At 44.6% G+C, this 144,179-nt stretch overlaps 1 protein-coding gene and 2 long non-coding RNA genes across 5 annotated transcripts; 2 read left to right on the top strand and 1 right to left on the bottom strand.

Annotated features, from left to right (window-relative positions):
- Positions 1–34,362: 34,362 nt before the first annotated feature.
- LOC121547160 lies at positions 34,363–38,829 on the bottom strand. The gene is made up of 3 exons (XR_005996496.2): positions 37,888–38,829; positions 36,488–36,558; positions 34,363–36,405 (listed from the first exon to the last, which is right to left on the bottom strand). It is a non-coding gene; the product is annotated as an uncharacterized LOC121547160 (long non-coding RNA).
- An 11,803-nt stretch (positions 38,830–50,632) lies between these two features.
- LOC121547161 (sarcoplasmic/endoplasmic reticulum calcium ATPase 1) lies at positions 50,633–100,028 on the top strand. 2 transcript variants are annotated; one of them, XM_041858285.2, is made up of 21 exons: positions 50,633–50,900; positions 52,683–52,700; positions 53,324–53,406; positions 75,496–75,600; positions 76,316–76,454; positions 77,201–77,281; positions 77,475–77,560; positions 77,963–78,260; positions 85,121–85,287; positions 85,452–85,540; positions 86,154–86,256; positions 86,595–86,843; positions 87,119–87,337; positions 87,513–87,624; positions 92,912–93,138; positions 93,357–93,577; positions 93,917–94,119; positions 94,346–94,565; positions 94,770–94,887; positions 97,073–97,190; positions 99,723–100,028. In XM_041858285.2, the coding sequence occupies exons 1-21, from the start codon at positions 50,783–50,785 to the stop codon at positions 99,728–99,730; spliced, it is 2,982 nt and encodes a 993-aa protein (XP_041714219.1). In that variant the 5' UTR covers positions 50,633–50,782; the 3' UTR covers positions 99,731–100,028. The 2 variants fall into 2 exon arrangements, with proteins under 2 accessions (XP_041714219.1, XP_041714220.1); XM_041858286.2 differs by lacking the exon at positions 99,723–100,028 and adding an exon at positions 97,743–97,787 and having other exon boundaries at positions 50,634–50,900.
- An 11,783-nt stretch (positions 100,029–111,811) lies between these two features.
- LOC121547047 lies at positions 111,812–115,521 on the top strand. 2 transcript variants are annotated; one of them, XR_005996479.1, is made up of 5 exons: positions 111,822–111,888; positions 112,269–112,347; positions 112,453–112,577; positions 115,298–115,324; positions 115,458–115,521. It is a non-coding gene; the product is annotated as an uncharacterized LOC121547047 (long non-coding RNA). The 2 variants fall into 2 exon arrangements; XR_005996478.1 differs by having other exon boundaries at positions 111,812–112,347.
- Positions 115,522–144,179: the final 28,658 nt, after the last annotated feature.

Genomic DNA, 144,179 nt, shown 5'->3' with positions numbered 1-144,179 from the left:
AAAATCCAGAAAATCACATTGTATGATTTTTAAGTAATTCATTTGCATTTTATTGCATGACATAAGTATTTGATCACCTACCAACCAGTAAGAATTCTGGCTCTCACAGACCTGTTAGTTTTTCTTTAAGAAGCCCTCCTGTTCTCCACTCATTACCTGTATTAACTGCACCTGTTTGAACTCGTTACCTGTATAAAAGACACCTCTCCACACACTCAATCAAACAGACTCTAACCTCTCCATAATGGCCAAGACCAGAGAGCTGTGTAAGGACATCAGGGATAAAATTGTAGACCTGTACATGGCTGGGATGGGCTACAGGACAAAAGGCAAGCAGCTTGGTGAGAAGGCAACAACTGTTGGCGCAATTATTAGAAAATGGAAGAAGTTCAAGATGACGGTCAATCACCCTCGGTCTGGGGCTCCATGCATGATGGGGCATCAATGATGATGGTGGGGCATCCATGGGGCATCAATGATCATGAGGAAGGTGAATACTTGTTCTCCCCACTGTATGTATGTGTGTATATATATATACAGGTAAAAGTCAGTAAATTAGAATATTTTGAAAAACTTGATTTATTTCAGTAATTGCATTCAAAAGGTGTAACTTGTACATTATATTTATTCATTGCACACAGACTGATGCATTCAAATGTTTATTTCATTTAATTTTGATGATTTGAAGTGGCAACAAATGAAAATCCAAAATTCCGTGTGTCACAAAATTAGAATATTGTGTAAGGGTTACATTTTGAAGACACCTGGTGCCACAAACTAATCAGCTGATTAACTCAAAACACCTGCAAAGGGCTTTAAATGGTCTCTCAGTCCAGTTCTGAAGCCTACACAAACATGGGGAAGACTTCAGATTTGACAGCTGTCCAAAAGGCGACCATCGACACATTGCACAAGGAGGGAAAGACACAAAAGGTTATTGCAGAAGAGGCTGGCTGTTCTCAGAGCTCTGTGTCCAAACACATTAATAGAGAGGCAAAGGGAAGGAAAAACTGTGGTCAGAAAAAGTGTACAAGCGATAGGGATCACCGCGCCCTAGTCAAGATTGTGAAAAAAACCCATTCAAAAATGTGGGGGAGATTCACAAGGAGTGGACAGCTGCTGGAGTCAGGGCTTCAAGATCCACCACCAAGAGACGCTTGAAAGACATGGGTTTCAACTGCCGCATACCTCGTGTCAAGCCACTGTTGACCAAGAAACAGCGCGAAAAGCGTCTCACCTGGGCTAAGGAAAAAAAGAGCTGGACTGCTGCTGAGTGGTCTAAAGTCATGTTTTCTGACGAAAGCAAATTTTGCATTTCCTTTGGAAATCGAGGTCCCAGAGTCTGGAGGAAGACAGGAGAGGCACAGGATCCACGTTGCCTGAAGTCTAGTGTAAAGTTTCCACCATCAGTGATGGTTTGGGGTGCCATGTCATCTGCTGGTGTCGGTCCACTCTGTTTCCTGAGATCCAGGGTCAACGCAGCCGTCTACCAGCAAGTTTTAGAGCACTTCATGCTTCCTGCTGCTGACCTGCTCTATGGAGATGGAGATTTCAGGTTCCAACAGGACTTGGCGCCTGCACACAGCGCAAAATCTACCCGTGCCTGGTTTACGGACCATGGTATTTCTGTTCTAAATTGGCCAGCCAACTCCCCTGACCTTAGCCCCATAGATAATCTGTGGGGTATTGTGAAAAGGAAGATGCAGAATGCCAGACCCAACAACGCAGAAGAGTTGAAGGCCACTATCAGAGCAACCTGGGCTCTCATAACACCTGAGCAGTGCCAGAAACTCATCGACTCCATGCCACGCCGCATTAATGCAGTAATTGAGGCAAAAGGAGCTCCAACCAAGTATTGAGTATTGTACATGCTCATATTTTTCATTTTCATACTTTTCAGTTGGCCAACATTTCTAAAAAATCCCTTTTTTGTATTAGCCTTAAGTAATATTCTAATTTTGTGACACACGGAATTTTGGATTTTCATTTGTTGCCACTTCAAATCATCAAAATTAAATGAAATAAACATTTGAATGCATCAGTCTGTGTGCAATGAATAAATATAATGTACAAGTTACACCTTTTGAATGCAATTACTGAAATAAATCAAGTTTTTCAAAATATTCTAATTTACTGACTTTTACCTGATATATATATATATATATATATATATATATATATATATATATATATATATATATATATATATATTTGTGAGAGAAAAAAACATATGGGGGATTGCAAGTGATGCAGACAATTACATTACATTTTAGTCATTTAGCAGACGCTCTTATCCAGAGCGACTTACAGTTAGTGAATGCATGCATGTTTTTTTGTTTGTTTTTTGTTTTTAGTTTTTTTTCATACTGGCCCCCGTGGGAAACGAACCCACATCCTTGCCGGCCAAACCCTCCCCTACCTTGGACGATGCTGGACCAATTGTGTGCCGCCCATGGGTCTCCCGGTCAGAGCCTTGACTCTGATGGAAGTTTCAATCTATCTGTATTATTAAAGCTGATCTACCCCCTAAATTTTTTTTAATAATAATAATAATAATTAAAAAAAGATAAAAAGAAGTTGGGTTGCCCGCTTTCACACCAGTTTCAAGTCCTGTGATCCGCACATTGAATTTACAGGAATGATTTTCGAGTGATTCGGTTTAATTTTTTAGGAAATTGATATCCCCTTCTAGCTTAGTTTGCACTGTTTCCAGGTCATGGAGTCGCACCTCTGTCACATTGGCCCTGTCTACAAACTTTCCACTTCAAATGAGTAGGTTCCGACTTTAGAAGTGAGCAGGGCAAGAGAGTCATTTATCGGTTTTAACTGCAAGTTGAGGGCAGAGGTATTTTCCTCACAAACAATCTCTCAGCTAGTAGTGGCCAACTCTTTCTGTTGTTGGGTGTTGAGGGCCGCCATGTTCCCACAGGTGAATTGTGAACAGACAGAATATGCCAGCTACTGGGGCTAAATAACCTGCTATGGTTCGTTGTAATACAGTAAACGTCCCACACCTTAATGTGATGTTATATGTTGAAAATTATTTGAATATAGGTCTGTTCATTCAAAGTTATTTTGCAAAAGAAAAGCCATGAGACAGCCAGGCGTTTCAATGCATGCCACCGGAACCGGAATCAATGTGTATGCACTAATAAAACGCTTTATAATTTATCTGATGACTTATGCATTTGTATATTGATTGTGTTCCGCTTATAAATATCTGGGTATCTGGATTGACGAGAAGCTATCTTTCAGAAAGCATATTGATGAGTTAGTTAAGAAGTTAAGAATTAAAATGGGCTTCCTTTATAGGAATAGGGCATGCCTTTTATTAAATAGCAGAAAACAAATAATTCAGTCAACATTCATACCTGTTATAGATTATGGTGACATTGTTTATATGAATGCAGCAGACACCAGATTGAAGCCATTGGACACAGTTTATCATAACACACTACGCAACGAGTTCAGTACACATCAATGATTTCTGTATTAGAATGTAAGCTGGCCCTCTTTGAAGTCTCGTAGAGCAATGCATTACACTCTTTTTGTTTATAAACTTGCATAAACTTCCGCCGTAGCTTACTTCATTGTTAACCTACAGACGTACGACCTACCAGACCCGGTCACAGGGATGGCTAACTCTGAGGGATGGCTAACTCTGGAGATCCCTTCGATCTCCACTGAATTAGGTAAATCTGTGTTTAGTTTTTTTTACTTGTGGAATAATATTCAAAGCTCTCTAAAATAGGAAGAGTTGGTGCCTCTAGTGCAATTCAGACCGCTGATTGAGGACCATTTTACTGAAGCATGTGTTTGTTTTATATATAATTGTCTTTAGCTTTTTGTGTATTGATGTGTATATTGATGTATATATTGATGTGTATGTTTGATACAGGGCTCATCTGTAAAATATGATTTTAGCATGACTGTGCAAGTCAGCAGGAACTGGCTACATTCACGTTGTGTAAGTTAGCTATCCACACAGCTGCAGCATTCTAACTTGCTTAGAACAGGATCAGAGAGGGGGAGGGGGGTTGTTATGGCAGCACATTGGGATCCTTCAGGCTGGATTGAGGGTGTGGTATTTTAGCGGTGCTCTTGGAGTGGCAGGAAGGGGTGTTGCAGGTGTCCCAGGGTGCCTGGGTTACACCGCCCCAAGTCTTCACAGGCATCGCACAGAGGGTACTGACTGACACTGCACCCATAGATAGAGATGAGAAAGGGTAGAAACCCTATCCTTCTGGGATATTGAGTTAAATGTCACCGTGCTACCCCGAGAAAGACACTGACAGGCCTACCCTTTTCACAGCCCCCAAATCTCAGAGGTCAAGTAGGCCACACAACAGCTGAGAGGAAAAGGCCTGGCTGAAGAAGGGGGGGTAATGAAGGGGGGGTGGATCTGGAGTACCTGTTAACATAGGCTGATCTGCTCTATACAGTGCATTCGGAGAGTATTCAGACCACGTCACTTTTTCCACACTTTTTTACTATGCAGCCTTACTCTAAAATCGATTAAATAGTTTTCCCCCCTAATCAATCTACACACAATACCCCAAAATGACAAAGAAAAAATAATAACAAATATCACATTTACTTAAGTATTCAGACCCTTTACTCAGTACTTTGTTGAAGCAACTTTGGCAGTGATTACAGCCTTGAGTCTTCTTGGGTACGATGCTACAAGCTTGGCAAACCTGTATTTGGGGAGTTTCTATGGAGCCAGATAGCTGCCAAAAGGTTGAACGTATGTGTCGTTAGGATCTTAAGAAGATCCATACGTAAATTGTTAGGATCGTAAGAAAAGCCATGCGTGAAAAATAAAACGTAACCGTTAAATTAGATCTGTAAACGTACAAACGCTATGTTACGACTATGAATGAACATTCACACGTTCAATTCTTACTTTACATCTCCCTTTACTCGGTTACAGATCTTTTTTATACTTACAAACTTTTTTTCAGGAATGTAGCATCTGCAAACGACATGAACCGAATGTAGCTAGTCGAAGTCAATCAAGCAACTCTAGCCCAGACTTTGCAGCTTCCGGTTTCGTTTCTAAAATAAAAGTCTAGAGCTTGTTTTAGAACGGCATTCGATAATGACGTTATACCAGTAGATTACGTAGTATAGGCTTGGGCCTTCAGCAAATGACTTGTGTGAGAATGATAAAGACACAGAAGAGCCTTTTCTAGAATAACCGCCTGAGCTGGAAAATAGAAAGTAAATATGATTTAAGCTAGGCCTATTCCACTATTTCCACTGTTGTGTTATTTATAGCCTCGTGGGGCTACTGTGGTGATCATGTAACCTAATGAATCACACTTTTTTCAGTATTTGGGGGCACGGACTGTAGGCCTTATTAGGCATTTTGACTGTTGTATTTGCGAATTCCACTCTGTATGTAGGCTTGTTATAGCCATTTGCATTGCACAACCCCATCCCGCAGAGGCTATATCCATATCAATAAATGAGACAAAACTAAATATTGATTAAGTCTTGGCTATAACCTGTCCTGAGCGAAATAGCCAAGGGGTCCCAAATGGTCAAGACTATCTATAGCTTATTCTTATTGCCAGATCTGTTTTCCCTGTCAGCCACTGCACGTGCTTCTTCAACTATTTTGTTTAAAATGTATTCAGAGGCTATATTTAGAGGCCTGTGAGCTAGGGTCTCTTTTAAGGGGAGCCCTATGATAAAAACAGCTTAATAACACAAATAGAGTTCAAAAGTTATTCCGCAAGACACCAGTACCCAAAATTATAGCCTAAATTGCAATGCCTACAAGTTGATCATTGAATGATTAAAGTGATAGGCTAAAGACCTTTGGATAATTTTGATAATTTTGACTACGCACATGGGTTTGAATAAACAAATGGATAAGACTGTTCTATTCTCTTTGATTTAGTTCCTATTGCAACTCAGACAAATTACAGAATGGATGACATACTGACTGACTGAACTGAATGAAAGATAAATTAAATGTTCAAATATGTTGGAATGATGAGTTGCACACATCATGCATGCTCTGAACTTTATTTGGCCAGTAGGCAAATAGGCCTACATTAGGGTATTATGACTCTATGGATAAATGCCTCCAGAGGGAATAGCCTATACGGAGACTACCTAAGACCACTACAACAGAGTTATTGTAAAGTGTGGGAATAAGCTTATGCCAGACTTAGCCTACGTTTAACCTCTCCCTTGTTCATTTCAAAGTCCATATGTTCATGACCCGATTCATATATATCATGTAAAATGATTTTAAATTCATATTAACCCCTCCTACAGAATATGCTCTGGAAAGATTTTGAGTGCAGAAATGAATTTTAAAATATCATATAAAAACATATTTCGAGTTGCAAAGAATCCATTGGTCATACATAATTCATAGATTCACCAAACAAACATTATTATTCTATGTTTCATTATTCCTGGTATACAGTGCATTCAGAAAGTATTCAGACCCCTTATAATAATATAATATAATAATAATAATAATAATAATAATAATAATAATAATAATAATAATAATAATAATAATAATAAATGCCATTTAGCAGACGCTTTTATCCAAAGCGACTTACAGTCATGTGTGTATACATTTTTACGTATGGGTGGTCCCGGGGATCGAACCCTCTACCCTGGCATTACAAGCGCCATGCTCTAAAAATGTAGCTACAGAGGACCCTTGACTTTTTCCACATTTTGTTACATTACAGCCTTATTCTAAAACAATTTTCCTCATCAATCTACACTCAATACCCCATATTGACAAAGCGAAAACAGGTTTTTAGAAATGTTTGCAAATGTATATTTAAAAAAAACAGAAATACCTTATAAGTATCCAGTCCCTTTGCTATGAGACTCGAAATTGAGCTCAGGTGCATCCCGTTTCCATTGATCATCCTTGAGATGTTTCTACAACTTGATTGGAGTCCACCTGTGGTAAATTCAATTGATTGGACATGATTTGGAAAGGCATTACAGTGCATGTCAGAGCAAAAAACAAGAAATGAGGTCAATGGAATTGTTCGTAGAGCTCCGAGACAGGATTGTGTCGAGGCACAGATCTGGGGAAGGGTACCAAAACATTTCTGCATCATTGAAGGTCCCCAATAACACATAGCCCTCCATCATCCTTAAATGGAAGAAGCTTTGAACCACCAAGACTCTTCCTAGAGCTGGCCACCCGGCCAAACTGAGCAATCGGGGGAGAAGTGCCTTGGTCAGGGAGGTGACCAAGAACCCAAAGGTCACTCTGACAGAGCTCCAGAGTTCCTCTGAAGAGATGGGAGAATCTTCCAGAAGGACAACCATCTCTGCAGCACTACACCAATCAGGCCTTTATGGTAGAGTGGCAAGACGGAAGCCACTCCTCAATAAAAGGCACATGACAGCCTGCTTGGAGTTTGCCAAAAGCCACCTAAAGGACTCTCAGACCATGAGAAACAAGATTCTCTGGTCTGATGAAACCAAGATTGAACCTGGCACCATCCCTACGGTGAAGCATGGTTGTGGCAGCATCATGCTGTGGGGATGTTTTTCAGCAGCAGGGACTGGGAGACTAATCAGGATCCAGGGAAAGAGAAATGGAGCAAAGTACAGAGAGATCCTTGATGAAAACCTGCTCCAGAGAGCTCAGGACTTCAAACTGGGGTGAAGGTTTACCTTCCAACAGGACAACGACCGAAAGCACACAGCCAAGACAATGCAGGAGCGGCTTCAGGACAAGTCTCTGAATGTCCTTGAGTGGCCCAGCCAGAGCCCGGACTTGAACCCGATCGAACATCTTTGGAGAGAACTGAAAATAGCTGTGCAGAGATGCTCCCCAACCAACCTGACAGAGTTTGAGATGATCTGCAAAGAAGAATGGGAGAAACTCCCCAAATATAGGTGTGCCAAGCTTGTAGCATCATACCCAAGAAGACTCGAGGCTGTAATTGCTGCCAAAGGTGCTTCAATAAAGTACTGAGTAAAGGGTCGCAATACTTATGTAAATGTGATATTTCAGTTTATTTATTTTTTTACATTTAATCCATTTCATAATAAGGCTGTAACGTAACAACATTTGGAAAAAGTCAAGGGGTCCGAATATTTTCAGAATGCTTGTAAAACAGCATCCAAAGAAGAGTCAGTATCCCTTTTCTTATTCACATTAACATGAGCATTTAAAATCTCAAACCTGCGTTGCTTATATACAAATATCTTCCCCAACAAGTCAGCTTTTTCTTCATCAGTTCCGGCAACTTTTTCACCAATAAACAAAACTGGAATTTGAGTGGACTTGCTTCTTCCAGTCATCTTCTCCAACATATACAATACATCCCCCAGCTCAGTACCCCTGCCTATTGTAGAGCAGAACTGTCTCTTGACAGACTTAATGACCTTACGTACTAAAGCTCTCTTCCTTTGGAAATCAACTAGATTCTCAGGAGTCATTTGTGACCGACCGGCTCGATTCGGTCTTATGTAGCAAATTTTGAAATTGTGTTTTTTACATTGGATAAAAGTATATCATACAGTAGAGGAACAATGGGAAAGTAATTTTGCTTTGAAAGTTGATAAACCTCTTCTTTGTCTACACCCATTCAGCATTGTTCCCACCCTCTTAAGCCTTAGCCCCACCCATCTCTTTAAGGATTCACATGTGAGGCCATGTACTAAACAACCAAAGATTTCCAAACTAAAGGCTGGTTTATACTACAGGTGTAGGGCGTTCCGAGATCCGAGCGTTCTGCCCTAACAACAACGTTGGCAAGCTTGCGAGCTACTTCCAGACACAAATGAGAGAACAGCTCACTCTGACCATTTTACTCGCCCTAGCAGAGCTGGTTAGGCTGTTTTTATGTTATCCAGCGCATTGGTGACTGTAACAGCACCGCTGGCAACAAGTTAACTACGCTTTTTAAAAATTGGAGTAGATAACCAGAGCGAATTTACCAGCTATGTCTATCAACAGTTGTCGCAGTGACATTATGAACATTCTATTGAAATGGTTACTTGCATAGTCAAGTCTTTTGTTTGGACATGTAGCGAGCTAGCTAAACAATGAACCATAATCCCAACTCATAACGTTACTACCCTGCATGAATCTGCAGGTAGCTAACCAACCAGGTTCAATGTTAGCTAGCTAACTAACATTAAGCTATAACTAGCAATGCAAATGGCTCTGAGATACTAATAATATTACTACACAGATCATACATTTAATGTAACGTTAGCTAGCGAGCCAACAAGCTAACGTTAGCTAGATAGCTAACAGTATGCTTTAACCATTGGAGGCTGCTGAGGGGAGAACGTCTCATAATAATGGCCGGAACAGAGCAAATGGAATGGCATCAAACACCTGGAAACCATCTATTTGATGTATTTGATAACATTCCACTGATTCCGCTCCAGCCATTACCACGAGCCCGTTCTCCCCAATTAAGGAGCCACCAAGCTCCTGTGGCTTTAACTTGAAATGAAAACGACTTTCTGAGAAAATTTGAAACGTGTAATATCTGAAAATGTAGCTAGCTAGACTATCTTACCCATATACATGGATGGACGTTTCTCCCTCTCTGTCCCGGATTACATTAAAGATGTAATCCGGAGACAGGTGTTTTATACAATAGCCTTCTCTTTGTTGTCTTTTCGACTACCTCTGCAAATTTGCAATCAAACGGCAGAGTTTTTTTCCATGTCCTTAGCTATCATATTCTAATTCCACTGGGCATTCGACTGATTTCAAAACTCGGTCCTCCAGAAAGTGGAGAACACTTTTGTAGTTCAACTACGTGATATCTTTCAAAAAAGCCACGTTAGAAAGGATTACCTACACATACTGACCAGCTCATGTTATAGACATGTAGCAACATGGCAGACCAATCCGAACTCATCTCTCGGCATGTTCAGCCCACCCATTATCTCAGCCAATCATGGCTAGCGGGAAGGTTCCCGTCTTTTTCCGTGGCTAATCCAACTAGGCTGGTAATTTAACAATTCTGACCGTATTTACAGATAGCATACAGGTTTGTTATTAAGGCACATGAAAGTTCACATGTTCAAGAAGGCATTTCTGCCAAAACACACATTTTGATTTAAAAACTACAACAGTTCAAATGTCTCTCCTGTGAAGTAGTGATGCACGACATTCGCCTAATCTTGAAACGAGTCATAAATGTTAGTGCGTAATAGTAACATGGTGTTTGTATGTTCACAGATGACATTTCAGGTTTACATTTCATGTTTCATGAATGGCTTTTCTTACGATCCTACCAATTTACATATGGATTTTGTAACGATACCTATGTTCAACCTTTTGGCAGCTATCTGGCTCCATAGGTTTCTCCCATTCTTCTCTGCAGATCCTCTGTCTGGTTGTATGGGGAGCGTTGCTAAACAGCTATGTTCAGGTCTCTCCAGAGATGTTTGATCGGACTCTGGCTGGGCCACTCAAGGACATTCAGAGACTTGTCCCGAAGCCACTCCTGCATTGTCTTGGCTGTGTGCTTGGGGCCGTTGTCCTGTTGGAAGGTAAACCTTCGCCCCAGTCTGAGTTCCTGAGCGCTCTGGAGCAGGTTTTCATCATCCTGAGTAGTCTCCTAGTCCCTGCCGCTGAAAAACATCCCCACAGCATGATGCTGCCACCACCATGCTTCACCGTAGGGATGGTGCCAGGTTTCCTCCAGACGTGACGCTTGGCATTCAGGCCAAAAAGTTCAATCTTGGTTTCATCAGACCAGAGAACCTTGTTTCTCATGGTCTGAGAGTCCTTTAGGTGCCTTTTGGCAAATTCCAAGCGGGCTGTCATGTGCCTTTTACTGAGGAGTGGCTTCCGTCTGGCCACTCTAGCATAAAGGCCTGACTGGTGGAGAGCTGCAGAGATGGTTGCCCTTCTGGAAGGTTCTCTCATCTCTAGAGAGGAACTCTGGAGCTCTGTCAGAGTGACTATCAGGTTCTTGGTCACCTCCCTGACCAAGGCCCTTCTCCCTCGATTGCTCTGTTTGGCCGGGCGGCCAGCTCTAGGAAGAGTCTTGGTGGTTCCAAACGTCTTCCATTTAAGAATGATGGAGGCCACTGTGTTCTTGGGGACTTTCAATGTACCCTTCCCCAGATCTGTGCCTCGACACAATCCTGTCTCTGAGCTCTACGGACAATTCCTTCAACCTCATGGCTTGGTTTTTGCTCTGACATGCACTGTCAGCTGTGGAACCTTATATACTGTATGTATTATTTTGTATATTTTATTCGGTAAAAAGTACTGCCCACCTACTTATTTTTTTATATCCTGAAAAAAGTATTTGCTCAGTCTTTTCCAATGATAAGCATACCCATACCATGATGCATCCACCACCATGTTTGCTTATGCAACAACTATATTTACGTTTTTTTTTTAATTAATTTGTACACATTTGTAGAATTTTCTTTTCACTTTTTAGTATTTTGTTTAGATCAATGACAAAAAGTCACTATTAAATCTATTTCAATCCCTCTTTGTGATGCAACAAAATGAGGAGAAACAAGGTGTGTGAATACATAGAGTGCTTCAAGATTGAGTTAGCTCATCTGTCACAAATAAAATTGTATTGGCCACATGCGCCGAATACAACAGGGGCAGACATTACAGTGAAATGCTTACTTACAGCCCTTAACCAACAGTGCATTTATTTTTAATAAAAAAAGTGCAGAGTCAATGTGCGGGGGCGCCGGCTAGTTGAGGTAGTTGAAGTAATATGTACATGTGGGTAGAGTTAAAGTGACTATGCATAAATAATTAACAGAGTAGCAGCAGCGTAAAAAGATAGGGTGGGGGGGGCAGTGCAAATAGTCCGGGTAGCCATGATTAGCTGTTTAGGAGTCTTATGGCTTGGGGGTAGAAGCTGTAGAGAAGTCTTTTGGACCTAGACTTGGCACTCCGGTACCGCTTGCCGTGCGGTAGCAGAGAGAACAGTCTATGACTAGGGTGGCTGGAGTCTTTGACAATTCTCTGACACCGCCTGGTATAGAGGTCCTGGATGGCAGGAAGCTTGGCCCCAGTGATGTACTGGGCCGTACGCACTACCCTCTGTAGTGCCTTACGGTCGGAGGCCAAGCAGTTGCCATACCAGGCGGTGATGCAACCAGTCAGGATGCTCTCGATGGTGCAGCTGTATAATTTTTTGAGGAACTGAGGACCCATGCCAAATCTTTTCAGTCTCCTGAGGGGGAATAGGCTTTGTCGTGCCCTCTTCACGACTGTCTTGGTGTGTTTGGACCATGATAGTTCGTTGGTGATGTGGACACCAAGGAACTTGAAGCTCTCAACCTGTTCCACTACAGCCCCGTCAATGAGAATGGGGGCGTGCTCAGTCCTCTTTTTTTTCCTGTAGTCCACAATCATCTCCTTTGTCTTGGTCACGTTGAGGGAGAGGTTGTTATCCTGGCACCACATGGCCAGGTCCTTGACCTCCTCCCTATAGGCTGTCTCATCATTGTCGGTGATCAGGCCTACCACTGTTGTGTTGTCGGCAAACTTAATGATGGTGTTGGAGTCGTGCCTGGCCATGCAGTCATGGGTGAACAGGGATGTCAGGAGGGGACTGAGCACGCACCCCTGAAGGGCCCCCGTGTTGAGGATCAGTGTGGCAGATGTGTTGTTACCTACCCTTACCACCTGGGGGCGGCCCGTCAGGAATCCAGGATCCAGTTGCAGAGGGAGGTGTTTAGTCCCAGGATCCTTAGCTTAGTGATGAGCTTTGAGGGCACTATGGTGTTGAATGCTGAGCTGTAGTCAATGAATAGCATTCTCACGTAGGTGTTCCTCTTGTCCAGGTGGGAAAGGGCAGTGTGGAGTGCAATAGAGATTGCATCATCTGTTGATCTGTTGGGGTGGTATGCAAATTGGAGTGGGTCTAGGGTTTCTGGGATAATGGTGTTGATGTGAGCCATGACCAGTCTTTCAAAGCACTTCATGGCTACAGACGTCAGTGCTACGGGTCGGTAGTCATTTAGGCAGGTTATCTTAGAGTCCTTGGGCACGGGGACTATGGTGGTCTGTTTGAAACATGTTTGTATTACAGACTCAGTCAGGGACATGTTGAAAATGTCAGTGAAGACACTTGCCAGTTGGTCAGCACATGCTCAGAGTACACGTCCTGGTAATCCGTCTGGCCCTGCGGCCTTGTGAATGTTGACCTGCTTAAAAGTCTTACTCACATCGGCTACGGAGAGCGTTATCACATAGTCATCTGGAACAGCTGGTGCTCTCATGCATGCTTCAGTGTTGCTTGCCTCGAAGCGAGCATAGAAGTGGTTTAGCTCGTCTGGAAGTCTTGTGTCACTGGGCAGCTCGCGGCTGTGCTTCCCTTTGTAGTCTGTAATAGTTTTCAATCCCTGCCACATCCGACGAGCGTCAGAGCCGGTGTAGTACGATTCAATCTTAGTCCTGTATTGACTCTTTGCCTGTTTGATGGTTCGTCGGAGGGCATAGCGGGATTTCTTATAAGCGTCCGGGTTAGAGTCCCGCTCCTTGAAAGCGGAAGCTCTACCCTTTAGCTCAGTGCGGATGTTGCCTGTAATCCATGGCTTCTGGTTGGGGTATGTACGTACGGTCACTGTGGGGACGACATCATCGATGCACTTATTGAAGAAGCCAGTGACTGATGTGGTGTACTCCTCAATGCTATCTGAAGAATCCCGGAACATGTTCCAGTCTGTGCTAGCAAAACAGTCCTGTAGCTTAGCATCTACGTCATCTGACCACTTTTTTATTAACCGAGTCACTGGTGCTTCCTGCTTTAGTTTTGGCTTATAAGCAGGAATCAGGAGGATAAAGTTATGGTCAGATTTGCCAAATGGAGGGCGAGGGAGAGCTTTGTATGCGTCTCTATGCGTGGAGTAAAGGTTGTCTAGAGTTTTTTTTCCTCTGGTTGCACATTTCACATGCTGGTAGAAATTAATTAGAACTGATTTAAGTTTCCCTGCATTAAAGTCCCCGGCCACTAGGAGCGCTGCCTCTGGATGAGCGTTTTCCTGTTGACTTATGGCCTTATACAGCTCATTCAGTGCAATCTTAATGTAAGCAATATGGTGGTAGCTCCATCTTGCCCTCTGATAGGCCAGGTGTCGTTGTTGCCATATTGCAGACGTCTATTGAGTCCTTTTAAATCAATGGAGTGGCTGCGGATCCGACTTTTCTGGAACCCTCTTCCCAGGGCTAAAAGTCCCGAAGCTTCTGCGTATGTGCGGGATTCTCTACATATGCAAAATCTCTGCTCTACTCATAGAGAATAGGCTACTCTGGTGAATGGTGCTTGTTTAATGAAGTTAGATCAAAGCTGAATCAATGTCTGCAAAATCACATAATGATAGTATTGTACATAACAGAAACTAATATAATATCATAGTACACTATATATACAAAAGTATGTGCACACCCCTTCAAATTAGTGGATTCGGCTGTTTCAGACATACCCGTTGCTGCCAGGTGTATAAAATCGAGCATCAGCCATGCAATCTCCATAGACAAACATTGACAGTAGAATGGCCTTACTGAAGAGCTCAGCGGCTTTCAAAGTGGCACCTTCATAGGATGCCACCTTTCCAACAAATCAGTTTGTCAAATATCTGCCCTGCTAGAGCTGCCCCGGTCAACTGTAAGTGCTGTCATTGTGAAGTGGAAACATCTAGGAGCAACAATTGGCTCAGTGTGAAGTGGTTTACACTACTGCTACTCGTTGTTTATTATATATGTATAGTCACTTTACCCTTACCTACATGTACAAATTAGCTTGACTAACCTGTACCCCCGCACATTGACTTGGTACCGGTACCCCCTGTATTTAGCCTCGTTATTGTTATTTTATTGTGTTACTTTTTATTGTATTTTTAACTTTAGTTTATTTATTAAATATTTTCTTAACTCTATTTTTTGAACTGCGTTGTTGGTTAAGGGCTTGTAAGTAAACATTTCACGGTAAGGTCTACACCTGTTGTATTCGGCGCATGTGACAAATAAAATGTGATTTGATTTGATTTTATGTGTGTGTTTGTCTGTTCAGAATACTCCATGTTGCTACGGCACTGATACTATGCCGTCTCTGTAATAATATAGGAGATCCAGGAAAGCAGAACTTCAGACAACAAGGAAGAGAGGGACAGAGCGAGAACACAGGAGAACATAGAGAGAGGCCCACACAAGACAAACATGGTATATTCCTCTCAAGCCAGAGGAAGTAGTCCTTGATAAACATTACCTCTGAAAAAAAGAAAGATGCCACTTCTGACATGTCCTGTGTGTATAAATTGTTAGACCCTGATATGTTCCCATCACTGAAGGCAATCATACAGGCCGCGCTGACCATCCCAGTTAGCAGCTGTGAGAGATATTTCAGTGCATTAAGACGTCTACATACCGGGCTTAGGAGCCCAATGACCCAAGATAGAATGCATCATGACAAAATATATATATACTAACACGCTTGGGAAAGAGTGAAGTCATAGACTGGTTTGAACCTACAGTTTCATGTTGTTTAATCTCTAATCTTTATGGATGGACCAACATCCTAGGACTGTGTAATATAACTCGCAAACATTGTGCATATTTAATTGAAGAAAGGATTGTATGCTGGTATGTACATGTGTGTAAAATTGTGAACTGTTGTTACTACAGGGGTGTTGGAGGGGTTGTATTTTTTTTTTGTGTAATTAATTATGTCGAAATATTGTCCTCTAGCTAATTGACCTTGGAATCTGTGATTTATTACCACAAATATGATAAAATCAAGGCCACTGCTAATGTGAGTTTATGCAGTTCCAACATAATCCAAAGGATGGCAGCCTATAATCCCAATGCTGCTATATTGCACGTAACTAGATATTTTTTGTTGTTGAAAGAAATACAATAATAATAATATTACATTTACACACGTTTTCAGACCCTTTGCTATGAGACTCGAAATTGACCTCAATTGTCTGAGGAAATCAGTCAATTGAAATAAATTCATTATGCCATAATCTATAGATTTCACATGACTGGGAATACAGATATGCATCTGTTGGTCACAGATACCTTAAAAATAAATGGGCCTCACAATGGGCCTCAGGATTTTGTCACAATATTTTTGTGCATTGAAATTGCTATTGATAAAACGCAATTGTGTTCGCTGCCCAGACCATAACCCCAATCCCACCATGGGGCACTCTGTTCACAACGTTGAGATCAGCAAACCGCTCGCCCACACGATGCCATACACATGGTCCATTCTCCATTCTATATTAATTTTTTAAAATCATGTTTCTCTTCTTCGGTATCTCCCAGTCTGTGTTTTCGTTCATGTCTTGCTGTCATCAACACTCGTCCTTCAATACGCTCTGTCCCTCTTAGGGAGAAAGTATGCAGTCTCATCGCAGGGCTCAACTCCTTGGGTGTCTTGTTGGGTGTACGTTACCATCCCCACCTCTCAACTATTACACCCAGTGACTAGGATTAGGTTCCCTCTGCTGAACCTGTACCGAACTAAGGGGGTCTACGGTATCACTGACTGCTGAATATGCAGTCTTCCTTTGGGTTATATAGTGTTGTTTCAACACTTCAGCAACATTGGTGCTCTCTTTGCATCATCCTCTTGTTGATGATTTTGTACATTGGTGCGACAGAGCATTTTTACTGAATGAGACAAAAAACAAAGATGTGTGTTGATTTCAGGCGTCAACCCCCTACCCCTCAGAACACTATCATCAAAGGCCAGGTGGTGGACACTGTAGACAACAACTACAAGTATCTTGGCTTAATGATTGATAATAAATTGAACTTTTATAAGTTGTACGTAGGCTGTCTTAACATTTTCTTTGATTTGCTGGTATGGCAACCAGTGGTGGAAAAAGTACTGAATTGTCATACTTTAGTAAAAGTAAAGATACCTTAATAGAAAATGACTCAAGTAAAAGTGAAAGTCACCCAGTAAAATACTTGAGGAAAAGTCTAAAAGTATTTGGTTTTAAATATACTTAAGTATCAAAAGTAAAAGTATTTAGCCTTTCAAAATCCTTATATTATGCAAACCAGACGGCACCATTTTCTTTTTCTTTTTATTGACGGATAGCCAGGGGCACACTCCAACACTCAGACATAATTTACAAACAAAGCATTTGTTTTTAGTGAGTCTGCCAGATCAGAGGCAGTAGGGATGACCAGGGATGTTCTCTTGATAAGTGTGTGAATTGGACCATTTTCCTGTCAAAATGTAATGAGTACTTTTGGGTGTCAGGGAAAATGTATGGAGTCAAACTTTATTTAGGAATGTAGTGAAGTGAAAGTACAAGTTAGCAAAAATATAAATAGTAAAGTAAAGTACAGATACCCCAAAAAACTAATTAAATAGTACTTTAAAGTATGTTTACTTAAGGTGTTTACACCACTGACGGAAACCTTGGTGTCAAAGCAAAAAATGCATTAGCTAGAATAGTGAAAGTGGGTAGTAAGATCACAGGAGTCCAGCAGATCTGTCTGATCTGTACAACAGACTAAGTGGTGAGGATGGCAGAATCCATCCTGTCTGACTGTGCCCACCCTCTACACCATGAGTACCAGGTCATACCCTCTAGCTCCCGGTTTAGATTCCCCACTGTTAAGACTAACAGGTACAAGCACTCCTACACCCCTATGGCCATTGCCCTTTCGAATACAGGGAAGAGAAGGAGGTAGGCTAGGGATGATGATGATGATGATGTTGAGGAAGACGATGGTAATATGTTGTTGATGTTGATATTGATTATGTTTTCTGTTATTGTCTACACATTGTTGATATGTTGTTGACGAGCACTTTACTTATTAGGCAACTTGGCTTGCTATACTTTTGTGCTCGATCATACAGCAAATGCCGTCGGCGTCCCTTATGTAGGTTTTGGCGTTCGGCCAAGGTCTGGAACCCTTCCATCAGACCACGAAGCAACTCCTCGTGCCTTCCAATGGTGGCTCCTTGGCAGGAGATGGCGTTGCGGAGCTGGTCAGAGTCTGCTGGGTCAGTCATGGCCAGTTCGTTATATCACATTTCAGGAGAAGAGCCAGATGCAGACAGTGTTGAAGTAACAAAGTTTATTACAAAATCAGGGGGCAGGCAAACAACAGGTCAAGGGCAGGCAGAGGTCAGTAATCCAGATCAGAGTCCAAAAGGTACAGAACAGCAGGCAGGCTCAGGGCAGGCAGAATGGTCAAATCTGGGAAAACTAGAAAACAGGAACTTGACAAAGACAGGAGCAAGGGGAAAACCACTGCTAGGCTTGACGAAACAAAACAAACTGGCAACAGACAAACAGAGAACACAGGTATGCATACACTGGAGATAATGGGGAAGATGGGTGACACCTGGAGGGGGTGGAGACAATCACAAAGAGAGGTGAAACAGATCAGGGTGTGACAAATATTGCAAATCCTCTAATGCTGATGACTGGGCTCTTTCTCGTCAATTGTCTCTATGAAGTTGCCTTTGATTTGCTCCCACATTATTATTGTATGAGGTATTATTGGTTGGGTTACCCGTGTGCTGAGACTTATGTTTTATATGACGTCTTATCTTTTCAAGTCCCTGTTCGGGCATCAATTCTGGAGCATTATTGTTAGAGAGGGGTAAATATAGAGATTTTGTTCGGGCGCCAGGCAGGTATTAACCCTGCCGAAAGGGAAAAGAGTAGGATAGATAGAGTACAGTTACCAGACACACACACATCAGCAGAAAAGACTGCCTCGAGTGTAGCCTGTTTGCCAGAGTGGAGAGAAAAGATAAGACACACCATGTAAAACACACATCAGCGTCCTCCAAGAAGAGTTTTGCCTGCAATCCAGCTCTTCTACCATAGGTCAACAACATGCACCGTCCTGACATCTTCCCCAGTGTCCTCCAAACAGACCAAGTAGTTCACCGGCCCCAACTGCTGCACCACATGGTATGGACCTTTCCATCTCGAAGCTAGCTTGGATTTCGAAACAAACTGACATCAGGTAAATAGCAGATACATTATACTTAAATGTTTTTTAAAAAATACTGTTAAATTTTTCAAACCCTCACCCCACCATTCACAATTAAAACTGCAATGTGAGGACTTTGAAATCACAGAAACCAGTGATGTTGAGATCTCCAAGAGAAACCAAAGGAACTGCATTCACATAATTTTTTTAATGGAATGCAATCTCACACCTCCAGGCACTACTGCCACCAAGTTACAGTTGAAGTCGGAAGTTTACATACACTTAGGTTGGAGTCATTAAAACTCGTTTTTCAACCACAATTTCTTGTTAACAAACTATAGTTTTGGCAAGTCGGTTAGGACATCTACTTTGTGCATGACACAAGTAATTTTTCCAACAATTGTTTACAGACAGATTATTGTATTTATAATTCACCGTATAACAATTCCAGAAGGTCAGAAGTTTACTTTTTTTTATTTTTTCCCCCCCACCTTTATGTAACCAGGTAAGCCAGTTGAGAACAAGTTCTCCTTTACAACTGCGACCTGGCCAAGATAAAGTAAAGCAGTGCGATAAAAACAACAACAACACAAAGTTACATATGGAATAAACATAACGTACAGTGAATAACACAATAGAAAATCTATACACAGTGTGTGCAAATGTAGTAGGTTATGGAGGTAAGGCAATAATTAGGCCATAGCGCAAAATAATTACAATTTAGTATTAACACTGGAGTGATAGATGTGCAGAAGATGATGTGCAAATAGAGATACTGGGATGCAAAATAAATAACAATGTAAATAACAATATGGGGATGAGGTAGTTGGGTGGGCTAATTACAGATGGGCTGTGTACAGGTGCAGTGATCGGTAAGCTGCTCTGACAACTGATGCTTAAAGTTAGTGAGGGAGATAAGTGTCTCCAGCTTCAGAAATGTTTGCAGTTCATTCCAGTCATTTGCAGCAGAGAACTGGAAGGAATGGCGGCCAAAGGAGGTGTTGGCTTTGTGGATGACCAGTGAGATATACCTGCTGGAACGCATACTACGGGTGGGTGTTGCTATGGTGACCAATGATCTAAGATAAGGCGGGGATTTGCCTAGAAGTGATTTATAGATGACCTGGAGCCAGTGGGATTGGCTACGAATATGTAGTGAGGGCCAGCCAATGAGAGCGTACAGGTCACAATGGTGGGTAGTATATGGGGCTTTGGTGACAAAACTGATATTTTGTAAATGAAATCGCCGAAGTCAAGGATCGGTAGGATAGTCCGTTTTACGAGGGCATGTTGCAGCGGAGGGTGCAGAGCTGGTGGCCGGGGTAGGGGTAGCCAGGTGGAAAGCATGGCCAGCCGGAGCAAAATTATTATTGAAATTCTCGATTATTGTAGATTTATCGGTGGTGACAGTGTTTCCAAGCCTCAGTGCAGTGGGTCGCTGGGAGGAGGTGCTCTTATTCTCCATGGACTTTACAGTGTCCCAAAACCTTTAGGAGTTAGTACTACAGGATGCAAATTTCTGTTTGAAAAAGCTAGCCTTTGCTTTCCTAACTGATTGTGTATATTGGTTCCTGACTTCCCTGAAAAGTTGCATATCACGGGGGCTGTTCGATGCTAATGCAGTTCGCCACAGGATGTTTTTGTGCTGGTCAAGGGCAGTCAAATCTGGGGTGAACTAGGGGCTATATCTGTTCTTAGTTCTGCATTTTTTGAATGGGGCATACTTATTTAAGGAAAGCACTTTTGAAGAACATCCAGGCATCCTCTACTGACGGAAGGAGGTCAATATCCATCCAGGATACCCGGGCAAGGTCAATTAGAAAGGCCTGCTCACTGAAGTGTTTTAGGGAACGTTTGACTGTGATGAGGGGTGGTCGTTTGACCGCGGACCCATTACGGACGCAGGCAATTAAGCAGTGATCGCTGAGATCCTGGTTGAAGACAGCGGAGGTGTATTTAGAGGGTAAATTAGTCAGGATGATATCTATGAGGGTGCCCATGTTTACAGATTTAGGGTTGTACCTGGTAGGTTCCTTGATAATTTGTGTGAGATTGAGGGCATCTAGTTTAGATTGTAGGACGGCCGGGGTGTTAAGCATATCCCAGCTTAGGTCACCACGCAGTACGAACTCTGAGGAAAGATGGGGGGCAAGCAATTCACATATGGTGTCCAGAGCACAACTGGGGCTGAGGTGGGTCTGTAGCAAGCGGCAACAGTGAGAGACTTATTTCTGGAAAGGTGGATTTTTAGAAGTAGAAGCTCAAACTGTTTGGGCACAGATCTGGATAGTATGATAGAGCTCTGCAGGCTATCTCTACAGTAGATTGCAACTCCGCTCCCTTTGGCAGTTCTATCTAGACGGAAATGTTGTAGTTCGGAATGGACATTTCTGAATTTCTGGTGGCCTTCCTAAGCCAAGATTCAGACACTGCTAGAACATCAGGGTTGGCAGAGTGTGCTAATGCAGTGAATAACTCAAACTTGGGGAGGAGACTTCTGATGTTAACATGCAAGAAATCAAGGCTTTTATGGTTACAGAAGTCAACAAATGATAGTGCCTGGGGGGTAGGAGTGATACTGGGGGCTACAGGGCCTGGGTTAACCTCTTCATCACCATAGGAACAGAGGGGGAATAGAATAAGGCTACGGCTAAAGGCTTTAAGAACTGGTCTTCTAGTGTGTTGGGTACAGAGAAAAGGGGCAGATTTCCGGGCGTTGTAGAATAGATTCAGGGCATTATGTACAGACAAGGATATGGAAGGATATGAGGACAGTGGAGGTACACCTAAGCATTGGGTAACAATGAAAGAGATCACATCACTGGAGGCACCGATTGAGCCGGTCTCCGCGTGTATGGGGGGTGGGACAAAGGAGCTCTCTGAGGCTGGTTGTGCTGAACTTGGGGCTCTACAGTGAAATTGTATAATAAGAACTAACCCAAACAGCAATAGGCTAGGCATATTGACATGGTAGAGAGGCATAACGCAATCACGGGTGTTATTTGAGAGGGCTAAGACAACAACTGGTAATGGCGACGAAAGTTTGGGCTGAGGCTAAACAGATAAACAGGATGGGGTACCGTGTAAAGGAACAGTCTAGCAGGCATTAGCTGTGTAGCTGAGTGATCATAAGGTCCAGTGAACAGCACTAAGTAAGTCCGGGAGCAGATCATAGGCTGCTAAAGCACAGGCGAGCAGGAGGCACGGCTGTTGTTTACGCGTGCTAGTGGGCCAGGGCTAGCAGATAGATCTTCGTGGTCGTCGCAACGGGAAGCCTGTTGAAACCACATCAGACGATTACGTCTGGGTCGATAGCATGCTGTGCAGACTGGCCGATAATTGTCCAGGCTAGAGCTGGCTGGTATGTAGTGCAGGCCACGGACAGTGGTGAAGACCGCTAACGGTGGCTAATAGCAAGTAGCTACTTAGCTGGCTAGTTTCAGCCGTAGGTTCTTGATAAAAATAAAGAAATAATAGAATCCGTTCCACATTGGGTGAGGCGGCTTGCAGGAAAGAATATTTAGTTAAAGGATGGAAAGAAAGATAGAGAAATATATACGAATAAAAGACAAAAAACTAAAAAAACAGGCTATTTTCATGAGGACACAACACAATACACGACCGCACTACTACGCCATCTTGGTAACATACACTAAGTTGACTGTGCCTTTAAACAGCTTGGAAAATTCCAGAAAATGATGTCATGGCTGTAGAAGATTCTGATAGGCTAATTGACATCATTTGAGTCAATTGGAGGTGTACCTGTGGATGTATTTCAAGGCCTACCTTCAAACTCAGTGACTCTTTCCTTGACATCATGGGAAAATCCAAAGAAAATCCAAAGAAAAAAATTGTAGAACTCCACAAGACTGGTTCATCCTTGGGAGCAATTTCCAAACGCCTGAAGGTACCACGTTCATTTGTACAAACAATAGTATGCAAGTATAAACACCATGGGACTAGCCGTCATACCGCTTAGGAAGGAGACGCGTTCTGTATCCTAGAGATGAACGTACTTTGGTGCGAAAAGTGCAAATCAATCCCAGAACAACAGCAAAGGACCTTGTGAAGATGCTTGACGAAACAGGTACAAAAGTATATATATCCACAGTAAAACGAGTCATATATCGACATAACCTGAAAGGCCGCTCAGCAAGGAAGAAGCCACTGCTCCAAAACCGCCATAAAAAAGCCAGACTACAGTTTGCAACTGCACATGGGGACAAAGATCGCACTTTTTGGAGAAATGTCCTCTGGTCTGATGAAACAAAAATAGAACTCTTTGGCCATAATGACAATCGTTATGTTTGGAGGAAAAAGGGGGTCGCTTGCAAGCCAAAGAACACCATCCTAACCTCGAAGCACGGGGGTGGCAGCATCATGCTGTGAGGGTGCTTTGCTGCAGGAGGGCCTGGTGCACTTCACAAAATAGATGGCATCATGAGGAAGGGAAATTATGTGGATAAATTGAAGCAACATCTCAAGACATTAGTCAGGAAGTTAAAGCTTTGTCGCAAATGAGTCTTCCAAATGGACAATGACCCCAAGCATACTTCCAAAGTTTGGCAAAATGATTTAAGGACAACAAAGTCAAGGTATTAGAGTGGCCATCACAAACCCCTGACCCCAATCCTATTGAAAATTTGTGGGCAGAACTGAAAAGCGTGTGCGAACAAGGAGGCCTACAAACCTGACTCAGTTACACCAGCTCTGTCAGGAGAAATGGGCCAAAATTCACCCAACTTATTGTGGGAAGCTTGTGGAAGGCTACCCGAAACGTTTGACCCAAGTTAAACAATTTAACGGCAATGCTACCAAATACTAATTGAGTGTATGTAAACTTCTGACCCACTGGGAATGTGATGAAACATTTACATTTTACATTTACGTCATTTAGCAGACGCTCTTATCCAGAGCGACTTACAAATAGGTGCATTCACCTTATAGCCAGTGGGATAACCACTTTACAATGTTTTTTTATTTTTAAAAAAATAAAAAAATTTGGGGGGCTGGAGTAAAGGGGGGTAGAAGGATTACTTTATCCTATCCCAGGTATTCCTTAAAGAGGTGGGGTTTCAAATGTCTCCGGAAGGTGGTGAGTGACTCCGCTGTCCTGGCGTCGTGAGGGAGCTTGTTCCACCATTGGGGTGCCAGAGCAGCGAACAGTTTTGACTGGGCTGAGCGGGAACTATGCTTCCGCAGAGGTAGGGAGCCAGCAGGCCAGAGGTGGATGAACGCAGTGCCCTCGTTTGGGTGTAGGGACTGATCAGAGCCTGAAGGTACGGAGGTGCCGTGCCCCTCACAGCTCCGTAGGCAAGCACCATGGTCTTGTAGCAGATGCGAGCTTCAACTGGAAGCCAGTGGAGTGTGCGGAGGAGCGGGGTGACGTGAGAGAACTTGGGAAGGTTGAACACCAGACGGGCTGCGGCATTCTGGATGAGTTGTAGGGGTTTCATGGCACAGGCAGGGAGCCCAGCCAACAGCGAGTTGCAGTAATCCAGACGGGAGATGACAAGTGCCTGGATTAGGACCTGTGCCGCTTCCTGTGTAAGGCAGGGTCGTACTTTCCGAATGTTGTAGAGCATGAACCTACAGGATCGGGTCACCGCCTTGATGTTAGCGGAGAACGACAGGGTGTTGTCCAGGGTCACGCCAAGGCTCTTCGCACTCTGGGAGGAGGACACAACGGAGTTGTCAACCGTGATGGCGAGATCATGGAACGGGCAGTCCTTCCCCGGGAGGAAGAGCAGCTCCGTCTTGCCGAGGTTCAGCTTGAGATGGTGATCCGTCATCCATACTGATATGTCTGCCAGACATGCAGAGATGCGATTCGCCACCTGGTTATCAGAAGAAATAAAAGCTGAAATAAATCATTCTCTCTACTATTATTCTGACATTTCACATTCTTAAAATAAAGTGGTGATCCTAACTGACCTAAGACAGGGACTTTTTACAAGGATTAAATGTCAGGAATTGTGAAAAACTGAGTTTAAATGTTTTTGGCTAAGGTATATGTAAACTTCCGACTTCAACTGTATTTAAGGATGGTAGCCTGCAATGCTGATTACTACTTGACCCCTTGTCCCTAAATCCTAGCCACTGAACATCCACCTTGCCTTTTGATAGACTGGGAGGACCTTTTACTGTATTGCTTTAACTGATCCTTTCAAATCTACAAGTGTGTGGCTGAACGTGAAACTGAAATAATCTGGATTAGGTAGGGGCTTGGGAGGTTAACTTTGGCATGCTGTAAAATTTTGGTGTAACCCTTTCCTGCCCGGCAGAATGTATTTTTTTTTTACTGGACCATGACCTTGATGTGCATAAATGAGAATATTTTGTTAAACCTTATATTAAAACATAATACATGTTTTAAAAGCTGAGAAACAGCTCTTTCAAATGATATTACATACTATAGCACCACATCAATCTAATTGTAATCAGTCAAAATAAAAACCCTTTGAAAATGTGTATCTTATATGAAAATCAAATCTTTTCTCCCAAACAATTGCCATTTCCAAAACTTTCTAATGACTATAGAGGGAAAACTTGGAGCATATTGAGTGTTCCTTATTTTGTAAAGTTTGATAATCTGAAATAAGAATAGAAATACCCTTCACTGTGAATGGGTTACAGACGTTTTAGTGACCGATGGTATTTTTCTAATTCTATGGAATATTCTGTGATCGTTCTTATCTGGATAGTATATTTAACACATATCTGCACCTAAACAAATGACAAATAGCATTTCGTCTTAATATGATAAGGAAAGACATAAACAAGTGATAATATTAATAAAACATTAACTTTATTGAAAGAATAATCTTAGGGGAATACATTGTCTCATTCAAACTTGAAAATGAAGACTTGTTTAAATCGCAGTCATAACATTATACAACATTCATTTTCAAGGCTACTTTCATCAAAATCGAACTGGAATTACAAAATATGAAACAAATAATTATTAGCTTTTACAACTTCAGTTTTTACATAGTCTATTACACAAAGAGTCAGCATCCCCAAAACCATTAGAGTCATGAATGAAACATAAAGGGAGGCTGGCATGCAGGATGTACTGGATAAGAAAGGGAAAACATGCAAGAGGCAAAATTACTAGTGAACATCTGAGCTGTAGCTGATGGATATCTGTCATTAACATCAATACCTCCTAACTGACGAGCAAGGTTCTCTCAATGTAATCTGGCAGTAACCAGTTTGCCCATTTCCCTTGCCAGGTGCTGGGTGATCACACTGCCATTCCTGCAACAAAAGGTAACTGTTGACGACTGCAATGTCAACACAGTGGAAAGTGGTTTTGGTCCGTGTGCTTATGGATAATTCCTATTTCCTTTCAACAAATGTCGCCGGAGGAGATGGCTGCCATTTTACGGGCTCCAAACCAAATGTGTTATTGTGTGTGTTTTTTCGCGTTATTTGTAACTTAATTTGTACATAATGTTTCTGCCACCATGTCTTATGACCGAAAAGAGCTTCTGGATATCAGGACAGCGATTACTCACCTCGTACTGGACAAAGATGTTTTATTTAACGAGTCGGATGTGAAGGATTTACTTCAGACACCCGACAAGGCCCAAATCGCTGTCATTAGCAGGAGAAATAGATGGAGATATCGGAGACATAGGTCGGGGTGCCTTGTAAGGATCCGATGGCGAGTGGGTAATCTGCCTCTAACATCTGTCCTATTAGCCAACGTACAATCATTGGATAACAAAATAGACGAGCTACGATCACGAATATCCTACCAACGGGACATTGAAAACTGTAATATCTTATGTTTCATTGAGTCGTGGCTGAACGACAACATGGATAATATACAGCTGGCGGTTTACGCTGCATCAGCAAGACAGAACAGCTGCCTCCGGTAAGACAAGGGGTGTCGGTGTATATTTGTAAACAACAGCTGGTGCACGAAATCTAATATTAAGGAAGACACAAGGTTTTGCTCGCCTGAGGTAGGGTATCTCATGACAAGCTGTAGACAACACTATTTACCAAGAGAGTTTTCATCTATATTTTTCAAAGCTGTCTATTTACCACCACAAACCAATGCTGGCACTAAGACTGCACTCAATGAGCTGCATAAAGCCATAAGCAAACAGGAAAACGCTCATCCAGAGGCGGCGCTCCTAGTGGCCGGAGACTTTAATGCAGGGAACCTTAAATCGTTTTACCTAATTTCTACCAGCATGTTAAATGTACAACGATGTTGAAAACTCTAGACCACCTTTACTCCACACACAGAGACGCGTACAAAGCACTCCCTCGCCCTCCATATGACCATAATTATATCCTCCTGATTCCTGCTTACAAGCAAAAACTAAAGCAGGAAGCATCAGTGACTCGGTCAATAAAGAAGGGTCAGATGACGCAGATGCTAAGCTACAGGACTGTTTTGCTAGCACAGACTGGAATATGTTCAGAGATTCTTCCGATGGCATTGAGGAGTACACCACATCAGTCACTGGCTTCATCAATAAGTGCATCGATGACGTCGTCCCCACAGTGACCGTACGGACACTAACGTCTGTAGCCATAAAGTGCTTTGAAAGGCTGGTCATGGCTCACATCAACACCATCATCCCAGAAACCCTAGACCCACTCCAATTCGCAGACCGCCCCAAAAGATCCACAGATGACACAATCTCTATTGCACTCCACACTGCCCATTCCCACCTGGACAAAAGAAACACCTACGTGAGAATACTGTTAATTGACTACAGGTCAGCGTTCAACACCATAGTGCCCTCAAAGCTCATCACTAAGCTAAGGACCATGGGACTAAACACCTCCCTCTGCAACTGGATCTTGGAATTCCTGACGGGAAGCCCCAGGTGGTAAGGGTAGGCAAGAACACATCTGCACGCTGATCCTCAACATGGGGTCCATCAGAGGTGCGTACTTAGTCCCCTCCTGTACTCCCTGTTCACCCACGCCAAGCATGACTCCAACACCATCAAGTTTGCCGATGGTACAACGGTTTTAGGCCTGATCACCGTCAATGATGAGACTGCCTATAGGGAGGAGATCAGAGACCTGGTAGTGTGGTACCAAGACAACAACCTCTCCCTCAACATGATCAAGACAAAGGAGCTGATCGTGGACTACAGGAAAATAAGGGCCGAACACACCCCCATTGACATCGACGGGGCTATAGTGGAGCAAGTCGAGAGCTTAAAGTTCCTTGATGTCCACATCACCAACAAACTATTTTCGTCCAAACACACCAAGACAGTCGTGAAGAGGGCACGACAACACCTATTCCCCCTCAGGAGACTGAAAAGATTTGGCATGGGTCCTCAGATCCTCAAAGTTCTACAGCTGCACCATTGAGCGCATCCAGACTGATTGCATCACCGCCTGGTATGGCAACTGCTCGGCATCCGAATGCAAGGCGCTACAGAGGGTAGTGCGTACGGCCCAGTACATCACTGAGGCCAAGCTTTCTGACATCCAGGACCTCTATACCAGGTGGTGTCAGAGGAAGGCCCTAAATATTGTCAAAGACTCCAGCCCCGCAAGTCATAGACTGTTGTCTTTACTACCGCACGGCAAGCGGTACCAGAGCGCGAAGTCTACAGTCGTAGTCAAAAGTTTTCAGATTGACACAAGTATTGGTCTCCACAAAGTTTGCTTCTTCAGTGTTTTTAGATATTTTTGTCAGATGAAGTATAATGATAAGCATTCCATAAGTGTCAAAGGCTTTTATTCACAATTACATTAAAGTTTATACAAAGAGTCAATATTTGCAGTGTTGACCCTTCTTTTTCAAGACCTCTGCAATCCACCATGGCATGCTGTCAATTAACTTCTGGGCCACATCCTGACTGATGGCAGCCCATTGTTGCATAATCAATGCTTTGAGATTGTCAGAATTTGTGGGGTTTTGTTTGTCCACCGCCTCTTGAGGATTGACCACAAGTTCTCAATGGGATTAAGATCTGGGGAGTCTATGTTTTGTTCCCCGAGCCACTTAGTTATCACTTTTGCCTTATGGCAAGGTGCTCCATCATGCTGGAAAAGGCATTGTTCGTCCCCAAACTGTTATTGGATGGTTGGGAGAAGTTGCTCTCGGAGGATGTGTTGGTACCATTCTTTATTCATGGCTGTGTTCTTAGGCAAAATTGTAAGTGAGCCCACTCCCTTGACTGAGAAGCAACCCCACACATGAATGATCTCAGGATGCTTTACTGTTGGCATGACACAGGACTGATGGTAGCGCTCACCTTGTCTTCTCCGGACAAGTTTTTTTCCGGATGCCCCAAACAATCGGAAAGGGAATTGATCAGAGAAAATGACTTTACCCCAGTCCTCAGCAGTCCAATCCCTGTACCTTTTGCAGAATATCAGTCTGTCCCTGATGTTTTTCCTGGAGAGAAGTGGCTTCTTTGCTGCCCTTCATGACACCAGGCCATCCTCCAAAAGTCTTCGCCTCACTGTGCGTGCAGATGCACTCACACTTGCATGCTGCCATTCCTGAGCAAGTTCTGCACTGGTGGTGCCCCGATCCCGCAGCTGAATCAAATTTAGGAGACGGTCCTGGTGCTTGCTGTACTTTCTTGGGCGCCCTGAAGCCTTCTTCACAACAATTGAACCTCTCTCCTTGAAGTTCTTGATGATCCAAGAAATGGTTGATTTAGGTGCAATCTTACTAGAAGCAATATCCTTGCCTGTGAAGCCCTTTTTGTGCAAAGCAATGATGACGGCACGTGTTTCCTTGCAGGTAACCATGGTTAACAGAGGAAGAACAATGATTTCAAGCACCACCCTTCTTTTAAAGTTTCCAGTCTGTTATTCTAGCTCAGTCATCATGACAGAGTGATCTCCAGCCTTGTCCTCGTCAACACTCTCACCAGTGTTAACGAGAGAATCACTGACATGATGTCTGCTGGTCCTTTTGTGGCAGGGCTGAAATGCAGTGGATGTTTTTTCTGGGGATTAAGTTCATTTTCATGGCAAAGAGGGACTTTGCAATTCATTGCAATTCATCTGATCACTCTTCATAACATTCTGGTATATATGCAAATTGCCATCATAAAAACTGAGGCAGCAGACTTTGTGAAAATTTATATTTGCGTCATTCTCAAAACTTTTGACCACGACTGTAGGTCCAAAAGGCTCCTTGACAGCTTCTTCCCCCAAGCATAAGACTGCTGAACAGTTTTTCAAATGGCTACCCCCCCCCCCCATCCCCTCTTTCGCGCTGCTTCTTCTCTGTGTTTATTATCTATGCATATTCACTTTACCCCTACCTACATGTAAATATTACCTCAATTACCTCAACTAACCTGTACCCACGCACATTGACTCGGTACCGGTACCCCCTGTATACAGCCTCATTATTGTTATTTATTTTGTATAAATGTTTTACTTTAGTTTATTTTGTTAATATTTTCTTAACTGCATTGTTGTTTAAGGGCTTGTAAGTAAGCATTTCACCGTAAGGTCTACACCTGCTGTATTCGCACGTGACAAATAAAATTGATTTGATACTACACTATTGTTAAATGGAATACTCAACCGTGATTATTGATCTCTCTCTCTCTCTCTCTCTCTCTCTCTCTGCCATCCTCACAGTTCACTCACTCAGATGGTACTGTATGTAGGCTGTTTGGTGGCTCCTACAGCATGTTTGAGGTCAACTGGACATAACATTTCAGAATGCTTTGACATCAGCTGAGACTCTCCTCTCCTTCCCTGTCTTTTAAGGAAAGCCCCCTCTTTACACTTCCTGTTTGGCATGATGCTCTCAAGGTGTCTCTTTCCCATGTTGTATGGTATTACCTATAGTTTAGTATTTTTTATTTGTATTTATTATGGATCCTCATTAGCTACTGCCAAAGCAGCAGATACTCTTCCTGGGCTCCAGCACAATTATGGTAGTTATAAATTTTTTTAAACATTACAATATATTCACAGATTTCCCAACACACTGTGTGCCCTCAGGCCCCTACTCCACCACTACCAAATATCTACAATACAAAATCCATGTGTACATGTGTGTATAGTGCGTTGTCACAGTGTCAGTGTAATGCGGCAGACGAAGTCAAGCGCAGGACACAGAACTAAATGAAAACGTAACTTTACTGAACACGTAAAGAAACAAGTAAACCTCCACGCAGGGAGGAACAAACCCGCTCACCAACGACACCCGAAACAATAAACAAACACGCACAGAGCACAATGGGAGCCACGGGTTAAATAGGGATGGAGTAATTACAAGATGGGAAACAGGTGTGAAACAATCAGACAACAACAGGTAGAACATAGAAACATAGAACATAGATCGGCAGCAGCTAGTACTCGGGTGACGACGAATGCCGAAGCCTGCCCGAGCAAGGAGGAAGGGCAGCCTCGGCAGAATCCGTGACGTGCGTATGTTATCTTGTGTGTGTGTATGCATGTGTCTGTGCATATGGTTGTGTTGCTTCACAGTCCCCGCTGTTCCATAAGGTGTATTTTTATCTGTTTTTTTAAATCTAATTTTACTGCTTGCATTAATTACTTGATGTGGAATAGAGTTCCATGTAGTCATGGCTCTATGTAGTACTGTATGCCTTCCATAGTCTGTTCTGGACTTGGGGACTGTGAAGAGACCTCTTGTGACATGTCTTGTGGGGTATGCATGGGTGTCCGAGCTGTGCGCCAGTAGCTCAAACAGACAGCTCAGTGCATTCAACATGTCAATACCTCTCATAAATACAAATAGTGATGAAGTCAATCTCTCCTCTACTTTGACTCAGGAGAGATTGACATGCATATTATTAATGTTAGCTCTCTGTGTACATCCAATGGCTAGATGTGCTGCCCTGTTCTGTGCCAATTGCAATTTTCCTATGTCGTTTTTTTGTGGCACCTGACCCCACGACAAAATTAGGGCCTGTAGGACCTGCCTTGTTGATAGTGCTGTTAAGAAGGTAGAGCTGCGCATTATTATGGACAGACTTCAAATCTTTAGCTTCTCCCCATCTTAGCTACTGTTGTATCAATATATTTTGACCATGACAGTTTACAATCCAGGGTTACTCCAAGCAGTTTAGTCACCTCAACTTGCTAAATTTCCACGTTATAACTTATTCCTTGCCACCCACTCTGAAACTAACTGCAGCTCTATGTTAAAAGTTGCAGTCATTTCAGTCGCTGTAGTAGCTGACGTGCATAGTGTTGATTCATCTGCATACATAGACTCACTAGCTTTACTCAAAGCCAGTGGCATGTCGTTAATAAAGATTGAAAAAAGTAAGGGGCCTAGACAGCTGCCCTGGGGAATTCCTGATTCTACCTGGATTACGTTAGAGAGGCTTCCATTAAAGAACACCCTATGTGTTCTGTTAGACAGGTAACTCTTTATCCACAATATAGCAAGGGGTGTAAAGCCATAACACATATGTTTTTCCAGCAGCAGAATACGATCGATAATGTCAAAAGCTGCACTGAAGTCTAACAAAACAGCCCCAAAACAATCTTTTTATCATCAATTTCTCTTAGCAAATCATCAGTCATTTGCGTAAGTGCTGTGCTTGTTGAATGTCCTTCTCTATAAGCGTGCTGAAAGTCTGTTGTCAATTTATTTACTGTAAAATAGCATTGTATCTGGTCAAACACAATTTTTTCCAGAAGTTTACTAAGGGTTGGTAACAGGCTGATTGGTTGGCTATTTGAGCTAGTAAAGTGGGCTTTACTATTCTTAGGAAGCGGAATTACTTTTGCTTCCCTCCAGGCCTGGGGGCACACACTTTCTAGAAGGCTTAAATTGAAAATATGAAAATAGAAGTGGCAATATCATCCACTATTATCCTCAGTAATTTTCCATCCAAGTTGTCAGACACTGGTGGATTTTGATTGTTGATAGACAACAATAATTTTTTTCACATCTTCCACACTCACTTTACGGAATTCAAAATTACATTCCTTGTCTTTCATCATTTGGTCAGATATAATTGGATGTGTAGTGTCAGCGTTTGTTGCTTGCATGTCATGCCTAAGTTTGCTAATCTTGCCAATGAAAAAATCATTAAAGTAGTTGGCTATATCAGTCAGTTTTGTGATGAATGAGCCATCTGATTCAATAAATGATGGAGCTGAGTTTGCTTTTTTTCCCAAAATGTAATTTAAGGTGCTCCAAAGCTTTTTACTATCATTCTTTATGTCATTTATCTTTGTTTCATAGTGTAGTTTCTTATTTTTATTCAGTTTAGTCACATGATTTCTCAATTTGCAATTCGTTGGCCAATCGGTTGTGCAGCCAGACTTATTTGCCATTCCTTTTGCCTCATCCCTCTCAACCATACCATTTTTCAATTCCTCATCAACTCACAGGGATTTAACAGTTTTTACAGTCATTTTCTTAATGGGTGCATATTAGTAACTGGGATAAGCAATTTCATAAATGTGTCAAGTGCAGCGTTTGTTTGCTCCTCATTACACACCATGGACCAACAAATATTTGTTACATCAACAACATAGCAATCACTACAAAACATATTTTATCACCTCTTATACACTATATTAGGCCCATCCTTTGGAAATTTGGTTTTCCTAGATATGGCTACTATATTGTGATCACTATATCCGATGGTTCTGGATCGAGGCACATTTCTGCAGCATTAGTAAAGAGGTGATCAATACATGTTGATGATTTCATTCCTGTGCTGTTTGTAACTACCCTGGTAGGTTGACTGATAACCTGAACCAGGTTGCAGGCACTAGTTACAGTTTGAAGCTTTTTCTTGAGTGGGCAGCTTGATGAAAGCCAGTCAATATTTAAATCACTCAGAAAATATACCTCTCTGTTGATATCACATACAGTACCAGTCAAAAGTTTGGACACACCTACTCATTCAAGGGTTTTTCTTTATTTTTACTATTTTCTACATTGTAGAATAATAGTGAAGACATAAAAACTATGAAATAACACATATGGAATCATGTAGTAACAAAAAAGTGTTAAACAAATCCAAATATATTTTATATTTGAGATTCTTCAAAGTAGCCACCCTTTGCCTTGATGACAGCTTTGCACGCTGTGGTGGATATTTTAAAAACTATCAAATGAGGAGAGACAAACTTATCACAAGTCAGAGTTATACTTAAACTAAATCTTTATTCAAATAACTTATCGATAAGGTAGCTGGTCGCAATACCCACACAACCAAGTGGATTTAGTGAGAGCCCAACGAACAGGAAATACTGACGTCTTATATAGTGGACCGAAAAATGCTTAGTCATGGCTGGTTCCACCCATCCCCGGCAGATCAGGATCTACCTTGTTTTCCTCTTGTGGCTATGTGTATCGGGTCATAGCGCACAAAGAAGTGATAGCGTTAGTTCCGTTACTACTCATATCTCCACACAGCTGTGCCCTTGGAAGATAGTAAAAGACAGGATGAACTGAAAATCTGTGGTCACTCTGAGGCTCTTTGTCTTACACCGTGTGACCAGGTTACTCAGAAGCAACGAGAAATTGAAACAATACAGGTCTATCTGTTCCTCAAGTTAATCTCTAGCCCATGACCTTGACTACAAGCCCAGACCAGCTGCAGGGAGCTAGAGGGAACCGTCCTTTCTCAGAAGCACAGCATTTGCTCTAAAGAAATGTATCTACTATTGTCAAGAATATTAATTTTTTACTATTAATATTAAACAAATCAGGTAAATTATCTTTCTCTCATATTCCCCTCTTAGAAGATTCAATCTTCTATAAAATAATATGACAAATTCACACCATATGCAAAAATAAAAAATAAATATATATATATAAAATCTTCCAGATGTAACATATGACATGTATGTCATCCTTATGAGGAACCTCCCTTCGGGTTACTGAGTCTCAAACCTTTTACATTCTACACATACCATATACAGTTCTAACTTGCCAGTGTCTGCTGATGATTAGGCATAACCAAAATAGCCAAGTGCATCCTTTCTCAGAAAAGCGTTTGCTCCCAGAGTGCGGCTGCCTAGGAGAGAACACCTGGCAATCACAGCGTCTGGGTGTTCAGCCAATGACATTGTGAGCAAACCTCTGTCTACAACAGGCACATCTCTAGGTATGCACCAGGTCAAACATCACAGTCCTCAGCAGTAAAAGATAGCTCAGCTAATCCTTCACATCCTGTATTCTGGCCCTGGATATGGCAACATTTAACATTACATTTGGCCTTGAATTTGTTACCAGTTTTAAGACATATTGCAGCAAAACTTCAACATGAGGATGAACAACAAAATCAATACATGATCCGAATCACACATAGGACTATTGCTAAATTATACACTTTTTCCTACTCATTAGTGTTTATCCTGGACCGTCAGACATTAGTTAAAGACATTTCAGACAATTTGTGTACCAGGTTTACATTGGGTTTTTCAGTACATTTGTTATCAGGATAATCTACATGTGTGCAACCAAAACTCTGGCAATAGAAACCTCAGAAAATGTAATTTATGTGCCCTTTAAGGTGTATGATTTCTAACCTGTGAAAAATCCACTAAACCAAAAACAAAACACACAATAAATCAAACACAGTATTAACACCATTAACAAATATTCACAACATAAACATTTCATTAGCTTTCCCTTTGCTAAAACTGAATCAGTCCAAATCATTTAAAATGTGAATTCTTACTCTAACTTTACCTTCACATGGTGCAAAACATTCTTAAGGGAATCATTTAGACAATTAAAAAGTTATACAGAAGTGAACTCTTCATCTGTACAAGGAGGACAATCATCACGTTGATGCATCGATCTCAGTCTTCTTAATCAATGGGGCGGCTATTGTTTGCTGGACTCCTGTCCTGAGCCTGCCGTTGGCTCGAGCTGGAGTGGCTGTTATTTAAGTCCCGCCATGGGACTGTGCTGGTATTCTTCAATTGCATTGTGGCCACTTCTCCCAGGGCCCATACAACAGCTGCAATGAGAAGACTGACCACGAAAGCAACAAACATGATGTGTAGAGTCCGGTTCTGGTCCTCCCATGGCCACTGTGGTCGCCTATGATGATTCATCGGCTGGTGCATCTTCGTCTGGGTTGTGGTGCACCTTCCTGCAGTGGCTGACATGAACCCACGTCGACCTCTCTGCAACCGTCAGGAGCACCTGGAATGGACCCGTCCAGCGCTGTTGGTGCCAAGTCTTTCTGCGGAGGTCCTTGATGACCACCCAATCTCCTGGCTGCAATTTGTGGAGCTGTCCTCCCTTTGGTTCAGGCAAAGCCGCTTTTATCCTGGGGAGAATAGACTTCAGAACATTAAGTGCAGCACAGTAGCTTACCATTTGATCTTCGCAACCCATCAGTGTCAATCTGTTCTGTGGGAAAGGGGTTTACACATTTTGCACAAAATTGCTCCGCAAATACAGGAACATTCCCACTACTCCCCTCTTTGTCACATGGGAATCAGGACCTAGGCAAGGCCGGCAGGCCAGTATATTTTGTAGACTGCAGGTCAGACACATCCTGTAAAGAAGACATGTTTTTAACAGAGACAGGAAGTGCAACAAAATAGCCTCCAACAATTTAGAATGTGAAATTGTCTTACCAGATGAGGTGAGGAGCCCACGTTGCTTCCAGAGCATACCGAAGTCATGCACAACCCCAAATGCATACCTGCTGTCAGAATAAATCATAACAGTTTTATTCTTAGCCAAAATAAGAGCGAACAATTCTGCAGCCTGAGCTGACAGATGGGGCGGTATTTTAGCACTTTCTAAGGTAGTGGCAGCCGTGGTTACTGCATAAGCCACTAAATGTTTTTGAGCGGAACCATCAACGAATAGTTCCAAATCAGCATTCATTAAAGGCACGTCAGATAATCGGGCGTGGCTTACAGACCTGGTCAACTAGGACAGCACAATCATGGGGCTCACTCTCATCGTCAGTTGGTAGGGACATGGCACATTGACATTGCTACAGCTCTGAGGCAACGCACCAACCCTCTCACCACACTGTCAAGTCTCTTAGAGTAGTATGCAATGGGCCGCTGCTTCCCCGTGTGATACTGTATAAGAATGTTTGCCTGGTATCTTTGGGAGTGACTACAAGGGGCTCAGCACCCTTCATCCTGCCAAAACAATACTTATCCCTTGCATATAGGCAACAGGGACCCCTCTCAAGAGGGGCAAGTCCTCACTCAAAAGCATGATATTGGTCACAAAGGAGGTCTGATCAAGTCCATGCACACCCCTCTCAACTGCTGTGTCCCAGTTGATGGGGTAACAATATGTCAGTGTGCTGGGTGAATAAGTCGACCCATCTGAACCCATCTCCCAATCAACAGCATTGACCAGGCCCTTTATCCAAACCCCAGTATCCTCCCACTCAACTCTTCATGATTTTGCCAGGGACACATGTGGTGCACTATCTTCAAACATGTAGAGCTCTTTCTGTGCAGGGGTTAGATGAACCCCTAAAGCATAGAAATCACTGCTACAGTACAACCCTTCACACTGGATAAATTAGCAGCCATTTGTTCTCATATCTCAGGTCTCTTGTCAATGGTGAGAAATGGGAGGTGTAATGTAAGCCTGTTTCAGACATGAAACTGCTCTCGTGACCCCAATGGGTTTTGGCCACACAAGCAATATTGGGCACCTCATTTATCAACGCGTCATGCATAATACCAGTCACAAAACTCAGACATTAACATCAATTGCTCCTCCTCTTCCTCCTCCTCCTCATGAATAACGGATAAACCAATTGGGCCACATGTTATGTTGATGCCCAGTTACACAGGAGGTCCCTGCACATCAGATTGACAGGACAGTGGTCAGAGTAGAGAAATTGATGCTGGCAAAGGCATAGTTACATGCTCTCTGAATGGGAGGCCTGAAGCCCCTACAGTTTTGACTGTTTCACTAGACATGGGAGGTTTTGTTATAGCCTTACAGGTAATCACAGACATCGTAGCTCCCGTGTCAACAATAAATATTATTGACTCACCATTGATGTCTCCACTGTTGGCTCGATTCGAGGAAGGGTATGGCTCTTTAAAAACAAATGTTCTGGTTGCTCTGACGATTCTAACTCAACTACTACTTCCCCCTCCGCCCGTCAATATTCTCCCTCCTCCTCCTCTCCTGGATTTGTACAGGGTCGTCTGTGCCGGCGGCCCCATATGCCAGGCTGGCCTCTGCCTTGAGGGCCCCCTTGTGGGCCCCATTGTTGCTGAAGCGCCCCCTGTTGGGGTGGCCCTGGCCATTGGTTGGTTGGCGGATGCAATGGCTGTTGAGCAGGGGGATACCACAGTCCTTGTCCTCCCGCTGGGCCTCCCACTCGAGGGGCCCCCCTTGGGGCTCCTCTACCTCTTGATCTGCCTCTGCCTCTTCCCCTCGGCTGCTGGGCAGTTTGAGTGCAGCTTGCGGTGAAATGGCCTGGTTTTTGACAGTTGTAGCAGATTCTTCCACCACTCGCACCCCCTCCAACAGCTGCCAGTGCGGCCCCCTGGTAGAATGTCAACTGAGCAGCTTGTAGTTTCTGAGTCTTATCGTCGTCTGGGCTGGTTGGGGGAGCGCCCTCGAGGAACGGGTTGTGACTCTTTCTGTCCGCTTGTCTGGCTCCCCCAGCCGCACCCTTCCTCTGTGGTCTGGGAGTTCACGTCATTCCCACCGCCAGCATGGCCAGTCCAGAGAGCAGTTTGTCCACCGCTGCTACTACTAGGGGAGATTCATACGTGAGGGGAGGCGCAGTGGGGTGTAGAGAAGGGCGTCCACTGGGTCTGCTGGATCAGGTGGAGGCGGGGAGGGAGGTCATCAGCCACAGCCACAGGCCCAGGCAGCACTGGGTAGAGAGTGGTCAGGAGAAAAGTAGGGAGGGGGGATTTTTTTTCTTCTGTTCTTTCTCACTGTCTCGTCTTTATCTGTTCTCCCTTCCTCCTTAGTCTGCACTACCATATTCTGACGGGGCTGTCCTTAAAATGGGTCCTGTCTCTGTGTATGCCTTTCTGCCTCTCTTTCACATTTTCTGAATTTAACCCAATCTATTTTATATTTTTTACCTTTTTTAGTCCCTTCATACTCTGTCAGTCTGTCCCTGACTTTGTCTAACATTATTACACTCAGTGTCCCTGTCAACAGAAAAAACACCTTCCCTATACATGATTTCACCTGGCCCAAAATGTCCCTTCCCTACTTATCTGCACATAACCTTCAGGGTCCCTTGGGGGGATCTGGAATGCCATGTCCCTTGCTCCCATGTGCTCCCATGGTTCCTGTTCCACGAACACACTCACAAATAACACAGATACACACACACACAGGGGTAGACAAACAAAGAAAACCGATTAGCGCTGTTTATGATTTTATATTTTTCCATATGAACAGGGAAATTCATATCTCCATTAAAATATTGCCTAATTAGTGGCCCCAGAACGGGGTGTTATCTCCACACGGGGATATCATCTTCTGCGATTACTTTGGTACAGACTTCACCAAGTGCAGGCTTCTCTACAGACACTCTGGCTCCTCCAGGGCATACCTGGCTAGCACATTTAAAATAATCGGACCACTTCTAAATCACACCCTTCAGACAGAGGTCCTTCATCCAATGGGACTTCACCAAGTGCTGGCTTATCTACAGACACTCTGGCCCCTCGTCCCTACAGACCGCACCAATCCCCACTGTGATCAATTCAGTGTCAGGACGGCTCTAAATCGTCTGCAACCGACCAGTGGCAGATTATCTTTTGAGTCTGACAGTGCTCTCAGATTACTCTCCTCTGACTCTGCCCTGCTTACGCCTCCAAGGTGCCCCCTCTCACAGGAATACACACTCAGAACCCACGTAACAGAGACTTTTCTTAAAACCTCGACTTTGTGTTGTTCGCTCACCTCCTTTTCAGTAATGAGGAGAGACAAGGTCAATCACCAATCAGGATATTGGTAGATCATCTTGCTCCCCTCTCTCAATACTATGTTCAGGATCTGGTATCCACCCATGCCCACTTCCTCTCAGATCTTAGGTGGTCCAGCTGCTCCTTCAGGAGTGCGGCTCCCCTGAGATCCCAATTTGGGGATCCCCTGTGCACCGTTTACCCAGATCTTCAGGAGCGAACAACAGGTGAAGTAACAGATCCAATCCTCGTCGCCAAATGTGGTGGATATTTTAACAATTATAAAATGAGGAGAGACAAACTTATCACACAAGTCAGAGTTATACTTAAATTAAATCTTTATTCAACATTGCTGGTCGCAATATCAACACAACCAAGTGGATAGAGTGAGACCCCAACGAACAGGAAATGCTGACGTCTTATATAGTGGACCTAAAAATGCTTAGTCATGGCTGGTTCCACCCCTCCCCGGCAGATCAGGAGCTACCTTGTTTTCTTCTTGTGGCTATGTGTATCGGGTCATAGCGCAGAAAGAAGTGATAATGTTAGTTCCGTTATTACTCACATCTCCACACAGCTGTGCCCTTAGAAGATAATAAAAGACAGGATGAACTGAAAAACTGTGGTCACTCTGAGGCTCTTTGTCTTACGCCGTGTGACCAGGTTACTCAGAAGCAACGAGAAATTGAAACAATACAGGTCTATCTGTTCCTCAAGTTCATCTCTATCCCATGACCTTGACTACACGTCCAGACCAGCTGCAGGGAATACAGTAGCACAGCAAGTGCACTAAATAAATGTCTCTACTATTGTTAAGCATATTAATTGTTAACTATTCATATTAAACAAATCAGGTAAATATGAGATATTTCTCTCACAACACTCTTGGCATTCTCTCAACCAGCTTCATGAGGTAGTCATGTCACGGTTTACTAAGCCAGAACCCAGAAGCAGACCAGGACAAGGTAAATTGAAACAAAGGTGAGTGTTTATTTAATAGATCCACGAGTGAGGCTGAATAATCCAGGGAACAGAGCGGGTGGCGTGGATGGGTTGTTGAGGGTGCAGTGGTAGGTCCAGTAATGGCTCGGCAGCCGCCGACCATCAGGCAGAGGTTGGGTGAAGGTTCCGGGTGAGTGACTGCAGATAGAACAAAACGGAGGTAAGTATACAGCAAGTCAAAAAGGTGCAAAACAACAAAACTAACGCTAGAAGTTCCAAGGCTGATACACGGACAAACATACTGTTCATGGCTAACGATCCGGCAGGGAATGGATGTTAGGACAGAGCCTAAGAAGGGTGATGATCAGGACCAGGTGTGCAGATTGCTGATGGGATGCAGGTGCGGAAATCAAGAGAGCTCCCGCCTAGCAACGTTGCCCGGCAACCAGGCAGGGAGCGTTCCAGAACCCTCGGGAAACTGGAGATCCCGAGCAGAAAAACTAATCCCCAGACAGAAACCGACTCAGACTGCAGGGATCGTTACAGTACCCCCCCTCCGACGAACGCCACCGGGCGGACTCCCCGGAGCGCCAGGATGGAGGCGGTAGAAGTCACGAATGAGGTCAGCATCTAGGATCTGTCGCCGCGGAATCCAACTCCTCTCTTCAGGACCATACCCTCCCAGTCCACGAGATACTGGAAACCCCGGCCCCGCCGTCTGGAATCCATGATGCGTCGCACCGTGTAGGCAGGACCACCTCCGATCATCCGAGGAGGAGGAGGAGGAGGCGGAGGAGGCAACAGAGGACTGAGGAAAACAGGCTTGAGGCAGGAGACATGAAAGGTGGGATGGACTCTGAGCGTCCTCGGTAGTTTGAGTTCGAACTGCCACCGGATTGATCACCTTCTCCACCACAAACGGACCAATGAACTTCGGTAACAACTTCCTAGACTCAGTCCGTAAAGGAAGATCCCGTGTGGCCAACCAGACCCTATCTCCGATGGTATAGGTGGGAGCGGGGATCCGGCGACGATTCGCCTGGAGCTGATACCGGTCCGAAACTCTAAGGAGTGCCTTTCTGGCCCGATGCCAGGTCCGGTGGCAACGACGAATATGGGCCTGAACAGAGGGCACTGAGAGCTCCTTCTCCTGAGAAGGGAACAAGGGAGGTTGGTAACCATACAGGCACTGGAAGGGAGACATCCCAGTGGCAGATGTAGGGAGAGTATTGTGGGCATACTCAACCCAAGGCAACTGAGAGACCCAGGAGGTGGGGTTGGAGGAGACAAGGCAGCGTAGCGTGGATTCCATCTTCTGGTTGGCTCTCTCCGCCTGACCATTAGATTGGGGGTGAAAACCAGATGTGAGGCTGACTGTAGCTCCAATGGCCAAACAGAAGGACTTCCAGACAGCAGAGGTAAACTGAGGGCCACGGTCGGAAACGATATCACTGGGCAAACCGTGGACCCTGAAAACCTCCCTAACCAGGATCTCGGACGTCTCTGAGGCAGAGGGAAGCTTGGCAATAGGCACAAAGTGGGCGAACTTGCTGAATCTGTCCACGATAGTCAGAACGACCGTGTTTCCCTCAGAAGCGGGCAACCCAGTGACAAAGTCCAGGGCCAGATGCGACCATGGTCGCCGGGGAATAGGAAGGGGGTGAAGTAGTCCAGAGCTGGGCTGATTGGTACTCTTATTCTGCGCACACACTGGACAGGCAGCAACATAACCCCGAGTATCCTCGGCCATGGCAGGCCACCAAAAACGTCTGCGAAGAAACGCCATCGTCCGAGCCACGCCAGGGTGACAAGCCATCTTGCTGGCGTGGGACCATTTGAGGACAGCAGGACGAACCGACTCAGGCACAAACAACCGACCGGGTGGACCGTTACCGGGACCGGGCTGCGTCCGAAGGGCCGCCATCACCTCCTCCTCAATCTTCCACATAACAACTCCCACGACGCAGTTCCGGGGGAGAATTGTCTCGGTCTTGGACCCACTCTCTTCCGTCTTGGAGAACATCCGGGACAAGGCGTCCGCCTTGCCGTTCTTAGATCCAGGTCGGAACGTCAGGGAAAAATTGAATCGTCCGAAAAACAACGCCCACCTGGCCTGACGGGAGTTGAGACGTCTAGCCGATTGCACGTAAGCAAGATTCTTGTGGTCAGTCCAGACAATAAACGGTTGCTCCGCCCCCTCCAACCAGTGGCGCCACTCCTCCAAGGCAAGTTTCACCGCGAGAAGCTCCCGGTTACCCACATCGTAATTCCTCTCCGCAGGCGAAAGGCGACGAGAGTAGTAGGCGCAGGGATGGAGTTTACTGTCCGTGGAGCATCGCTGCGACAGGATGGCGCCAACTCCCACATCAGACGCGTCCCACTTCAACGGCGAACTGACGGGCCGTGTCCGGTTGAGAGAGAATCGGTGCGTTGGTGAATCGCCTCTTCAAATCCAGAAACGCTCGATCCGCCTCCGGATTCCACTTGAAGATCCTGATACTGGAAGTCAAGGCAGTTAACGGAGCGGCCACACGGCTGTAATCCCGGATGAATCTGCGGTAGAAATTCGCAAACCCCAAAAATCTCTGGAGCTGCAATCTCGTACCGGGCTGGGCCCATTCCAGAACCGCTCTAACCTTCTCCTGGTCCATCCTAATCTCTCCCCTGGAGATGATGTACCCGAGAAAGGATGTCGTGTGAGCGTGAAACTCGCACTTCTCGGCCTTCACGAACAGGCGATTCTCCAACAATCGCTGCAGAACCTGCCGGACATGCTGGACGTGGTCGGAAGGTTCCTTCGAGAAGATCAGAATGTCATCCAGGTAAACAAACACAAAGAGACCGATCATATCTCTCAGGACGTCGTTCACCATACTCTGGAATACCGCTGGAGCATTGGTCAGTCCAAACGGCATCACCTGATACTCGGTGACCCATCGGTGTATTGAAACCCGTCAACCACTCGTCCCCCTCTCTGATCCGGACCATGTGATACGCATTGCGTAGGTCTAGCTTGGTGAACACCGTAGCACCCTGTAAGGAGTCGAAGGCAGAACTCATCAAGGGCAGGGGATACTTGTTCTTGACCGTGATGTCATTCAACCCCCGATAATCAATACACGGTCGAAGAGAGCCATCCTTCTTACCCACAAAGAAGAATCCTGCCCCCAGGGGTGATGACGAGGGGACGAACGAGACCAGCAGCTAGGGACTCCTTGATGTAGGTCTCCAAAGCCTCACGTTCAGGTCGGGAGATACTGTATAACCTTCCCTTGGGGTAGACAGCTCCAGGGAACAGGTTGATGGCACAATCATATGGTCGGTGGGGAGGGAGTGACAGAGCCTTCTGCTTACTGAACACTTCCCCCAAATCGTGATATGTCTTGGGAACCAGGGACAAATCTGGGGGTTTAGCCTCAATCACCTGACTGGGAACCGAATGGGGACAGGCAGTCTTGAGACAGTTAGCATGACAATCAAGGCTCCAACTCGTTACCTTGCCCGTCACCCAATCGAACGTGGGATTGTGTTCCTTCAGCCAGGGGTATCCAAGGACCAGAGGAACATGGGAAGACGGCAGAATGAAGAATGAAATCATCTCCGAATGATTCCCCGACAACAGCATCTTAACCGGTTCAGTCCTCATCGTGATACGTGCCAGACTACTGCCGTTCAGAGTGGTCGCTTCAATGGCTTCCGGCAATTGCTCCTTGGAAAGCCCCAGCTGTTCCACCAACTCGGCATCAAGAAAGCTTCCGCCGGCACCTGAATCGATAAAAGCGTTAATCGCTAAGCTCTGATTCCTGTTCATAAGGGTAGCCGGGAAACGGGGTCTGACAGAGGTATTGAGAGGTCGAAACTGGCTCGCTAAAAGTCCTCCCAACTTTAGCGAGCCGCGCAGTTTGACGACCGCCGGGAACAGGTGGCGAGGTAATGTCCCGAACCACCACAGTAGAGGCAACAGTTAGTCCAACGTCTGAGTTGGCGTTCCTCCTTGGTTAACCCGTGCCGCCCTACTTGCATTGGTTCAGAATCGGGAGACAGGACCTCTCCACTAATCCTGTGTGGTGGACGATGATCGACGTATTCTGGTCCAATCCCGACCCGACTGGAACCTGAGAAGCTGATCGATTGGACGGAACCCATTGCTTCTCCCTCCTTCGCTCTCGGACTCGATTATCCACCCGAATAGACAAGGCTACCAAGCTGTCCAGGTCACTAGGCTCCGGATAGGAGATCAACTCATCCTTGAGCTGCTCCGACAGACCCTGGTAAAAGGCCGCTTGCAGAGACTCCTCATTCCACCCACTCTCCACAGCCAACGTCTTGAACTCGATCACGAAGTCGGCCACGCTGCGAGTTCCTTGGTGAAGTGAAAACAGGCGCCTAGCTGCGTCCCTCCCTCGGACGGAATGGTCGAAGAGCTTCCTCATCTCGGCCGTGAACCCCTGGTATGAAGCCATGCAGGGGTCTTGTCGTTCCCAAACGGCTGAAGCCCACTCCAGCGCTCGACCACGCAGCAACTCAATCACAAAGGCTATCCTAGCCTTGTCTGTGGCATAAGAGTAGGGCTGTAGATCGAACACTAACCCACACTGCATAAGGAAAGAACGGCATCTTCCCAGCTCCCCCTCATATTTATCCGGCGCCGGAACCTTGGGCTCACGGAAGGACACAGCTCCAGAAGCGGCAGGTGAGATGGGTGAAACCGGTAGTGGATCCTCCACCGGAAACTTGCGCTGGTTCTGGACCTCCGTCAGACCGGTAGAAAGGTTCCGAACTGCCAACGCGATCTCCTGTAGCTCCGTGCTATGATGGCCCAACATCTTCTCCTGATGGGTAATGGCATGGCGAACAGAGTCCAGGTCCGCTGGGTTCATTACTGGCCGGATCGTTCTGTCACGGTTTACTAAGCCAGAACCCAGAAGCAGACCAGGACAAGGTAAATTGAAACAAAGGTGAGTGTTTATTTAATAGATCCACGAGTGAGGCTGAATAATCCAGGGAACAGAGCGGGTGGCGTGGATGGGTTGTTGAGGGTGCAGTGGTAGGTCCAGTAATGGCTCGGCAGCCGCCGACCATCAGGCAGAGGTTGGGTGAAGGTTCCGGGTGAGTGACTGCAGATAGAACAAAACGGAGGTAAGTATACAGCAAGTCAAAAAGGTGCAAAACAACAAAACTAACGCTAGAAGTTCCAAGGCTGATACACGGACAAACATACTGTTCATGGCTAACGATCCGGCAGGGAATGGATGTTAGGACAGAGCCTAAGAAGGGTGATGATCAGGACCAGGTGTGCAGATTGCTGATGGGATGCAGGTGCGGAAATCAAGAGAGCTCCCGCCTAGCAACGTTGCCCGGCAACCAGGCAGGGAGCGTTCCAGAACCCTCGGGAAACTGGAGATCCCGAGCAGAAAAACTAATCCCCAGACAGAAACCGACTCAGACTGCAGGGATCGTTACAAGTCACCTGGAATGCATTTCAATTAACAGGTGTGCCTTCTTAAAAGTTAATTTGTGGAATTTATTTCCTTCTTAATGCGTTTGAGCCAATCAGTTGTGTTGTGATAGCCCTATTTGGTAAAAGACCAAGTCCATATTATGGCAAGAACAGCTCAAATAAGCAAAGATAAATGACAGTCCATCATTACTTTAAGACATGAAGGTCAGTCAATACGGAACATTTCAAGAACTTTGAAAGTTTCTTCAAGTGCAGTCTCAAAAACCATCAAGCGCTATGATGAAACTGGATCTCATGAGGACCGCCACAGGAATGGAAGACCCATAGTTACCTCTGCTGCAGAGGATAAGTTCATTAGAGTTACCAGCCTCAGAAATTGCAGCCCAAATAAATACTTCACAGAGTTCAAGTATCAGACACACCTCAACATCAACTGTTCAGAGGAGACTGTGTGAATCAGGTCTTCATGGTCAAATTGCTGCAAAGAAACCACTACTAAAGGACACCAATAATAATAAGACTTGCTTGGGACAAAAAAACATGAGCAATGGACATTAGACCGGTGGAAATGTGTCTTTTGGTCTGGAGTCCAAATTGGAGATTTTTGGTTCCAACTGCCGTGGCTTTGTGAGACGTGGTATGGGTGAACGGATGATCTCCGCATGTGTATTTCCCACCATAAAGGTGTTATGATGTGGGGTTACTTTGCTGGTGACACTGTCTGTGATTTATATAGAATTCAAGGCACACTTAACCAGCATGGCTACAACAGCATTCTGCAGCGATACGCCATCCCATTTGGTTTGGGCTTAGTGGGACTATAATTTGTTTTTCAACAGGACAATGACCCAACACCTCCAGGCGGTGTAAGGGCTATTTTACCGAAGAAGGAGAGTGATGGAGTGCTGCATCAGATGACCTGGCCTCCACAATCCCCCGACCTCAACCCAATTGGGATGGTTTGTGATGAGTCGGACCGCAGAGTGAAGGTAAAGCAGGCAACAAGTGCTCAGCATATGTGGGAACTCCTTCATGACTGTTGGAAAAGCATTCCAGGTGAAGCTGGTTGAGAGAATGCCAAGAGTGTGCAAAGCTGTTATCAAGGCAAAGGGTGGCTATTTGAAGAACCTCCTCGTGGAAAAAAATGGATGTGTTGTCTTAGGTAAACAAAGTCGGGCTGCTGGGCAGGTCTGTCTCACTGTCTATGCTATTGGATAGAGAGCAATCACCACAGCTCTTCACCCAATGTTCAGTGGCAATTTTAGCATGTCAATCTTGGTGGGGCAAACAACCAATTTTTTTAAATGCATGCCAGCGAAGCCACTACACAACTCTAAACAATACATATACATTTTAGTCATTTAGCAGACGCTCTTATCCAGAGCGCATAAACAGTTAGTGAGTGCATACATTTTCATACTGGCCCCCCGTGGGAAACGAACCCACAACCCTGGCGTTGCAAGCGCCATGCTCTACCAACTGAGCTACACGGGGCCCATTAAATGCACTATAACGGAGACAAGCGGTGCCCACAAACTTTTAGGGTCTACATAAAGCTGTCCCGACAGTGGAGCTTATGGCTTACTTGCTTAAATAAATATGGTTTCTACTGACTCCTTGTGGATTTGTGTAACTAGATAAGAACCGCATTGTCCTTCAATAATAATGAATGTCGACATAAGTTATGACTTTTGAACCATACACAACCATTATTACATTTATGTTCAGTAAATTCATAATGTTTGTTCTTATATAATTAACACTTAGCTCTAAGTATAAGCAAGTGCAAGCAAATGAGCTGCCATGAGGTTGGCCTATTTGTTCAGCAATTTCGAAATGTACAGCGACAGATATTCAGATAAATTCTGCAAGATGTTGAGGGCTTAACTTTACTCTTCTTTAAGTCACCACAGAGAGAGAAAGAGAGAGAGAGAGAGTGACCCAGACTCTGCGGTTAGTCTACCATTTGAAGTATTTTATTAGGCCTACAGTGGGGGAAAAAAAGTATTTAGGCAGCCACCAATTGTGCAAGTTCTCCCACTTAAAAAGATGAGAGAGGCCTGTTATTTTCATCATAGGTACACGTCAACTATGACAGACAAACTTATATTTTTTTTTACAGAAAATCACATTGTAGGATTTTTAATGAATTTATTTGCAAATTATGGTGGAAAATACGTATTTGGTCACCTACAAACAAGCAGGATTTCTGGCTCTCACAGACCTGTAACTTCTTATTTAAGAGGCTCCTCTGTCCTCCACTCGTTACCTGTATTAATGGCACCTGTTTGAACTTGTTATCAGTATAAAAGACACCTGTCCACAACCTCAAACAGTCACACTCCAAACTCCACTATGGCCAAGACCAAAGAGCTGTCAAAGGACACCAGAAACCTGCACCAGGCTGGGAAGACTGAATCTGCAATAGGTAAGCAGCTTGGTTTTAAGAAATCAACTGTGGGAGCAATTATTAGGAAATGGAAGACATACAAGACCACTGACAATCTCCCTCGATCTGGGGCTCCACGCAAGATCTCACCCCGTGGGGTCAAAATGATCACAAGAACGGTGAGCAAAAATCCCAGAACCACATGGGGGGACCTAGTGAATGACCTGCAGAGAGCTGGGACCAAAGTAACAAAGCCTACCATCAGTAACACATTACGCCGCCAGGGACTCAAATCCTGCAGTGCCAGACGTGTCCCCCTGCTTAAGCCAGTACATGTCCAGGCCCGTCTGAAGTTTGCTAGAGTGCATTTGGATGATCCAGAAGAGGATTGGGAGAATGTCATATGGTCAGATGAAACTAAAATATAACTTTTTGGTAAAAACTCAACTCGTCGTGTTTGGAGGACAAAGAATGCTGAGTTGCATCCAAAGAACACCATACCTACTGTGAAGCATGGGGGTGGAAACATCATGCTTTGGGGCTGTTTTTTCTGCAAAGGGACCAGGACGACTGATCCGTGTAAAGGAAAGAATGAATGGGGCCATGTATCGTGAGATTTTGAGTGAAAACCTCCTTCCATCAGCAAGGGCATTGAAGATGAAACGTGGCTGGGTCTTTCAGCATGACAATGATCCCAAACACACCGCCCGGGCAACGAAGGAGTGGCTTCGTAAGAAGCATTTCAAGGTCCTGGAGTGGCCTAGCCAGTCTCCAGATCTCAACTCCATAGAAAATCTTTGGAGGGAGTTGAAAGTCTGTGATGCCCAGCGACAGCCCCAAAACATCACTGCTCTAGAGGAGATCTGCATGGAGGAATGGGCCAAAATACCAGCAACAGTGTGTGAAAACCTTGTTAAGACTTACAGAAAACGTTTGACCTGTGTCATTGCCAACAAAGGGTATATAACAAAGTATTGAGAAACTTTTGTTATTGACCAAATACTTATTTTCCACCATAATTTGCAAATACATTCATTAAAAATCCTACAATGTGATTTTCTGGATTTTTTTTCTTCTCATTTTGTCTGTCATAGTTGACGTGTACCTATGATGAAAATTACAGGCCTCTCTCATCTTTTTAAGTGGGAGAACTTGCACAATTGGTGGCTGACTAAATACTTTTTTCCCCCACTGTATAGACAGGTGTGTGCCATACCAAATCTTGTCCAATCAATTGAATTTACCACAGGTGGACTCCAATCAAGTTGTAGAAACATCTCAAGGATAATCAATGGAAACAGGATGCACCTGAGCTCAATTTAGCAAAGCAAAGGGTCTGAACGCTTATAAGGTATTTCTGTTATTTATTTTTAATACATTTGCAAACATTTCTAAAAACCTGTTTTTGCTTCGTCATTATGGGGTATTGTGTGTAGATTGATGAGGGAAAAAATAATTGTATCAATTTTAGAATAAGGCTATAATGTTTTTACACTTTGTAGTTAATTTTGACAGAAGAATAACTGTTTCTGACTCATATTGATTCCACATAGGCCGTTTTCAAAGGGATTAGTTGCTTTTTAAAGGCAGTCGCTCTTTAAGCTTGCACCATCTCTGTCTCTATCCGTCTCCTACTCTTTGTCTGTCTCTGCCCCCTTCCTCAGCAGAAACCAGTTGAGCTGTCACTTAATGTTTCCCCTCCTCCCCCTGCACGAACTTCTGTCTCATTCTCTCACCTTCTCCCCTATCCTTATTCCACTGACTATGCATGTTCCAAAAACAGATCTCATTTTCATCCATGGTACACCCCCTCCCTTCAACTCCGTACTCCCCCCCCCCCCCCCCACCCCACACACCCCTTCCACCCTACTACCCCCTCCTCCACCTAGCCAAGCCTTGTCCACAGTTCCTGTCCAAGTCTACCAGCTCACCTCCCCTATTACTCCACCTCTAGCCCCACCTTAACCATCCCATATCTCTCATGCTGGAATTTAGAGGCGTGTACCTGTGGGGTCCCCACCAATAGTGTGGCCCGTGTTGATATAAAACCCTGCAGCAGTGTTTGCTCATTCACCTTTCTGTCAGTCCAGCACTCCTGCTTGTGGAGGGGTCGAAAAAACCAAGGGACCAATACAAGTCCTAGCACCACACTTTAAAAAAAGGAGCAACGCAACAAAAATCTAAAGAGTACGGATAGACACGGCTAGTGGCAAGGATGGAGAACGCGCACACGAAGACGCCGGCAGAATGCCTGGCCTTCTTCGGGGTGAACATGGAAACCGGTCTTACCCCAGACCAAGTCAAGAAGAACCTTGCCAAGTATGGCCCCAATGGTGAGACCCACGGAGGGATGTAGGGGTGCATGAATGAAGGGGAACATAGAAAATAAATGGCAACTGACGGTAGAATAGACAAAGTACAGGAGGTGTGCACTGTGCCGAGAGATTAGAGACCACTGTGGTAGACATTTACAAGTAGTAGATGGGTGATGTTTGCATTTATTGTCATGAATCTTGCCCTGGCAGCTCTACAGATTGGTCACTCGCTGGCACAGCCACAGACATAAAATCTGATTTTAAACCTAAACCTAACCTTAACCCTAACCTTAACCACACTGCTAACTGTAACCTTAAATTAAAATCAAAAGCATTTATTTTATGATATAGCCAATTCTGACTTTGCAACTGGCCGGAAATCGCTCAGTTCTGCCTCCAAGACAAGATTCATGACAATAAATGTCAACCTGCGTAATGTTTAGTATGTGAAAAAATGATAATATCTCTTAACGATATCACAAGTCATGCTAACTTTGAAGTTGACAAGTTGTCAACAACAAGACTGATTTTTTTGTTAGGGACACTTGCAGCACGCAGTAATGTTCTGTGTTCGATTCTTTTTTAGAAATGGGTTAGGTTAGTTGCAACAGGTGGTAGACAAGGACATACAGAGACTTGGAGAAGCAGATACTTTTTGGGGCTTTGAAGAGCTAATTAAAGAGGAAAGGAAGAGTGGAGAGCGAGACAGGTGACGGCTCAAGAGTCTTCCTGGGTAATATGCAGGGCGAGCATTAACAGAGAGGGGGGATAATTTTAGGCCCAATGCAGAGGGGGAGGTCCTTAGATAGCTAACGGGGATGAATGATCTGAAATATGATCACTGATCAATGACCATTTTAATGCAGCGTGAACTACATAGACCAAGCAAAGTTAGATGGAAGTCTGCTTCGATTGGCTTGCTGAAATGCCCACACCTTTCTGTGTTCATTTAGCATTGCACAAGCTGGCTACAATTTGCATTTATGGCCACAATTTGCTAACGATGATGCTTTTGTAGCAAAAAAAGGATTTGATGAGTAAGCAAGTGTATCAATAAACGTACAGTAAAGACTACAATCAGCAACATGGCAATTGCTGTTATCAGATAATTGTCGACAATTCCATGGGCTACATTTCATTGCATTTCTGGTTTATGGCTAGTTTATGGGCACTCAGAATTTAATGTTTAATTTGTTTGTTCTTCCCGCTTTTAATAATAATATGCCATTTAGCAGACGCTTTTATCCAAAGCGACTTACAGTCATGCGTGCATAAAATTTTTTGGTGTGTGTATGGGTGGTCCCGGGGATCAAACCCACTACCTTGGCGTTACAAGTGCCATGCTCTACCAGCTGAGCTACAGAGGACCACAAAGCAATAGTTGAAACACAGATACATTATTTATCGGATGTGTTGTGCACTAAGACACTTTAAAGCACAGTCTGGCTTGGTCTGATTTTTGTTATTGGTTAATCCAAAATGGTTGAAAGTCAGGATATAGAAATGTAATGTCATGACTAAAACATTTTTAGTCATGACATTACATTTCATTAGTCAGTATATCAGATTTTTGACACAGCTTTTCACTACTATTAGAACCACGATTAGGGAAAATAGAACATGCTGGAGATAAATAGCCCATATTTTTCATTGAATATATGCACAGTCCAAGTGGTTATGAACTAAGCTAAGTTTGACATATCATACAGTTATGATTAATAATAACTTTTCTATTGTGCTCATAATTATTTTCTGTTCTGCCCTCCTTCTCTTCCCTGCATCATGATTGGACAACCCCAGCGCTGCCAGCTGAGGAGGGTAAGTGTTTTCGTCACTTGAACTGTCACAAATAAGAACCACATTGTGGAAATGTACCAATCTTTTATAAATATTATTGCTACTTTTTACACGTGATTCACGACACTGGCTTCAATCCAAAATAAAATCAACCTTTATCAGGGGTTAATTGTAACATGCAAGCAACCGTTTGATTGTGGAATTCCTTGCACAGTACTGCATAATCCTCACACTCTTGTATAATCCTGGTAACTGGGCTTCCACATTTATAGACATATGACTCCAAATCAATGCAAATCAATCAATAGATAATAGGTAATTTTCCCTCACCTGTTTTGGGTTTGAAAACAAGCAAAACATTCCATACATTATCACTCTCACACCGCCTTCAGCATAATAATGATTTTGCCCCCCAGACACTTAAACAAAAATAACAAATACACACAGATTCTCAGATTATTTAAAAATAATACTTGTTTCTATATTTCTCTCTCTCTCTCTCTCTCTCTCTCTCTCTCTCTCTCTCTCTCTCTCTCTCTCTCTCTCTCTCTCTCTCTCTCTCTCTCTCTCTCTCTCTCTCTCTCTCTCTCTCTCTCTCTCTCTCTCTCTCTCTCTCTCTCTCTCTCTCTCTCTCTCTCTGTCAGGTAAGACCACCTGGGAGCTTATTGTGGAGCAGTTTGAGGATCTGTTGGTCAGAATCCTGCTGCTGGCTGCCTGCATCTCTTTTGTGAGTAAACAAAGACTACGCTAGTATTATTTAATCCCAGGCTATTTTGGTAATGATTTGGTCACAATAATAGTAATGGTAGTCGTAGTAATCGTAGTAGTAGTAGTAATAAGTCACTGGAAAAACACACAAATTACACACTCTAATATCGTATATATTTTTTTAAGTGCAGATCTTATTGGGTCTCGTTATTTAACAATAATTTAATTGATTGTCAATTCAATTGAATCTTAGTAGATTTGGCTTGCCCCAATTATTCATCCCACCTGAACAAGATTTTTGTAAACTTTGTGAAAATTGCTCCCCAATAACAAATTATTTCAAGATTTTAAGATTATTATTTATTTATTCGTTTTCATGTTTCATTCCCTTCCCAACCCAGAGTGAGAAGAAAATACTTATTTTATAATTTTTGGGGGCGGACCACCCCCCATACCCACTCATACCCCCTCTGCACTTTTTCTGTTAATACCCTTTAATTAGTATGACCATTAATTGATACTAAACAGCTGTGGAATTGGCCTATATGGATAGGGCTAAATTGAAATGTTTCTTACAGAAGAAATATGGAAAACATATGCATAACCATGGTAGCAATTAAAAAGGAACACTTTGTAGACTATTGGAAAATTATTAGTCTAAAGGTCAGGACACAACAGTTCACCTGACACAAGACTGAATCCAAACATTACACTGTTGATTTTAGCTCCATTTTACATTTACTGTACTTTTTGCCGAATTTGTTGATGCAACATAAGACAAAAACATGACAAGGCTTTGAGTGAGACGTCTAACTGGTGTTTCGAAGTGGCCACACACCTCTCCAAAGTGTGCACAGTTCCTAAGTAATTTCAATGCACTTTTATGATTCAAAGAAGAATCTTCATCTATAATGCTTTTTTTTTTGCTCTCCTAGCTGTGCTGTTGAGTAACCACAGCAAGCACACTTTTTTGGAACAGCCCTGCATCCCAGCCTTTACACAATTACCTTTGTTGTTACGCAATCCAAAAACGGTCCATTATAAATCAGAATCTGGGTCAGGTGTGCATAATTTGAAAACGTATTCTATTGCCAACATGACTAGCTAAATTATAAAATTTGATCTTAAGGTGTTAGACTTTCACAAGGCAATTCAGAGAAGCAGATCTTAATTTTGGAGCTCATAGAATGGAGTCATAAGTGCATTCAGATGCGTGGTCCGTGCCATATTTTCTTCACAATACAAAAAACAAATACTCATTCTGTTAAGGACAACGCAGGGTAAAACACAATGTCATCTTGTAACTGTACATCAGACATAGTGATCACAAACATTGACACTGTATATTACATGAGTTTTATGATATGGAAATGTGAAGTGCACATTAGGACTCATGGGTGTTTGGCTTGCTCGTATGACCTCAAAGCGGTATTTTTATTATTGTCCTCAATGTCTCCTCATAATTTACAGCATTTCCAAAACATTTGCAAAAGTTGACCAATTAGAGGGAGGGATGGGTGCAACTTCTTGTCATGCGCGGTGCTCAAGTTCAGTCAAAACCCATACAGAGCTGTGAAGCGCAGAGCCTGAGCTCTGACGTCATGTATAGCATGTTACTGTACAGCCACTGTTTTCCAATTTAGCAGCTTATCAGTGTCCAAATCTGCCATTTTGAACCCGTATAAGGGTACGAGTGTAAAGGGTTAAAGTTGTAGGACTACAACTGTAACCCAAGCCACTGGCCTGAATGATGATCCCGCATAGCACTGCCTGGTCATTGCTGTCTTGTCACTTTGTCAAACAACTTGTAGCTTCTCTTGGCTCTCTAAGTCCCCCTCCCTCTTAAAATATGTTTTTGAACGGGAGAACTTGGGGTGGGGTACATTGACAGGGGTGGAGGTGTATTAATTCCTACCCGAAGCTTTCCACCACTTTGGGCAGCTGTCACGATGGCCTTAGAAGGTGAATATTGAGGAGTGGGTGAGAGACAGTGGGTGCGGGGAGCGGGGGGGGGTCGAAGGGCTATTTATTTTAAGAAAGACTCAAGTCGGGGAAGAGAAACTGTATCCTTCGGTAAAAGGTCAGGTCTGAAGGAAGGAACGATGGGCTTCCACAGAAAGAGAAGGTTGAAGTGGATACTGTAGGAGCATGGAGTTATGGGACATGGAGATCAAGTGTACAGGGATTGTGTCATAATATTGTGAAAGACAGCACTAAACTGCATTCTGGAAACTGCAAACTGGAATGGTTGCTCAACGTTGGACCACAGCTGAACAGCATCAACACGTTTTAAGAAAACATTTTAACTCAACCTGCTGATTCGGTGTTTACCCATTAAATTATTAAGAGCATATACAGTATAGAGAACGCGACTATCTTTATTTTTACATAAGTTTATTATTCCAAAATTGCAAATACACAAATGCAAAATGTCAAATACACAAAACATACGATTTACACAATTCAAAATGTTTCTCCCACTTCATTTATAAATGAATTTTTTAAAATGTAGTTCCAGTCGGTCTATTTCTAAACCTGGCACAGTGTTGCCTCCTGTTGTTGTGTTCATGCTTTTATGGACACTAGCACTGAGTTTGTGTAAGAGTATCAGACAGTAAACAGACTAAGCTCTAAATAGAACAGTGATGGAACCATAGAGATCCTATTAAATTACTAGAGTGGCTATGCAATAAACCTTCAAAGTTCCAGAATGGGGTCAAAATGGCAGCCATGTTGGTCAGGGAGAAATCCAACCCAGTCTAATTGGAATGAATGGTAGTAGAGGCATAATCATGATTTTACTTATGTAGGAAAATAAAAATAAGGCATGTGATATATCAGAAATTGTCATATAATTCTAAATACAGTTTATACACATTTTCTGTATAAATACCCTCTAAAATATATGTAAACAGACCATAAATGTGTCCAATTTTGGGGGGGCAAAATGCTGTGAGTGCTATTATATGATACAATATCAGTACTTGTTGCATTTACAACTTGTCTAAGTCCTATCATCAACTGATTTCAGACAGTGAATGGCAGTTTTTCCATCATAAGAAGTGAGAATGGCTTACCAAGAAAAACTTCCAAAAGGACTAATTTGAGGAAAAAAGCATTGGTTCACTCAATAAAAAAAGGCAGAAATTGATTTATTTTTGCTCACTTTAATCCATTGTACAGGATGCGAACAGGTGACTGATGTTTCGACGTCAAGCTAACATCTTCCTCAGCGTGACCTGACCATTGCACTTAGCTCCTATTTAAGCCTAGTGACCCATTGAGACACAACAATGTAAACAACTTATAATTATATTATGTTTCAAGGTAAATGGCAAATTATAGCACAAATTAATAAGATTAATTGTGTTTCTCATTAATCAATAGGCCATGTCAAAATATAAATACAGTGGGGAAAAATGATTTTGTCAGCCACCAATTGTGCAAGTTCTCCCACTTAAAAAGATGAGAGAGGCCTGAAATTTCCATCATAGGTACACGTCAACTATGACAGACAAATTGAGAATTTTTTTTCCTGAAAATCACATTGTAGGATTTTTTATGAATTTATTTGCAAATGATGGTGGAAAATAAGTATTTGGTCACCTACAAACAAGCAAGATTTCTGGCTCTCACAGACCTGTAACTTCTTCTTTAAGAGGCTCCTCTGTCCTCCACTCGTTACCTGTATTAATGGCACCTGTTTGAACTTGTTATCAGTATAAAAGACACCTGTCCACAACCTCAAACAGTCACACTTCAAACTCCACTATGGCCAAGACCAAAGAGCTGTCAAAGGACACCAGAAACAAAATTGTAGACCTGCACCAGGCTGGGAAGACTGAATCTGCAATAGGTAAGCAGCTTGGTTTGAAGAAATCAACTGTGGGAGCAATTATTAGGAAATGGAAGACATACAAGACCACTGATAATCTCCCTCGATCTGGGGCTCCACGCAAGATCTCACCCCGTGGGGTCAAAATGATCACAAGAACGGTGAGCAAAAATCCCAGAACCACACGGGGGGACCTAGTGAATGACCTGCAGAGAGCTGGGACCAAAGTAACAAAGCCTACCATCAGTAACACACTACGCCGCCAGGGACTCAAATCCTGCAGTGCCAGACGTGTCCCCCTGCTTAAGCCAGTACATGTACAGGCCCGTCTGAAGTTTGCTAGAGTGCATTTGGATGATCCAGAAGAGGATTGGGAGAATGTCATATGGTCAGATGAAACCAAAATATAACTTTTTGGTAAAAAATCAACTCGTCGTGTTTGGAGGACAAAGAATGCTGAGTTGCATCCAAAGAACACCATACCTACTGTGAAGCATGGGGGTGGAAACATCATGCTTTGGGGCTGTTTTTCTGCAAAGGGACCAGGACGAAAGAGGAAAGAATGAATGGGGCCATGTATCGTGAGATTTTGAGTGAAAACCTCCTTCCATCAGCAAGGGCATTGAAGATGAAATGTGGCTGGGTCTTTCAGCATGACAATGATCCCAAACACACCGCCTGGGCAACGAAGGAGTGGCTTCGTAAGAAGCATTTCAAGGTCCTTGAGTGGCCTAGCCAGTCTCCAGATCTCAACCCCATAGAAAAGTCTGTGTTGCCCAGCGTCAGCCCCAAAACATCACTGCTCTAGAGGAGATCTGCATGGAGGAATGGGCCAAAATACCAGCAACAGTGTGTGAAAACGTTGTGAAGACTTACAGAAAACGTTTGACCTGTGTCATTGCCAACAAAGGGTATATAACAAAGTATTGAGAAACTTTTGTTTTTGACCAAATACTTATTTTCCACCATAATTTGCAAATAAATTCATTAAAAATCCTACAATGTGATTTTCGGGATTTATTTCTCATTTTGTCTGTCATAGTTGACGTTTACCTATGATGAAAATTACAGGCCTCTCTCATCTTTTTAAGTGGGAGAACTTGCACAATTGGTGGCTGACTAAATACTTTTTTCCCCACTGTAGGTGATATTTGGTTGTAAGTGAATCCGGAGACACGGAGCCCAAAAAAATCAAGGCAACAACATTATAGAAGTTTCAATGCTTGTTTAGTTTGACCGCTGTCACGATCGTCGAACAGAGAGGACCAAGGCGCAGCGTGGAATGCGAACATACTTTTATTTTTAATGATCGCACGAAACAAAACAACAAACGATACGAAACGTGAAGTCCTTGGTTACAATACAAACCATACGGAACAAGATCCCACAACACACTGTGGAAAACAGGCTGCCTAAGTATGGTTCCCAATCAGAGACAACAAGCAACAGCTGATACACGTTGCCTCTGATTGAGAACCACACCGGCCAACATAGAAACAAATGAACTAGATAATCCCCCTAGCACACAAAACACATAGAAACAACACACCCTGGCTCAACATAACAAAGTCCCAGAGCCAGGGCGTGACAACCGCTATAAGTAGTCCTGCAGATGCATATGAGCATGTACATTACATGCTCAATTAATGAAGCTTTGGATTTTGTATTCTTTACCTGTTCTCGGGTGGTAAAAAACGAGTATTGGTCGTATTGTCACAGTGCACACACTTGCAATTGCCGTTGGGCGGGCCTGGGAGCCAAGTGTCACACATCTTGGGTAGCTGCATGCTGTGCGTAACATGCTGATCACACCATTCGCGTCGCGTGAGCGAGTGTTGCAAAATAAATGTACACATACATGTTATTCAATCGTTGCACCCACACTGCTCGCTCACGTTAACGAGCGTCTGCTTAGCCAGGTGCTAAAATAGAACTTGGTTCTATTTGTGACGCTTGACGCGCTGCAAGTTCCGCCTCTCCCATCTCCTCATTGGTTTTTAGGAGCATATTCCCACGTGGGTGATTGAAAGATTAACTAAGGTCCACGCTCCAGTCCAGTTGGTTGTGGTAATGCACCTTAAAGTTGGTTGCCAACTGTGGATTAATTGTCAGTGTAGAGGACCTTGTGCATTTCAGGTAAAATAAACCCAATGTTTATATCCCAGGACAAATTATCTTGCAAAAGCAAGCTAGCTTGCTAAATTGGCATAAATGTTTAATGCTTTTTGACCTGTCCCCAAATGAATATACAGTTGAAGTCGGAAGTTTACATACACCTTAGCCAAATACATTTAAACTCAGTTTTTCACAATTCCTGACATTTAATCCTAGTGAAAATTCCCTGTTTTAGGTCAGTTAGGATCCCTACTTTATTTTAAGAATGTGAAATGTCAGAATAAAAGTAGATAGAATGATTTATTTCAGCTTTTATTTATTTCATCACATTCCCAGTGGTCAGAAGTTTACATACTGTCAAGGCGTGCTGAAGGTGGGTGTGGTGTAGGAATCAAGCGCAGGACGCAGAGGCTCAGTCCAAAGGCTTTAGTGCAATATATATTATATATATATACAACAGAAGCACAATAAGCCCGAAGGCAAAATACACGACGCACACAGGCGACAAAACAAATGACGCACAAACATGTGCAAACAACCCTCTCCAAAACACTGGAGGGAAAATGTAGCTCCAAACACGAAACAGAAGCGCAATCACACACAACGACAAGCACACACAACGAGAACTAAATAGGACACTAACGAGGACTAACAAGACACAGGTGTACAACATCCAGACAACACCAAACGAACATGAAACATCGATCGGTGGCAGCTAGTACTCCGGGGACGATGACCGCCGAAGCCTGCCCGAACCAGGAGGAGGAGCAGTCTCGGCCGAAACCGTGACAGTACCCCCCCCTTGACTCGCGGCTCCAGCCGTGCGCCGACCCCGGCCTCAGGGACGACCAGGAGGACGCGGAGCAGGGCGCGCGGGATGGTCCCGGTGGAACTCCGACAGGAGAGATGGGTCTAGGATGTCCCTCCGCGGCACACAGCACCGCTCCTCCGGGCCGTACCCCTCCCACTCCACGAGATACTGGAGACCCCCCATCCGGCGTCTAGAGTCCAAGATGGACCGAACGGTGTACGCCGGAGCCCCTCGATGTCCAGTGGGGGGCGGAGGAGTCTCCCCTATCTCATTGTCCTGGAGTGGACCAGCTACCACCGGCCTGAGAAGAGACACATGGAACGAGGGGTTAATATTCTTATACTCAACAGGTAGCTGTAATCTATAACACACCTCGTTCAATCTTCTCAGGACTTTAAAGGGCCCACAAACCGCCGACCCAGCTTCCGGCAGGGCAGGCGGAGGGGGTAGGTTTCTGGTAGAGAGCCAGACTCGATCTCCGGGTGCGTACACCGGCCCCTCACTGCAGTGGAGATCGGCGCTCGCCTTGTGACGAAGGACGGCCCGCTGCAGGTGGACGTGGGCAGCATTCCACGTCTCTTCCGAGCGCCTCATCCAATCATCCACCGCAGGGGCCTCGATCTGGCTCTGCTGCCAAGGTGCCAGAACCGGCTGGTAACCTAACACACATTGGAAGGGGGTTAGGTTAGTAGAGGAGTGGCGGAGAGAGTTCTGGGCCATCTCGGCCCAGGGAATGTACCGTGCCCACTCCTCCGGCCGGTCCTGGCAATACGACCTCAGAAACCTACCCACATCCTGGTTGACACGTTCTACCTGCCCGTTACTCTCCGGGTGGTACCCTGAGGTAAGGCTAACCGAGACCCCCAAACGCTCCATGAACGCTCTCCAAACACGAGAGGTAAACTGGGGACCTCGATCAGACACTATATCCTCGGGTACCCCGTAATGCCGGAAGACATGGGTAAATAGGGCCTCAGCGGTCTGTAGGGCAGTAGGAAGACCCGACATAGGGAGAAGACGACAGGCCTTAGAGAACCGGTCCACAACAACCAGGATGGTGGTATTCCCCTGAGAGAGGGGAAGGTCTGTCACAAAATCCACCGAGAGGTGGGACCATGGTCATTGTGGAACGGGCAGGTGTTGTAACTTACCCCTGGGCAGATGTCGGGGCGCCTTACACTGGGCACACACCGAGCAGGAGGAGACATAAACCCTCACATCCCTAGCCAAAGTGGGCCACCAGTATTTAGTGCTAAGGCAATGCACCGTCCGGCCGATACCCGGATGTCCAGAGGAGGGTGACATGTGAGCCCAGTAAATGAGTCGATCCCGAATCTCGCGCGGAACGTACTTCCGACCCTCAGGACACTGTGGAGGGCTGGGGTCGGTACGCAACGCTCGCTCGATTTCGGGATCGACCTCCCACACCACCGGTGCCACAAGGCAAGACTCCGGTAGTATGGGAGTGGGCTCAACGGACCTCTCCTCCGTGTCATACCACCGGGACAGCGCATCTACCTTACCATTCTGGGACCCAGGGATGTACGTGATTTTAAATACGAACCTGGTGAGAAACATACTCCATCGAGCCTGGCGAGGGTTCAGTCTCCTCGCTGCCCGGATGTACTCCAGGTTCCGATGGTCAGTCAAAATGAGGAAAGGGTGTTGAGCCCCCTCAAGCCAATGCCTCCACACCTTAAGGGCTTGAACTACAGCTAACAGCTCCCTGTCCCCAACGTCATAGTTACGCTCCGCCGGGCTGAGCTTCTTAGAGTAAAAGGCACAGGGGCGGAGTTTAGGTGGCGTGCCGGACCGTTAAGAGAGAACGGCCCCTATACCAGCCTCAGACGCGTCTACCTCGACCTGAAAGGGTAATGCGGGATCCGGATGCGCTAGCACCGGAGCCGACGTAAACAGGTCCTTCAGTCTCCTAAAGGCCCTGTCCGCATTGGCTGACCACTGCAGGCGCACCGGACCCCCCTTCAGAAGGGACGTGATGGGAGCTGCCACCTGTCCAAAACCCCGGATAAACCTCCGGTAGTAATTCGCAAAGCCCAAAAACTGCTGCACCTCTTTTACAGTAGTTGGGGTTTGCCAATTACGCACAGCGGACACACGATCCACCTCCATTCTCACCCCCTGACGCGGACAACCGATAACCCCAAAAAGGAGACCGACTCCTGGAAAAACAGACATTTCTCTGCCTTGACATATAGGTCGTGCTCCAACAGCCTCCTCAATACACGACGCACCAGGGTTATATGCTCGGCTCGGGTAGACGAGTACACCAGAATGTCATCAATGTACACGACCACCCCTTGTCCCTGCATATCCCTGAAAATGTTATCTACGAAGGATTGGAAGACTGATGGAGCATTCATCAACCCATATGGCATGACGAGATATTCGAAATGACCTGACGTGGTACTAAACGCTGTCTTCCATTCGTCACCCTCCCTAATGCGCACCAAGTTATACACGCTCCTGAGATCCAGTTTTGTGAAAAAACGCGCTCCATGCAATGACTCCGTCATGGTCGCAATCAGAGGGAGTGGATAACTGTATTTCACAGTAATCTGATTGAGACCACGGTAATCAATGCACGGGCGCAACCCTCCATCTTTCTTTTTCACAAAAAGAAGCTCGAGGAGGCGGGAGAAGTGGAGGGCCGAATGTATCCTTGTCTCAAAGATTCGGCTATATAAGTCTCCATAGCTTTTCTCTCCTCTTGAGACAAAGGATACACATGGCTCCGTGGGAGCGCTGCTCCTGCCTGGAGATCAATCGCACAATCCCCCTGTCTATGAGGAGGCAACTGCGTCGCCCTAGTTTTGCTAAACACGAGTGCTAAATCCCCATATTCAGGCGGAATGTGCAGTGCGGGCACTTGGTTTGGACTTTCCACCGAAGTCGCCCCCACGGAAACACCCAGACATCGCCCCTCGCACTGAGCAGACCACCCATCGAGAGCCCTCTGTTGCCACGAAATAGCAGGGTTATGGGTGCTTAACCAGGGAATCCCCAGCACCACTGGGTACGCAGGAGAGTCGATCAGATACAACTGTATAGTCTCCTCATGACCCCCCTGCGCACACATCCGAAGTGGCGCTGTGATCTCCCTGATCAACCCCGACCCCAACGGGCGGCTGTCTAAGGCATGAACGGGAAAAGGTTTGTCAACAGGTAGGAGAGGGATCCCTAACTCAAAACAAAACTTACGATCAACAAAATTCCCAGCTGCGCCTGAATCTACTAGCGCCTTATGCTGGGAATGAGGTGCAACCTGTGGAAAACAAACAGGTATACAAAAGTCAGCAACAGAAAGCTCTGGGTAAGTGGGGCGTCTACTCACCTGGGAGGCCCCCCCAGTGCGTGGCCTGTTGTCGTTACTCCCGGAGAACCCTCCCCAGCACCTGGCCGTAGTGTGCCCTCCACGACCGCACTTGGTGCAGGAGACAGGCCCCCTCGGGCTCTTCCTACTCCGTTCTCTAGCGCCGGCACCCCCGAGCTCCATAGGGCTCGGCTCGGAGGTGCCGGAGGGCGGAATGGACGGACTCCCCTCGGGACGTCCACGGGTGGCCAGCAGGGTGTCCAGACGGATGGACATATCGACCAACTGGTCGAAGGTAAGATGGGTATCCCTGCAGGCCAACTCACGTTGAACGTCCTCTCGTAGGCTACATCGAAAATGGTCGATGAGAGCCCGTTCATTCCACCCTGCATCCGCCGCTAGAGTCCGGTACTCTAGAGCCGAACACCTGAGCGCTCCTCCTCCCCTGTCTCAAATGGACTAGACGCTCCCCGCCGCTTTGCCCTCAGGTGGATGGTCGAACACGGCCTTGAAGCGGCGGGAGAACTCGGCGTAGGTGATGGTGTTGGCGTCCATCTTCCTCCACTCGGCGTTAGCCCACTCCAACGCCTTGCCCGTGAGACAGGAGATGAGGGCGGAAACGCTCTCGTATCCCGAGGGCACCGGGTGTACAGTGGCCAGGTAGAGCTCCACCTGCAGGAGGAACCCCTGACACCCGGCAGCTGTTCCGTCATACGCCCTCGGGAGCGAGAGCCGAATCCCCCTGGGTTCCGAACCTGGGACTGGTGGACCGACCGATGGGATGGACAGGGTAGGTGGAGGTGTGGGTACCATGCTGGCCTCCCATCGGTGCATGATGTTGATTACCTCCTGTAGAGCGGTCTCCAGTTGTCGGATCTGGTCCTCTTGCCCACGGAGATGCTCCTCGAGCGACACAGGCGTCACTGCCGATCCTGCTGATTCCATGGTGGTGTGTGATTCTGTCAAGGCGTGCTGAAGGTGGGTGTGGTGTAGGAATCAAGCGCAGGACGCAGAGGCTCAGTCCAAAGAATTTAGTGCAATATATATTATATATATATACAACAGAAGCACAATAAGCCCGAAGGCAAAATACGCGACGCACACAGGCGACAAAACAAATGACGCACAAACATGTGCAAACAACCCTCTCCAAAACACTGGAGGGAAAATGTAGCTCCAAACACGAAACAGAAGCGCAATCACACACAACGACAAGCACACACAACGAGAACTAAATAGGACACTAACGAGGACTAACAAGACACAGGTGTACAACATCCAGACAACACCAAACGAACATGAAACATCGATCGGTGGCAGCTAGTACTCCGGGGACGACGACCGCCGAAGCCTGCCCGAACCAGGAGGAGGAGCAGTCTCGGCCGAAACCGTGACACATACACTCAATTAGTATTTGGTAGCATTGCCTTTAAATTGCTTACCTTGGGTGAAACGTTTTGGGTAGCCTTCCACAAGCTTCCCACAATAAGTTGGGTGAATTCTGGCTCATTCCTCCTGACAGAGATGGTGTAACTGAGTCAGGTTTGTAGGCCTCCTTGCTCGCACACGCTTTTTCAGTTCTACCCACACATTTTCTATAGGATTGAGGTCAGGGCTTTACTTTGTTGTCCTTAAGCCATTTTGCCACAATTTTGGAAGTATGCTTGGGGTCATTGTACATTTGGAAGACCCATTTGCAACCAAGCTTTAACTTCCTGACTGATGTCTTGAGATGTTGCTTCAATTTATCCACATCATTTTCCTTCCTCATGATGCCATCTATTTTGTGAAGTGCACCAGTCCCTCCTGCAGCAATGCACCCCCACAGCATGATGCTGCCACCCCGTGCTACGAGGTTGGAATGGTGTTCTTCAGCTTGCAAGATCCCCCTTTTTCCTCCAAACATAACGATGGTCATTATGGCCAAACAGGTCTATTTTTGTTTCATCAAAAGTACAATCTTTGTTCCCATGTGCAGTTGCAAACCGTAGTCTGGCTTTTTTATGGCGGTTTTGGAGCAGTGGCTTCTTCCTTGCTGAGCGGCCTTTCAGGTTATGTCGATATAGGACTCGTTTTACTGTGGATATAGATACTTTTGTACCTGTTTCCTCCAGCATCTTCACAAGGTCCTTTGCTGTTGCTCTGGGATTGATTTACACTTTTCGCACCAAAGTACGTTCATCTCTAGGAGACAGAACGTGTCTCCTTCCTGAGCGGTATGACGGCTGCGTGGTCCCATAGTGTTTATACTTGCATACTATTGTTGGTACAGATGAACGTGGTACCTTCAGGCGTTTGGAAATTGCTCCCAAGTATGAACCAGACTTCTGAGGTCTTTGCTGATTTCTTTTTAATTTCCCATGATGTCAAGCAAAGAGTCACTGAGTTTGAAGGTAGGCCTTGAAATACATCCACAGGTACACTTCCAATTGACTCAAATAATGTCAATTAGCCTATCAGAAGCTTCTAAAGACATGACATAATTTCTGGAATCTTCCAAGCTGTTTAAAGGCACAGTCAACTTAGTGTATGTAAACATCAGAGCCACTGGAATTGTGATAATTATAAGTGAAATAGTCTGTCTGTAAACAATTGTTGGAAAGCGCAAAGTAGATGTCCTAACCGACTTGCCAAAAGTATAGTTTGTTAACAAGAAATTTGTGGAGTGGTTGAAAAACGAGTTTTAATGACTCCAACCTAAGTGTACGTAAACTTCCGACTTCAACTGTAGTTGGTTCAGAGTTTGTTTTGATATTTCAACCTGCGTGTCCTGATCGCATCTGGTGTGTGTGGGCAAACTCAACATGCGCGCGAGCGGTCTGGTCAGCATATAACGGAATCGGCTAGATTGCACGCAGAGCGAAAACAAATGCGAGGGGGCAATGTTGTGAACTCTCTTGCTGTGAACTCTTGCAGATTTTGATCACTTTTGAGGATGTTCCAGTGTTTCAATAACATGGATTTGACGCGACCGGCACATGGGCTGTACTGGTGTCTATTAGTGCCAGTGAGTAGGCTTTGACGTTCAGTCTCTCTAGCACGGGTACAAGCCTGTTCAATGATACTGTTATCATACCCGCATTGCAGGAACCTGGTGCATATATCATTAGGGTCTTAGGAATTGACCCACCAGTATGTTCAGCTTAAGGTGTACCGGGTGGTTACTGTCTGCACATAAAAGTGCAATATTACTCTGCGGCTTACTGAAGATAGTAGACTTCAACTTGTTTTCTTTATTTTTGTGGATTGTAAGATCTAAGAAGCCTATTTTTTCCGACTTCTCTCTGCTGTGAATTTGAGATTGGGGTCAGATAAGTTAATATAAGAAATTATCTCTGAGAGGAGAGCATCAGTCCCGTTCCATACCAGTAGGATGTCATCTATGTATCTTTTCCAAATGGCGACATTCTGGAAATATGAGTTTTTCTGGACATCATAAATGAAGGTCTCCTCCCAGTGTCTCCCAGGATTTTTCCATTGGATTCTTGTATTGGAATACTATAGGATCCTATAAGATTCAAACCTATAGCATAGAATCCAATGGGAGTCCAATTGGACTGGTTAAAAATCATACTGCAAATGAACTTGCAGCCTCACTCCCATATTGTGATGGTGGGTTGAAGAGGTTGAGAACCTCAGGGAATTATCACTGGTGTGAGTAGGCAAAGACATGGAGATTGTGCTCCAGAGACAGGGAGAGAGGCTTTTCCTCAGTTTACTGGTGTTTAATCTTGATTGCAGTTTAACATAAATGTTCAGGTTTCTGTGGGATATTTAGCTGTGAGATTGTCCAATAAAGCTGTATTTATCCAATTGTAGTGCCCATACACTGGTCTGAAATAACAATGAATAGAATACTATCAATACTATGGCTTGACAGGTTATAGTAAGTAGGACTTTGGGAGCTCTTTCTAGCGCGCCCGGTTAGATCGTGCATAAGAGCATTTTTTTACTCTGTAAATGGTTAAACTAGTGAGAAATATATGTGTACATTATCAGCCTAAATTTAAATGTTGATTTATTTTTTACATATTTGATTATTTTATATTGTGCTCATTTCCTGTACGTGGACAGTGTGTGTTACTACATTACACAACCTCATGTTTTGACCACATCGAATTGAGGGTAATTGCACATCCTTTTTACCTCAGATTAGGGATGTTAGTATAAACGTTTATAGTAAATCACAATGGCACAAAATCGATTCCTTAAAACAGATCAGTATCATTGGTTTTGTACCGTTGATTTTGTCATATGAGCGGATGGTCTTAGGACTTTTATTACCATTTTCAAACTCAAATGGCAGGGAAAATTCGGGGTACTCTCTGTATGAAAGTAGCTGGCCTCACACTCAAATAACAGTCAACCCTTGTCACTTGATATCCCATGGTGGTTCTTGATTCGTTGAAGTTAAATGACAAAGCAACTGATTTGTTTCCTTCCCCGTTTCGGCAGCCTCATAAACTTCCATCTGACATTCAAAAACGTAGATGACGTAGTCTTCAGCAAATTCTCTTCTAACACAGATATCAAAATTATTCTCAGATTCAGTGTGGCCTTTGAATAGTGTTACAGTAGTTTAAACAGTGCATATACCCCAAACGTTTGCCCCCGCTCTATTGATATCGACATGAGTGATTGACAAAATAGTGTTGCGTTTACCTTTCAGCAATGGCAACCCACTTGAAGCAAAATGCAACAATCCAAAATGTAGCTGGCAGTCTTCAACAAGTTGTCGTATAACCAGAGATATACAGTACCTGTCAAAAGTTGGACACCTACTCATTCCAGGGTTTTTCTTTATTTTTACTATTTTTTACATTGTAGAATAATAGTGAAGGAATCAAAACTATGAAATAACACATATGTAATCATGTAGTAACCAAAAAAGTGTTAAACAATTCAAAATATATTTATATTTGAGATTGTTCAAAGTAGCCACCCTTGGTCTTGATGACAGCTTTGCACGCTATCTACCTTTATGGTAGAGTGGCCAGACGGAAGCCGCTCCTCAGTAAAGGCACATCACAGCCCTCTTGGAATTTGCCAAAATAAACTTAAAGACTCTCAGACCATGAGAAACAAGATTATTTGGTCAGATGAAACCAAGATTGAACTCTTTGACCTGAATGCCAAGCGTCACGTCTGGAGGAAACCTGGCACCATACCTACGGTGAAGCATGGTGGTGGCATCATCATGCTGTGGGGATGTTTTTCAGCGGCAGGTACTGGGAGACTAGTCAGGATTGAGGCAAAGATGAATGGAGCAAAGTGCAGAGAGATCCTTAATGAAAACCTGCTCCAGAGCTCTCAGGACCTCAGACTGGGGCGAAGGTTCACCTTCCAACATGACAACGACCCTAAGTACACAACCAAGACAATGCAGGAGTGGCTTTGGGACAAGTCTCTGAATGTCCTGGAGTGGTCCAGACAGAGCCCGGACTTGAACCTGATCGAACATCTCTGGAGAGACCTTAAAATAGCTGTGCAGCAACACTACCCATCTAACCTGACAGATCTTGAGCGGCTCTGCAGAGAAGAATGGGAGAAACTCCCCAAATACAGGTGTGCCAAGCTTGTAGCGTCATACCCAAGAAGACTCAATGCTATAATCGATGCAAAAGGTGCTTCAACAAAGTATTGAGTAAAGGGTCTGAATACTTATATAAATGTGATATGTTAGTTGTAATTTTTTTATACATTTGCAAACATTTCTAAAAACCTGTTTTTGCTTTGTCATTATGGGGTATTTTGTGTAGATTGAATTTTAAAAAAGGTAATCAATTTCCGAAGGCACTGTATATACTGACCAAAAATTTAAACGCAACATGCAAAGTGTTGGTCCCATGTTTCATGAGCTGAAAAAAACATACATTTTCCATATGCACAAAAAGCTTATTTCTCTCAAATTTAGTGCACAAATTTGTTTACGTCTCTGTTAGTGAGCATTTCTATCAAGAAGCTGATTAAACAGCATGATCATTATACAGGTGCTCTTTATGCAGGGGACAATTAACCGCCACTCTAAAATGTGCAGTTTTGTCACACAACACAATGCCAAAGATGTCTCCATTTTTGAGGGAGTGTGAAATTGGCCTGCTGACTGCAGGAATGTCCCCCAGAGCTGTTGAGAGAATTTGGTAGTACCACAACTGCAGACCACGTGTAACCAAGCCAGCCCAGGACCTCCACATCCTGCTTCTTCACCTGTGGAATCGTCTGAGGGACGGGGTGGGTGCTGGGTGCTGGGTGCTGAGGAGTATTTATGTCTGTAGTAAAGGATTTTTGTGGGGATAAACTCATTCTGATTGGCTGGGCCTTGCTCCCCAGTGGGTGGGCCTATGCCCTCCCAGGCCCACCCATGGCTGTGCCACTGCCCAGTCATGGCACAGATTAGGGCCTAATTTATTCATTTCAATTGACTGATTTCCTTATATGAACTGTAACTCAGAAAATTGTTGAAATTGTTGCATGTTGCGTTTACATTTTTGTTCAGGATATATATATTTTTTTAAACAATTCAAGGGTTTTTCTTTATTTTTACTATTTTCTACATTGTAGTTAATAGTGTGCAAAGCTATCAGCACTTAACCAACAGTGCATTTATTTTTTATAAAAAAAGTAAAATAAAACAACAACAAAAAGTGTTGAGAAAAAAAGAGCAGAAGTAGAATAAAATAACAGTAGGGAGGCTATATATACAGTGGGGGTACTGGTGCAGAGTCAATATGCGGGGGGCACCGGCTAGTTGAGGTAGTTGAAGTAATATGTACATGTGGGTAGAGTTAAAGTGACTATGCATAAATAATTAACAGAGTAGCAGCAGCGTAAAAAGATGGGGTGGGGGGTGGGGGTGGGGGGCAGTGCAAATAGTCCGGGTAGCCATGATTAACTGTTCAGGAGTCTTATGGCTTGGGGGTAGAAGCTGTTGATAAGTCTTTTGGACCTAGACATGGCACTCCCGGTACCGCTTGCCGTGCGGTAGCAGAGAGAACAGTCTATGACTAGGGTGGCTGGAGTCCTTGAAAATTTTGAGGGCCTTCCTCTGACACCACCTGGTATAGAGGTCCTGGATGGCAGGAAGCTTGGCTCCAGTGATGTACTGGGCCGTACACACTACCCTCTGTAATGCCTTGCGGTCGGAGGCCAAGCAGTTGCCATACCAGGTGGTGATGCAACCAGTCAGGATGCTCTCGATGGTGCAGCTATATATCTTTTTGAGGATCTGAGGACCCATGCCAAATCTTTTCAGTCTCCTGAGGGGGAATAGGCTTTGTCGTGCCCTCTTCACGACTGTCTTGGTGTGTTTGGACCATGATAGTTCGTTGGTGATGTGGACACCAAGGAACTTGAAGCTCTCAACCTGTTCCACTACAGCCCCGTCGATGAGAATGGGGGCGTGCTTAGTCCTCCCCTCATTTTCCTGTAGTCCACAATCATCTCCTTTGTCTTGGTCATGTTGAGTGAGAGGTTGTTATCCTGGCACCACACGGCCAGGTCTCTGACCTCCTCCCTATAGGCTGTCTCATCGTTGTCGGTGATCAGGCCTACCACTGTTGTGTCGTCGGCAAACTTAATGATGGTGTTGGAGTTGTGCCTGGCCATGCAGTCATGGGTGAACAGGGAGTACAGGAGGGGACTGAGCACGCACCCCTGAGGGGCCCCTGTGTTGAAGATCAGTGTGGCAGATGTGTTGTTATCTACCCTTACCACCTGGGGGCGGCCCGTCAGGAAGTCCAGGATCCAGTTGCAGAGGGAGGTGTTTAGTCCCAGGATCCTTAGCTTAGTGATGAACTTTGAGGGCACTGTGGTGTTGAATGCTGAGCTGTAGTCAATGAATAGCATTCTCACGTAGGTGTTCCTCTTTTCCAGGTGGGAAAGGGCAGTGTGGAGTGCAATAGAGATTGCATCATCTGTTGATCTGTTGGGGCGGTATGCAAATTGGAGTGGGTCTAGGGTTTCTGGGATAATGGTGTTGATGTGAGCCATGACCAGCCTTTCAAAGCACTTCATGGCTACAGACGTCAGTGCTACGGGTCGGTAGTCATTTAGGCAGGTTATCTTAGTGTCCTTGGGCACGGGGACTATGGTGGTCTGCTTGAAACATGTTGGTATTACAGACTCAGTCAGGGACATGTTGAAAATGTCAGTGAAGACACTTGCCAGTTGGTCAGCACATGCTCGGAGTACACATCCTGGTAATCCGTCTGGCCCTGCGGCCTTGTGAATGTTGACCTGCTTAAAAGTCTTACTCACATCGGCTATGGAGAGCGTGATCACATAGTCATCCGGAACAGCTGGTGCTCTCATGCATGCTTCAGTGTTGCTTGCCTCGAAGCGAGCATAGAAGTGGTTTAGCTCATCTGGAAGTGTTGTGTCACTGGGCAGCTCGCGGCTGTGCTTCCCTTTGTAGTCTGAATATTTTTTAGGTAGAACGGATTTAAGTTTCCCTGCATTAAAGTCCCCGGCCACTAGGAGCGCTGCCTCTGGATGAGCGTTTTCCTGTTGACTTATGGCCTTATACAGCTCATTCAGTGCAATCTTAATGCCAGCATTGGTTTGTGGTGGTAAATAGACAGCTATGAAAAATATAGGTGAAAACTCTTTTGGTATTATTTATGGTATATTATATGATTACTATTGTGGCACATGTATGTGTAAGTAGTACATTTTAGGTATATAAAGACTCAACATCAAAACTTAAAAGAACAGACAATGACTATTTTGTTTCACCACTCAAGCCACCCTTTCTGCATCGCACCAAACGACGAGCATCACAAACACCGGGTATCTTCCCCATCAGTTGGTCAACTTTCACATTTACCATTTTCTTGAGATCAAAACAATTCACATCTCTTGTCTCCATTCGTTTGACGCGGAGCGCCATCTCTCTCTCACCAGCAGAAACACAAACAATTATCACAAGACCACTTCTGGTTACCTTCACCTTCACCGATTCCACAGCCCCCAACTCTGTTTTCACCAACCCTGAAACCACAAATGGATCAGCCAAAAGGCAAGGGTACACTTTTTTTTTTAAATGGCACTCCTACCGTCACAGACTCATCTTTATCCTGACCCTCGGTGCAAGCCTTGGTCTCCGAGAACTTACCACCTCTGATAATTCGCCCTCACTCACTTCCATTTCTCCTCCTGTCTTCGATCCGGTGTACAGCTCACTCTAATTACACTTTCTACCATTCTTCTTTAACAAACCTTATCCTCTTTTCCCGCCATTTTTAACCGATTCAAGCTCACCCTCTTCCTCCCTCTCTCTCTTCGACCTACTCTGCCTGTCTTTTTCCCTCCTCTGTATTCCAAGTATACGTCTCCTTATGATAATATTGTACTTCCCCTAACATACATCTCGTTCTTGCCCTCTCAAGGGATGCCATTCCCCTCGCTACCTGGGGAACCCACCAATAGCAAAGTTCAATCGTCTCCTGGTTAAATATTTGTTGATAAACTTTGAAGCCCTTTCAAAAGAACCGCGCGTCTGCCATCGACCTGCCATGTCTCTTCCCCTTCATGATTCCTATGAACTGGCCCCTTTTTTCTACTCTTCCATATTGTTACATTTCGTTACAATGAATCTGTTAACAGCTGGTATAGAAACAATTACTTTGTTGAACTGAAAGTGTTTGGGGTTGTGGTTTTGGCAGAAAGAGCTGGTCGTAGATCAGCATTTCAATAATATCCGGGAACGCGTATGAAAGTCAGCTGATAGTATTGGTGTGTTTCAATCTTAATCTTCAGTTTAGTACTCTGGCTAGATTTGGTGATTTAACAATAGTCTCCACCACAGGAGGCTGCTGAGAGGAGAACAGCTCATAATAATGTCTGGAACGGAGCAAATGGAATGACATCAAACACCTGGAAACCATGTGTTTGATGTATTTGATACCATTCCACCAATTCCGCTCCAGTCATTAGCACGAGCCCGTTTTCCCCAATTATGGTGCCACAACCTCCTGTGGTCTCCACAGCCACCGGTGGCAAGCTGAACTTGGGAGTTAGGCTAATTAACACTGCGAGCTTGTGCTAGCTGTGATGTCATCAGTCACTCTTAAAGGGACAGGCTTTCTTACAGGTGAATAAAACATAAATGAATATAGAACTGTTGTTTCCGATCAACAAATATAATTAATTAATATTGTTGTATTTTACTGGATCTAATGACAACAAACTATAATTTAATGGTTCAATTAAGTTAAATCTAATAGAATTCTAATTGGGGGGATAAAATACTTATCAAAAACCTATAGGATCCAATCGGACTACTTTTGATTTCCAATAGGAAAACAGTAGTTCAATAGGATTCCAATAAGATTGATAGAGGTGATAGAGGTGACACAAAATCCTGTAGAATTGTGAGAAACTTATAGGATTCTATTGGAAAAATCACTAATCCTATAGGATTTTTTGACTAGTTAGATGGAGGTAAGATACCCTCCAGTCTGGTGTTGAGATAGCGAGATAGCGCTCGTAGGCCTGCGTCATGAGGGATATTAGTGTAGAGAGACTGAATGTCAAGTGTAACCAAGATGCTTTCGGTAAGCCATAATAAACTGGACAGTTTATTAATGAGAATGTCCTTCTCCATTTCCATTATCTAACCCTCTGAAAGAGGGTTATCAATTAAGCGATATCCTTTTTTATTCTGTCTGTGGGGTTGGAACAGAGAGGGACATATAACTTAGTGTCAGAGAGTTAAGCATATTGTTCCCTGCTTAATACCACAATAGGATTGTCTTTCAGTTCCTTCAAAGCATTTCGTTCATCATTACTGAGATTAGCTGCTTGTTTAGGGGTATTGTGGGCCAATTCAGTAAAACCATGTTCTATCAGCCTACTGTAGGTGAGAACAGAGGGACTCAAATTAGCATAAGGCACAAAACTCGACTTCTTTTTGAAGGTCGTTTGTCTCTCACATCAGAAATACCAGATGCATTATAGTTTCTAAACGCTGCATTGCCATTACACGATGGTTGCCTGTTAGCATAGAATACAACTTTAAATGCAATTAGCGAACAAATTTGAAAGTGTCAACTTTTAATGCAAAAGGGTCGATCCTATTAGAAGGGCAGACAGAGAGTCCTTTATTCAGGACTGAAACTTGGGCATCAGTGAAAGGCCCTGGTGATATGTTGATCAACGAAAGTTCTTGTTGCGGTTCCGACTGGACCTCCTCAGGTGGGCTGGGGGTGGATTTCCTCCCCCTCGAGCCCCGCCTCGTCTTCCTTGCCTCGTGCCCCTAAAAAAGCTGAGTTGGTTCTGGAGGTATCAGAGTCACTGTGCTCTCATTCTCTGCCTTTTTTTGTTGAGTGCTCCAACTCCTTTTTTCCTCGAATTAGTCCTTTTGGATGTTTTTCTTGGTAAGCCATTCTCATGATTTTTGTCATTTCCTCCTTCCCTTTGTTTGCTGAAGCGCGAAGGCCCATCTGATCTCCTATCAAAATAAGTTTCATGTCCATTCTAGTATTCTAATTCCTAATTCTATGGATGGAACAAACACTTGACACCATTTTTCTAAATGCCAGATAGTTCCCTATAGTGCACTCTGCTTATTCACAATCACCTCAAACATCCTCACAGAGAAATCGTGAGCCCTCCACACACTACATTCTCCATTGCAGGGGGCTTCCCTAAGGCTTTTAAGCCAAGGGCTTCCCTCAGGAGAATTGTCGTGCCCTAAGATCCATAACATCATTATAAACATGTGTAAACCATATAGAAATCAACAAAAACTCTACAGACAACCACTGCCCATCAAATAGCCCACAGGAGTTCTTTGCTTTGCAGCAGATTCAGAATAAGAAAACTTTATTGCCATGCCACAAACGTTACAAGGAATTTCTCTTGATGTTGTTCACAAAAGCACTCAGATAATAATTACAGTGATTTAACTGCGATTCAACACTGTTTCCCCTGCAGACAGTGTGACTGCAAGCTATGATGCAAATGCTGACACCAAATGCTAACTCTTTTCCGCTTATGTCCATCTCTTTGTGCTCAGGTGCTGGCTTGGTTCGAGGAAGGTGAGGAGACCGTCACTGCCTTCGTCGAGCCCTTCGTCATCCTTCTCATCCTTATCGCTAACGCTGTTGTTGGAGTGTGGCAGGTCAGTGGTGTTGATGTACACACACGTACACGTTGAGCAACTACACACACCCGCAGCCTTGATAACATGAGCACGTGGGTTGATGACATAGAGCATGTGGGTTAGGGTTACTGAGAAAGAGAAGTTGCTCAATTGACCATAATTACTTTTGGACACCAGTGAGAATGACAGCCGGGTCAGGGGTGTTTTGAGTAATAACAAACAAGAAGACGAACACACTAAAAACAAACAACCGTCTGTAGTATTGACTGTGGCTATTAGTTGTGACTGTAACATGGTCTATTTCATTAAAATGTTACATTTTAGTGATTTAGCAGACACTGATACTGGTCCCCTGAGGGAATTGAACCCACAACCCTGGCATTGTAAGCACCATGCGCTACCAACTGAGGCACACAGGGCCTCTAACACAGTTCTAGCAGTTGTATTGCGTGTACTTATGTTATAAGTGGTTTATAATTAGGGCTGTATGTTATGGCTAGGTGTATAGTCATGATTTTATTTTATGGCTAGGTTTTTAGTTATGACTGTATGTTATGGCTAGGTGTATAGTTATGACTGTATGTTATGACTAGGTGTTTGTATGGTCTGTGGTTATGTCAGTGTTGACTGCAGTCCTGTGACATGGTGTTTATATTGACTGTAGTTGTGTTGGAGGAGACAGTGGGTGTTTGTATTGACTGTAGTTGCATGTGTGTCTGGTTGTCTGCCACAGGAGCGTAATGCTGAGGACGCCATCGAGGCTCTGAAGGAGTACGAGCCTGAGATGGGCAAAGTATTTCGTACTGACAGGAAGAGCGTGCAGAAGATCAAGGCCAATGTGATGGTCCCCGGTGATATCGTGGAGGTGTCCGGTGAGAGACCCATCTTTCCCTTCATTATCTATGTTTTTATTGTGTCCTACATTTTTCACTATTTCAAAGCCCTAGGGACTAGGGATTTTAGTGTAGAGACTCATGCTGCAAATTAGCGCAAGCTAAAGCATGATGGGACAATGCATCTGACTGTCGATGACTCAATGTGTCAATGTTTTAATTGTTTCTGTCCCCCTAACAAATACATAGAATTTATTATCTCATACTCAATATAATTTGTTCCCTCCTTTTTTAACACTGACTTAACACTTTAGGTGTTAAGGGGCTTTACCGCGTAAACTGTTTAGAAAGAAAGGTAGGGACCCACAGAGTGTATTTTTGAAAGGATACTCAAGTGCAGGACATGCGAGGACGAGAGATAGGTGAGATGGGGAGGCTTACTGCCCATATAAGGCAGTGAGATAGAGGGGAGGAGGGAGGAGGCGAACGGCTGCGAAAACATGCTGAGGGAAGGAAAACAAAATCTTGGGTGTAAATATCCCCCTACCACCTGCCCCACCTCTTCTCCCCTTCTTGCCCTCTCTCTCTCCCAGCTCTCCCATAACCCACTGGTGTTCATTTATCAATGTATATCTGTTGCCCTTCAAGTCAGTCATTTCCATGGCATTCCTATGGCTCATTCTGATTGGTTGGTGTATAATGTGTCAGTTGAGGTTAAGCATGCATATCTCTCTCTCTCTCTCTCTCTCTCTCTCTCTCTCTGTCTCTCTCTCTGTCTCCCCCAGTCGGTGACAAAGTCCCTGCTGACATCAGAATTGTTGCCATCCGTTCCACCACCCTCCGCATTGACCAGTCCATCCTTACTGGTGAGGATCCTCCCATACTATAATACATATCATGTTGTTTTAACTGTGTAGAAAACAACAATACAGGATAAGGATGAAGAACACAATAAAGTATACAGACCTATTTACTACTTTACACCTATAAGGCGTTGCCTTGCATACTGTTCTCTTGTTATGTATCCTCTCATTGACCATTGTCTGTATGTCCCCTCAGGTGAGTCAGTCAGTGTGATTAAGCATACTGACCCTGTCCCCGACCCCAGAGCCGTCAACCAGGACAAGAAGAACATGCTTTTCTCTGTCAGTATCCCTACATCTATCCTTCCCTCCATCCCTCTATCGCTCTATTCCATTCTCCCCTCCATCCCCTCCTTCTTTTCTTTATTCACCTGTCCCTCCCTGCCTCCATTCCTTTTCTACACCTCCATCTCTCACTCTGTCACTCCATCCTCTGTCCCTAAGTCCTTCCCTTTCTTTCATAAAACACCCTCTAGTGTTCTCTATTCATGATTAGTATACTTTACTTAATTCTCTTAGTTCCTAGAGGAACAAAATGTCTAAAATAGTGTATAACAGTGTGTAACAGGTGTACAGTGTAACAATGTTTGTATAACCATATAAAACATCAACAGAGTATACTAAATTATACGTTTTTGCTCGTCGTTTTTCTCACCTTTTATTCTCCACCTCTACCAACCACAGGGCACCAACGTTGCTGCCGGGAGGGCCATTGGCGTGGTTGTGGCTACAGGCGTCTCCACCGAGATCGGCAAGATCCGCGACCAGATGGTCGCCACCGAACAAGAGAAGACCCCCCTGCAGGCCAAGCTGGACGAGTTCGGCGAGCAGCTGTCCAAGGTCATCTCCCTGATCTGTGTTGCCGTGTGGGCGATCAACATCGGCCACTTCAACGACCCCGTCCATGGAGGTTCCTGGATCCGTGGGGCCGTCTACTACTTCAAGATCGCCATTGCCCTGGCTGTGGCCGCCATCCCTGAGGGTGAGGAAGAGAGGGATGGAGGGAGGGATAGAGGATAAGGAAAATATAGGTGTTATGGGTGGGGGGGTGCATGAATGTGTGTGTTTTGAGGTGAGATGGGTTGTGGGTGTGTATCAAATAAAATCAAATGTTATTTGACACATGCTTCATAAACAACAGGTGTAGACTAACAGTGAAATGCTTACGGGCCCTTCCCAATATTGCAGAGATTTTGGGGGGAAATAATAGAAAAATAATGACCCAAGGAATTTATACACAATGAGAGACAATAACTTGGCTACATACACGGTGTACCAGTACCGAGTCGATGTGCAGGGGTATGAGGTAATTGAGGTAGATATGTACATATAGGTAGGCAGTGGTGATTTTAGCATTTTAGCATCTTGGGGGGGCCAGCAAAGCCACAACGCAACACTAAACAATACATGAATTGCACTATAACGGTGACAAATGGTGCCCACAAACTGTTAGGGCCTACATAAAGCTGTCCAAAAGCAGAGCTTTCTTTTCAGCACCATGGAGTGAATCCGTACCACTGCTACACCTAGCAGTGGAGCCTTGTCTGGCAGCGAAAAAGTTAATTCAGCCTCAATTACTGTTTGGTTTCTACTGACAATTGAGATGTACAAACTATGGCATAAGGGGACGACCAGCAGATAAGAGGCAATCCGTAGTTTCGATTTTAGACATTAATGAGCGAGCTAGGACGGACGTAGTCAATATAACTATTTGTTCAGCACTTTTAAAGTGTACAGCGACAGAATTCAGAACATGAGCCGTTTTTACAGTATTCTCCCTGTACACCAAGTCAGAACTGTAGGATAAATAAAGGGGGCACATGCATTCGGAAAGTATTCAGACCCCTTGACCTTTTCCATATTATTTTACATTACAGCCTTATTCTAAAATGAATCCCTCATCAATCTACACACGATACCCCATAATGACAAAGCAAAAAATGTAATAATAATTCTTTAATATGACATTTACATAAGTATTCAGACCATTGACTCAGTACTTTGTTGAAGCACCTTTAACAGCGATTACAGCGTCGAGTGTTTGGGGAATTTCTCCCATTCCTCTCTACAGATCCTCTCAAGCTCAGGTTGGATTGGGAGCATCGCTGCACAGCTATGTTCAGGTCTCTCCAGAGATGTTTAATCAGGTTCAAGTCCAGGCTCTAGCTGGGCCACTCAAGGGCATTCAGAGACTTGTTCCGAAGCCACTCCTGCGTTGTGTTTGCTGTGTGCTTAGGGTCGTTGTCCTGTAGGAAGGTGAACCTTTGCCCCAGTCTGAGGTCATGAGCGCTCTAGAGCAGGTTTTCATTTGCACTTTGCTCCGTTCATCTTTGCCACGATGCTGACTAGTCTCCCAGTCCCTGCCACTGAAAAACATCCCCACAGCATGATGCTGCCACCACCATGTTTCACCGTAGGGATGGTGCCAGGTTTCCTCCAGACGTGACGCTTGGCATTCAGGCCAAAGAGTTCAATCTTGGTTTCATCTGACCAGAGAATCTTGTTTCTCATGGTCTGAGAGTCTTTAGGTGGCTTTCGGCAAACTCCAAGTGGGCTGTCATGTACCTTTTACTGAGGAGTGGTTTCCGTCTGGCCACTCTACCATAAAGGTCTGATTAGTGGAGTGCTGCAGAGATGGTTGAGTTTCTGGAAGGTTCTCCCTCTACACAGAGGACCTCTAGAGCTCTGTCAGAGTGACCATCGGGTTCTTGGTAACTCCCTGACCAAGGCCCATCTCCCCCGATTGCTCTGTTTGGCCGGGCGGCCAGCTCTAGGAAGAGTCTTGGTGGTTCCAAACTTCTTCCATTTAAGAATGATGGAGGCCACTGTGTTCTTGGGGACCTTCAATGCTGCAGACATTTTTTGGTACCCTTCCCCAGATCTGTACCTCAACACAATCCTGTCTTGGAGCTCTACGGGCAATTCCTTTGACCTCATGGCTTGTTTCTTTCTCTGACATGCACTGTCAACTGTGGGACCTTATATAGACAGGTGTGTGCCTTTCCAAATCATGTCTAATCGATTGAATTTACCACAGGTGGACTCCAATGAAGTCAATGGAAAAAGGATGCACCTGAGCTCAATTTTCGAGTCTTACAGCAAAGAGTCTGAATACTTATGTAACTGAGGTATTTCTGTTTTCGCTTTGTCATTATGGGGTATTGTGTGTAGATTACTGAGAAAAAATATATATTTAATACCTTTTAGAATAAGACTGTAATGTAATAAAATGTGGGAAAAGTGAAGGGGTCTGAATACTTTCCAAAGCCACTGTAAGCAGACAATGAAAGCTCTTACAAAATTAAATGAGTACATTTCTCTAAAACAGGCTATAGGCTACAAGTGCACAACCAAGTCATAACATAAGCTAAGTTATGAGGGGGAAAGGGACCAAATTATTAGGGTGTGGCACATGGGCTACTAACAGCTTACTACACAACATGCACTTAGTATTACCTTCTAAGCTACAGTATACAGTTAAGTCGGAAGTTTATATACATCTTAGCCAAATACATTTAAACTCAGTTTATCACAATTCCTGACATTTAATCCTAGTAAAAATTCCCTGTTTTAGGTCAGTTAGGATCACCACTTTATTTTAAGAATGTGAAATGTCAGAATAATAGTAGAGAGAATGATTTATTTCAGCTTTTATTTCTTTCATCACATTCCCAGTGGGTCAGAAGTTTACATACACTCAATTAGTATTTTGTAGCATTGCCTTTAAATTGTTTAACTCGGGTCAAACGTTTTGGGGAGCCTTCCATAAGCCTACCACAATAAGTTGGGTGAATTTTGGCCCATTCCTCCTGACAGAGCTGGTATAACTGAGTCAGGTTTGAATGCTTCCTTGCTCGCACACGCTTTTTCAGTTCTGCCCACAAATGTTCTATAGAATTGAGGTCAGGGCTTTGTGATGGCCACTCCAATACCTTGACTTTGTTGTCCTTAAGCCATTTTGCCACAACTTTGGAAGTATGCTTGGGGTCATTGTCCATTTGGAAGACCCCATTTGCGACCAAGCTTTAACTTCCTGACTGATGTCTTGAGATGTTGCTTCAATTTATCCACATACTTTTCCTTCCTCATGATGCCCTCTATTTAGTGAAGTGCACCAGTCCCTCCTGCAGCAAAGCACCCCCACAGCATGAAGATGCCACCCCCATGCTTCACGGTTGGAATGGTGTTCTTCAGCTTGCAAGCGTCCCCCTTTTTCCTCCAAACATAGCGATTTTCATTATGGCCAAACAGTTCTATTTTTGTTTCATCAGCCCAGAGGACTTTCTCCAAAAAGTATGATCTTTGTCCCCATGTGCAGTTGCAAACCGTAGTCTGGCTTTTTTATGGCGGTTTTGGAGCACTTATGGCGGTTTTTTATCAGCACTTCTTTGCTGAGTGGCCTTTCAGGTTATGTCGATATAGGACTCGTTTTACTGTGAATATAGATACTTTGTACCTGTTTCCTCCAGCATCTTCACAAGGTCATTTGCTGTTGTTTGGGATTGATTTGCACTTTTCGCACCAAAGTACGTTCATCTCTAGGAGACAGAACGCGTCTCCTTCCTTAGCGGTATGACGGCTGCGTGGTCCCATGGTGTTTATACTTGTATACTATTGTTTGTACAGATGAATGTAGTACCTTCAGGCATTTGGAAATTGCTCCCAAGGATGAACCAGACTTGTGGAGGTCTACAATTTTTTTTCTGAAGCCATGGCTGATTTATTTTGATTTTCCCATGATGTCAAGCGAAGAGGCACTGACTTTGAATGTAGGCCTTGAAATACATCCACAGGTACACCTCCAATTTACTCAAATGATGTCAATTAGCCTATCAGAAGCTTCTAAAGCCATTACATAATTTTCTGGAATTTTCCAAGCTGTTCAAAGGCACAGTCAACTTAGTGTATGTAAACTTCTGACCCACTGGAATTGTGATACAGTGAATTATAAGTGAAATAATCTGTCTGTAAACAATTGTTGGAAAAATTACTTGTGTCATGCACAAAGTAAATGTCCTAACCGACTTGCCAAAACTACAATTTGTTAACAAGAAATGTGTGGAGTGGTTGAAAAACAAGTTTTAATGACTCCAACCCAAGTGTATGTAAACTTCAGACTTCAACTGTATATATCTCCCTGGCATATTACATCATTTATGCAGCAGCATACAATACATTTTTGGACTCACCTTGTTGTGCTGTGCTCACTTGAACAGGAAGGTGGCGTGGCGGTCCTTGTGGGCATATTTTGTCATCAAACTTTGGCATCAAAGTCTGGCATTCTCTGGATTTGTGGTGCTTTCAAGACAACTGGGAATTCTGAAAAAACAAGGTTGAATCATGACATCAGTGATCTTCAGGTCTGAGCTCTAGAAAGAGGCCAGAGTTCTCGACTTGGAATTCTAAATTGGATGACCGTTCAAAAGTTCCCAGTTGTCTTCAACTCACTGAAGTCTGAGATTTCCCAGTTCCGAGTTTCCAGTTGTTTTGAATGCGGCAGAAGTCATGCTGGATTGACATAATGGCCAATGTATTCAACCTTTTCTGGCCCATGGTGTTGAATGTTTATCCTTTTAAGCTTGGAAAAGAGAACCTTAATCCCAGACTTGGACCACACACCCACTCCACTGAATAGCAGGCCACTGATTCCTTCCAAACCACTCATTATTGAATTTGCGATTCCCAACTTGTTGTGTAATGTTTATGTCCAATGGCCGATGAGCACCGATACGTTTTATCCATCATTTCAAGGATTGAAAAGGATTTGCCAGTAGATTGTCAGTGATTCATGATGATGACTGCTTGTCTAGCTTGCTAGCTAAGATTTTAAAAGTATGACATGATCAGTCCAATCAAAGCTACGTTAGATATAACGAGATTATATATTCTGTATATATTTTTAACCCCAATTCCGTGATATCCAATTGGTAGTTACAGTCTTGTCCCATCGCTGCAACTCCCCTACGGACTCGGGAGTGTCAAAGGTTGAGAGCCATGCGTCCTCCGAAACACGACCCTGCCAAACCACATGCTTGCTTAACCCGGAAGCCAGCCGCACCAATGTGTCGGAGGAAACACCGTCCAGCTGGCGAACGAAGTCAGCTTGCAGGTGCCCGGTCCGCCACAAGGAGTCGCTAGAGCACGATGGGACAAGGAAATCCCAGCCAGCCAAACCCTCCCCTAACCCGGATGACACTGGGCCAATTGTGACACAGCCCGGGATCGAACCCGGGTCTGTAGTGAAGCCTCAAGCACTGCGACCTCTGCGCCACTCGGGAGGCGACATAATGTGATTTGACGTAATTTTATCTGTGGCCAATGACCTTCTTGGATGGGCACTTCTAACTCAATGGCAGCACCCAGGAGGCTTGAATTTTCGAGTTCTACCCGTAGATTTTGCGGTGACATAGTTTCCCCATGAGTGACAGAACACTGAGCCAATCATGACACAACTAGAAAACATTACCAAACCTTACGCTTCGTATTATCCGCTGGCTGCCCCACCCCACAGAAAGCACTGAGCTAGGCTGAAACACCTGCATTTTGGAGCTGCCTTACTTAAGAAAGCAAAAAAGAGACCATGTTTGTATGCAGCTTTATTACCTTAATGATTCACTGATATGTGACACATATTAATGCCAAAATAACACGCAAAACAGGCAACAACACAAAAGTATATATGTATATATTCTATTTTGCTAAACAGGTGGGGCTCAAAACAGGTGATAAAGTGAATAGGCAACAGGATAGATAATAAACAGCAAAAGAGTTAGTGTAAAAAGGGTCAATGCAGATAATCTGGGTAGCTATTTGGTTAACTATTTAAATAACTATTTAGCAGTCTTATGGCTTGGGGCTAGAAGCTGTTCAGGGTCCTGTTGGTCCCAGACTTGGTGCATTGGTTCCGCTTGCCATGCAGTGGCAGAGAAAACAGTCTATGACTTGGGTGGCTGGAGTTTGACAATTTTTAGGGGGCTTGGCTCCAGTGATGTACTGGGCCGTACGTACTACCCTCTGTAGCGCCTTGCGGTCGGATGCCAAGCAGTTGCCATACCAAGCGGTGATGCAACCAGTCAAGATGCACTCAATGGTGCAGCTGTAGAAGGCCCATGCCAAATCTTTTCAGTCTCTTGAGGGGGAAGAGGCATTGTCGTGCCCTCGTCATGACCGTGTTAGTGTGTGGACCATGATAATTCCTTAGTGTTGTGGACACCGAGGAACTTGAATCTCTCGACCTGCTCAACTACAGCCGTGGGCAGTGTGGAGTGCAATAGAGATTGCGTAATCTGTGGATCTGTTGGGGCGGGATGAGATTTAGAGTGGGTCCAGGGAGTCTGGGATGATAGTGTTGATGTGAGCCATGACCATACTTTCAAAGCATTTCATGGCTACAGATGTGAGTGATACTACGTGGCGATAGTCATTTAGACAGGTTACCTTGGCATTCTTGGGCACAGGGACTATGGTGGTCTCCTTGAAACATGTAGGTATTACAGACTGGGTCAGAGAGAGGTTGAAAATATCAGTGAAGACACTTGCCAGCTGGTCAGCGGATGCTCTGAGTACACGTCCTTTTAATCCTTCTTGTGAATGTTAACCTGTTTAATGATCTTACTCCCATCGGCTATGGAGTGTGTGCACGTGTGCGTGTCCGTGTGTGCTGTGTGTATGTGTGTGTGTGTGTGTGTGTGTGTGTGCGTAGTTGTTCAGGTATGTGCGGTTGTGCGGTTGACACACAATGTTTGTTGTTTGTGATATTCAGTTGTGACAATGTGCATGTCATTCTCACTGTGTCACTACTATTTGATTTACTCACGGTTTCCACCATCATCTCTCTACAAGGTCTTCCTGCCGTCATCACTACCTGCCTGGCTCTCGGTACCCGCCGTATGGCCAAGAAGAATGCCATTGTCCGCTCTCTGCCCTCTGTGGAGACCCTGGGTTGCACCTCCGTCATCTGCTCTGACAAGACCGGAACCCTGACCACCAACCAGATGTGTGTGACCAAGGTGGGTCCATGTTTCGTCCCCCGAACTTATATAATGGTGCCTGCCAAGGTTGCCAACATTGGGCAGAGTATTGTTCACAGGTGACCGATTTGGGCACATTCAGACACCTACGCACACAAACTGAACAGTAATTTCACAACTTCCCTTCATTTCTTTCTGTCTAGATGTTCATCATCAAGAATGTTCATGGCAACCATGTCAACCTGGACATGTTTGACATCTCCGGCTCCAAGTACACCCCCGAGGGAGAGGTGTAAGTAGTCCCGCTTCCGTGGCAACCGCCTCTAACTTTATGACAAATGTACCATTCTTGTCCAACATAAAGCTTCCAACCTCATTCTCTTTATTCCCCCTTTCTCCTCATATATTCACCCTTTATCCTCCCTCTTACCCTCTGTCAATCTCTCTCTCTTTTTCTTCCACCTGTGTGAGTGTGATTTGAAGGAGTCAGGCACAGGAGGGTAAATCACAGAATACAGAGTTTATTCCGTAGGACACAGTTACGCTGGATAGCGTCAACAGCACAGGGCGTAATACAGGCGCACTGGAACACAATACAGGCACACGGGGAGAAATAACCCTGGCAATACAAAGTACGGGTAGCTCAACCGAGCTACACTCATCTTCACATAAAACAATCTACCACAAGGACAAGGGGGCAGAGGGAACACTTATACACAGACTAATGAGGGGATTTGAACCAGGTGTGTGTAATTGACAAGACAAGACAAATGGAATGATGATATATGGAGCGGTAGTGCCTAGTAAGCCGGTGACGACGAACGCCGAAGCCTGCCCGAACAAGGAGGGGAGGCAGCCTCGGCGGAAGTCGTGACACCACCTCTCCATATCTCTTCCTCTCTTAGCTCACAGGAAGGTGTTAAGACCCCCTGCGGATCCTATGATGGCCTTGTTGAGCTGGCAACCATCAGCTCCCTGTGCAATGACTCCTCTCTGGACTACAACGAAGTAATTCATTGATTTATTTGTTATTTATTTATCTCATTCATTCATTCTATCAAAATGTCAGTTTTCATATCAAGTTCTTGGTATGACGCTCATTTTCTTCTGTAGTCCCCTAAACACAGATAAAACAACATGGCTAACACAGATCTATGCTCTGACAATGTCATTGTGATAGAAAGCTTGGCAACTGAAATGTGCTTCTTTGCAGTCATGGCTAACACACATCAAATAACACGTTTTATGATTACAGAACATGTCCCGTTGCTGTAGATTTTGCCCTCTGCTTCTTCTTAACTTCCTTCCTCTGACACTTTCTCTCTATCTCTTTCCCTTCCCTTCAGGCGAAGAAGATCTATGAGAAGGTGGGTGAGGCCACCGAGACCGCCATGTGCTGCCTGGTTGAAAAGATGAACGTGTTCAACTCCAACGTTACCGGCCTGTCCAAGCCTGATAGAGCCAATGCCTGTTGCGCTGTGATCAAGCAGCTGATGAAGAAGGAATTCACCCTGGAGTTCTCCCGTGACAGGAAGTCCATGTCTGTGTACTGCACCCCCGTCAAGGGCGATGGCGGAGCTAAAATGTTTGTGAAGGTCAGCTCCTCTCTCTCTCTCCACTTTCTAGCTCTCTTCTTCTATTCCTCTTCCTCTAATGCCTTCGTGTCAAACATGGGCTTATGCCATATTATTCCGTTGCAAGCAGATAATTAGCCAATCAATTATAGCCTGATCGCTGAGGCTTTTAGCTGGACAGCAAATTAGAAATAGCTTTCTACTCAACAATTCTACTCGACAACTCTGTTCAAAGCAGTAAAGAAGGTCCATTTGTGAAAACCCAGCCTCTCTCCGTTTTCCTCCTCGCCCAATAGGGCGCCCCCGAGGGTGTCATTGACAGATGTGCCTATGTTCGTGTTGGAACCACCCGCGTTCCCCTGACTGGTGCCGTCAAGGACAAGATCTTGGCTGTGATCAAGGAATGGGGTTGCGGCCGCGATACCCTGCGTTGCCTGGCCCTCGCCACCCGTGACACTCCCCTGAAGGTTGAGGAAATGAAGCTTGAGGATGCCACCAAGTTCATTGATTACGAGGTCTGTATCTGTAGATAGATGGATGTATGGATGGATGGATGGATGGATGGGTGGACAGGAGGATGGATAGATGAGAGGATGGATGGATGGATACATGGCTAGATTGCTTGATGGATAGATGAATGGGTGGATGTCTACCATCCTCACATTACTCCCTCTCTCCCCTCATCCCCAGACTGACTTGACCTTCGTTGGCTGTGTTGGTATGCTGGATCCCCCGCGTAAGGAGGTTACGCCTGCCATTCAGCTGTGCAAAGCTGCTGGAATCCGCGTCATTATGATCACTGGTTAGTGTACCACTACCTCCTCTCCTCCAGCACTCATACCCAATACAGACTGCTACCCTGTTTGTTGTGTCTGCTACAGCGCATTCGGAAAGTATTCAGAGCCCTTCACTTTTTCCACATTTTGTTACGCTACAGCCTTATTCTAAAATGGATTAAATACATGTTTTCCCTCATCAATCTACACACAATACCCCATTAAGACAAAGCGAAAACAGGTTTTTTGAATAAAAAAAAACAGAAATTCCTTATTTACATAACTATTCAGACCCTTTGCTATGAGACTTGAAATTGAGCTCAGGTGCATCCTGTTTCCATTGATCATCCTTGAGATGTTTTTACAACTTCATTGATGATGGGATGGGGGATGGCTGCCGTTTTATGGACTCTTAACCAACTGTGCTATTTTGTGTGTTTTTTCCGCATTGTTTGTAACTTATTTTGTACATAATATTGCTGCTACCGTCTCTTATGACCGAAAAGAGCTTGTGGACATCAGAACAGCGATTACTCAACTTGAACTGGACGAATAATTGTTATTTTATGAGTCGGAGGAGAGGGATTCGCTCCAAACACCCGACAGGGCCCTCATCCCCGTCATTCGCAGTAGAAAGAAAATGAGATATCGCGGAAGGAGATCGGGGTGCTTGGTAAGGAGCTGGCGACGAGTGGCTAATCTGCCTTTGCCATCAATACTATTGGCCAACTTACAATCGCTTGATAATAAAGTGGATGAACTACAGGCACGAATATCCTACCAACGGGACATTAAAAACTGTAATATCTTATGTTTCACTGAGTCGTGGCTGAACGATGACATGAATAACATACAGCTGGCGGGTTATACACTGTATCTGAAGGATAGAACAGCAGCCTCTGGTAAGACAAGGGGTGGCAGTCTATGTATATTTGTAAACAACAGCTGGTGCACGATATCTAAGGAAGTCTCAAGGTTTTGCCTGAGGTAGAGTATCTCATGATAAGCTGTAGACCACACTATCTACCAAGAGAGTTTTCATCTATATTCTTCGTAGCTGTCTATTTACCACCACAAACCGATGCTGGCACTAAGACCGCACTCAATGAACTGTATACGGCCGTAAGCAAAAAGGAAAACGCTCATCCAGAGGGGGCACTCCTAGTGGCCGGGGACTTTAATGCAGGGAAACTTAAATCCGTTTTAACTCATTTCTACCAGCATGTTAAATGTGCAACCAAAGGGAAAAAAACTCTAGACCACCTCTACTCCACACACAGAGATGCGTACAAAGCTCTCCCTCGCCCTCCATTTGGAAAATCTGGCCATAATTCTATCCTCCTGATTCATGCTTACAGGCAAAAACTAAAGCAGGAAGCACCAGTGACTCGGTCAATGAAAAAAGTGGTCAGATGAAGCAGATGCTAAACTACAGGACTGTTTTGCAAGCACAGACTGGAATATGTTCCGGGATTTTTCCGATGGCATTGAGGAGTACACCACATCAGTCACTGGCTTCATCAATAAGTGCATCGATGATGTTGTCCCCACAGTGACTGTACGTACATACCCCAACCAGAAGCCATGGATTACAGGCAACATCCGAACTGAGCTAAAGGGTAGAGCTGCCGCTTTCATGGAGCGGGACTCTAACCCGGAAGCTTATAAGAAATCCCGCTATGCCCTCCGACGAACCATCAACAGGCAAAGCGTCAATACAGGACTGAGATCGAATCGTACTACAGTGGCTCCGACGCTCGTCAGATGTGGCAGGGCTTGCAAACTATTACAGACTACAAAGGGAAGCACAGCCGCGAGCTGCCCAGTGACACGAGCCTACCAGATGAGCTAAATTACTTCTATGCTCGCTTCGACGCAAGTAACACTGAAACATGCATGAGAGCATCAGCTGTTCCGAATGACTGTGTGATCACGCTCTCCGTAGCCGATGTGAGTAAGACCTTTAAACAGGTCAACATTCATAAGGGCGCAGAGCCAGACGGATTACCAGGACGTGTACTCCGAGTATGCACTGACCAACTTGCCAGTGTCTGTCTGAGTCTGTAATGCCAGCATGTTTCAAGCAGACCACCATAGTCCCTGTGCCCAAGAACACTAAGGTAACCTGCCTAAATGACTACTGACCTGTAGCACTGACGTCTGTAGTCATGAAGTGTTTTGAAAGGCTGGTTATGGCTCACATCAACACCATTATCCCAGAAACCCTAGACCCACTCTAATTTGCATATCGCCCCAACAGATCCACAGATGATGCAAGCTCTATTGCGCTCCACACTGCCCTTTCACATCTGGACAAAAGGAACACTTACGTGAGAATGCTATTCATTGACTACAGCTCAGCGTTGAAAACCATAGTGCCCTCAAAGCTCATCACTAAGCTAAGGACCCTGGGACTAAACATCTCCCTCTGCAACTGGATCCTGGACTTCCTGACAGGCCGCCCCCACGTGGTAAGTGTAGGTAACAACACAGCCGCCACACTGATCCTCAACACGGGGGCCCTTCGGGGATGTGTGCTCAGTCCCCTCCTGTACTCCCTGTTCACTCATGACTGCATGGCCAGGCACGACTCCAACACCATCATTAAGTTTGCCGATGACACAACAGTGGTAGGCCTGATCACCGACAACGACGAGACAGCCTATAGGGAGGAGGTCAGAGACCTGACCGTGTGGTGTCAGGACAGCAACCTCTTCCTCAATGTGATCAAGACAAAGGAGATGATTGTGGACTACAGCAAAAAGAAGAGGACCGAGCATGCCCCCATTCTCATCGACAGGGCTGTGGTGGAGCAGGTTGAGAGCTTCAAGTTCCTTGGTGTCCACATCACCAACAAACTAACATGGTCCAAGCACACCAAGATAGTCGTGAAGAGGGCACGACAAAACCTATTCCCCCTAAGCACACTGAAAAGATTTGGCATGGGTCCTCAGATCCTCAAAAGGTTATTCAGCTGCACCATCGAGAGCATCCTGACTGGTTGCATCACTGCCTGGTATGGCAACTGCTCGGCCTCCAACCGTAAGGGTAGTGTGTATGGCCCAGTACATCACTGGATCCAAGCTTCCTGCCATCCAGGACCTCTATGCCAGACGGTGTCAGAGGAAGGCCATAAAAATTGTCAAAGACTCCAGTCACCCTAGTCATAGACTGTTCTCTCTGCTACCGCACGGCAAGCGATACCGGAGCGCCAAGTCTAGGTCCAGAAGGCTTCTAAACAGCTTCTACCCCCAAGCCATAAGACTCCTGAACATCTAACCAAATGGCTACCCAGAGTATTTGCATTGCCCCCCACCCCTCTTTTACGCTGCTGCTACTCTCTGTTTATTATCTATGCATAGTCACTTTAATGACTCTACCTACATGTACATATTACCTCAATTACCTCGACTAACCAGTGCCCCTGCACATTGACTCGGTACCGGTACCCCCTGTATATAGCCTCGCTATTGTTATTTTTACTGCTGCTCTTTAATTATTTCTTACTTTTATTTTTCGTATTATTTCGTATACGTATATTTTCGTATTTATATTGTATTTTTGTGTGATTTTTTTGGGGGTATTCTTTCTTAAAACTGCATTGTTGGTTAAGGGCTTGTGAGTAAGCATTTCACTGTAAGGTCTACACCTGTTGTATTCGGCGCATGTGACAAATACAATTTGATTTGATTTGAGTCCACCTGTGGTAATTTCAATTGATTGGACATGATTTGGAAAGGCACACACCTGTCTATATAAGGTCCCACAGTTTACAGTGCATGTCAGAGCCATGAGGTCGAAGAAATTGTCCGTAGAGCTCCGAGACAGGATTGTGTCGAGGCACAGATCTGGGGAAAATATTTCTGCAGCATTGAAGGTCCCCAAGAACACAGTGGCCCCCATCTTTCTTAAATGGAAGAAGTTTGGAACCACCAAGACTCTTCCTGGAGCTGGCCGCCCGGCCAAACTGAGCAATCGGGGGAGAAGGGCCTTGGTCAGGGAGGTGACCAAGAACCCGATGGTCACTCTGACAGAGCTCCAGAGTTCCTCTATGGAGATGGGAGAACATTCCAGAAGGACAACCATCTCTGCAGCACTTCACCAATCAGGCCTTTATGGTAGAAGGGTCAGACGGAAGCCACTGCTCAGTTAAAGGCACATGACAGCCCGCTTGGAGTTTGCCAAAAGGCACCTAAATGACTCTCAGACCATGAGAAACAAGATTCTCTGGTCTGATGAAACCAAGATTGAACTCTTTGGGCTGAATGCCAAACGTCACGTCTGGAGGAAACCAGGCACCGCTCTTCACCTGGCCAATACCATAGCTACGGTGAAGCATGGTGGTGGCAGCATCATGCTGTAGGGATGTTTTTCAGCTGCAGGAAATGGGAGACTAGTCAGGATCGAGGGAAAGATGAACGGAGTAAAGTACAGAGAGATCCTTGATGAAAACCTGCTCCAGAGCTTTCAGGACCTCAGACTGGGGCGAACGTTCACAGGACAACGACCCTAAGCACACAGCCAAGACAACACAGGAGTGGCTTCTGGACAAGTCTCTGAATGTCCTTGAGTGGCCCAGCCAGAGCCCGGACTTGAACCCGATCGAACATCTCTGGAGAGACCTGAAAATGGCTGACAGAGCTTGAGAGGCTCTGCAGAGAAGAATGGGAGAAACTCCCCAAATACAGGTGTGCCAAGCTTGTAGCGTCATACCCAAGAAGACTCCAGGCTGTAATCGCTGCCAAATGTGCTTCAACAAAGTACTGAGTAAAGGGTCTGAATACTTATGTAAATGTGATACTTTGGTTTTTTATTTGTAATACATTTAGGTGAAAAAAGAATCCTGTTTTTGCTTTGTCATTATGGGGTATTGTGTGTAGATTGATGAAGGGGGAAAAACAATTCAACCCTACGTGGAATCCATTTAATCCACGTAGAAAAAGTTAAGGGGTCTGAATACTTTCAGAAAGCACTGTATGTGTCCGATTTCTGTGCCTATTGTGTTTATATCTCTTTTGATATAGATGTCTGTATTCCATGTTGTATTAGCCTGTGTTTATTTTGCTCGTTCTCAGTCACTTATTACCAGTGGTTGAATTGGAGAGAAAATGACGTTCCTGTAAAATTACTGTAAAAAACAACAACATTCAAGTCACCAGTAATTCAGCTCAAAATGTAAAGATTAGTTTCACATTGAAAACGCAGTTCACACGTGTTACCACTCGATTACACCCCTGGTCATTATTACTGTACAGTACACCTTTCTCTTTATCCCTCATCTGATTGGCTAATGTCACCCTTTGACTTCCTCAGGCGACAACAAGGGAACTGCTGTGGCCATCTGCCGTCGTATTGGCATCTTCACAGAGGATGAGGATGTGACTGGAAAGGCTTTCACTGGTCGTGAGTTTGACGACCTGCCCTCATTTGAACTACAAAGCGATGCTGTCAGAAAAGCTAGCTGCTACGCCCGTGTGGAGCCCTCACACAAGTCCAAGATCGTTGGGTTTCTGCAGGGCCAAGACGAGATTACCGCCATGGTGAGGCCATGACATATGTGTAGATATACTTGCAATATACTATGAAATACACACGTCTTCCAACATTTGATAGTAGTGAATCCAAAGTTTACCCCAAAGTCCTGTAACGTAACTGTTAACACACTCAACGTGATAGTGTTCCTCCGCCGATCTTTGAATGACTGACGTGTAAATGCACTTCTTCAACCGACCCTCTCTCTCTCCCTCCCTTAAACCAGACCGGTGATGGAGTGAATGATGCCCCCGCCCTGAAGAAGGCCGAGATTGGCATCGCCATGGGCTCTGGCACTGCCGTTGCCAAGTCTGCCTCTGAGATGGTCCTGGCTGACGACAACTTCTCTTCCATCGTGTCCGCTGTCGAGGAGGGCCGTGCCATCTACAACAACATGAAGCAATTCATCCGCTACCTCATCTCCTCCAACGTTGGTGAGGTGGTCTGGTGAGTATCCTGTCCATACGGGACCAACTGGGTTTGAACCCCGGGCTCTCCGAGACTGTGTTAGCCAGTCAAGCTAAAACCTAGGCATTAGGTTGTATGGTGGGTGTCCGTACGGGACCGACTCGGTTTTGAACCTGGGCTCTCCGAGACTGTGTTAGCCCATCAAGCTAAAGCCTACACATTAGCTCAGGGACCTAAAACGTATCTCCTCCTTGTCCTCCCCATCCTTTCAACTGTAGTCTGCTTTCATGTGTTATCCTCTGGAATGTGTACTTTTCTTTACTTTAAAATTAAAATCTAAATCAATCAATCCCCCTTTTCCTTCCTTCTCTCTCTCAGTATCTTCCTGACTGCCGCCCTGGGTCTGCCCGAGGCTCTTATCCCTGTCCAGCTGCTCTGGGTCAACCTGGTGACTGACGGTCTGCCCGCCACCGCCCTTGGATTCAACCCCCCCGACCTGGACATCATGGGCCGCCGCCCCCGTTCCGCCAAGGAGCCCCTGATCTCCGGCTGGCTGTTCTTCAGATATATGGTCATTGGAGGTAAGCGTGGAAGAAGAGGACGGGGGAACTATCTGTATATGTCCCAAATGGCAACCTATAAGGCTCTGGGCAAAGGTATTGCACTATGAAGGGAATTGGGTGCCATTTATGACGTATCCCCTGTCTGTTTTGCATTAGTAATGTCCTGTAAGGGCTGGTTGAACACCGACAAGGTGTTCACCTCCTGAGTCCATGTCTGACGGTGAGTCTCTTTGGTTCACTCCAGGATATGTCGGTGCCGCCACTGTCGCAGCTGCCGTCTGGTGGTTCATGTACGATCCCACCGGCCCCGGAGTCACCTTCCACCAACTGTCCCACTTCATGCAGTGCCACGACGAGAACGAAGACTTCACCGGCATTGCATGCAAGGTGTTCGAGGCCTCTCCCCCTATGACCATGGCCCTGTCCGTGCTGGTCACCATTGAGATGTCCAACGCCCTCAACAGGTCAGACACAGACCATGCACACACACACACACACACACAACACACACACAGGCACATGCAAAGACACACACATACACAGACGTACATACAAATGCAAGAGCACAGACACACAAGCACATGCACAGGGACTCAAACACGCACACACACACACACACTAATCATGTGATGTTACATTGGCTCCTTTACCCCCCCTTTCCCTTCTAGCTTGTCTGAGAACCAGTCTCTGCTACGCATGCCCCCGTGGAGCAACTTGTGGCTGATTGGAGCCATGGCTCTCTCCATGTCCCTCCACTTCATGATCATCTACGTTGACCCCCTGCCCGTAAGTACTGTCACTCTGGAAATGATCCCATCATATGCTTATACACTGAGTATACTAAACATTAGGAACACCTTCCTAATATTGAGTTGCACTCCCCCCCTCCAAGTTGGCTGGATGTCCTTTGGGTAGTGGACCATTTTTGATGCACACGAGAAACTGTTGAGAGTGAAAAACCCAGCAGCATTGCGGTTCTTGACACAAACCGGTGCACCTACTACCATACTCCATTCAAAGGTCCTTAAATATTTTGTCTTGCCCATTCACCCACTGAATGGCACACATACACAATCCATGTCTCAATTGTCTCAAGGCTTAAAAACCTTCGTTAACCTGTCTCCTCCCCTTCATCTACACGGATTGAAGTGGATTTAACAAGTAACATCAATAGGGTTGTGGCGGTCATGAAATGTTGTTAGCTGGTTATTGTCATGCAAAAGACTGCCGGTCTCACGGTAATTGACTGTTAATTAACATAAACACGTTTACCATCTCCAGTCCTCCATGCATACAAGCCACATACATGCCGCTGATGCGCGCCTTTGGTACATCTGCATTTTAAAAAGTCGAATAAATCAATTGAATATACACCATCACAATAAATCCATTATTTATTTTAGGCAGGTCTAAAGAAACATTATGATATGAAGAAAATGTATTTCAGAAGAACAGAATATGAGTTGGCCTACTGCATGTTATCTGGATATGTATCATGCTATAGGCTGTTGGCTTGTTCATTTAGCAGACAAGATATGCTTATAAGTCCTGTGCCATTATTTTATATTACATGATTTTGCAGTAAGAAGAATATAATTGAACTTAGCTGAATAAAATAGAAAGGATATTTCTTTCTATTCTTCTATCGAGAGTGCGCATAAGTTGCTATGTTGACCGTAAAAGTGATCATTTGAAACAGGTCCTATATGCTAGATTTAGAGTTATTGGGCAACTTTAGTTGTGAATGATACAAACCTTAGAATGTCTTAGAAATCAAAACATATATGGGCTGCATGATGCGACTATAGGCTATTAAAGATTTGAGAAAGTCGCAAAAAAAGTTTGCGCTCTGTTCAAATTGCCTCAGGCTGCACACATCAGACTATTCTCAATTCTTGTCTTTACTAATATGTAAAATGAGTTTTGATTTAGAATGGCCCATTATCAAATAGGCAGGAACAGGGGAAAGAGGAAAAAGACATGTCATCCGTATGCACTCCAATAGCAAATGGAGGCCACTTTCCCACTGGTTCATTTCACTCATGTCAGGTAGGCTACTCCAGTTATTTCGGTGCGCAACAGGTGATATTCCGCCCAAACTCTGTATGCCATGGGCTCTCCAACCCTGTTCCTGCAGCTTCCCAGTGCTTAATTTTGGAAACCAATTGAAATCTATTCGGGAACATCAATAGTAACATGTTTTCACAATGAACTATTTCATTAAACTGTTGACAGCCCTTCTCTGTATTGTATAACGGAACAATCATTATTTTAATTCAAGGTGTTTTTCAGGATTGGGCTCATATATAGTACTATGAATATGTATAAGCTTATGCATATGGATATTTTGAATTAAACATCACCTTAGAAAGCATTGCCCATTTCATTGTGTTAGGCTTTGAAACAGCATCCACAATGACCATGTTTTCCACATAGTTTCAACCTGTTGTTGAACTTCTTTCTTCAAATTGATCAATCACAGTGAAGTCAGTTTTAAAGTGTTTGATGTGATTTTCGAGAGCATTTGCATTGATGTCAGAGTGGTTAGAGGGACAACAGAGCCCTGAGTACCAGGTCGTTAGCGACTTGATGATCATTAGCGAGTTGGGCACTACCAACACATGTCCAGAGTGCATAAGAGGACATTACTGTGACTCAACAGTCACATAGAATTTTACTGTGTTCATGACCGCCGGTGTGACGGTAATACGGTCACCGCAACAGCCCTAGACATCAATAAGGGATCATAGCTTTCACCTGGATTCACCTGGTCAGTCTATGTCATGGAAAGAGCAGGTGTTCTTAATGTTTTGTATCAGTGTATGCTTAATCAATTAATCAATTAGACATTTATATTGCTGAGTGGACCTATGGTCTTTTTGTGCACCTTGGGGAGTATTTTTTTGTCAGTAGTTTGTCAGTAGTTCTTCCCTAATAACCCTCTCTTTTCCTCTCCTCTTCTCCCACCCAGATGGTCTTCAAGTTGACTCACTTGAACCCAGAGCAGTGGATGATTGTCCTAAAACTCTCTTTCCCTGTCATCCTGATTGACGAGGTGTTGAAGTTTGTCGCCCGTAACTACCTGGAGAGTAAGTGTGCCTCTAACACACACAGATATACACACACACACACACTCTCTCTCTCACACACATGCACACACTGAACACATTGAACACATTGAACACATCTTTACAATGGTAACCAAATGATGTTATTCTATCCTTGTATTTGCAAGCAATTCTGCTTCTAAAGTCTTTGGAATAACAGTTATATCCTAGCATTCCTCGGTTCTCTATTTGAATAACAGCTTTGATAAAATTCTTACCTTCACCCTTGTTATCTTTTATTTGGTATGAACTGAATAATCCTTCCATCTGGTTAAGACAATTTGTATAATAATTATCATGATTCTCTTCTTGTTAAACCTCCTCTAAATGTCTCGCGCCATCCTTAATTATATTGTTTCTATCACTTTATCATCTGCTCTCACTGCCTGCGTTTCTTCATTGTCTCTAAACTCCCCTTTCTCTTTCTCTTTCTCCAACTCCCTGTATTCCATCTGTATCTTTATACTCACTCGCACCTCTTTCTTTTATTTCATCATATAACTCCATCCTTTCATCCCTTCATCTTTTTTACAGACTAATCCTGCCTACCACCCACCATTAGCCTGTAACTACAGCAAGGTATCCCACCATCTGCATCGCTAGCGGTTCTCTCTTTGTGTGTATGCCATTGTGTTTATGTCAGAAGAGTGTGTGCAAAGTGAATCTGTACAACCTGCCGAAGTTGTGTTCTTGTTGTTTTCAGTCATTCCAGTGATCTCTAGCCTATATGCTCAAACATGTGTTGACATATGCGACTTCTGTATTGTATATTTACTGCCCTGTATTCTGCTGGTCTGGTCAATGGATGTTGTTTTCCACTCTTATATGTATCATTTGTATCAGTGAGATGTTAGTATCAGTGGGCTTTGGGGATTTGTTGCTGGAGAGAACCTGGATCTAGCCTTGTCCCAGATCTGTTTGTGCTGTGTAGCCAACTACAATGGTTTTTACATAGAAGTTGGCTATACAGCACAAACAGATCTGAGACCAGGCTATCATGCATTATGTCCTGTTGTTGATGTTGCCAGATGGGTTGTCTAGATGCTTGAGCATTGGTGTGGGGGTCTGAGGGGGTTGAGGTTGTTGCCATGAAATATGAGCTACTATTCCATTAAATTGTGACATACTTTTGGTGATGTAGTGTATGTGGACACCTGCTCGTCGAACATCTCATTCCAAAATCATGGTAATTAATATGGAGTTGGTCCCCCCTTTGCTGCTATTACAGCCTCCATTCTTCTGGGAAGGTTTTCCACTAGATGTTGGAACATTGCTGCGGGGACTTGCTTCAATTCAGCCACAAGAGCATTAGTGAGGTTGAGCACTGATGTTGGGCGATTGGGCTTGGCTCGCAGTCGGCATTCCAATTCATCCAAAAGGTGTTCGATGGGGTTGAGGTCAGGGCTCTGTGCAGGCCAGTCAAGTTCTTCCACACCGATCTCGACAAACCATTTTTGTATGGACCTCGCTTTGTGCACGGGGGCATTGTCATGCTGAAAATGGAAAGGGCCTTCCCCAAACTGTTGCCAAAAGTTGGAAGCACAGAATTGTCTAGAATGTCATTGTATGCTGTAGAGTTAAGATTTCCCTTCACTAGAGCAAAGGGGCCTAGCCCGAACCATGTAAAAGCCCCAGACCATTAATTCAACTTTACAGTTGGAACTATGCATTCAGGCATGTATCGTTCTCCTGGCTCCGCCAAACCCAAATTCATCCGGCGGACTGCCTGATGGTGAAGCGTGATTCATCACTCCAGAGAACGTGTTTCCACTGCTCCAGAGTCCAATGGCGGCGAGCTTTACACATTTACATTTACGTCATTTAGCAGACGCTCTTATCCATTTACAAATTGGTGCATTCACCTTATAGCCAGTGGGATAACCACTTTACAAAGTTTTATTTTTTTTGGGGGGGTAGAAGGATTACTTTATCCTATCCCAGGTATTCCTTAAAGAGGTGGGGTTTCAAATGTCTCCGGAAGGTGGTGAGTGACTCCGCTGTCCTGGCGTCGTGAGGGAGCTTGTTCCACCATTGGGGTGCCAGAGCAGCGAACAGTTTTGACTGGGCTGAGTGGGAACTGTGCTTCCGCAGAGGTAGGGGAGCCCGCAGGCCAGAGGTGGATGAACGCAATGCCCTCGTTTGGGTGTAGGGACTGATCAGAGCCTGATCACTCCAGCCGACGCTTGGCATTGTGCATGGTGATCTTAGGCTTGTGTGCTGCTGCTCGGCCATGGAAACCCATTTTATGAAGCTCCCGACAAACAGTTATTGTGCTGACGTTGCTTCCAGAGGCAGTTTGGAACTCTGTAGTATACACTGTCAGCAACGGGTGTGGCTGAAATAGCCGAATACACTAATTTGTATTATGTATTATGAAATAATATAATTATAGTTTCTATGTAATATCATGACATATTACATATCTCTGCTGCTTATGTCATCAGCTTTCATTTAAAACTAACATTGTAGTCAACTCTTTCACTCTGATTTCCTGCTTTTCTTCTTTCACTCTAGAAAAATAGTAGTCTAAAAGAAGAGGAATTAGAGAGGTGGAGAGAAGGACGACGAGGAGAAGGTTGAAAAAGAGGAAGATCACAACCAATGAAACAGGAGCTCTTGTGAGCCAACCAATAAGAGAGGACAACACACAGGAAAATCAATTTTAAAAAACAATAAAACATTCCTGAAAATCCACATAAAAACAACCTCTGTATATGGAAAGAGATTCAACTGGATTGGGGTTCTACCCCACCAAAACAATATTCAGATTTTATTCTAACAAACAATGTATTAAAAATATATTTTTTTGTTAAACCTGGATATTCTTGACTGTTGTGTTTTTTGTTAAGTTTTACCACCATTCATCTCCACAATCCAATTTGTGTTACATTTCTCTACTACTCATTGCTCTATCTGAGTCTCTGCCCCTCTGTGCTCTACATCAGTCCAATGTAGGAGAGAAGTAGAGCGTCTGCTAAATGACTAAATATGTAAATGTAAATGTAAAGTACTCCCCATGGCTCAGTTGGTAGAGCATGGCATGGGCATGTTTTATTCATGTTAGGCTGTCAACCATGTCCAATTACCATCTCCATGCCCATGTTTCAAAAGCCAATCTTTTATAGCTTCTTTTTTCTTTGGAAGTTTTGGTTGTTTCGCAACAAAACTGACGCGTGCACAACTATGGAGCAAAATTGATGGGATTGGCTTAGATTGTTGACAACATGTTAACTATATTTCGTCTCCAATGTTTATTGAAAACATAAATACATTTGCACAATGAGCACTTGTTGCCTCTCAAATAAATCGTTACAGTTGTTGGTTAGCTAGCTAGCGAATTTTTGCCATATTAGCATTGAAATGAAATCAGTCAAAACATCTCAAAGCAAGACATGGTATCAAGAACAAGATGAAATTAGCAGAAACCAGTCACTTACGATTCCCCACATGGCAGTATCTTGTCATTGTTTTGTAGCTACAGTTGAAGTCGGAAGTTTACATACACCTTAGCCAAATACATTTAAACTCAGTTTCTCACAATTCCTAACATTTAATCCTAGTAAAAATTCCCTGTTTTAGGTCAGTTAGGATCACCACTTTATTTTAAGAATGTGAAATGTCAGAATAATAGTAGGGAGAATTATTTATTTCAGCTTTTATTTCTTTCATCACATTCCCAGTGGGTCAGAAGTTTACATACACTCAATTAGTATTAGGTAGCATTGCCTTTACGTTGTTTAACTTGGGTCAAACGATTCGGGTAGCCTTCCACAAGCTTCCCACAATAAGTTGGGTGAATTTTGGCCCATTCCTCCTGACAGAGCTGGTGTAACTGAGTCAGGTTTGTAGGCCTCCTTGCTCGCACACACTTTTTTAGTTCTGCCCACAAATGTTCTATAGGATTGAGGTCAGGGCTTTGTGATGGCCACTCCAATACCTTGACTTTGTTGTCCTTAAGCCATTTTGCCACAACTTTGGAAGTATGCTTGGGGTCATTGTCCATTTGGAAGACCCATTTGTGACCAAGCTTTAACTTCCTGACTGATTTCTTGAGATGTTGCTTCAATATATCCACATAATTTTCCTTCCTCATGATGCCATTTATTTTGTGAAGTGCACCAGGCCCTCCTGCAGCAAAGCACCCCCACATCATGATGCTGCCACACCCGTGCCTCATTGTTGGGATGGTGTTCTTCGGCTTGCAAGCCACCCCCTTTTTCCTCCAAACAAAACAATGGTTATTTTGGCCAAACAGTTCTATTTTTGTTTCATCAGACCAGAGGACATTTCTCCAAAAAGGACGATTTTTTTCGCCATGTGCAGTTGCCAACCGTAGTCTGGCTTTTTTATGGCGGTTTTGGAGCAGTGGCTTCTTCCTTGCTGAGTGGCCTTTCAGGTTATGTCGATATAGGACTAGTTTTACTGTGGATATAATACTTTTGTACCTGTTTCCTCCAGCATCTTCACAAGGTCCTTTGCTGTTGTTCTGGGATTGATTAGCATTTTCCGCACCAAAGTACATACATCTCTAGGAGACAGCACGTGTCTCCTTCCTGAGCGGTATGACGGCTGTGTGGGCCCATGGTGTTTATACTTGCATACTATTGTTTGTACAGATGAACGTGGTACCTTCAGGCATTTGGAAATTGCTCCCAAGGATGAACCAGACTTGTGGAGGTCTACAATTTTTGGGGGATTTTCCCATGATGTCAAGCAAAGAGGCACTGAGTTTGAAGGTAGGCCTTGAAATACACTGCTCAAACAAATAAAGGGAACACTTAAACAACACATCCTAGATCTGAATGAATGAAATAATCTTATTAAATACTTTTTTCTTTACATTGTTGAATGTGCTGACAACAAAATCACACAAACATTATCAATGGAAATCAAATGTATCAACCCATGGAGGTCTGGATTTGGAGTCACCCTCAAAATTAAAGTGGAAAACCACACTACAGGCTGATCCAACTTTGGTGTAATGTCCTTAAAACAAGTCAAAATGAGGCTCAGTAGTGTGTGTGGCCTCCACATGCCTGTATGACCTCCCTACAATGCCTGGGTATGCTCCTGGACAGTCTGTGGTGCAACGTGGCATTGGTGGATGGAGCGAGACATGATGTCCCAGATGTGCTCAATTGGATTCAGGTCTGGGGAACGGGCGGGCCAGTCCATAGCATCAATGCCTTCCTCTTGCAGGAACTGCTGACACACTCCAGCCACATGAGGTCTAGCATTGTCTTGCATTAGGAGGAACCCAGGGCCAACCGCACCAGCATATGGTCTCACAAGGGGTCTGAGGATCTCATCTCGATACCTAATGGCAGTCAGGCTACCTCTGGCGAGCACATGGAGGGCTGTGCGGCCCCCCAAAGAAATGCCACCCCACACCATGACTGACCCACCGCCAAACCGGTCATGCTGGAGGATGTTGCAGGCAGCAGAACGTTTTCCACGGCGTCTCCAGACTCTGTCACGTCTGTCACATGTGCTCAGTGTGAACCTGCTTTCATCTGTGAAGAGCACAGGGCGCCAGTAGCGAATTTGCCAATCTTGGTGTTCTCTGGCAAATGCCAAACGTCCTGCACGGTGTTGGGCTGTAAGCACAACCCCCACCTGTGGACGTCGGGACCTCATACCACCCTCATGGAGTCATTTGTGGCCTGCTGGAGGTCATTTTGCAGGGCTCTGGCAGTGCTCCTCCTGCTCCTCCTTGCACAAAGGCGGAGGTAGCGGTCCTGCTGCTGGGTTGTTGCCCTCCTACGGCCTCCTCCACGTCTCCTGATGTACTGGCCTGTCTCCTGGTAGCGCCTCCATGCTATGCTCTGGACACTCCGCTGACAGACACAGCAAACCTTCTTGCCACAGCTCACATTGATGTGCCATCCTGGATGAGCTGCACTTCCTGAGCTACTTGTGTGGGTTGTAGACTCCGTCTCATGCTACCACTAGAGTGAAAGCACCGCCAGCATTCAAATGTGACCAAAAGCATAGCCAGGAAGCATAGGAACTGAGAAGTGGTCTGTGGTCACCACCTGCAGAACCACTTCTTTATTGGGGGTGTCTTGCTAATTGCCTATAATTTCCACCTGTTGTCTATTCCATTTGCACAACAGCATGTGAAATTTATTGTCAATCAGTGTTGCTTCCTAAGTGGACAGTTTGATTTCACAGAAGTGTGATTGACTTGGAGTTACATTGTGTTGTTTAAGTGTTTCCTTTATTTTTTTGAGCAGTGTACATCCACAGGTACACCTCCAATTGACTCAAATGATGTCAATTAGCCTATCAGAAGCTTCTAAAGCCATGACATCATTTTTTGGAATTTTCCAAGCTGTTAAAGGCACAGTCAATTTAGTGTATGTAAACTTTGACCCACTGGAATTGTGATACAGTGAATTATAAGTGAAATAATCTGTCTGTAAACAATTGTTGGAAAAATTACTTGTGTCATGCACAAAGTAGATGTCCTAACTGACTTGTCAAAACTATAGTTTGTTAACAAGACATTTGTGGAGTGGTTGAAAAACGAGTTTTAATGACTCCAACCTAAGTGTATGTAAACTTCCGACTTCAACTGTATCTGGCCATCCAGAATCACAACAGCTCATGGACTTTTGCCCCATTGAAGCATGTGCATAATTTTCGTGACATTGTCAGCTATCTATAATCTATAATAATAATCTATAATCTATAATGTTGCACCCCTCCATCTTTCGAAAGATGAAAGGGTAAGACGCTATTGGTTGACTCAACCTGGCAAAAAAGAGCAACATCCAGACAGTGCACAATCGAGACAGAACTGTAGCTAGCTAGCTAGCCAACCTTCTCCAACTTTCTCCTGGACTATCAGCTTTTCATACCACAAGGTAAGTTTAAAAACATCAATTATACTGCAATGGTGATATTAACCGCTAACGTGTGGCTATCGATAGTTTCTGCTTGCTTAGCTGCCTGGCAACCTAGCTAGCTAGCATGGTAGCTGTAAAAAACTATTGGTCGCTAAATCCGAAAAAATGAAGGACCATGTAAAAAACTGTTGGTCACTAAATCCGGCTAGAAGGACCACGTAAAAACGGTTGGCTGGTATGCCATCACCCGTTTGAGCGGTCGGCTGTGAATTCCTTCACCCGCTATATACTTATAACTGATTGGTTTGGTTCTGCCCTCTATAGTGCTGTCTATTTAGAACATGATGTTGAGGCCCATCACTCTACTCTTGATAGTCACCACCACACACACACACAGACACAGCTGTTTCCATTTGAGGATGTTTAATGATTTTTTTGGTAATCTGAATGACATGGAGTCTTATTGTTGTGGTTCTATAAGACAAATATATGCAGTCATGTAAACAGTATTAGTTAAGGGTTATACCTATGCAATACACATATATGTACATGAATAAATGGCAAATGGTATTACACTTACAACATGTCTATAAAGGGCTATAAACACAGCATCAATATCAACATAATCTTATCTTGGATATAGAGAAACTAATTACTTGGATTGACAAAAGGTCAAGATTTATGGCAGCTGGTGCAGGGCAGCTGGGCCCCATCCTTAGACGCTGAGTGCAATGCCGGAGGCTGGCCACGGCTGAAGCAGGTGGCTTGCCTACTGCAGCGGAGGAATGTGGCATGCCGTCCACAAAAATGTTGTTGGCAGCTCACTGGCTGCGGCTGGTGACTCTTTCCCCACTGCTGAAATCGATGGCTCCCATGGTGGAGCATGTGGGGACCCCTGCGCGAGGATCATCAGGGATCTGGAGGCAGGGGCCGGCTGGGCCGCAGAGATGAGGTCAGGTGGTCTCCCACGTGGGAAGGGCTGAGGGTCGTTCAAGGCAGGAGGCGGGTGGCCCCCCAGAACTAGAGACAGCATGCCCCCCGGGTCAGGGAACGGTGGTTCGCCCAGGTCAGGGAGCTGAGGGCCTAGCAGGGCAGGGGACTTGGAACCCACTACTAAGTCTGAGGACTGCAAGCCAGGTATGGTGGGAGGCTGCAAACCTAGCCAAGCAGGGAACGTATAGTCTAGCGCTAGTGTAGGCAACTGAGTGCAGGCTGAGGGCTGTGAAATGTCTACCTGCACACCTAGAGGAGCAGATAACTCCGGGTCTAGCAGGACGGGAGACCCAGGGCCTAGAACTAGGGCAGGTGGTTTGGTATGTAGCACTGAGGGAGCTGACTGCTTGCCAACTGAGGCTGGGGGCTGACGACCAACTGAGGGCAGATGTTGCAGACCTAGTGGGGCAGAGAACATATAGCATGGCGGAGCAGTGGACTGAGGGCCGACTAGAGCTGGAGACAATGAAAGTAGAATGGCTGAAGGCTGGGAGCCTAGTGCTGATAACTTTAGGCTTGACAGGGAGAACGCCTCTGGACCTGATAGGGAAACCGACTCTGGACCTGACAGGTAAACTGACTCTGGACCTGACAGGGAAACCGACTCTGGACCTGACAGGGAGAACGACTCTGGACCTGACAAGGAGAATACTCTGAACCTAACAGGGAAAATGACTCTGAACTTGACAAGGAAAACGATGCTGGAACTGCCAGGGAAACTGACGCTGGACCTGACAGGGAAACTGACTCTGGATCTGACAGGGAGAATGACTCTGAACCTGACAGGGAGAATGACTCTGAACCTGACAGGGAGAATGACTCTGAACCTGACAAGGAGAATGACTCTGAACCTGACAAGGAGAATGGCTCTGAACCTGACAAGGAGAATGACTCTGAACCTGACAGGGAGAATGACTGTGAACCTGACAGGGAGATCGATTGGACCTGCCAGGGAAACTGACGCTGGACTTGGAGAATAGTAGAGCTCTGGGCCTACTAGAGAAACTGGTACCTTTGAGCCTAGCATGGCAGGAGCCTGATGACCCACTTGGGCTAGAGACTGAGGGCCGACAAATGCTGGAGACAACAGACCTAGTGCAGCTGGAGACCAATGACCTAGTGCTAGGGACTGAGGGCAGATGAGGGCGGAGGACTGAGAACCTAGCACAGGTAACTTGTGGCTTAGCAGGGCAGGAGGCGCTAAGCCTGGTGGGCTAAAGAGCTGTGGGCTGACTATGTCTGGAGACTGCGAGCCTAGTACAACGAACTTGGGGCCTAGTAAGGAGGCTCTAAACCTGGTGGGATAGGCAACTGCCTAACAACTAAGGCAGGGGGGTGCAATCTGAGCAGGGAAGAACACTGCAGACCTGCAGATGGGGCAGCTAACTTATGGCCTAGCATGGCAGGTGGCTGGCGGGCTAGGACGCTGCATACCCAATAAGGAGGGGGTCTGCGGTCTATGCAGGGCAGGATACACTAGACCTACTTGAGGGTCAGGACATACTTGGCCTACTGGGAAGGAATGGAACTCTAAACCTGACCCTACCAGGAAGGAAGAGAACTCTGACCCTACCGGGAAGGAACGGAACTCTTCCCCTACAAGGAAGGAAGGGAACTCTGAACTTACCGGGAAGGAGGGGAACTCTGACCCTACCGGGAAGGAAGGGAACGCTAAACCTACCATGGAGGAAGAATACACTGGACCTAATAATAATAAATAATAATATGCCATTTAGCAGACGCTTTTATCCAAAGCGACTTACAGTCATGCGTGCATACATTTTTGTGTATGGGTGGTCCCAGGGATCGAACCCACTACCTTGGTGTTACAAGCGCCGTGCTCTACCAGTTGAGCTACTACTTGTTGACTACCGACCTACTTGAGGGGCGGGACACTTTACACCTGCCAGGTAGGCCCGAAACTGTAACTCTAACCCTACCAGGAAGGAATGGAAATTGTAACCCTACCGGGAAGGAAGGGAACTCTGACCCTACCGGGAAGGAAGGGAACTCTGACCCTACCAGGAAGGAAGGGAACTGGACAGCTAGGTCAGGGGAGACATCAGGGGTGACTTCTGGTGGGTCACCTGGGGTGATGTCTGGCAGGTCCCTGGAGGCGAGGTCTGGAGGTAGTAGGACCCTCGGGCCGGAACAATCACGGTGCTAGCAGGTGGGGCCAGCAGGGACTCCAGGCCTGGGACCGGCATGTCCCACCAGGCTGTGACTGGAGAGACCCCAACATCTGGGCTTTACTTGACCTCTGCAGTAGCTGCAGGCTGTGGCTCCATCCAAGGAGAGGGCGACGAATTCAGTGCAGGCTTGGGCTCTGGGCCAGGAGCAGCGAGGGGCTCCTGAGGTAGAGCAGGTGGAGTCTTTGTGGCTGAAGGTTCCAGGGTAGCAGACAGTCGAACCTTGGGCACCCGAGCATCTGCCTCGACTAGCAGGGGATCCCCACTGGTAGGAGAGGACGACTCTGCAAAGGCACCCAGAACAGGTCCAATGGCAGCAGCTGGCTGTGGTTCCACGCGTGGGAGTCTCTTTAACTGTGGCTAGTCGAGGAGCTGGCTGAGGGTGGTGCAGACCTTGGTGTCGTGGACTGTGCACTCTGGAGTTGTCTTCATCTGCTTGGGAGCTAGGCTGCTTTGGAGAGCAGAAGTGGACCCGACGCACCCGTGCCTCTGGCCGAGTTGAGGGGGGGGCCTAGAGGGACGTCAGTCGGGAGAGTGGCTGGACCACCTCTGGGGGATGTGGCGCTCCCGACGCTCTGGCAGATACGATGTAGACTCCAGCCGGGGTGCTGAATAGCTAGGTAGGGAACACTCAGGCTGGGGGGGCTGTAGTAGTGTCTCCGGGGAGTAGGTGGGCCGACTCGGGGAAGTGATGGCGCTCCCGTGGTGGTGACGATGGCTCTAGCCGGGGAGGCCTAGAGCGGTGTTGGTCAGGAAAGTAGCAGTAGTACCGGTGCTCCCGCGGTGGTGACTCAGGCCGGGAAGGCCTAGAGTACACCCTCCTGATCTCTTATTGCTTGTGACGAAGGTACAGGTATTCCTTGATCAGCTCCCAACTGGTGAGGATGTGGTCACTCCATGACCACTGTGGAGGCCTGGAGCAGGGCTGGTAGACTCTTAGATGAGAGAGGTGTGTAGGGCCTCGCAACTCATCTTCCTCAGGTGCATGACGGCTTCATGTGGTGGTGTGGGCTGAGGTGGGTGGTGACAGCAGCCCCATACATCTTATGGATGCAGGGTAACTCGTCTGCATCCTGGGGCGCGGAAACAACTCCTCTTCTTGGTACTTCAACATCTCAACTATAGCCGATCAGAATCCATCTCGAAGGACCATATAAAAACTATTGGTCACTAAATCCGGAGAAATGACGGACCATGTAAAAAACTGTTGGTCACTAAATCCGGTTAGAAGGACCACGTAAAAATGGTTGGCTGGTATGCCCTCACCTGTCTGAGCGGTCGGCTGTGAATGCCCTCCCCCGCTATGTACATATAACTGATTTGTTTAGTTCTGCCCTCTATAGTGCTGTCCGGTTAGAACATGATGTTGAGGCCCATCTCTGTACTCGTGATAGTCACCACCACACACACACACACACACAGACACATCTGTTTCCATTTGAGGATGTTTACAGTGGGGGGGGGAAAGTATTTAGTCAGTCACCAATTGTGCAAGTTCTCCCACTTAAAAAGATGAGAGAGGCCTGTAATTTTCATCATAGGTACACGTCAACTATGACAGACAAATTGAGAAATAAAATCCAGAAAATCACATTGTAGGATTTGTAATGAATTTATTTGCAAATGATGGTGGAAAATAAGTATTTGGTCACCTACAAACAAGCATGATTTCTGGCTCTCACAGACCTGTAACTTCTTCTTTAAGAGGCTCCTCTGTCCTCCACTCGTTACCTGTATTAATGGCACCTGTTTGAACTTGTTATCAGTATAAAAGACACCTGTCCACAACCTCAAACAGTCACACTCCAAACTCCACTATGGCCAAGACCAAAGAGCTGTCAAAGGACACCAGAAACAAAATTGTAGACCTGCACCAGGCTGGGAAGACTGAATCTGCAATAGGTAAGCAGCTTGGTTTTAAGAAATCAACTGTGGGAGCAATTATTAGGAAATGGAAGACATACAAGACCACTGATAATCTCCCTCGATCTGGGGCTCCACGCAAGATCTCACCCGTGGGGTCAAAATGATCACAAGAACGGTGAGCAAAATCCCAGAACCACACGGGGGGACCTAGTGAATGACCTGCAGAGAGCTGGGACCAAAGTAACAAAGCCTACCATCAGCAACACACTACGCCCGCCAGGGACTCAAATCCTGCAGTGCCAGACGTGTCCCCTGCTTAAGCCAGTACATGTACAGGCCCGTCTGAAGTTTGCTAGAGTGCATTTGAATGATCCAGAAGAGGATTGGGAGAATGTCATATGGTCAGATGAAACCAAAATATAACTTTTTGGTAAAAACTCAACTCGTCGTGTTTGGAGGACAAATAATGCTGAGTTGCATCCAAAGAACACCATACCTACTGTGAAGCATGGGGGTGGAAACATCATGCTTTGGGGCTGTTTCTCTGCAAAGGGACCAGGACGAAAGAGGAAAGAATTAATGGGGCCATGTATCGTGAGATTTTGAGTGAAAACCTCCTTCCATCAGCAAGGGCATTGAAGATGAAACGTGGCTGGGTCTTTCAGCATGACAATGATCGTTGACGTGTACCTATGATGAAAATTACAGGCCTCTCTCATCTTTTTAAGTGGGAGAACTTGCACAATTGGTGGCTGACTAAATACTTTTTTTCCCCACTGTATATGATTCTTTGGTAATCTGAATGATTCTTATTGTTGTGGTTCTATAAGACAAAGATATGCACACATGTAAACAGTATTAGTTAAGGGTTATAACTATGCAATACACATATATGTACATGAATAAATGTCAAATGGCATTACACACAGCATCAATATAAACATAAACTTAAACATTCACCTCTTACTTGGATTGACAAAGGGTCAAGATTTATGGCACTCTCTCTCTCCAGCGTTGTGTGAGAATCTGCCAGGCTGAGATCTTATCAGATCTGACCTGGCGCCACAGGGTCGTAAATTACTCTATGCATGAGCAAGCTCCAAGAACAGTCTGGGATGACTCTAGAAGCTCGCTCATGGCAGCGCAATAAAACACCTTAATAAAGGCCACTATGGAAAACGCTACGGTAGCGTGTGCATGCAAAATACTGTGGTTACCAATACAACAATTAAACCACTTCTGTAAAAGTACTTGTGCAACCATTGCAATAATAACATGGCAGGGCTATGATGGATGAGGGATAACTAAGGTAGGCTGAGCAGCCAAACTAACGGGACTTAAGAGAAACTGAAGTGACTGTGAGTGGAAGTTTGGTAGAGAGGAAAGGAGCAGTACAGTAAAGTTACAGTAGCTCTAGCATTCGTTTTCATAGGTAAGAGAATTGTCAAAGTTCGTGAGATCTAAAATATAATGCAATCTGCTAACGTTACCAAGATTAAGTTATTGCCCATTTTAGTAAATGCTATTCAGCTAGCTAAGTTTGTTAGTTATCTAGCTAACGTTTGCTATCTAGCTAACTATGTAAACAGCTTACATTACAGTCACACATATCATTTGGTAACGTTACAGTAGCATTCACTTTTAATGGGGGGAGGTGTCAGAGTTAGTGTCACCTGATTTTCTTTTGACTTTTTTTAGCTACGTAGCTATATTATTATGCCAGCTAAGTTAGATAATGCTTTGATATCTTGGGGACGAACTTCGTTATAAACATGTCTAGCCATAGCTATGTATTTGTTTATTAATTAAAATCAGTCAGTCCATGATATAGCTTAGCTGATGTAGCTTAAGTTGACAAATTTTCCATGATGCTTGATTAGCCTACTTGCTTGAATACTGTCTAATTTCCCAATAATACCATTTATTCTTGTAGGCTGACTATATTAGCCTAGTTTACATTAGGTTTGCTATGTATTTGATAATTGTTCTTGTGGTAGTGTGATACATTCTTCCTGCTGGTTTCATATGTCTAAAAATGCCCATAAGTGAGTGGATGTCCCACAGACATTTACCACCACAGGGGTTTGGCCTGCCGATGTGGGCAACAGGCCAGCTCCGAGGCAGAAAAGGTGGTATGACCTCTTTCATTAGGTATGTATTATGACAAGAGATAAAGGCAAAACATACATAGGCCTATGACATTTTAACTTTGTGTTCATCTAGTAAACATACTGTATTTCTAGAAATACCTGTCATTAAATGTTGGCCTTTACTACTATAATAATATGCCATTTAGCAGACACTTTTATCCAAAGCGACATACAGTCATGCGTGCATAAATTTTTTTGTGTATGGGTGGTCCCGGGGATCGAACCCACTACCTTGGCGTTACAAGCGCCGTGCTCTACCAGCTGAGCTACAGAGGACCACTACTAATGAACAGCAACGTTATTATAATATTTGGCCATCAAATTGTCATTGTATATTGTAAGATAATATACACAGTGTCAAAGTCCCAAGCTGTGATCTTGTCAACCAATCACAACATGTTAAGGAAAGCTATAGTTAATCACCCCTTGACTCCCGGTTTTCGGGTGTGGGGGATGGGTGGTGGGGTGAGTTGCTTGAGTGTGCTGTGAGATGGTGAAGTCACCAGCAGAGGACTTCCTAACACAGGCTTCCTTGTGTATTGTTACAGGTAGAGAATTGTCCAATGCAGGTCTGTGGACAACTCTGCTCGGGGGGCTTCAGAGATGTGTCTGTTGATTTCACCCCCAGGAGGTAAAATTAACTAAGCTTACAGGCTAAAACAACATGTATTCTCTTTTCTGATTAACTGAAATTAGATACCATACTCTAGTGTTGTCTCTGTATTCCCCCCTATATTTTAAGCAAGTCTCTACCAGTGGACCTGCTGGGCCAGCACCTGGGCCAGCACCTACCCCACCAGCGTCTGGGTCTGCTGTTCAGACTCCAGCATTGAGGACTGCATTTAACTTGTTGTCAATGATAAATATTACATTTTTTGTCACATTATTTTTCCTCAACTACCATGGCTCTGCTGCTATGACAGAACACTGAATCAGATAATCCTTTTGACAGGTGTCTTGGTTTCCTCCTCTGTTTATTGTGACTATTATGTTTTTCTCTCTCTTTTGCAGTTCAATAAGCAAAGGATTTGGGGGCTCTCGTTTGTCTGCAGCAAAACCAAACCTTAACTTGGCCAGGAAGCCTGATCAGGTAAATAAAGTACAGGCTAACCTGTCAAAAGCTTGGTTTGTATTGATCTGTTTTTATAACAGTATAACCTTAAATAATCTTAAAGCAACTACATATGTTTTACAGACACAACATGTCCGTAACCTGGCCAAGTTGTCTACAGCCTCTGTGAGTGCCCCCACCCTTGCAACGTCCTCTGTGAGTGCCTGAAACCTTCCTCTGGCCTCTGTGAGTGCCCCCACCCACTGTTTGTAAGTAGCATTTTAACTACTACATCATGCACTGTTGTCATTTTAGAACTGAAACCTAACTTATAACTTACATCAATCAAAACATGATGGAGAAAAACAATTGTGTGTCATGTTTTAAATATCACGTGACCGTATTGTCGGTATTCATATAAAGTTGAAGTCGGAAGTTTACATACACTTAGGTCATTAAAAATCATTTTTCAACCACTCCACACATATCTTTTTAACAAACTATAGATTTGGCAGGTCGGTTAGGACATCTACTTTGTGCAAGACACAAGTAATTTTTCCAACAATTGTTTACAGACAGATTATTTCACTTATAATTCACTGTATCACAATTCCAGTGGGTCAGAAGTTTACATACACTAAGTTGACTGTGCCTTTAAACAGCTTGGAAAATTCCAGAAAATTATGTCATGGCTTTAGAAGTTTCTAATAGGCTAATTGACATCATTTGAGTCAATTGGAGGTGTACCTGTGGATGTATTTCAAGGCCTACCTTCAAACTCAGTGCCTCTTTGCTTGACATCATGGGAAAATCAAAAGAAATCAGCCAAGACCTCAGAACATTTTTCTGTAGACCTTCACAAGTCTGGTTCATCCTTGGGAGCAATTTCCAAATGCCTGAAGGTACCACGTTCATATGTACAAACAATAGTACGCAAGTATAAACACCATGGGACCACGCAGCCGTTATAGCGCTCAGGAAGGAGACGCGTTCTGTCTCTTAGAGATGAACGTACTTTGGTGCGAAAAGTGCAAATCAATCCCAGAACAACAGCAAAGGACCTTGTGAATATGCTGGAGGAAACAGGTACAAAAGTATCTATATCCACAGTAAAACGAGTCCTAAAAAAAGCCAGACTACGGTTTGCCACCCCCGTGAAGCACGGGGGTGGCAGCATCATGCTGTGGGGGTGCTTTGCTGCAGGAGTGTCTGGTGCACTTCACAAAATAGATGGCATCATGAGGAAGGAAAATTATGTGGATATATTGAAGCAACATCTCAAGACATCAGTCAGGAAGTTAAAGCTTGGTCGCAAATGGGTCTTCCAAATGGACAATGACCCCAAGCATACTTCCAAAGTTGTGGCAAAATGGCTTAAGGACAACAAAGTCAAGGTATTGGAGTGGCCATCACAAAGCCCTGACCTCAATCCTATAGAAAATATCCTCTGTCATATCCTCACATGGCCTTTCCTATCATTGCTACGCTGACGATACACAACTAATCTTCTCCTTTCCCCCTTCTGATAACCAGGTGGCGAATCGCATCTCTGCATGTCTGGCAGACATATCAGTATGGATGACGGATCACCACCTCAAGCTGAACCCTGGCAAGACGGAGCTGCTCTTCCTCCCGGGGAAGGACTGCCCGTTCCATGATCTCGCCATCACGGTTGACAACTCCGCTGTGTCCTCCTCCCAGAGTGCGAAGAGCCTAGGCGTGACCCTGGACAACACCCTGTCGTTCTCCGCCAACATCAAGGCGGTGACCCGCTCCTGCAGGTTCATGCTCTACAACATTCGGAGAGTGCGACCCTGCCTTACACAGGAAGCGGCGCAGGTCCTGGTCCAGGCACTTGTCATCTCCCGTCTGGACTACTGCAACTCGCTGTTGGCTGGCCTCCCTGCCTGTGCCATTAAACCCCTACAACTCATCCAGAATGCCGCAGCCCGTCTGGTGTTCAACCTTCCCAAGTTCTCTCACGTCACCCCCTCCTCCGCACACTCCACTGGCTTCCAGTTGAAGCTCGCATCCGCTACAAGACCATGGTGCTTGCCTATGGAGCAGTGAGGGGAACGGCACCTCTGTACCTTCAGGCTCTGATCAGTCCCTACACCCAAACGAGGGCATTGCGTTCATCCACCTCTGGCCTGCTGGCTCCCCCTTCCTCTGCGGGAAGCATAGCTCCCGCTCAGCCCAGTCAAAACTGTTCGCTGCTCTGGCACCCCAATGGTGGAACAAGCCCTCTCACGACGCCAGGACAGCGGAGTCACTCACCACCTTCCGGAGACATTTGAAACCCCACCTCTTTAAGGAATACCTGGGATAGGATAAAGTATTCCTTCTAACCCCCCAAATTGTAAAGTGGTTATCCCACTGGCTATAGGGTGAACGCACCAATTTGTGAGTCGCTCTGGCTAAGAGCGTCTGCTAAATGACGTTAATGTGCCCTTGAGCAAGGCACTTAACCCTAATTGCTCCTGTAAGTCGCTCTGGATAAGAGCGTCTGCTAAATGACTAAAATGTAAATGTAAATGTAAATGAAAATGTGTGGGTAGAACTGAAAAAGCATGTGCGAGCAAGGAGGCCAACAAACCTGACTCAGTAACACCAGCTCTGTCAGGAGGAATGGGCCAAAATTCACCCAACTTATTGAGGGAAGCTTGTGGAAAGCTACCCAAAACATTTGACCCAAGTTAAACAATTTAAAAGCAATGCTACCAAATACTAATTGAGTGTATGTAAACTTCTGACCCACTGGGAGTGTGATGAAATAAATAAAAGCTGAAGTAAATCACACTCTACTATTATTCTGACATTTCACATTCTCACAATAAAGTGGTGATCCTACCTGACCTAAGACAGGTAATTTTTACTAGGATGAAATGTCAGGAATTGTTAAAAACTGAGTTTAAATGTATTTGGCTAAGGTGTATGTAACCTTCCGACTTCAACTGTACATCTTTTTCTTTTTCCTTTATCATTTCAGCATGATGTGCCTAGGAAGCCTGTTCAGGTAAATATAATATAGTGTAACCTGTCAAGAGCTTGTTTGATTACATATATTTGTCTTTAATACTGTTTACCCTAAAATAATTGTCATATTAGGTTATATAATAATCTTCTACCATTTCCCCTTTCTCTGCCAGCTCTGCTAGATTCTCTGTAAGTGCTCTCTTCTGCTACAGCCTTGATGAGGAACCTCGGTACATAACACACTATCATTTCTTAAATAATATTATTACATCCATTAAAACATGGTAGAAACAAAACTGTGTCAGTGTTTTGATTTGATTAAGATATTGTGAGTATTCATCTTAATCTATTTTTGTCTTGTTTTGCCTTCTATTGTCTTTTTTATTTTCAGGAGAGCTGATTGGTGTGTGGACTACAGGTCCTCAAGGGTCCAAAAAGTTGGATCTGTTCCGAAATCGATCCGTGGTTTCCCACCCGACCAGATATGCATAAATTAATAAAAGAATATTTGAGACCGGTTCCGAATGAACCCGAGGACAGTCAGACCGGTTCCAAAAAAGGACTGTGGAAAACAGACCCAAATAGACCCGTGCTGATTTGGACCCGAGAGACCTGTTCAGATCCGAGAGAAAAAGAGAGAGAATGAAACCTCCAACTAGGCGCTGCCAGCGCCATCAATTAACAAGCATATTGGCCAAATTACAAACTGCCTAGAACAAATTACAACAAAATTGTTCCTTGTGTTTCAATATGAAGCGTATTAAAAACTATTGTTTTATTGGTTTTTACTTTCCTAAAACAATAGTTGTCTACCTCACGGTTCAGCTGTCGGAGATTTGAGGGCCATTGCATGCATATAGTCATATAGGGCTAAGCGTCCACTGTATAATATTCATATTTAAAAAAAGGAATATTAAAGGAGACAAACTTAGGCCTAGCCCTAGAAAGACCCAGAGAAAGATAGAGATATGCCGGTGCCATGTTTCCAACATCGACATGTATTCCTTTATACTTGTCAGATAGGCTACTACTGCTATACAGATATAGGCGTACAGAAGGAGGCTAATTCGTATACTTTCTATCAGAATATATTTTATAAAGATAAGTATTATATTGTTAGATTAAAGGAGTAACTCTGGATGGCCTAAAACCTTCTTCCTCACCTGAAGTTTAACTTTAACAGAGTCAATTGGAGTGTCGGTGCGCACTTCATTTATAGGTCTGCTGTAGCTAAGCCTAATAATAGCCATAACACACCAAACCTTTATAAAAGTTGCTTAACTTTATTAGGGTAATATCAAAAGTAAGTCAAGTCATTGTTTATAGGGAAATACAAACAGGTTATTATATTGCGGCATTAAATTAATTACCACATAGACCTGCCCAATAAATGACAGCAATAGGCTAATACTAGGCTATTTTACAAAACGCCTACTTTTAACCTTCAACTAAATACAGAGCACAAAAATAAAAGACTGTTAGAACTTAATTTAGCCAACAAAAACGTCTCAACAAAATGAAACAAAACTTTTTGCATAGGCTTTTTAAAGAACTAATTTAGATTATAAAATATATCTACAATAATAATAACAATAATAATAATAATTTACAATAATGACAATCACTAAACAATTGATAGTAAATACAAAAATAAATACATTCAAGGTAGAAAAATGCATCTAACCTGAATAGTAAGTTGCACACAGTCCATTTGGCCGTGCCAACGTTCTTCTCATCTTTGTCCACTACAAGCCTTGTCGGCTTCTTTCACTATAATCTGTCACCTCTAACTTTCGTTTTACTTCAATGAAAAATGACTCCATCTTCACAATCAACAGTCCAAGGCTCATGGACCCTGACTCAGAGGAGACTGATTTTCAGGACTATGCAATGGACCCCACAGTTGGTAGTCTTCTGGATGACATCACCACCTCTGCTGACTTCTCTGCTGCCAGCCCCACCCAGACGGCTTCCACTACAGTCCAACCTGCTTCCTCCAGTGCCAAGTCTGCCGCCACCAGTACCTTGCCTGCTTCACCCACAGCCCAATCTGCTGCCAGCCAACTCCACCCATGCAAAAAACTTGATTGGTTTGATAAGTGGAAACGCGTCACTAGTTTCCATATAGACTCTGCTGTACTCCAGCCCTTTTTTATCTTCTTTCTAAAATTAGGGGCTCAGTTCAATCAGATCGAGCATTAACCTGTGGTTGCTCATGTGTCACAAACCACTCCCTTCCTACAGGGCACACACTGGTTGAATCAACGTTGTTTCCACGTCAATTCAATGAAATGATGTTGAACCAACGTGGAATAGATGTTGAATTGATGTATGTGCCCAGTGGGTTAATATCCATTCCGCGTTAGAAGTTCAAAACGGCGATAGAAAGTGTAGGCTATTGCATAATTTAATTTGGATGAGTCTAATCGGGAGTAGGGCCTATAGCCTACAATAGAACTTCACACATTCAAGTGTATGAACTTGTAACGTGGCTGCAGGAACTGCTAACACGGCTGCATGGGGTTTGTCGGATATAAAGTCAGGTGGTTTCGTTGCATCAATGGTAGTGTAGGCGATAAGGTAACACAAGAAGCCGCTTGTAGATTTGACAGCTCTAACACAGTTCCACCTTTGACACCACCAAAACAACCGCTATGCTGGTGTCGACCAACCCTATTCTGATCGAGTCCTAGAACTTTCTGATGGAGTTTTTCCTCTGTTTGCATGGATGTTGTCATATGTTTGGATCCTGTTGTATTATTCACTCAGAATCAGTCAGTTGCCATTCCCACTCATGACCTTGGGCCCCTATGTGTGTGTGCGTGTAAAGTTTCACATTTGTCATTAATAAACATATATTTAATAAACAATATTTGAACCAATTCGTCATACCATCACGACCACCTAATCATCCCCAGCTTCTAATTGGATCATTCATCCCCCTGCTCTCCCCTGTAACTATTCCCCAGGTCGTTGCTGTAAATGAGAATGTGTTCTCAGTCAACTTAACTGATAAAATAATGGTAAAATAGATGTATTGAACATTCCAAATTACCATGGCAATTATGCATCACAATAGTCATTATATTTCTGTGGAGAAGGGCCTCATGTTATGTAGGGCAGGCCAGTAAATTAATAGTAATCCCATTTCTATGGTGGCCAGTAACTTTTGCAACTCAATTATTTACACAGACTTTTATGGTTACGCACAAGGTGCCACCCTAATCAAAATGAGTAGCCTAACAATTATTATCATGGCAATAGTTGCATTCGCAACCATATTATTTTTCTGTGCGAAATCAATATGAATAGTTGTCCATCCTATTAAACGATTGCTGTACATATACAGTACTATTCTATCCACGTATTCTTCTGATATACTATGTATTCTATCCTGTACTGTCCATAATGTCTATACATCCCATTAAAAAACATTGCCTTGCAAAAGTATTCATCCCCCTTGGCGTTTTTCATATTTTGTTGCATTACAACCTGTAATTTAAATAGATTTTTATTTGGATTTCATGTAATGGACATACACAAAATAGTCCAAATTGGTGAAGTGAAATGAAAAAAGTTACTTGTTTCAAAAAATTCTACAAAATAAATAACGGAAAAATGGTGTGTGCATATGTATTCACCCGCTTTGCTATGAAGCCCCTAAATAAGATCTGGTGCAACCAATTACCTTCAGAAGTCACATAATTAGTTAAATAAAGTCCACCTGTGTGCAATCTAAGTGTCACATGATCTGTCACATGATCTCAGTATACAGTGGGTAGAACAAGTATTTGATACACTGCCAATTTTGCAGGTTTTCCTACTTACAAAGCATGTAGAGGTCTGTAATTTTTATCATAGGTACACTTCAACTGTGAGAGACGGTGCGTGGAGTAGCAACTGGCCGGACCGGGCTGACGATACACACCCCTGGCTTGGTGCGTGGAGTAGCAACTGGCCGGACTGGGCTGACGATACACACCCCTGGCTTGGTGCGTGGAGCAGGAATGGACCGGACCGGGCTGACGATACGCACCCCTGGCTTGGTGCGTGGAGTAGCAACTGGCCGGACCGGGCTGACGATACGCACCCCTGGCTTGGTGCGTGGAGCAGGAATGGACCGGACCGGGCTGACGATGCGCACCCCTGGCTTAGTGCGTGGAGGAGGAACGGGCCGAGCCGGGCTGACGATACGCACCCCTGGCTTGGTGCGGGGAACAGGCACGGGCCGTGCTGGACTGACGACGCACACCACTGGCTTGGTGTGGAGAGCAGGAGCGGGCCGGACAGGGCTGACGAAACGCACCACAGACTTGGTGCGGGGAGCAGGAATGGGCCGGACCGGGCTGGCGACGCGCACCACAGACTTGGTGCGTAGAGCAGGAACGGGCCGGACAGGGCTGACGAAACGCACCACAGACTTGGTGCGGGGAGCAGGAACGGGCCGAGCCGGGCTGACGAGACGCACCACAGACTTGGTGCGGGGAGCAGGAATGGGCCGGACTGGGCTGACGAAGCGTACCACAGGCTCGATGCGGAGAGCAGGAACAGGCCGGACCGGGCTGGCGACGCGCACCACAGGCTCGATGCGAGGAACAGACCGGACCGCACTGGGGACACACACCACTGGCCCTACGCAGAGATCAGGAACGGGCCCGACCGGACTGGTAACACACCCCAGTACCTCTCGCCGTGCCTCCACACTTTCCCTCTCCTCTGTGACCAGTGGCCCCCTTAACCTGGCGGCCTCCTCTGCGCACCCGCTGGACCGCTCCATCGCGGCCTCCTGCTGCCCCGTTGTCCACGACGTGAGCCCCCCCCTAAAAAATTTCTGGGGGTCTCTCCTCCCCGTGGACCAGGCCTCCCTAGTTCTCGCCAGACTCTCACCCCACTGCTCCAAAGTCCAACCTCTCTGCTCTTCACTTGGCTTGGCCCAGTCGAGACTCCTACTCCACTGATCCCAGGTCCATCCTCTCTCCTCCTCACGCTGCTTGGTCCTGTCTTGGTGGGTTCTTCTGTCACGATCGTCAGGAACAGATGAGGACCAAGGCGCAGCGTTGCAGGCAAACATACTCTTTATTGAGCGAAACACGATCAAAACAACAAAGACGGTAACGTGACAGTTCACGGTCAAACACAACCAACTTGAAACAAGAACCCACAAACCAAAGGAAAAACCGACAGTTTAAATATGGCTCCCAATCAGAGACAACCAGCAAACAGCTGACACTCGTTGCCTCTGATTGGGAGTCACTCAGGCCAACATAGAAATAGAGAACATAGATCTACACACCCTGGCTCAACATAACAGTGTCCCCAGAGCCAGGGCGTGACAATTACAGAGATCATACGTTTCCTGTAGGTCTTGACCAGGTTTGCACACACTGCAGCAGGGATTTTGGCCCACTCCTCCATACAGACCTTCTCCAGATCCTTCAGGTTTCGGGGCTGTCACTGGGCAATACGGACTTTCAGCTCCCTCCAAATATTTTCTATTGGGTTCAGGTCTGGAGACTGGCTAGGCCACTCCAGGACCTTGAGATGCTTCTTACGGAGCCATTTTTGTCTCATCAGACCACATGACCTTCTCCCATTCCTCCTCTGGATCATCCAGATGGTCATTGGCAAACTTCAGATGGGCCTGGACATGCGCTGGCTTGAGCAGAGGGACCTTGCGTGCGCTGCAGGATTTTAATCCATGACGGCGTAGTGTGTTACTAATAGTTTTCTTTGAGACTGTGGTCCCAGCTCTCTTCAGGTCATTGACCAGGTCCTGCCGTGTAGTTCTGGGCTGATCCCTCACCTTCCTCATGATCATTGATGCCCCACGAGGTGAGATCTTGCATGGAGCCCCTGACCGAGGGTGATTGACCGTCATCTTGAACTTCTTCTATTTTCTAATAATTGCGCCAACAGATGTTGCCTTCTCACCAAGCTGCTTGCCTATTGTCCTGTAGCGCATCCCAGCCTTGTGCAGGTCTACAATTTTATCCCTGATGTCCTTACACAGCTCTCTGGTCTTGGCCATTGTGGAGAGGTTGGAGTCTGTTTGATTGAGTGTGTGGACAGGTGTCTTTTATAAAGGTAACGAGTTCAAACAGGTGCAGTTAATACAGGTAATGAGTGGAGAACAGGAGGGCTTCTTAAAGAAAAACTAACAGGTCTGTGAGAGCCGGAATTCTTACTGGTTGGTAGGTGATCAAATACTTATGTCATGCAATAAAATGCAAATTAATTACTTAAAAATCATGCAATGTGATTTTCTGGATTTTTGTTTTAGATTCCGTCTCTCACAGTTTAAGTGTACCTATGATAAAAATGACAGACCTCTACATGCTTTGTAAGTAGGAAAACCTGCAAAATCGGCAGTGTATCAAATACTTGTTCTCCCCACTGTATATACACCTGTTCTGAAAGGCCCCAGAGTCTGCAACACCACTAAGCAAGGGGCACCACCAAGCAAGCGGCACCATGAAGACCAAGGAGCTCTCCAAACAGGTCAAGGACAAAGTTGTGGAGAAGTACAGATCAGGGTTGGGTTATAAAAAAATTAATGAAACTTTGAACATCCCACGGAGCACCATTAAATCGATTATAAAAAAATGGAAAGAATATGGCACCACAACAAACCTGACAAGAGAGGACCTCCCACCAAAACGCACGGACCAGGCAAGAAGGGCATTAATCAGAGAGGTAACAAAGAGACCAAAGATAACCCTGAAGGAGCTGCAAAGCTCCACAGCGGAGATTGGAGTATCTGTCCTTAGGACCACTTTAAGCCATACACTCCACAGAACTGGGCTTTACAGAAGAGTGGCCAGAAAAAAGCCATTACTTAAAGAATAAATCAAATCAAATATTATTTTCCACATGCGCCGAATACAACAGGTGCAGATATTACAGTGAAATGCTTACTTACAAGCCCTTAACCAACAATGCAAAGTAAAACAAATAAAAGCAAATAACTAAAGAGCAGCAGTAAAATAAAAATAACAGTAGGGAGGCTATATACAGGGGGGTACGGGTGCAGAGTCAATGTGCGGGGGCACCGGCTAGTCGAGGTAATTTAGGTAATATGTACATGTGGGTAGAGTTAAAGTGACTATACATAAATAATAAACAGAGTAGCAGCAGAGTAAAAAAGGGGGACGGTGTGGGGGTGGTGGGGCAGTGCAAAATGTCTGGGTAGCCATGATTAGCTGTTCAGGAGTCTTATGGCTTGGGGGTATAAGCTGTTGAGAAGCCTTTTGGACCTAGACTTGGCACTCCGGTACTGCTTGCCATGGGGTAGCAGAGAGAATAGTCTATGACTAGGATGGCTGGAGTCTTTGACAATTTTGAGGGCCTTCCTCTGACACCGCCTGGTATAGAGGTCCTGGATGGCAGGAAGCTTGGCCCCAGTGATGTACTGGGCCGTACGCACTACCCTCTGTAGTGCCTTGCGGTCGGAGGCCGAGCAGTTGCCATACCAGGCGGTGATGCAACCAGTCAGGATGCTCTCGATGGTGCAGCTGTAGAACTTTATGAGGATCTGAGGACCCATGCCAAATCTTTTCAGTCTCCTGAGGGGGAATAGGCTTTGTCGTGCCCTCTTCACGACTGTCTTGGTGTGTTTGGACCATTATAGTTTGTAGGTGATGTGGACACCAAGGAACTTGAAGCTCTCAACCTGTTCCACTACAGCCCGTTGATTAGAATGGGGGCGTGCTCAGTCCTCTTTTTTTTCCCTGTAGTCCACAATCATCTCCTTTGTCTTGATCACGTTGAGGGAGACGTTGTTATCCTGGCACCACATGACCAGGTCTCTGACCTCCTCCCTATAAGCTGTCTCATCGTTGTCGGTAATCAGGCCTACCACTGTTGTGTCGTCGGCAAACTTAATGATGGTGTTGGAGTTATGCCTGGCCATGCAGTCATGGGTGAACAGGGAGTACAGGAGGGGACTGAGCACCCACCCCTGAGGGGCCCCCGTGTTGAGGATCAGCGTGGCAGATGTGTTGTTACCTACCCTTACCACCTGGGGGCGGCCCGTCAGGAAGTCAAGCATCCAGTTGCAGAGGGAGGTGTTTAGTCCCAGGGTCCTTAGCTTAGTGATGAGCTTTGAGGGCACTATGGTGTTGAACGCTGAGCTGTAGTCAATGAATATAATTCTCATGTAGGTGTTCCTCTTGTCCAGGTGGGAAAGGGCAGTGTGGAGTGCAATAGAGATTGCATAATCTGTGGATCTGTTGGGGCGGTATGCAAATTGGAGTGGGGTCTAGGGTTTCTGGGATAATGGTGTTGATGTGAGCCATTACCATCTGGAACAGCTGATGCTCTCATGCATGCTTCAGTGTTGCTTGCCTCGAAGCGAGCATAGACGTAATTTAGCCTGTCTGGTAGGCTTGTGTCACTGGGCAGCTCGCGGCTGTGCTTCCCTTTGTAGTCTGTAATAGTTTTCAAGCCTTGCCACATCCAACGAGCATCAGAGCCGGTGTAGTACGATTCAATCTTAGTCCTGTATTGACTCTTTGCCTGTTTGATGGTTCGTTAGAGGGCATAGTGGGATTTCTTATAAGCATCTGGGTTAGAGTCCCGTTCTTTGAAAGCGGCAGCTCTAGTCTTTAGCTCAGTTCGGATGTAGCCTGTAATCCATGGCTTCTGGTTGGGGTATGTACGTACGGTCACTGTGGGGACGATGTCATCGATGCACTTATTGATGAAGCCAGTGACTGATGTGGTGTACTCATCAATGCTATCGGAAGAATCCCAGAACATATTCCAGTCTGTTCTTGCAAAACAGTCCTGTAGCTTAGCATCTGCGTCATCTGACGACTTCCTTATTGACCGAGTCACTGGTGCTTCCTGCTTTAGTTTTTGCTTATAAGCAGGAATCAGGAGGATAGAGTTATGGTCAGATTTGCCAAATGGACGGCAAGGGAGAGCTATGTACGCGTCTCTGTGTGTGGAGTAAAGGTGGTCTAGAGTTTATTTTCCTCTGGTTGCACATTTAACATGCTGGTAGAACGGATTTAAGTTTCCCTGCATTAAAGTCCCCGGCCACTAGGAGGACTGAAACAGATGCCTCACAGGTCCTTAACTGGCAGCTTCATTAAATAGTACTCGCAAAACATCAGTCTCAACGTCAACAGTGAAGAGGCGACTCCGGGATGCTGACCTTCTAGGCAGAGTTGCAAAGAAAAAGCCATATCTCAGACTGGCCAATAAAAAGAAAAGATAAAGATGGGAAAAAGAACACAGACACTGGACTTTTTCTTGGCAACTCTATCTAGAAGGTCAGCATCCCGGAGTCGCCTCTTCACTGTTGACATTGAGACTGGTGTTTTGCGGGTACTATTTAATGAAGCTGCCAGTTGAGGACCTGTGATCCACACCTACCCCTGCCCAGCCATCTAGAAGTGTGAAGAGGCCAGCCCAGAAGCGGCACACTGTGGTAGAATATGATGTGGAGCCACTTCCACCAACATTTCGACCGAAAAGGCATCCAGGACCTCAGCTGGACATGACTGGAAAGTACAGCCCCCTTCATCTTCACCCCTCTTCTCCTGGCACCAGTGGTGTTCACCTGCCAAAATACATAACTGCTGACATAAATGTGCCTCAGGGCCAAAATAGTTATATTTGTATTTATTATGGATCCCCATTACTGGGGTCTAGCAAAATTAAGGCAGTTTATACCATTTTAAAAACATTACAATACATTCACAGATTTCACAACACACTGTGTGCCCTCAGGCCCCTACTCCACCACTACCACATATCTACAGTACAATATCCATGTGTATGAATAGTGCGTATGTTATCGTGTTTGTGTTCGTATGCATGTGTTTATGCCTATGTTTGTGTTGCTTCACAGTCCCCGCTGTTCCATAAGGTGTATGAATGAGGGAGCTACATAACACTTAGTATGAAGTCACCAAGGTGTCTTCACAAGAAATATCCTATCACCTGCACAACTTTTTCTGTTCCCCTCTGCTTTACAGCAGAAAGAGACTGCTATGGGACTTGGCATCAGCAGCACAATCTTGTGTAGAGGACTGAGGGTGTTCTAAATGCTGTAATTGTAAATAGTGTGCAAATATATATATATATATATATTTATATATAGGTTTTTTTTTCACTTTGTGTGTGGTTTGTGGTGTGTTCACTTACGACATTAGATCAGTGTTGGCCCTTAACTTAAATAGTTCACTTCTGTGTTGGGAGACATTGGATCAGCATTCTCGTCGTGTCTCCTGTGAGGGACACCTGGGTGACTTCATACTAAATGTCCCTCATTCTTGAAAGTCTGAAACTTTGCACATACACTGTTGCTCTCTTGTAGACATCTAAATTACCTTCAGCTTCCTATCTGAATGTATATGGCTTTTCTTTTTCATGTCAAATATGATGCAACAAAAATAAAAATGTTTTTTTGTTTGTTTTATCTTTCACCAGATCTATTGTGTTATGTTCTCCTACATTAATTTCACATTTCCACAAACTTCAACGTGTTTCCTTTCAAATAGTACCAAGAATATGCATATCCTTGCTTCAGGTCCTGAGCTACAGGCAGTTAGATATGGGTATGTCATTGTAGGCGGAAATTGAAAAGAAGGGTCTGATCCTTAAGAGGTTAACATAACTTACATTCAAGCATTTGTGCATGTCATCACCCCAGACAGCACACATACACTACCTGTCAAAAGTTTGGACACACCTACTCATTTTTGACATTTTGACATTTTAGTCATTTAGCAGACGCTCTTATCCAGAGCGACTTACAATTAATGAGTGCATACATTTTTCATTCTGGCCCCCCGTGGGGGTTTTCTTTATTTTTTACTAATTTTACATTGTAGAATAATAGTGAAGACATCAAAACTATGAAATAACACATGGAATCATGTAGTAACCAAAAAAGTGTTAAACAAATCAAAATATATTTTATATTTGAGATTCTTCAAATAGCCACCCTTTGCCTTGATGACAGCTTTGCACACTCTTGGTATTCTCACAACCATATTCACCTGGAATGCTTTTCCAACAGTCTTGAAGGAGTTCCCACATATGCTGAGCACTTGTTGGCTGCTTTTCCTTCACTCTGCGGTCCGACTCATGTTTTCAAAATGGCTCCAGCTCACATTGTTAAGTTGTGGGTGCTGATAGCCTGTTGCCTGCACTTGAATGGTGAATGGGAGGTGTGCTTCAATTACCGGTTGAAAATAAAAATAGACACACAAGCCAATTTAATTCCACTAAATTATGCAAATTATTATATAGACTGATAATCTTGGCTGTACTAAAGACTTTAAAACCTTTTTTGTTAGAACAGACTATATGAGATTGATTGTAACGTGTTTGAAAACACGTTTTCAAAATGCCTCCAGCTGACAATCACTACTGTAAACCGAGAACTGTATTCTAAAAATAAAAATACAGCATCTACAGTGGTAGAAATATATTATATACAGTGGGGAAAAAAAGTATTTAGTCAGCCACCAATTATGCAAGTTCTCCCACTTAAAAAGATGAGAGAGGCCTGTAATTTTCATCATAGGTACACGTCAACTATGACAGACAAATTGAGGAAAAAAAATCCAGAAAATCACATTGTAGGATTTTTAATGAATTTATTTGCAAATGATGGTGGAAAATAAGTATTTGGTCACCTACAAACAAGCAAGATTTCTGGCTCTCACAGACCTGTAACTTCTTCTTTAAGAGGCTCCTCTGTCCTCCACTCGTTACCTGTATTAATGGCACCTGTTTGAACTTGTTATCAGTATAAAAGACACCTGTCCACAACCTCAAACAGTCACACTCCAAACTCCACTATGGCCAAGACCAAAGAGCTGTCAAAGGACACCAGAAACAAAATTGTAGACCTGCACCAGGCTGGGAAGACTGAATCTGCAATAGGTAAGCAGCTTGTTTTGAAGAAATCAACTGTGGGAGCAATTATTAGGAAATGGAAGACATACAAGACCACTGATAATCTCCCTCGATCTGGGGCTCCACGCAAGATCTCACCCCGTGGGGTCAAAATGATCACAAGAACGGTGAGCAAAAATCCCAGAACCACACGGGGACCTAGTGAAGGACCTGCAGAGAGCTGGGACCAAAGTAACAAAGCCTACCATCAGTAACACACTACGCCGCCAGGGACTCAAATCCTGCAGTGCGAGACGTGTCCCCCTGCTTAAGCCAGTACATGTCCAGGCCCGTCTGAAGTTTGCTAGAGTGCATTTGGATGATCCAGAAGAGGATTGGGAGAATGTCATATGGTCAGATGAAACCAAAATAGAACTTTTTGGTAAAAACTCAACTCGTCGTGTTTGGAGGACAAAGAATGCTGAGTTGCATCCAAAGAACACCATACCTACTGTGAAGCATGGGGGTGGAAACATCATGCTTTGGGGCTGTTTTTCTGCAAAGGGACCAGGACGACTGATCCGTGTAAAGGAAAGAATGAATGGGGCCATGTATCGTGAGATTTTGAGTTAAAACCTCCTTCCATCAGCAAGGGCATTGAAGATGAAACGTGGCTGGGTCTTTCAGCATGACAATGATCCCAAACACACCGCACGGGCAATGAAGGAGTGGCTTCGTAAGAAGCATTTCAAGGTCCTGGAGTGGCCTAGCCAGTCTCCAGATCTCAACCCCATAGAAAATCTTTGGAGGGAGTTGAAAGTCCGTGTTGCCCAGCGACAGCCCCAAAACATCATTGCTCTAGAGGAGATCTGCATGGAGAAATGGGCCAACATACCAGCAACAGTGTGTGAAAACCTTGTGAAGACTTACAGAAAACGTTTGACCTGTGTCATTGCCAAAAAAGGGTATATAACTAAGTATTGAGAAACTTTTGTTACTGACCAAATACTTATTTTCCACCATAATTTGCAATGAAATTCATAAAAAATCCTACAATGTGATTTTCTGGATTTTTTTTCCTCATTTTGTCTGTCATCGTTGACGTGTACCTATGATGAAAATGACAGGCCTCTCTCATCTTTTTAAGTGGGAGAACTTGCACAATTGGTGGCTGACTAAATACTTTTTTTCCCCACTGTACTTTTGTACCTGTTTCCTCCAGCATCTTCACAAGGTCCTTTGCTGTTATTCTGGGATTGATTTGCACTTTTCGCACAAAGTACGCTCATCTCTAGGAGAGAGAATGCATCTCCTTTCTGAGCGGTATGACGGCGGTGTGGTCCCATGGCGTTTAGACTTGCATATGATTGTTTGTACAGATGAACGTGGTACCTTCAGGCGTTTGGAAATTGCTCCCAAGGATGAACCAGACTTGTGGAGGTCTACCATTTTTTTCTGATGTCCTGGCTGATTTCTTTTGATTTTCCCATGATGTCAAGCAAAGAGGCACTGAGTTTGAAGGTAGGCCTTGAAATACATCCACAGGTACACCTCCAATTGACTCAAATGCTGTCAATTAGCCTATCAGAAGCTACTAAAGCCATGACATAGTTTTTTGGAATTTTCCAAGCTGTTTAAAGGCACAGTCAACTTAGTGTATGTAAACTTCTGACCCACTGGAATTGTGATACAGTGAATTATATGTGAAATAATCTGTCTGTAAACAATTGTTGGAATAATTACTTGTGTCATGCACAAAGTAGATGTCCTAACCGACTTGCCAAAACTATAGTTTTTAAACAAGAAATTTGTGGAGTGGTTGAAAAATGAGTTTTAATGACTCCAACCTAACTTACAACCTAACTACAACCTAACTTCCGACTTCAACTGTATTGTTGGCTCACTATATATTTTTGGGGGTTCACTTGGCTGAGCCAGCTCTATATGTACTTTATATATGTCAAGTAAAATTAATTAATTAATTCATATGTGAGTGGACATACTTTCCATGTCGATATGGTTGTGTCTGCAAGCTATATGAAACTAATGAAACGGTCCAAGGCTTTGATAGTGACACATAAGCTAAGGGAAGTGGTAACAATATAAATAGAATGGGTGTTAACCACCTCATTATACATTTCAGAGCAAGTTCTGTGCTGTAAGGGAATTTGTGCCACATATAATGTGAGGTTTCATTTGTTAACTGCTCAACATAGAATAGCCTCAAATCGTTTGGAGAAAATATCCTTTATATGTTATTCAGCTTTGTTCAATTGTATTATTCATACTATAAAGTCATGTAAAATAATGTCACGGAATTCTAACCAAATGTTGTCTGCTAAATGAATTATTGTAGCCCACAGCCATATGGCATAGCCAGATCAGGACCTAACATAAGGACAACTCAGAGTATACTATTCTGTTCTTCTGAAATATACGTTTTCTTCATATCATGTTTCTTTAGACCTGTCTAAAATAAGTAATGGATTTATTGTGAAGGTGTAGGCTATATTACATGGATTTATTAGATTTTTTTAAATGTAGATGTTCCAAAGGTCTGCATCAGTGGCTTGTAGGCTGTGCGTGTCACTGGCCTACACAAAATACCCCATAATGTAAAAGTGGAATTATGTTTTTAGAAATTAAAAGCTGAAATGTCTTCAATAAGTATTCAACTCCTTTGTTATGGCAAACCTAATTTAGTTCAGGAGTAAAAATGTGCTTAACAAGTCACATAATAAGATGCATGGACTCACTCTGTACAATAATAGTGTCTAACCTCTACGGGATTGGTGTCCCCTATACGGGACGGTTGAGCTAACGTGCGCTAATGTGATTAACATGACTGTTGTAAGTAACAGCAAACTTTCTAGGACATAGACATGTCTTATATGGGCAGAAAGCGTAAATTCTTGTTAATCTAACTGCACTGTCCAATTTACAGTAGCTATTACAGTGAAACAATGCCATGCTATTGTTTGGGGAGAGTGCACAACAACAAAAAACGTATCACAGCAACTGGTTTGATACATTCACCTCTGAAGTTAAATAATGTACTTACATTCAGTAATCTTGCTCTGATTCGTCATCCTAAGGGTCCCAAATATTAAATGTAGCATCGTTTTGTTTGATCAAATCCATTTATATATTCAAATGTAGGAACTGGGTTCTACAGTTTGAACCCCTGCTGTCTCTGGCTCCACACTCACCCCCGCCCGGCCATCTAGATGTGTGAAAGTTAGTGTATAAGCTAATGATCCATCATGTATGACATTCCTGGGAGTGTGTAAACTTACATTTTGTATTACCATATCAAGTTCTCTATAGTTATGTACTTGAAAATGTATCAAATTGACCAATTCGGCACATTTGGGAAGACTTGAAACAAAATAGTCTAGTATTGCACTGCTTCACTGGATCAATCTGAAACTTTGCACACACACTGCGTCCATCTAGCGGCCAAAATCTAAGTTTCGCCTAAACTGCAATATTATATTGTGGCCTTTCTCTTGCATTTCAAAGATGATGGAAAAAAATAATTATAATAGAAAACGCATGTTTTTTTGTTTGTATCATCTTTTACCAGATCTAATGTGTTATATTCTCCTACATTCATTTCACATTTCCACAAACTTCAGTGTTTCCTTTCAAATGGTATCAAGAACATGCATATCCTTGCTTCATGTCACGATCGTCAGGGTAAGGAGTAGACCAAGGCGCAGCGTGATGAACAAACATACTTTAATTAGTTAAAGCATCAAAAATACAAAACACGACTCGTGACGTCCACGGTATCAATGACCGAACACGGAACAAAAACCCACAACCACAAAGGGAAAACATACAGTTTAAATATGGCTCCCAATCAGAGACAACCAGCCAACAGCTGACACTCGTTGCCTCTGATTGGGAGTCACTCAGGCAAACATAGAATACAACAAACTAGAATGAACACCAACATAGAAATACACACATAGAAATGAACATACCCTGGCTCAACCTAATGAGTCCCAGAGCCAGGGTGTGACAGTACCCCCCCCTAAAGGCGCGGACTGCGACCGCGCCTCAACTAAACAAACCAGGGGAGGGCTGGGCGGGCATACCTCCTCGGCGGCGGTTCTGGCTCCGGCCTTGACCACCACCCTCCAATACACCCCCCATAGTGCCCCTGGTCCAGTCTGGCCCCGCCGGCTGGAGCAGGACTGGACTTAACAGGAGCGATCCTTACCAGGCTGTCGACTCGCACCCCTGGCTTGGTGCGTGAAGGAGGAACGGGCCTTACCAGGCTGACGACGCGCACCCCTGGCTTGGTGCGTGGAGGAGGAACGGGCCTTACCAGGCTGACGACTCGCACCCCTGGCTTTGTGCGTGGAGAAGGAACGGGCCTTACCATGCTGACTTCTCGCACCCCTGGCTTAGTGCGAGTGGCAGGAACAGGCCGGACCGGGCTGGCGACGCGCACCGTAGGTTTGGTGCGAGTGGCAGGAACAGGCCGGGTCGGGCTGGCGACGCGCACCGTAGACTTGGTGCGGGTGGCAGGAACAGGCCGGACCGGGCTGGCAACGCGCACCGTAGGTTTGGTGCGAGTGGCAGGAACAGGCCGGGTCGGGCTGGCGACGCGCACCGTAGACTTGGTGCGGGTGGCAGGAACAGGCCGGGTCGGGCTGACGACGCGCACCGTAGACTTGGTGCGGGTGGCAGGAACAGGCCGGACCGGGCTGGCGACGCGCACCGTAGGTTTGGTACGAGTGGCAGGAACAGGCCGGGTCGGGCTGGCGACGCGCACCGTAGACTTGGTGCGGGTGGCAGGAACAGGCCGGACCGGGCTGGCGACGCGCACCGTAGGTTTGGTGCGAGTGGCAGGAACAGGCCGGGTCGGGCTGGCGACGCACACCGTAGGCTTGGTGCGTGGAGCAGGAACAGGCCGGGCTGGGCTGTCGACGCACACCGTAGGCTTGGTGCGTGGAGCAGGGACAGGCCGGACTGGGCTGGCGACGCACACCGTAGGCTTGGTGCGTGGAGCAGAGACAGGCCGGGCTGGGCTGGCGACGCACACCGTAGGCTTGGTGCGTGGAGCAGGGACAGGCCGAACCGGGCTGTGGAGACGGATAGGAGGCTTGGAGTGAAGAGCGGCCACCACCCGTCCTGGCTGAATGCCTACCCTCACACACTCTGTGTGAGGCATCCGCACAGGACGTACAGGGCGGTGAACCCCTGGCCTGGTGGCCTTCTGGATCCGCCCCCTTTTCTCCTCCGTCAGCCCCGTCGTCCATGCCGTGTGCCCCCCCCTAAAAATTTTCTGGGGTTGCCTCACGACCGTCCGACGACGACCCTGATCACGCCGTTGCTCCTCACTCCGTCACCTCGCCACTGTCTCACTCCATGACCGGCGATCCATCCCGGCCAGGATTTCCCCCCAAGTCCAGGACCCTTTACCGTCCAATATCTCCTCCCATGTCCAGGCTGCCTGCTCCTGGACACGCTGCTCCTCTTTCGCCAGGGCCTTTCCCGGCGCTTCCTCCCATGTCCACCCCAAGGGCTGCCCCTGGACACGCTGCTTGGTCGTTGCATGGTGGATTTTTCTGTCATGATCGTCAGGGTAAGGAGTAGACCAAGGCGCAGCGTGATGAACAAACATACTTTAATTAGTTAAAGCATCAAAAATACAAAACACGACTCGTGACGTCCACGGTATCAATGACCGAACACGGAACAAAAACCCACAGCCACAAAGGGAAAACATACAGTTTAAATATGGCTCCCAATCAGAGACAACCAGCCAACAGCTGACACTCGTTGCCTCTGATTGGGAGTCACTCAGGCAAACATAGAATACAACAAACTAGAATGAACACCAACATAGAAATACACACATAGAAATGAACACACCCTGGCTCAACCTAATGAGTCCCAGAGCCAGGGTGTGACACTTCAGCTCCTGAGTTACAGGAAGTTAGATTTGTGTCTGTCATTTTAGGCGAAAATTGAAAAAAAGAGTCAGATCCTTAAGACATTATTTTTTAATTACTACCTCATCTCTGTACCCCACACATACAATTATCTGTAAGGTCCCTCAGTCAAGCAGTGAATTTCAAACACAGATTCAACCACAAAGACCAGGGAGGTTTTCCAATGCCTCGCAAACAAGGGCACCTATTGGTACATGGGAAAAAAAAAGTGAATATCCCTTTGAGTATTATGAAGTTATTAATTACACTTTGGATGGTGTATCAATACTCCCAGTCACTACAAACATACAGGCGTCCTTCCTAACTCAGTTGCCGGAAAGGAAGGAAACCGCTCAGGGATTTCACCATGAATTCAATGATGACTTTAAAACAGTTACAGAGTGTAATGGCTGTGATAGGAGAGAACTGAGGATGGATCAACAACATTGTAGTTACTCCAAAATATTAACCTAAATGACAGAGTAAAAAGAAAGAAGCCTGTACAGAATCAAAAATATTCCAAAACATGCATCCTGTTTGCAAGAAAGCACTAAAGTAAAACAAAAAATGTGGCGAAGAAATTAACTTTATATCCTGAATACAAAGCGCTATGTTTAGGGTAAATCCAACACAAGACATTACTGAGTACCACTCTTCATATTTTCAAGCATGGTGGTGGCTGCATCATGTTATGGGTATGCTTGTCATCTGCAAGGACTAGGGAGTTTTTTAGGCTAAAAAGAAATGGAATAAAGCTAAGCACAGGCAAAATCATAGAGGAAAACCTGGATCAGTCTGCTTTCCAACAGACATTGGGAAAAAAATGCACCTTTCAGCAGGACAATAGCTTAAGCCTCCTGTAGCTCAGTTGGTAGAGCATGGCGCTTGCAACGCCAGTGTTGTGGGTTTGATTCCCACGGGGGGCCAGTATGAAAAATGTATGCACTCATTAATTGTAAGTCGCTCTGGATAAGAGCGTCTGCTAAATGACTAAAATGTAAAACACAAGGCCAAATATACACTGGAGTTCCTTACCAAGATGACATTGAATGTTCCTGAGTGGCCTAGTTACAGTATATATTCTGTGGTTTTGCCCATGTTGATTAAGGGCACTTCACTCTTGCTGGCTCTAGGGGTCTCTAGTCGCCCATTAATTCAGGCCATATGGTCCGATTCAAGTCAGACCCATGGGGGTGTATAGTGAAGTTGCTTCTAGACACTGATCTTGGGTCAGTTTAGCATTTCCCCCGCTAATGGTTAAGGTTAGGGGAGGGGAAGCTGATCCTAGATCTGTACCTAGGGGTAACTACACCCCCGAGTGGCATGGGTAAAGGGGAACTTTTCTCTCATAGGGTATGTTTTCTGTCATTATGATAAGTATTGTGACCACATCATGTACCATTTGCACTAACTGTGAAAAAAAGATTGCGGAAAAAAGTCTGTCTAAAATAATCAGACCATTTTTCCATTTTCTTTCACTTCCCCTATACTGTAGGTTCATTTGATAATTTTTCTGCCGATAGTCACAAGTATTAGTTTATAATGTCTATTAGTTTCTATACGTTCATAATGTCTAGATTAGTGCCTACATTTCTAATATAGCTCACTCTCATGGACGATTAGTAGGCTATAAGACATTTGTGAACCACTGGATTCTATGCTATGTAAAATTGAGATGGTAAAAAAACTGTCTGACACTCCAAAAGTAGTGGTTCAAAAAGTGGTTCTCACATAAGTCACTGTGCAGCTAACTTGAACCTCCAACATGGTCTCAGAGCATTTCGTATTATTCCGTACGTAAATCCAAGACACTCCATTTAGTATGAAATGTTACGTTTAGTATGGTATGTATTAATTTGTGGATGTCCATCCATTTCGTATGATATGTTACAAATTGCAATTCGTACAATATGTTACGAATTTGCTAAATATATAGTATGTTAAGAATTTGCTAAACGTATGATGTGTTACGAATTCCAATTTGTTGTTAGCTAGCTCTAGAGGTTAGGGTTTGGGGTAAGGAGTTCAGTTAAAGTGTTAAGGTTAAGGTTAGGAGAAGGGTTAGCTAACATGCAAAGTAGTTGCAAAGTAGCTAAAAAGTAGTAAGTACTGTAGTTGCAAAGTTGCTAATTAGCTAAAATGCAGTAGTCCATGATGAGATTCGAACACCCAAACTTTGAGTTGCTAAACGTTCGCGTTATACATCCACCTATCCACCCCGACCAACCAACCTCCTTTAGTTTTTTCCTTAAGTAACCTTCTATTTTATGTGACCATACCAAACATATCATACTATTTTGAGTGTCCCGAATGTACTTTTATTATGTAATGTCTAATCTATGAGACCAGTCTGCCTCCCTTCCTCCCTCACTCACTAATTTCTTATAGTTTAAACTATTGCGGTCGTGAGTCACCATTACTGTAAACATATGAGAACATGTCTCACACTGTTTTGACATATTAACTACACTTTGTCCTGATGTTGTGTTGCAGTTGCATGCTTTTATTTATAGTGTTTAATTGATATGGTCTTGATATGACTAATCATGCAAGTTAAAATCCATAACTGACATGTAACGTACATTTGAGACTATAAGCCGAGAAAGCTGATGCTGCAATCACCAGACCTTTGAGTGGGGCTGATTCTCAATTCTGTGTTGCTTCTTTACAGCAAGTCAAAATCCAATCAAATCTAATTTTATTGGTCGCATACACATATTTAGCAGATGTTATTGCGGGTGTAGCGAAATGTTTGGGTTCCTAGCTCCAACAGTGTAGTAATATCTAACAATTCACAACAATACACACAAATGTAAAAGTAAAAGAATGGAATTAAGAAATATAGAAATATTAGGACGAGCAATGTCGGAGTCCGGAGTGTTTGTGTATGTATGTATGTATGTATGTATGTATGTATGTATGTATGTATGTATGTATGTATGTACAGTGGGGAAAAAAATTATTTAGTCAGCCACCAATTGTGCAAGTTCTCCCACTTAAAAAGATGAGAGAGGCCTGTAATTTTCATCATAGGTACATGTCAACTATGACAGACAAAATGAGAAAAAAAATTCCAGAAAATCACATTGTAGGATTTTTTATGAATTTATTTGCAAATTATGGTGGTAAATAAGTATTTGGTCAATAACAAAAGTTTCTCAATACTTTGTTATATACCCCTTGTTGGCAATGACACAGGTCAAACGTTTTCTGTAAGTCTTCACAAGGTTTTCACACACTGTTGCTGGTATTTTGGCCCATTCCTCCATGCAGATCTCCTCTAGAGCAGTGATGTTTTGGGGCTGTCGCTGGGCAACACGGACTTTCAACTCCCTCCAAAGATTTTCTATGGGGTTGAGATCTGGAGACTGGCTAGGCCACTCCAGGACCTTGAAATGCTTCTTACGAAGCCACTCCTTCGTTGCCCGGGAGGTGTGTTTGGGATCATTGTCATGCTAAAAGACCCAGCCACGTTTCATCTTCAATGCCCTTGCTGATGGAAGGAGGTTTTAACTCAAAATCTCACGATACATGGCCCCATTCATTCTTTCCTTTACACGGATCAGTCGTCCTGGTCCCTTTGCAGAAAAACAGCCCCAAAGCATGAAGTTTCCACCCCCATGCTTCACAGTAGGTATGGTGTTCTTTGGATGCAACTCAGCATTCTTTGTCCTCCAAACACGATGAGTTGAGTTTTTACCAAAAAGTTATATTTTGGTTTCATCTGACCATATGACATTCTCCCAATCCTCTTCTGGATCATCCAAATGCACTCTAGCAAACTTCAGACGGGCCTGGACATGTACTGGCTTAAGCAGGGGGACACGTCTGGCAATGCAGGATTTGAGTCCCTGGCGGAGTAGTGTGTTACTGATGGTAGGCTTTGTTACTTTGGTCCCAGCTCTCTGCAGGTCATTCACTAGGTCCCCCCGTGTGGTTCTGGGATTTTTGCTCACCGTTCTTGTGATCATTTTGACCCCACAGGGTGAGATCTTGCGTGGAGCCCCAGATCGAGGGAGATTATCAGTGGTCTTGTATGTCTTCCATTTCCTAATAATTGCTCCCACAGTTGATTTCTTCAAACCAAGCTGCTTACCTATTGCAGATTCAGTCTTCCCAGCCTGGTGCAGGTCTACAATTTTGTTTCTGGTGTCCTTTGACAGCTCTTTGGTCTTGACCATAGTGGAGTTTGGAGTGTGACTGTTTGAGGTTGTGGAAAATTTATACTGATAACAAGTTCAAACAGGTGCCATTAATACAGGTAACGAGTGGAGGACAGAGGAGCCTCTTAAAGAAGAAGTTACAGGTCTGTGAGAGCCAGAAATCTTGCTTGTTTGTAGGTGACCAAATACTTATTTTCCACCATAATTTGCAAATAAATTCATTAAAAATCCTACAATGTGATTTTCTGGGAAAAATAATCTCATTTTTTTTGTCATAGTTGACGTGTATCTATGATGAAAATTACAGGCCTCTCTCATCTTTTTAAGTGGGAGAACTTGCACAATTGGTGGCTGACTAAATACTTTTTTTCCCCACTGTATATACACATACATACATACAGTGGGGAAAAAAAGTATTTAGTCAGCCACCAATTGTGCAAGTTCTCCCACTTAAAAAGATGAGAGAGGCCTGTCATTTTCATCATAGGTACACGTCAACTATGACAGACAAATTGAGAAAAAAAAATCCAGAAAATCACATTGTAGGATTTTTAATGAATTTATTTGCAAATTATGGTGGAAAATAAGTATTTGGTCAATAACAAAAGTTTCTCAATACTTTGTTATATACCCTTTGTTGGCAATGACACAGGTCAAACGTTTTCTGTAAGTCTTCACAAGGTTTTCACACACTGTTGCTGGAATTTTGGCCCATTCCTCCATGCAGATCTCCTTAGAGCAGTGATGTTTTGGGGCTGTCGCTGGGCAACACGGACTTTCAACTCCCTCCAAAGATTTTCTAGGGGGTTGAGATCTGGAGACTGGCTAGGCCACTCCAGGACCTTGAAATGCTTCTTACGAAGCCACTCCTTTGTTGCCCGGGCGGTGTGTTTGGGATCATTGTCATGCTGAAAGACCCAGCCACGTTTCATCTTCAATGCCCTTGCTGATGGAAGGAGGTTTTCACTCAAAATCTCACGATACATGGCCCCATTCATTCTTTCCTTTACACGGATCAGTCGTCCTGGTCCCTTTGCAGAAAAAACAGCCCCAAAGCATGATGTTTCCACCCCCATGCTTCACAGTAGGTATGGTGTTCTTTGGATGCAACTCAGCATTCTTTGTCCTCCAAACACGACGAGTTGAGTTTTTACCAAAAAGTTCTATTTTGGTTTCATCTGACCATATGACATTCTCCCAATCCTCTTCTGGATCATCCAAATGCACTCTAGCAAACTTCAGACGGGCCTGGACATGTACTGGCTTAAGCAGGGGGACACGTCTGGCACTGCAGGATTTGAGTCCCTGGCGGCGTAGTGTGTTACTGATGGTAGGCTTTGTTACTTTGGTCCCAGCTCTCTGCAGGTCATTCACTAGGTCCCCCGTGTGGTTCTGGGATTTTTGCTCACCGTTCTTGTGATCATTTTGACCCCACGGGGTGAGATCTTGTGTGGAGCCCCAGATTGAGGGAGATTATCAGTGGTCTTGTATGTCTTCCATTTCCTAATAATTGCTCCCACAGTTGATTTCTTCAAACCAAGCTGCTTACCTATTGCAGATTCAGTCTTCCCAGCCTGGTGCAGGTCTACAATTTTGTTTCTGGTGTCCTTTGACAGCTCTTTGGTCTTGGCCATAGTGGAGTTTGGAGTGTGACTGTTTGAGGTTGTGGACAGGTGTCTTTTATACTGATAACAAGTTCAAACAGGTGCCATTAATACAGGTAACGAGTGGAGGACAGAGGAGCCTCTTAATGAAGAAGTTACAGGTCTGTGAGAGCCAGAAATCTTGCTTGTTTGTAGGAGACCAAATACTTATTTTCCACCATAATTTGCAAATAAATTCATTAAAAATCCTACAATGTGATTTTCTGGATTTCTTTTTCTCAATTTGTCTGTCATAGTTGACGTGTACCTATGATGAAAATTACATGCCTCTCTCATCTTTTTAAGTGGGAGAACTTGCACAATTGGTGGCTGACTAAATACTTTTTTTCCCCACTGTATATATATATATATATATATATATATATATATATATATATATATATATATATATATACAGTGCCTTCGGAAAGTATTCAGACCCCTTCACTTTTTCCACATTTTGTTACGTTACAGCCTTATTCTAAAATGGATTAAGTAAAACAAATTTCTCAGCAATCTACACACAATACCCCATAATGACAAAGCAAAAGCAGGTTTTTAGATTTTTTTTGCCAATTTATTAAAAACTAAAAATTGAAATACCTTATTTACATAAGTATTCAAACCCTTTGCTATGAGACTCGAAATTGAGCTCAGGTGCATCTGATGAGGATTTTTCAGTAGACTATAGTTAAATCTCTTCAGACTCAGTAGACTATAAGATGAACACGGAGCCAGGGTTAAACATGGGTACATCTCTGTTGCTAGGCAAGACCTTAATTGGTTCCTCTCACTGGTGTAGTCATTGTGTGTGAAAAAGGACTGTTTTATTCTCTGTTCATCTGACCTGTCTTCGGGTCAAATTCCTCGCTCCTCCCTAATCCACGGCTGTCCTGCCTTATCAGTGACTGAAACCAGACTGTTGCCCGTTGCCTCTCTCCTTAGTCATATTCCTGGAACGGAGCCAAGATTGAACAGAGTTCAGACTAAACATGGTTAAATCACAGCATGATGGGGGGGTGGGACGAAGTGGTACAGAGGGAGGAGGCTTGTATATGTTTGAGAGATTGATTATGGACCTGCCATGTTTTTTAAGTACCGATTTGATAGGTTTGGGAATCAATTAAGGGGTCAGAATGGAGTCAGGGAATGGCTCTGTTATTTTTGCATGAAAGGGCTTGGTCCCACCACTATTGTTTCCAGACACGGAACTAGAAGAGAGGGAAGTCAGATACCGCCATTAAGGAAGTGGGCGGAGCGGTCAAGATGTGAAAACTGGAGACAGTGGTGGAGGAACCAAAGAGGGAGAGATTAAGCTGAAATGTATGTAAAATGACGATATAAACTGAAAGCTGAGTGTCACGTTCGTTGTATAAAGGATCAGACCAAGGTGCAGTGTGGTATGCGTACATGTTTAATTTATTTAAATAAACACTTGACAAAATAACAAAAGCAACTGAACGTGAAGTTCTAAACGCTAACAGCAACAAGCCTAAACAGAATCAGAAACAAGATCCCACAACATAGGTAGGCAAAATGGCTGCCTAAGTATGATCCCCAATCAGAGACAACGATCAACAGCTGCCTCTGATTGGGAACCACACCGGCCAACATAGAAATAGAATACACTAGATTTTACCTAAATCACACCCTGACCTAACCAAACAGAGAATACAGGTGATCTCTAAGGTCAGGGCGTGACACTGAGAGGTGGAAAGTTAGATGCTCTGCAGAACACCTCGGCTATATTGATTGTAATAAAGTCTATCTTAATTCTACAAAAACTCTGAAAATACTTTGTGTTTGACTGAGGACAAAGGCAATTTTCTACAACACATCCTGTTTCCATTGATCATACTTGAGATGTTTCCGCAACTTGATTCGAGTCCACCTGTGGTAAATTTAATTGATTGGACATGATTTGGAAAGGCACACACCTGTCTATATAAGGTCCCACAGTTGACAGGAATCATCCGTAGAGCTCTGAGACAGGATTGTGTCGAGGTACAGATCTGGGGAAGGGTACCAAAAAATGTCTGCAGCATTGAAGGTCCCCAAGAATACAGTGGCCTCCATCATTCTTAAATGGAAGTTTGGAACCTCCAAGACTCTTCCTAGAGCTGACCGCCTGGCCAAACTGAACAATCGGTGGAGAAGGGCCTTGGTCAGGCAGGTAAGAAAAAAACAGATGGTCACTCTGACAGAGCTCTATAGTTCCTCTGTGGAGATGGGAGAACCTTCCAGAAGGACAACCATCTCTGCAACACTCAACCAATTAGGCCTTTATGGAAGTGTGGCCAGACGGAAGGCACTCCTAAGTCAAAGGCACATGACAGCCCGCTTGGAGTTTGCCAAAGGCACCTAAAGACTCACAGACTATGAGAAACAAGATTCTCTGGTCTGATGAAACCAAGATTGAACTCTTTGGCCTGAATGCCAAGCATCACGTCTGGAGGAAACCTGGCACCATCCCTACGGTGAAACATGGTGGTGGCAGCATCAAGCTGTGGTGATGTTTTTCAGCGGCAGGGCCTGGGAGACTAGTCAAGATCGAGGCAAAGATTAACGGAGCAAAGTACAGAGAGATCCTTGATGAAAACCTGCTCCAGAGCGCTCGGGACCTCAGAATGTGGCAAAGGTTCATCTTCCAACAGGACAATGACCCTAAGCACACAGCCAAGACAACGCAGGAGTGGCTTCGGGACAAGTCTCTGAATGTCCTTGAGTGGCCAAGACAGAGCCAGTCAAAAGTTTGGACACACCTACTCATTAAAGGGTTTTTCTTTATTTTTACAATTTTTTACATTGTAGAATAATAGTGAAGACATCAAAACTATGAAATAACACATATGGAATCATATAATAACCATAAAAGTGTTTAAAAAATCAAAATATATTTTATATTTGAGATTCTTCAAATAGCCACACTTTGCCTTGATGACAGCTTTGCACTCTCTTGGCATTCTCTCAACCAGCTTCATGAGGTAGTCACCTGGAATGCATTTCAATTAACAGGTGTGCCTTCTTAAAAGTTAATAATTTGTGGAATTGCATAATGTGTTTGAGCCAATTTAGTTGTGTTGTGACAAGGTAGGGGGGGTATACAGAGGATAGCCCTATTTGGTAAAAGACCAAGTCCATATTATGGCAAGAACAGCTCAAATAAGCAAAGAGAAACGACAGTCCATCATTACTTTAAGACATGAAGGTCAGTCAATACGGAACATTTCAAGAACTTTTAAAATTTATTCAAGCGCAGTCGCAAATACCATCAGGCGCTATGATGAAACTGGCTCAGTTGAGGACCGACAGGAATTGAAGACCCAGAGTTACCTCTGCTGCAGAGGATTAGTTCATTAGCCTCAGAAATTGCAGCACAGAGTTGAAGCAACAGACACATCTCAACATCAACTGTTCAGAGGAGACTGTGTGAATCAGGCCTTCATGGTCGAATTGCTGCAAATAAACCAATACTAAAGGACACCAATAAGAAGGAGAGACACAAGCAATGGACATTAGACCGGTGGAAATTTGTCCTTTGGTCTTGAGTCCAAATTTGAGATTTATGGTTCCAACCGCCGTGTCTTTGTGAGAAGTGGTGTGGGTGAACGGATGATCTCTGCATGTGTATTTCCCACTGTAAAGCATGGAGGAGGAGGTGTTTTGGTGTGGGGGTGCTTTGCTGTTGACACTGTCTGTGATTTATTTAGAATTCAAGGCACATTTAACCAGCATGGCTACCACAGCATTCTGCAGCGATACGCCATCCCATCTGGTTTGGTCTTAGTGGGACTATCATTTGTTTTTCAACAGGACAATGACCCAGGCTGTGTAAGGGCTATTTTACCAAGAAGGAGAGTGATGGAATGCTGCATCAGATGACCTGGCCTCCACAATACCCCGACCTCAAACCAATTGAGATGGTTTGGGATGAGTCGGACCGCAGAGTGAAGGAAAAGCAGCCAACAAGTGCTCAGTATATGTGGGAACTCCTTCAAGACTGTTGGAAAAGCATTCCAGGTGAAGCTCATTGAGAGAATGCCAAGAGTGTGCAAAGCTATAATCAAGTCAAAGGGTGGCTATTTGAAGAATCTCAAATATAAAACATATACAGTGGGGAGAACAAGTATTTTGTCACGGTTTACTAAGCCAGAACCCAGAAGCAGACCAGGACAAGGTAAGTGGTGTCAAAGGTGAGTGTTTATTTAACTGATCCACGAGTGCTGCTGAATAATCCAGGGAACAGAGCGGGCGGCGTGGATGAGTTGTTGAGGGTGCAGTAGTTGATCCAATGATGGCTCGGCAGCCGCCGACCATCAGGCAGAGGTTGGGTGAAGGTTCCGGACGAGTGATGTTCATGGCTAACGATCCGGCAGGGAATGGATGTTAGGCCAGAGCCTAAGAAGGGTGATGATCAGGACCAGGTGTGCAGATTGCTGATGGGATGCAGGTGCGGAAATCAAGAGAGCTCCCGCCTAGCAACGTTGCCCGGCAACCAGGCAGGGAGCGTTCCAGAACCCTCGGGAAACTGGAGATCACGAGCAGAAAAACTAGTACACAGACAGGACCCGACTCAGACTGCCGGGATCGTTACAGTACCCCCCTCCGACGAAACGCCACCGGGCGGACTCCCCGGAGCGCCAGGATGGAGGCGGTAGAAGTCACGAATGAGGTCAGCATCTAGGATCTGTCGCCGCGGAATCCAACTCCTCTCTTCAGGACCATACCCCTCCCAGTCCACGAGATACTGGAAACCCCGGCCCCGCCGTCTGGAATCCATGATGCGTCGCACCGTGTAGGCAGGACCACCTCCGATCATCCGAGGAGGAGGAGGAGGAGGCGGAGGAGGCAACAGAGGACTGAGGAGAACAGGCTTGAGGCAGGAGACATGAAAGGTGGGATGGACTCTGAGCGTCCTCGGTAGTTTGAGTCGAACTGCCACCGGATTGATCACCTTCTCCACCACAAACGGACCAATGAACTTCGGTAACAACTTCCTAGACTCAGTCCGTAAAGGAAGATCCCGTGTGGCCAACCAGACCCTATCTCCGATGGTATAGGTGGGAGCGGGGATCCGGCGACGATTCGCCTGGAGCTGATACCGGTCCGAAACTCTAAGGAGTGCCTTTCTGGCCCGATGCCAGGTCCGGTGGCAACGACGAATATGGGCCTGAACAGAGGGCACTGAGAGCTCCTTCTCCTGAGAAGGGAACAAGGGAGGTTGGTAGCCATACAGGCACTGGAAGGGAGACATCCCAGTGGCAGATGTAGGGAGAGTATTGTGGGCA

This window comes from Coregonus clupeaformis, chromosome 31 (genome assembly GCF_020615455.1).
Source record: "Coregonus clupeaformis isolate EN_2021a chromosome 31, ASM2061545v1, whole genome shotgun sequence".
In the NCBI taxonomy this organism is placed as follows: domain Eukaryota; kingdom Metazoa; phylum Chordata; class Actinopteri; order Salmoniformes; family Salmonidae; genus Coregonus; species Coregonus clupeaformis.
Note: the sequence above shows the minus strand (reverse complement) of the source record. Positions and strands in the feature narration are given on the sequence as shown.

Coding starts and splice junctions, on each gene's coding strand:
- LOC121547161 (XM_041858285.2), top strand. CDS start 50,783: ATGGAGAACGCGCACACGAAGACGCCGGCAGAATGCCTGGCCTTCTTC. Junction 86,844..87,118: donor GAGCTAAAATGTTTGTGAAG/GTCAGCTCCTCT, acceptor CTCGCCCAATAG/GGCGCCCCCGAGGGTGTCAT. Junction 93,578..93,916: donor AACGTTGGTGAGGTGGTCTG/GTGAGTATCCTG, acceptor TCTCTCTCTCAG/TATCTTCCTGACTGCCGCCC.